The 144,179-nt window shown below is 43.7% G+C and overlaps 3 protein-coding genes and 1 long non-coding RNA gene across 4 annotated transcripts; 3 read left to right on the top strand and 1 right to left on the bottom strand.

Annotated features, from left to right (window-relative positions):
* The first annotated feature begins 589 nt into the window (after positions 1-589).
* FGG (fibrinogen gamma chain) lies at positions 590-10,942 on the top strand. The gene is made up of 10 exons (XM_040418567.1): positions 590-754; positions 914-964; positions 1,202-1,385; positions 1,494-1,584; positions 2,405-2,535; positions 2,668-2,801; positions 6,717-6,901; positions 7,405-7,682; positions 8,518-8,678; positions 10,812-10,942. The coding sequence occupies exons 1-10, from the start codon at positions 686-688 to the stop codon at positions 10,824-10,826; spliced, it is 1,299 nt and encodes a 432-aa protein (XP_040274501.1). The 5' UTR covers positions 590-685; the 3' UTR covers positions 10,827-10,942.
* Positions 10,943-56,957: 46,015 nt separating this feature from the next.
* On the top strand, positions 56,958-69,697 carry FGA (fibrinogen alpha chain). The gene is made up of 6 exons (XM_040418565.1): positions 56,958-57,074; positions 58,040-58,159; positions 59,641-59,824; positions 64,869-65,014; positions 67,046-68,051; positions 68,863-69,697. Exons 1-6 carry the CDS (start codon positions 57,024-57,026, stop codon positions 69,567-69,569), a joined length of 2,214 nt encoding a protein of 737 aa, XP_040274499.1. The 5' UTR covers positions 56,958-57,023; the 3' UTR covers positions 69,570-69,697.
* On the bottom strand, positions 58,795-67,058 carry LOC120990055. The gene is made up of 3 exons (XR_005776362.1): positions 66,930-67,058; positions 61,292-61,297; positions 58,795-58,806 (listed from the first exon to the last, which is right to left on the bottom strand). It is a non-coding gene; the product is annotated as an uncharacterized LOC120990055 (long non-coding RNA).
* Positions 69,698-69,831: 134 nt separating the features above from the next.
* Positions 69,832-101,433, top strand: LOC120990054 (fibrinogen alpha chain-like). Its single transcript, XM_040418566.1, has 3 exons — positions 69,832-70,226; positions 84,174-84,319; positions 100,613-101,433. Exons 1-3 carry the CDS (start codon positions 70,079-70,081, stop codon positions 100,892-100,894), a joined length of 576 nt encoding a protein of 191 aa, XP_040274500.1. The 5' UTR covers positions 69,832-70,078; the 3' UTR covers positions 100,895-101,433.
* Positions 101,434-144,179: the final 42,746 nt, after the last annotated feature.

Here is a 144,179-nt window from a genome sequence, read left to right as displayed (position 1 = left end):
TATGGCTGATTGGTGTATATGAAATAAATGTACACATAAAGCTTAGGGAGCCATTAATAGAATTCATCTAGGGATGCTAGTTTTTTTTGTTGTTTTTTTACTGTAAATCTTAAGCGAAGCTGAATAGTATTCTCATAGTACACTGAAACCTCTTTGACCACACAAAAGTGCAATGAAAAGTGGTCTTCTAGGGGATGGATCTTTTCAAGGAAGATGGCCATATATGGTGGAACTGAAAATATATCACAGGAAATCTGGTCTGGATAATGGGGTGGTCTTCCCAAAGAGGTGGTCTTTTAGAGAGATTTCACAGTATATTTTAAGATAATAACGGATCCTAATTGTTTACAGCACAGACCATTATGAGAACTCAGACATATTGAGCAATTGTGAAATTCACCAATCAACATCCACAATTACTTAAAAAAAGAGCCAAGATGTGTAATAATGGTCTCTAAAGAGTTAAAACTCTGCATGATGCTCACTGCAATCAAAGTGACCAATGTTCTCCTCTTCTGAGGGTCATCACCTCCTCCCTCCTGCCTCTTCATTTGACCTTTGGACAACTGACTTGCAGGGTTTTTGCTGGCCAGGTAGAGCACATAAAACAGCAGCAACCTGCAAGCTCCACTTCATTTGTGAACTATCCAGCTAAGCAGGTGCAGGACACAGAGGACCTGCTACAATGCCACGATTATACCACCAGGGTGTGCTATTTCTCCAGTCCATACTCCTCTTCTCAAGCACTTATTGTGTGAGTATAGAGCCTAAATAACGCAATGAATAACACATACATTTAGTATTCTTTCTGCAATAATCCAATTTAATGACTGCAGCTATGTACGGTAAATGCACCCACTTCCTACGTATGGACTAGAACTATTAACTGTAGCTATGTATTTATTTCTTTTAGCAAAATCTGGTGGCAAACACAGAAAACTGCTGCATCTTAGATGAGCGATTTGTAAGTACATCTTAATTAAATATGAATATGTCTAAGAGCTCTTAAGTGTCTTTGGGTAAATGTTTCTAATGACTGTGCGGTATTGCTGGTGAAACAGATGTATCCTGACAAAATGAAGCAGCCCCTTAGCATAAGTTTGATGCCCCATGCCACTGAGGTTTGTGGTCGCATCCAGCTGCATCAGGGCTGCCACCTTATACCTTACTCTAATTTGTTTTACATACCGTTTAATTATAGGGGGAGTACTGTCCAACCACATGTGGGGTCTCAGACTTTCTGAACACATACTACGGAGAAGTAGACATAGATCTGCAGTATTTTGAAGGACTTCTAAATCAAATTAAAAATGAAACAACCACTACTACTGTAATTGTGACCGACATGCAAAATTTAGGGACAAAACCCCAACCGCCTTCACAAGGTAAGGAAAATGACTTGTGGGAAGATTAACCGCTTATTATCTCTGTAAACATACATGCCCACTATTGTGGTCAGTGGTCTTTACTATAGAATATCTCTTCTTACATAGGGCTTAAGGACCCTACACAGAAATCAAGAAGCATGCTGGATGATATTACAAGATATGAGAGGACAGTTACAGACAATGAAAGGATCATACAGTAAGTACCCATAAGGACTGTTGTCTGCAGGAGTAGGTATAGATCTGAAGCAAAGAGCAATATAAAAAAAGAGCATACAATACCAACATGGTCTGGTGTCTACATTTTTTGACAATATAAGGCCTCAAGCACACGGCCGTTGTTTTGGTCCGCATCCGAGCCGCCGTTTTGGTGGCTCGGATGCTGACCCATTCACTTCAACGGGGCCGCAAAAGATGCGGACAGCACTCTGTGTGCTGTCCGCATCCGTTGTTCTGTTTAGTGGCCCCGCTAAAAAAAAATATAACCTGTCCTATTCTTGTCCACGCTTTGCGGACAAGAATAGACATTTATATTAAAGGCTGTCCGTTCCCGTTCTGCAAATTGCGGAACGCGCACAGACGCCATCCGTGTTTTGCTCATCCGCGATTTGCGGACCGCAAAACACACCACGGTCGTGTGCATGAGGCCTAATATAGAGAGATTTGTCAGCTGGGAAGTTAATTGCTCATTCTTAATAGTTCTAGAAGTAAAGAAATAAGGAGCTACAAATAGGGGAAAAAGAGAAAGTTCCTTTAGTGTAAAAGCAGCAACACCTTGGAGCTACACTCAATAATACTTGAGGGTTACTGTACAATGCCAGATATTCCATAAAGCTTTCCTTCAAACTAACTTTTTATTTTACAGGTTTTCTAGAAAACCAGGTAGCATATTAATCATACACAATAAATAATTATGGAGATAGTATAGCCCTTATCACCACCTATTTGTTAACATAAAAAGATGTTTCACCCGTAACCTTCTATCTTATTTTATTATCCTATTTTGTATTATTCCATAGAGAACTACAAGACATGCTAAACACAAACGCCCAAAAGATTGTGCAGCTGAAACAGAAGATATCAGTTCTAGAAAGCCAGTGTCAACAACCTTGCAAAGATACTGTCCAAATCCAGGAGTACACAGGAAAAGGTATGGTTAAAGATTTGAGAAAATTCATAGACTTCTTGTGGCGGGGAACTATAAGCATCTATAATACAAATCAGTTTATTCATTGCCTAAGAGAGCAGCACTCATAAACAAAGGTTTTTCTTTTTCTTTTAGATTGTCAAGAAATTGCAAATAAGGGAGCACGGACCAGCGGTCTCTATTATATCAAGCCTCTGAAAGCCAAGCAGCAGTTCCTGATTTATTGTGAAATTGAGCCTTCCGGCAGTGCATGGACAGTTTTTCAAAGAGTGAGTGAGAATACGTTGTAATGTTTATTAACGTGCAGTTGCAGAAAGACTCCTGATGTTATGTTCGAATCTCTATTGCCGTGCTACAGTCTCCTGTAAACTGCTGCAAGCAGCCCATAGTTCGAGCAAGCAGATAGTTGTAGTATTATATAAGCTTATTGTCGCGTGAGATATAGGGCACAACTACACTGCAACATGTGTCGCGTGACAATTTTATATAATTATAGTCTATGATGTCGCACTGCGACATGCAACATGCTGCGACTGTGACGCCGAGTTCATACTTGAACTGCTGCGGACAGTGACATTAGCTGTGCCACATCTCCTGTGTAAAATGTGTGCATCCAAAAAATATCTGTGACATCCAGTGTACTTTTTCCGTAGATGGTGTCCACTGCAGACAGTGACATTATCTGCGCCAAATCTCCTGTGATAAGCGTGCGCATCCCAAAAATATCTGTGACATACAGTGTACTTTTTCCGTAGACGGTGTCTGCTGCGGACAGTGACATTACCAGCGCCACATCTTTAGTGTAACGTGTGCGCTTCAAAAAAAATTCTGTGACATAGTGTCCTTTTTCCGTAGATGGTGTCTGCTGTGGACAGTGACATTACCAGCGCCACATCTGCTGTGTAAAGTGTGCGCTTCTAAAATTTATCTGTGACATACAGTGTACTTTTTTCGTAGACGGTGTCTGCTGCGGACAGTGACATTATTAGCTGCGCCACATCCGCAGTGTAACGTGTGCGTTTCAAAAATGTATCTGTGACATACAGTGTACTTTAACATAGAAACATAGAATGTGTCGGCAGATAAGAACCATTTGGCCCATCTAGTCTGCCCAATATACTGAATACTATGAATAGCCCCTGGCCCTAGCTTATATGAAGGATGGCCTTATGCCTATCCCATGCATGCTTAAACTCCTTCACTGTATTTGCAGCTACCACTTCTGCAGGAAGTGTCCGCTTCTGACGGTGACATTACCAGGGCCACTTCTGCAGTGTAAGGCTACTTTCACACTAGCGTTCGGGTGTCCGCTCGTGCGCTCCGTTTGAAGGGGCTCACGAGCGGCCCCGAACGCATCCGTCTGGCCCTAATGCATTCTCAGTGGAGGCGGATCCGCTCAGAATGCATCCGCCTGCCAGCGCTCAGCCTCCGCTCCGCTCAGTGAGCGGACACCTGAACGCTGCTTGCAGCGTTCGGGGTGTCCGCCTGGCCGTGCGGAGGCGAGCGGATCCGTCCAGACTTATAATGGAAGTCAATGGGGACGGATCCGCTTGAAGATGACACCATATGGCTCAATCTTCAAGCGGATCCGTTCCCCATTGACTTTCAATGTAAAGTCTGAACGGATCCGCTCAGGCTACTTTCTGACTTTCTGAAGTAATAATGCAGACGGATACGTTCTGAACGGATGCAAACGTCTGCATTATCGGAGCGGATCCGTCTGATGAAACATCAGACGGATCCGCTCCGAACGCTCGTGTGAAAGTAGCCTAACGTGTGCGCTTCATAAGTTTATCGGTGACATACAGTGTACTATTTTGTGTAGACGCTGCGTACACTGACATTACCGGTGGTACCTCTCCTATATAACTTTTCCTCATCCCAAATACCTGTGACATTCCCTGAAATTTTTCATCAGCTGCTGGTGACAGCATTGACATTATCTGCGGGATATCTCCTGTGTGATGTTTCCACATCCCAAATACCTTTTTAAATTTGTTTGCGCATACACTTCCAAATCCTACAGTACTGTATGTGTGACAGACATTCAATCATATCAAACATTTTAATATGAAGAAGGCGAGCAGTAAGGGACGGGGCTGTGGCCATGCTGCTGATGGTGCAGGCAAAGGCCGTGGCCCTGGGTGTGGTGAAACTGTGCCTGCTACCAGAGCACAAGAAAAACAATCATCCATGATACCTAGCTTCATGTCGAAGTTTGCAGGACGGCGCAGGACACCACTCTTAAAGTCAGACCAGTGCGACTAGGTGTTCGGTTGGATTGCAGCAGATAATGCTTCCAGTCGGTTAAGCACCACCCTTCTTCCACCAAGTCCATTCTCAATAGCCAAGAGTCTGCTTATCCCAATCCTCACCCTGGATTTTTTTGTGACTCTCGTGTCGCAGTATGTCGCAGTGCGACACAATAGACTATCATTATAAAAATTGTCGTGCGACATTACTGCGACAAATGTCGTCGTGTAGCCCTAGCCTTATCGGATCAACATTTTGCAAAAAGTTGCAAAAAAGTCACAAGTATACTCCAGTCTCCTGGTGGCGTAGAAACCGATGGAGCCTTTGTAATGGATATGATTAGACTTTCCGAGTGTATTTTGTGGGATAATTTTTTTCATAAAATACGTGCAACATTTTGTAAATTTCAAACTGTAACTGGTTTCATACCAAGAGGGTGGTGTCAATATACAACTTTTTGGGTCTTTTTTTGGAGTTTCTGCTGCTTTTTGTGACAAAATTACAAATTGTTGTAGCTATGTACTTTATAGTCCCCTGTCTAGTCATATTTATTACAAAGGTTCCATCAGTTTGTAGCCGCCAGGGGACTTGAGTACACTGATGACTTTTTTGTGACTTTTTTCAAAATGATAAATCTGGTTATAAATGTAGTCCCATCTGAAAAACATCTGGTCGTCCCTTAGTAAATGCTAACTAGTGGGTTTGACACAAGCCTCACTAAAAATGGCGCACAAAGGTCATACATTTGTTGCCAATGCCTACTCCTCTGACAAAACAGGCAAAATCACTCCATTTTTCTGGTGCCATGCACTTGATACGCTGGGCTCCAAGCAGACACAAAAAAGAAAAAAGAAATAGCGCAGGAGTCACATATTGATACATTACCCCCTTAGACAGGCTTCCAAAAGATACGCCTAATTTACCACAGTGGCTGATGCTGGATGATAATATTGGTAAGTGACTAGACAGTTATTTTTAGCTTCACACCAACTTTTAGTTGGCTTACCTTGCGGCAAAATTCTGTATAAAAAATTTGGTGCATGTTGTCATATAAAAGGCTGTGCCATTTCCAATAAGCCTTGCAATAAACCCCTTTACAGCTAAAACATGTCTCACTTTTTCTGCATCTAAATCCTCATCGGCAATTTCAAATGTTCCATTGAGTTTAATGGGAATCTATGTTGCAGGTGAAAAAATGCAGCCACACACAGAATAGACCCAATAAATTTGGCTAAATCTGCCTGCCGGTCTGTGATGTGTATAAAAGCAAGCCCAGTGCAGAAATCCGAAACCCTTAGTGAGAAAACTCCTTTAAATCCATTTCAGACCTAGTCAATCATTTAGGGCACAGTTTACTAAAAATGATCCGCTGCAATAGATAATGTGGGAATAAGAACCACCTTTATGCAAGGTTTGATAAATCCAAGGATCTACATAGCTAATACACCTAAAAAATTGCTGTTGGCTCTTAACTTTTTGGTATGTTTGATGTTGATATCTGTGAAAGCTGTTTTTGCTGAGCCACTAAGGCTATGTCCACATCTTTGTTCACATCAGCTTTACAGTATTCTGGTAGTCTGTTCTGGAAGAAGAGTAGACTACTGGAATTACTGTATCCGGCAACTCCCACTACAAAATGGACAAAGCTGTGTCGTTCCAGTGCCCACTCTAGGCGCTTGAGCAACTGTAGGTGGGAGTGATAGCTTATCAGATGTGTATGGCTTATCCTGAAGATAGGTCAACTAAATAAAAGGACCCAAAAAACCCTTTAAAAGTTAACCTAGGACACAAAGCAGCTGTTCTTTGAAATGGCCTTTTGTCAGGAGATTCCTGTTTATCAGTATGATCTGTTAAGATATAGTAAGATTAGTGATAAATACGTACAGAAATACACAGTATTTTTTATTTCTATACTTAATTTTTTTTCCCAGAGGCTTGATGGCAGTGTGGACTTCAACAAGAACTGGGTCCAATACAAAGAAGGGTTCGGATATTTTTCACCAACTGACACAACAGAGTTTTGGCTTGGAAATGAAAAGATTCACCTTATCAGCACCCAGTCTACCATTCCATATGTGTTGAGGATAGAGCTGGAGGACTGGAGCGGTCATAAGAGGTAATAAATGGAAATCATCTCCAAATATCATTGTATCTCTCAGTTTTAAACAACCCACCGTTGTTAAAAAGTTTCCATACATTGAGTCTTCTCTTTTTTTCTGCACTTGTCTATTTGAGAAACTTAAAATGTTACTTCAGATCTAGCAGACTAGATAGAACTTCAAAGTGCATCAAATGTGACAAACTAGCATGCATTGTATAAAAGTTTGGTGCTAGGCTTGTTAGACACATTTCTCTTCCATCATTACTCAACCTTATGTCACCTCATGACCTTATGTTACAGGATCATTTTTTACAGGGGTATTCCAGATTTTAGTTCTGGAAGCTAGGTTATCAATATGTAAAAGCTTTTAAGTATAAATACCCCTTAAACATATTGACATATAAGTGATCAAAAATGTGGCGTTAATGGAGCTTTAAGACATAATTGGAATTTAAATGTGACACTTGGAAGTTCAAATGCACTCTAACTTAACATGGTCCTTCTTTTTTCCTGTATAGCACAGCAGACTATTCCACATTCAGATTGGGTTCTGAAAAGGACAATTACCGGCTAACCTATGCGTATTTCCTTGGTGGTGACGCTGGTGATGCATTTGATGGCTTTGATTTTGGAGATGACCCCAGTGACAAGTTCTACACCTCTCACAATGGCATGCAGTTCAGTACCTATGACAAAGATAATGATCGATATGATGGAAACTGCGCTGAGCAAGATGGCTCTGGTTGGTGGATGAACAGATGTCATGCCGGTCACCTTAATGGCAAATACTACACAGGTAACAGTTTTATAGATAAACCTTTGCAGGTAATTTCTGTAGATAGGACAGAATTCATCCATACAAAAGGATATGATGGCTCAGTATAAATGTGATAATATACCCTATCCTAAAATGACTTTATTTCCCCCTGCGTGTCACATCCTCATACAGCCCTAGGCTTTATCTCAATAAATATTTCATTGGTCAGGGCTCATCTGACTTGTAAAGACTACTTACTTGTAAATACTATATGGAATCCATGGGGGTAATTTATCATGGCATTTATGTGTGTTTTTACGTGGCTCAATGCAATTTTTTTTTAGGTGCACATGGCTTAGCAGTGGCCTACCATGGACCAACAGATTTAAAGTATTTCGCTCATGTCACACATTGATGGCATGTTACTAGGATGTACCATCCATGTCAGAGGTGTGGGTCCCACCTCTGGGACCTGCTCCTATTTACAGAACGAGCCCCCAAAGTGAAGTAAGGTGGCCATGCATATAAGGTCCCCTCAGCATTAACCGCTATGGGACTTACAGAAAAAAAACGAGCGCCACTAATGCTAGTCTTAAAAATGAACCCTATGTTTCTTCATTTTTGAGTATATGCATTTGTTCATTTTGCTTACAGGGTTTGTCTCATTAAGATAACCAATCTACATATGTCCCATAGAGTCGTCATAAAAGGGAGGCCGTGCTTTAGCTGAAATAATACAAGAGAAATGTATGGCTGGCTGCAGAAATCCTTATCAGCAGTTATCACTTGGGGTTCTGCAACCTGACCTGTAGCTGTCAGGCAAGATTGTTGAAAAATCATCTTGAAGGCTTTAAATAATTGTTTCCTCTTCCAGGTGGCACCTACTCAGAGGCTGATAGTCCTACTGGTTACGACAATGGAATCATGTGGTCAACATGGCGCAGTCGTTGGTATTCCATGAAGACAGTGTCAATGAAAATCATTCCTTTGAATCGTTACGGGGATGGTGGACAGCAGTTTTCAAAGGATGCAAAGGTCAATTTTCAGCGCCGTGGAGATTACTAGAATTCTGAATTTTTTACCTATTCCACATTGAACATTTGAGATAATATCAGCATCACACCCTACCTCATGTCTCCAAGTAGATCACTGTTTACAATAAAAGATTCAAATCATGGAAAGATCATTGCTGCTATTGCCAGTGCTGTTTTCTGCTGTGCTTCTTGTTTGTCTTAACTACATGGATAGAAAGTGAACTGAAAAATACCCTAAATTTCCTTTAATGTCTCATATATTGAGACCGGGATATTGAAAAGGATTTCTGGAGCTAAAACATTGCGAACCTATTCTTGACCAATAAATGGGATCTGATTTCCATTTATTGAAACTCTGTTGTTCAGCAGAATGAAAAAGTACAGTGTTCAGCTCCATTCACATGTCCGTGGTGTGTTGTGGACCCGCTCATTGCGGATCCGCAACACACCCGCCCGGCACCCCTATAGAAATCCCTATTCTTGTCCGCAAGCTGCGGACAAGAATAGGACATGTTCTATCTTTTGCGGAGCTGCAGACCTGAAGATCGGGGCCGCGCTCCGCAAATGCGGATGCTGACAGCACACTGTGTGCTGTCCTCATCAATTCCGTCCCCATAGAAAATGAATGGGTCCGCACCCGTTCCGCAAAATTGCGGAACGAATGCGGACCCATTTGCGGACGTGTGAATGGAGCCTTCTCCAGAGATCTATGCGTCCTTCAATGTATATCTTAGCCCACTGGTGTACCCTTACGTGCAGCTGTGCCCATTACTGAAGTTCAGTCCTATACATATTCTAATGCATGTGTCAAAACCCAAGAAACAAATATTGATGGCCTATCCTGAATATAGACCATCAATGTTTTAGTCCCGTTAAACCCCTTTGAGTTGAACAGCTGTAGTCCCTTAGGGTAGGACCAAACAGTCAGGTTTCTGCATGCAGTTTTAAGAAGCCAAAATCAGAAGCAGATTAAAAAAAGAGAGAAAGTATAAAGGACAGATACGACTTCTCTTTTTTGAATTCACTCCTGGTTTTGGCTTCCAAAACTGCATGCAGAAACCTGACCGCGTGGTCGTACCGTTATGTGTCTAGAAACACCTGCTTTGAAACTGTCATTACTTTACAAGGGTAGCAATAAATTTAACATCAATGAAGCATAATGGGTAAAGAATATTATTTCATAGATGGTAGTTAGGGATGAGCGAATTTCATATTTTGAAGTCCGTGTGCGGGTTCGTGTTGTGGTATTTACTGAATTGCGTTATGGATTCGGTTACCACGGACCATAACGCAATTCCACGACGGAATGCATAACTGAATGCCTTTAAAGGCATTCTGTTATCTATTCCGTCATAATAGAAGTCTATGGCCTGCATAACGGATCCGTCTGGTTTACGTTATGCAGGAGAAGACTGCGTTATGGTCCGTGGTAACGGAATCCATAACGCAATTCAGTAAATACCACAACACGAACCCGCGCACAAACTTCAAAATATGAAATTTGCTCATTCCTAATGGTAATCAATCATATTTCAAATTACAGTTGACCATGACAACCTATGTTCAAGTTCTGGGGCATTCAGAGTAAAACTTTTTGGGTTTGTCTTCCCATTATGCACATCTGTAATCTCACTGCTTATTTATGGCCAAAGGGCAATAGTGTACTAAATACTGTGCCTGCATAATTACCTTACTTTGCACAAGTGGAGAAGGATTTGGCTAGTAATGATTAAAGTCGTCATTCACCACTCAATGGACTAAGGATATGTTCACACACAAGAGATTTATTGCAGAAATTTCTGAAATGGCAGAATTCTGTTATTTTGGTTCCGAAACAACCACGTTGACTTGTATGGAATGGATTTTCACTTGCAGAAATTTCTGCAAAAAATCTGCTGTACGTGAACATACACTAAGAAGCACCCAAAAATCTTTGATAGTTGTCACGCAGCCCTAAACTAAGTAAATGGCAATACGCAAACTTTACATGTGCAAGAAGTTAAAAAAGGCTTCATCTTGTTGTAAGTGCTATGCCTCTGCCTAAAGACTATGCCTTGAGGCTGCTGTGGCTTCTTCTTGCTGCGATGTGTAGACGAGTTCCAATATTTTAATCTGTTGTTCTTTTTCATTGTAGGGTGGGGACATATAAATTGACATTTTAATAAAAGCTCCAGATTTGTGGAATATGGAATACACCAGATCTTTCAGTCTGAAAAATTGCACTATGTCCAGTAGAAAGAAGATACATTAAAATACATTTAACTTAAAAAATAAAGTCTTTCTATTTTATTTCAAAAGGTATTCCTGATTGAGTGCTGCCATTCCAATATAGTAAATGGTACAAATATGAGGTATTTGATATGTTTTTCCACAATCTGATGATGAAAACATTGGAGGTCTTTTGTGACAGGCGCTACACTAGTTTTTGGAGTAGTTGCTGTGCTCACCAGTTTGCAGTGTCGTCAGGACATAAGGCCCGACGCATTAACCATCTGGGAGTGAAAACTTCTCAAGTGAGGAGCACAGACTGCCAGCTGTCCGCCTAAATTATAAATTAGGCGATTTCTCTGCCAGCACAGGGGGGAAACAAATATCGGCATCACATGTTGGTCTTTGTAAATTACCCCATTGAATTAAATTCACATGACAACGATTTTCAAGTTTGACAATTCTTTTTCAGATTCCAAATCCTGCGTCATAATGGGGGATCCTACTTCTTGAAGACCATGAAATTATTTTTTGTCATTGGAGAGTTAGTGTACTTTCACTCTGGCAGGCTGTTCTGGCAGACAAGTGGAGAATCAGCTGGACACAAGCTGCAGCATGTAGCGGTTTGTGTCTGGCCGGTTCTCAGCTTGTCTACCTGGATTTATATGGATCTTTGCCAGACCCCTGCCGAAATCGCCTTAGGCCCCTTTCACACGGGAGAGTCTAACCATGCGGGTGCAATGCGTGAGGTGAACGCATTGCACCCGCACTGAATCCGGACCCATTCACTTCAATGCAGCCCGTGCAGATGAGCGGTGATTTTCACGCATCACTTGTGCGTTGCGTTAAAATCGCAGCATGTTCTATATTCTCTATTTTCACACAACGCAGGCCCCATACAAATTAATGGGGCTGCGTGAAAATCGCAAGCAAGTGCAGATGCGGTGCAATTTTCACGCATGGTTGCTAGGAGATGATAGGGATGAGCAACACCGAAACCCAATAAAGTAAATTCACTGTATTATTTTCCCTTATAACATGGTGTGAGGATTTGCTCTGATAGGCAGGGTAAGCGGACGCAGTACAGAGGCAAAACAAGTTCGTAAATCAAAATGTCAGTGTTTATTTCACACAAAAGGCAAAAGAAAACCAATTAATACAGTCTTGGTGTTAAATTCACACAATGCAAAATCCAAAGAATAGTCACGTCACCTTTCTAGCTGTTTTATCCCTGGCAGTCCACAGCAGGCTTTAGGGTCCTGTTTCCCAGCATACAGCCCTCATGCAGCTCTCAACCTTCCAGCACAGCACCATGCTTTAGATCCCAAGAGAGAGACTTAGATTCTGAGCCCCGCTGCCAATTTAAAGGACAGCCAGGTGCTGCCAAAACTCGGATCGGCACTTAAACTCTGGTCCGGTATTTGATCTCACCTGGCTGGAAATCAGCCCAGCCACCCATGTTGGGAGGAAAATACCTGCCTTCCCAAACAAAACCCCTTGCTATGTCACAATGGTTATAAGGGAAAATAATAGCATTCTTAATACAGAACGCTTACTAAAATGTTGATTGAGGCATTAAAAATTTTTTAAAAATTAACTCACCTTATCCACTTGATCGCGCAGCCGTCATCGTTTTAGAATATGTCGGCAGATAAGAACCATTTGGCCCATCTAGTCTGACCAATATATTGAATACTATGGATAGCCCTTGGCCCTATCTTATATGAAGGATGGCCTTATGCCTATCCCATGCATGCTTAAACTCCTTCACTGTATTTGCAGCTACCACTTCTGCAGGAAGGCTATTCCATGCATCCACTACTCTCTCAGTAAAGTAATACCTCCTGATATTACTTTTAAACCTTTGCCCCTCTAATTTAAAACTATGTCCTCTTGTAGCAGTTTTTCTTTTTTTAAATATGCTCTCCTCTTTTACCTTGTTGATTCCCTTTATGTATTTCAAAGTTTCTATCATATCCCCTCTGTCTCGTCTTTCTTCCAAGCTATACATGTTAAGGTCCAATACTCCAAATGAGGTCTCACTAGTGCTCTGTAGAGCGGCATGAGCACCTGCCTCTTTCTACTGGTAATGCCTCTCCCTATACACCCAAGCATTCTGCTAGCAATTCCTGCTGCTCTATGACATTGTCTGCCTACCTTAAAGGCCTTATTTCTTCTTCTTTCAGGACCTGCAAAAGGACCTTTGATGACGTAATCGCGCTCACCACAAGGTGAGCGCAATTACGTTATCAAAGGTCTTTTTGCAGGTCCTGAAAAAAAACGATGCTTAATTTTTTTTATTTTTTAACCCCTCAATCGACATTTTAGTAAGCATTCTGTATTAAGAGTGCTATTATTTTCCCTTATAACCATGTTATAAGGGAAAACAATACAATTTACAGAACACCTAACACAAACCCGAACTTCAGTGAAGAAGTCCCGGTTCGGGTCTGGGTACCACATTCAGTTTTTTATAACGCGCGTGCAAAACGCATTGCACCCACGCGATAAAAACTGAACAACGCAATGCAAACGCAGTCAAAACTGACTGAAATTGTGTGCTCACTCGCGCCGGTTTCCCGCAATGCACCCGGGACGCATGCGGAGAAAATACGGGACGCCCGTCTGAAAGAGGCCTTAGGCTAGATTTACACAACTGTCTGTGTTTCACAGTTCATAAATTGCGGTTGCGCAAAAAAAAGCATGCCATACGGACGTCATCCAATGGATCCATTGTAACCATGCCTATCCTTGTCTGCAAAATGGACAAGAATAGGACAATTTTTTTGCGGGGCTACGGAACTGACATACTGAATGTAGATAGCACACGATGTGCTGTCCGCATTTTTTGCGGACCAATTCAAATGAATGGGTCTCCATCCTATCCGCAAAAAATTTAATGGACGCGGAAACAAAATATGTTTGTGCGAATGTAGCCTTAGGCCTCTTGCACACAAACGTACAAATGTACAGTCAGGTCCATAAATATTGGGACATCGACACAATTCTAATATTTTTGGCTCTATAAACCACCACAATGGATTTAAAATGAAACGAACAAGATGTGCTTTAACTGCAGACTGTCAGCTTTAATTTGAGGGTATTTACATCCAAATCAGGTGAACGGTGTAGGAATTACAAAAGTTTGCATATGTGCCTCCCACTTGTTAAGGAACCAAAAGTAATGGGACAATTGGCTTCTCAGCTGTTCCATGGCCAGGTGTGTGTTATTCCCTCATTATCCCAATTACAATAAGCAGATAAAAGGTCCAGAGTTCATTTCTAGTGTGCTATTTGCATTTGGAATCTGTTGGTGTCAACTCTCAAGATATGATCCAAAGAGCTGTCACTATCAGTGAAGCAAGCCATCATTAGGCTGAAAAAACAAAACAAACCCATCAGAGAGATAGCATAAACATTAGGTGTGGCCAAAGCAACTGTTTGGAACATTCTTAAAAAGAAGGAACGCACCAGTGAGCTCAGCAACACCAAAAGACCCGGAAGACCACTGAAAAACACTGTGGTGGATGACCGAAGAATTCTTTCCCTGGTGAAAAAAACACCCTTCACAACAGTTGGCCAGATCAAGAACACTCTCCAGGAGGTAGGTGTATGTGTTTTAAAGTCAACAATCAAGAGAAGACTTCACCAGAGTGAATACAGAGGGTTCACCACAAGATGTAAACCATTGGTGAGCCTCAAAAACAGGAAGGCCAGATTACAGTTTGCCAAACGACATCTAAAAAAGCCTTCACAGTTCTGGAACAACATCCTATGGACAGATGAGACCAAGATCAGCTTGTACTAGAGTGATGGGAAGAGAAGAGTATGGAGAAGGAAAGTAACTGCTCATGATCCTAAGCATACCACCTCATCAGTGAAGCATGGTGGTGGTAGTGTCATGGCGTGGGCATGTATGGCTGACAATGGAACTGGTTCTCTTGTATTTATTGATGATGTGACTGCTGACAAAAGCAGCAGGATGAATTCTGAAGTGTTTCGGGCAATATTATCTGCTCATATTCAGCCAAATGCTTCCGAACTCATAGGACGGCGCTTCACAGTGCAGATGGACAATGATCCAAAGCATACTGCAAAAGCAACCAAAGAATTTTTTAAGGGAAAGAAGTGGAATGTTATGCAATGGCCAAGTCAATCACCGGACCTGAATCCGATTGAGCATGCATTTCACTTGCTGAAGACAAAACTGAAGAGAAAATGCCCCAAGAACAAGCAGGAACTAAAGACAGTTGCAGTAGAGGCCTGGCAGAGCATCACCAGGGATGAAACCCAGCGTCTGGTGATGTCTATGCGTTCCAGACTTCAGGCTGTAATTGACTGCAAAGGATTTGCAACCAAGTATTAAAAAGTAAAAGTTTGATTTATGATTATTATTATGTTCCATTACTTTTGGTTCCTTAACAAGTGGGAGACACATATGCAAACTGTTGTAATTCCTACACCGTTCACCTGATTTGGATGTAAATACCCTCAAATTAAAGCTCTCAGTCTGCAGTTAAAGCACATCTTGTTCGTTTCATTTCAAATCCATTGTGATGGTGTATAGAGCTAAAAATGTTACAATTGTGTAGATGTCCCAATATTTATGGACCTGACTGTATTTTGCGGTCCGCTAAAAACGGATCCGCAAAAAATACAGATGACATACGTGGTCATTATGTATTTAGCGGAACGGAACAGCTGGCCCCAAATACAACAGTACTCTCCTTGTCTGTAATGCGGACAATAACAGGACATGTTCTAAATTTTTGTGGAATGCACACGGAATACCTTCCGTTTTTTTGCGGACCCATTGAAATAAATTGTTCCGTATACGATCCACAAAAAAAAAAGGAACGGACACGGAATGAAAATACGTTCATATGCATGAGCCCTAAGCGTGAAACCCATGCTTGGTGTTTCTCAAAACCCTCTTATATAAGGGTATGGCTACACATTTAGGCTTCTTGATGCAACTTTGGAAGCCCAAATCAGGAGTGGATCATAAAAGCAGAGAAATTATTAAGGACAGATAGAACTTTTCTTTTTTGAATATATTCTTGGTATTGGCTTCCAAAACTGCATACAACCATGGCCGTCTTTAACGTGGGGCAAAAGGGGCAGCTTCCCCAGGCCCAGTTTCTCCTGGGGGGCCCAAGGCAGCTGCCTCTTTAGCCCTGTTGGCCACTGGTGACGTGGGGGGTGGCGGCAGGGCACGGGGAGATCAGCGCTTCCATTGTTCCTCTGATAGGCTGCCGGAAGAGGCCTGCATCGCATCGCATATGGGAAATTTTATACTGGTACATTATGAGGGGCACTAGGAAGAAAGGGGGAGAGGAGCACTATGGGGCATTTACTGGGGGCACTATATAGAGGTATTTTATACTTGCACATTATGGGGGCACAGTGGGGACATTAGCTCAACTGGGGGCATTAAAACGGGGTATTTTTCGCACTAGCACATTATAAGGAGAATTCTTTCTACTGGGGGCATTATGATGGGCTTTATTACTACTGGGGGTCTATGGGGAACATGATTACTAGTATGGGCACTATGGGAGCATTATTACTTCTGGGACACAGTGGGGACATGTTGGGGGCACTGTAGGAGCACTATTACTACCTATTACTTATGTGTGCTCTAGCAGAGAATTATTCCTATTGGTGGGACTTTTGGGAGCACTATTACTATGGGGCACCTTGGCACAGTATCAGCTTACCACAATTATTTTTGGGGGACGTTATGTTTACACTATTAGTGTCAGGGGCACTATTTGCTGGGCACAGTTATTTTAGGGCACTGTGTGCCAATAATTATTGAAGGGGACTATCTGCATGGTACTACTATTATCAGGGGTTTATCTGTTTCTGCAGTATAGTATTGGGGAGCACAGTGGCACAGTATTGGGGGTGGTAGGATGATTTGTTCAGAAGATGGAGGATGATGGAAAAGTAGTAAACTAGGATTTTGTTTGTCAAACTGCAGAGACAAGAAATGGCTGAAAAATGGTGGTCTGGTCTAAAGGTCTGAAAGGAGAAGATGAGTAAAGAGAACATCTACATCAAAGAGAAGTCACTAGATGTAAGAGGTATGTGGCGCTGTATTACCCTGTATGTAGGGGTGGATGGAGGGGTTAGTAGTATAGTACTATCTGCACATTGTGAAAAAAAAAAAAGTAATCTGAAAAATACTATTTATTTGTGTCAGAACTTGTGCTTTTTTATTTTTTAGAATAATGATATAGCCATTTTATTTGATACTTTTGTGCTGATTCCTTTTTTTCCCCTCTATATTTCCCTCTATATTACACTATAGTCACCAGAACCACAACAGCTAAACATAGTAGTTCTGGTGTCTATAGAATGTCTCTGCAAGCTTTTTAATGTAAACGCTGCCTTTTCAGAAAAAAGGCAGTATTTACATTACTGCCAAGCAACACTTCTAGTGGCCACTCATGATGATTAAAGTTTACTACTCTACGAGGTGTGTGGAATTTTTTGTGTGTGTGTGTTGTGGTGGAGGGCGTGATTGCATGCTAGGGTGTTGGAAGGCGGGATCCAGGGGGCCCAAGTAAATTCTTGCCCAGGGTCTAATCAATATTAAAGACCTGCTTGTGTGAATAAAACACAGCAGTTTGATCAAGAACTGTTTTTGGTGCCTCTGTTCTGCGTCCGCTCACCCTGCCTCCCAGAGGGAATCCCTATAATATATATATATATATATATATGTATATATATACAAACACTCACCTAAAGAATTATTAGGAACACCATACTAATACGGTGTTGGACCCCCTTTTGCCTTCAAAACTGCCTTAATTCTACGTGGCATTGATTCAACAAGGTGCTGATAGCATTCTTTAGAAATGTTGCACATCCAGGGCACGAAGCTCCCGTTCCACCACATCCCAAAGATGCTCTATTGGGTTGAGATCTGGTGACTGTGGGGGCCATTTTAGTACAGTGAACTCATTGTCATGTTCAAGAAACCAATTTGAAATGATTCGAGCTTTGTGACATGGTGCATTATCCTGCTGGAAGTAGCCTTCAGAGGATGGATACATGTTCTCATTCTGTTTACGCCAAATTCGGACTCTACCATTTGAATGTCTCAACAGAAATCGAGACTCATCAGACCAGGCAACATTTTTCCAGTCTTCAACAGTCCAATTTTGGTGAGCTCGTGCAAATTGTAGCCTCTTTTTCCTATTTGTAGTGGAGATGAGTGGTACCCAGTAGGGTCTTCTGCTGTTGTAGCCCATCCGCCTCAAGGTTGTGCGTGTTGTGGCTTCACAAATGCTTTGCTGCATACCTTTGTTGTAACGAGTGGTTATTTCAGTCAATGTTGCTCTTCTATCAGCTTGAATCAGTCGGCCCATTCTCCTCTGACCTCTAGCATCCACAAGGCATTTTTGCCCACAGGACTGCCGCATACTGGATGTTTTTCCCTTTTCACACCATTCTTTGTAAACCCTAGAAATGGTTGTGCGTGAAAAACCCAGTAACTGAGCAGATTGTGAAATACTTAGACCGGCCCGTCTGGCACCAACAACCATGCCACGCTCAAAATTGCTTAAATCACCTTTCTTTCCCATTCTGACATTCAGTTTGGAGTTCAGGAGATTGTCTTAACCAGGACCACACCCCTAAATGCATTGAAGCAACTGCCATGTGATTGGTTGACTAGATAATTGCATTAATGAGAAATAGAACAGGTGTTCCTAATAATTCTTTAGGTGAGTGTATATATATACATATATATATATTAACAGTGCAAACTATTATATCATAGAAACAATAAACAATTTTAGGAAACATTCACATTTGCATTAGAGGCTCTGCTCAGATTCCATCAAAAAGACAAATAAAAAGTCCTGCATGCAGGACTTTTTTGTCCGGTGAAAAAAAAATGTAGTTCCTGAACTGAAACTGAACTGACTCTGTTGTAGTCAATGGGGTCTGTTCAGCTCCGTTCATGTCAGTTATGTGCACTTTCGCCATTAAAAACAGCATGTAAAAATGGCTGAATTTCGCAGTATATATAATGTCCCCCATAGTGACCCACATGGTAATGTCCCCATAGTGGCCCCCAGCATAAATGTTCCCCATAGTAGCCCCCAATATAAATTATGTTCCCCTAGTGGCCCCCAACATATTGTCCCCCATGGTGCACCCCAGCATTTTCTCTTTAACTGACGACTAAAAACTAAAAAGAAACTTTTTTTGTTGTCCATGACTTGATTATGTGAAAGGGTGCTTTTTTTTTACTTGAAACCTTTAATTTTTTATTGTTAAACACTTTTTTTTACTTTTTACTTATGTCTTACTATGGGACTGCAACATTTAAGGGTCTGATCCCTGTTTCAATGCAGTACAATACATGCTGTATTGTGCTGCATTGAACTGTTAGTGTCTTACAGTGTAAGACGCTGACATTTACCTAGGAGACCCAGCCTGGGGGCTGAATTTCATAGGCTTCCATAGCTGGTTGTGTTGGCATTGGGGCTGCCATAGCAACCATCAGGTCCCTGTGTCACGACGGGGAGCGGGGAAAACCCCCCACTATGCAATTACGGTGGCTGCAACGCCAGAAAGGGAGCTGGTCACCACCTAAAGTAACCCTGAGCTCTCCCTGGACTCCTAGCGCATGAGCCGCCTCAGATGGTAAGGGGGCTCATGCTCACGAACCTAGGATCCTACTATCCCTGTAATGCCCTAGGCCTAATGACAGGGCAGAGACCACCCCTTCATCCTACACCATGGATGAAAAGGTGTCTCCAGAGGCCCAGTGGCAGACAGGAAACAAGACCATGGGATAAACAGTACAGCAGGTAAGTTACACAGCAACATAACTATGCTATCCACACTTACCTGCCGTAGCCAAGATGGAAAGCGGCTCCAGGCTGGGAAACTCACAGTCTTGTCTTCGCTTAAACCCCTCCGGGAAAGCATGCCCTTTCGGAGCCTAGACACCACCAGAAAACCTCCATACACCAACCACACCAATACAACATACACCAGGTGGGGAAGGAAAACAGAGACACACCGGAGGGGACACACCACCAGTGCAAGGAATCAATATAATAAATAAGGGTGGCTCACACAGACACAAAGCCATACAGCCAGGGAGCAGAGCTCCTACTCAGGCAGACAACAAAATAAGACTGACCACAGGCTCCGACACACCAACATATAAAGAGGCCTGAGGTCACACCCACCACACCTAGCAGACACACCTAAATTAACCCTGTGACAACCAAAACGGGGAAAACACCAACTAAAGGAAAGTGTACGTGCAAACAACAAACTACTAGTTGCCCCTGGCAACCAGTCTGCATGCAACAGTGTCACGGTCAAACAGTAATTTGACCGTGACACTCCCACCCCTCAAAGCCCCCCCCAAACGAAAAGGGAAAGTTGGTGGGGCACAACGAACAATGGGATGGAGGGTGGGGAATAAAAGGTCAGTGTCAGCATGTCCCTCCTAGACTGCCGCCAGCAAGCCAGGACCATCACCTAGGTCCCTGGCCGCCAGCCAGCAAAGCAGTCCGAAGGACATACTGGACACTGAGTTCAATCAAAAAACTCTCCCACTCCAGGTCGCTGCCAGAAGCCACTCCCCAACCAGCACACAGCCGGGACACCAAAGGAATGCTGCCAGCAGACGACCAGAGATAGGAACAAAGAGAGGGACGAGGGATCACCAACACGAACACGGTAAGCAAGGTAGCGGGGAATAAGCCACCAACCGCGCCGTTAGCGGTAAACCCCATAACGCTCTCCCTCCGGAGAACACGCATGTATGCCCAAAACGGCAGGCCATACATGCTTCACCCTCTTCCGAAGGCGTGCGACTGCGGAGCTAATATTTATTATAATGTCACGACACGGAGCGGGGAAAACGCCCCACTGTGCAATGACGGTGGCTGCAACGCCAGATAGCAGGGCACAGGGAGCTGGTCACCACCTAAAGCATGGGTGTCAAACATGCGGCCCGCAATGAATATCTTTGCGGCCCGGCAAAGATGCAGCATCGCAGACTGCTATGTATGAGCCGGGAGAGAGGAGGGGCTGGAGTCCGTAACTAGGGGCGGGGCCCGGTGCAGTCACTGTACTCTTACACCGGGCCCCGCCGCTCACCAAAGTATTTATAAACGTGAATCCTTATCCTGTTATTAAGTTAAACTAACGCTGCGCTCTCCCATGTCCCCATGTTCCCCTGTATCCCCATAGCACTTACTTAAGCTTCAATAGCAGGCAGAGCGGACGGCAGCAGTAACGTCACTCACTGACGTCGAGCGCCTGCTCCGCCTGCTTTATGAATGAAGCAGGCGGAGCAGACGCGCGACGTCAGTGAGTGACGTTACTTCTGCCGTCCGCTCTGCCTGCTATGGAAGCTTGTTTGTAAGTGCTGTACTGATACAGGGGAACGGGGAGAGCGCAGCGTTAGTTCAACTTAATAACAGGATAAGGATTCACGTTTATAAATACTTCGGTGAGCAGAGGGCCGGTGTATTGGGGGACACTGTTATGAGGGGGATCTGTGGATGACATATAGCAGTGTCATCCACAGATCCCCCCCATAACAGTTCCATCCACAGATCCCCCCACCTCATAACAATGCCATCCACAGATATCCCACCCCATAGCAGTACCATCCACAGATATCCCACCCCATAACAGTTCCATCCACAGATCCCCCACCTCATAACAATGCCATCCACAGATCCCCCATAACAGCACCATCCACAGATCCCCCACCCCATAACAATGCCATCCACAGATCCCCCCACCCCATAACAATGCCATCCACAGATATCCCACCCCATAGCAGTACCATCCACAGATCCCCATAACAGTGCCATCCACAGATCCCCCATAACAGTGCCATCCACAGATCCCCCATAACAGTGCCATCCACAGATCCCCATAACAGTGCCATCCACAGATCCCCCATAACAGCACCATCCACAGATCCCCCATAACAGCGCCATCCACAGATCCCCCATAACAGTGCCATCCACAGATCCCCCATAACAGTGCCATCCACAGGTCCCCCATAACAGTGTTATCCACAGATCCCCCACATGACAGTGCATCATCCACAGATCCCCCATAATAGTGTCATGCACAGACCACCATTAATTCAAAGCCCACCAAAAAGCACAACTTTTGGTTAAAAATATTTTTTTCTTATTTTCCTCCTCAAAAACCTAGGTGCGTCTTATAGTGAAGTTTAATATTTGTATATATATATAGGTCTCACTTGTGTTATTGTGCAACGGGATGTTGGGGGTCAGCAGTCATGAAACAACAATGTTGTTCTATGAAAATGTACGATTTTTTTATTTTTTTTTGATGCGGCCCACATAAACTAAAATTTTGTTTTTTTGGCCCATGTTAGCCTTTGAGTTTGACATGCTTGACCTAAAGTAACCCTGAGCTCTCCCTGGACTCCTAGCGCATGAGCCGCCTCAGATGGTAAGGGGGCTCATGCTCACGAACCTAGGACCCATGGGCGTAGGAAGCGGGGGGGACGGGGGGGATGGATCCCCCCCAGGAAATAATGCGGGGGGGACAGATTTGGTTAAATCCCCCCCAGGCTCCAGGGTTGCCACCCGTCCGAGACTCCGATCGCATATTTAAAGCTGTCAGTCACTCACTTCTGCGGTGGCCGGGTGATCAGCTGAGCTGCGCTCCCGAGCCTCCCCCTCCTCCCTCCTCCCTCCTCCTCAAAGTCAGTGATGCGGCTGCCAGAGCCAGGCAGTGCAGTGGTTAACTCACTGTTCAGTCTCTGGACTGCTTGCTCCTCCTCCTCGCTCCTCCTCTGCCTCCCAGTCCCTCCCTCCTTCTCTCTGATAAGGAAGTCAGGTCCAGACTCCACACAGGAAGTGACATCAGAGAGAGAGGCAGGGAGGGAGAATTTAAATCATTCTTCTCCAGAGTAGACTCCAGTCCAGCTCCAGCAGCCTGCCCAAGTAGATCCCAGCCCAGTGCCCACTGTGCCCTGCCTGCAGAGTGACCAAGACAGTCCTGACACCTGTCCTAGACACTTCTAAAAAGGTATATAAAACATTTGAAGTGTGTAATGTAACAGTGTTTAAAGAGCTTCTACCACCAGAAATACCGTTATGTAGCTGACTGATATAGCGATGCGCTAATGTCAGCACTACATAACAGTATGTTTCTAACGTTAGTCCCTGCAGCCGTTTTTGCTAAAAAAGCACTTTTATTATATGCTAATGAGCCTCTAGGTGCTATGTGGGCGTAGAATCAGCACCTAGAGGCTCCGTCCACTCACCCATTATCCCGCCCAGGTCCCCTGTTCTGCCCGCCCCGCTCCTCTTGATTGATGGCACGGTCCGCCGCAGCGTTGACAAAATCCCGCGCCTGCGCCGTTCACTTCTGTCTTCGGCGCAGTGAGTGAAGGCCGCTCTCCTGATGCCGGATTCCTCACTGTGACGTAGTCGGCGCAGGCGCAGTGAGGAATCCGGCACCAGGAGCGCATTATTCACTCACTGCGCCGAAGACAGAAGTGAACGGCGCAGGCGCGGGATTTCGGCAGCGATGCGGCGGACCGTGCCATCAATCAAGAGGAGCGGGGCGGGCACAACACTGGACCTGGGCGGGATAATGGGTGAGCGGACGGAGCCTCTAGGTGCTGATTTTACGCCCACATAGCACCTAGAGGCTCATTAGCATATTATACAAGTGTTTTTTTAGCAAAAATGTCTGCAGGGACTAATGTTAGAAACACACTGTTAAGTAGTGCTGACATTGGCGCATCGCTATATCAGTCCGCTACATAACAGTATTTCTGGTGGTAGAAACCATTTAAACAGGTTTCAGAATCTGTCAATCATCAGAAAAAACTTTACGTTATGTAGCTGACTGACATTAGCGATGGGCTGATGTCAGCAGTACATAACAGTTGTATAGTAAGGACCAGCACTCGCTCTAATAGTAATTTCAAGTAGATTTAATGGTCACATACAAGTGATAAGTGACGCGTTTCGGCTACTGTGAGCCTTTGTCAAACGTAATGGATACAAGTTGCAAACAATTTAAATAGCCCGCGGTGGAGCCGGAAATGACATCAGGTTACCATGACAACGTTGTAAACAGAGGACACAACAATGCAGAGATAATGATTAAACAAGTGGATGAACAGATAACTATCATTGCTTAACAGGGCACCATGCTTTGCAGTGCTACATTCTATTGATCATCATAATATTATTATAGTATAATGTTCCATACTGGATGCTAGAAACTGTACCAAACTTATACAGAAGAAAAAAGGAAAAAAAGAACATAATTAATTCTCAGTGCACCATGCTTTACAGTGCCACATTTTGCTAAACCTTGTATAATGATGTAAAATACTGAATGCAGAGGTGCTACAATTTTGCGTGGTAAACTTACGCCCTGATCAAGCACTAAATGACATGGGTTGGAGTCAAGTTCTCTGTGAAAGAAAGAAAGAAAGAAAGAAAGAGGGAACATGTTGAGAGGGTTACTGCACACTGTAACTTACAGAAAACTATTTAAATCATAATCACGATTTAATCCCTTTGGTTCTAGGGTTTGGAGGCGATGAATCCAAAAGGCTTCTCTTTTTTTGAGCATTTTACACCTGTCTCTCCGGGTCAGTGACACGCGCTCTATTATCTGGAGGCGCAGCCGGGAGATGGCATGTCGGTGTTTCTCAAAATGATATGGGATGGGAAGTAGTACATTTTTCTTTCTAATGGTAGATTTATGTTTGCAGAAACGGTCTTTCATCCTCATGGAGGTCTCACCGACATACACAAGACCACAGGGACACTTCAAGAGATAGACCACGAAATTGCTATTACAGGTAAAGAAGCCATTTATTTTACATGTTTCCCCTGTGTACGGGTGGGTGAAGTGTTCTCCTTTAATGGCACTAGAGCAATGTATACATTGAAGGCATGGATATGTCCCATTCTTGGGTGTTGAGAGCGTGGCCTGGCGTAGAGGGTGTCTGTCGCTACCTACATCAGCCCTGACTAGGATGTCTCGAATATTTTTGCACCTTTTGTAGCATATCATAGGTGGGGATTGAAATTCCGTAACATTGGGGTAAGCTCTGCTGAGAATACTCCAATGTTTGTTGAGGTCAGTCCTGCATTTATTGATCCAAGGGTCGGTATTTCACCACAAAGGGAACTCGTGGCTGTTTATCACTAGTAGTGGTGGAGCTGTCTTTAGGCGGTTTCGCCTGTTGTGTATTTAATAGGTCTTGCGGATAACCTCTGTTACAAAATTTATCTAGCATTTCTTCCTGACGTGCTGTTTTCATATTGGTGTCAGACACTATCCTATTTGCGTGTGGCGGGGCGACATTCGAACCCTCGAACAATTCATGCAGTACATCAACTCTGTGTGGAAGGAGCTGCAGTTCGCCGTGCATTCAGATGTGTCTAAAATCAATTTCCTCGACACATGGGTTATAAAGGATGAGAAGGGGCAGATACACACAGACCTGTACACCAAGAATACTGACCGCACCAGTCTGCTGCACTTCACCAGTAACCGTCCTCCTGCAGTCAACAAATCACTGCCCCATTCACAACTCCAGAGAGTGAACAGGATAGTGTCCGACACCGACATGAGAACGGCGCGTCAGGAAGAAATGCTAGATAAATTTTGTAACAGAGGTTATCCGCAAGACCTATTAAATACACAACAGGCGAAACCACCTAAAGACAGCTCCACCACTACTAGTGATAAACAGCCACGAGTTCCCTTTGTGGTGAAATACCACCCCTGGGTCAATAAATGCAGGACTATCCTCAATAAACATTGGAGTATTCTCAGCAGAGCTTACCCCAATGTTACGGAATTTCAATCTCCACCTATGATATGCTACAAAAGGTGTAAAAATATTCGAGACATCTTAGTCAGGGCTGATGTAGGTAGCAACAGACATACCCTGCGTCAGGCCACCCTCTCAACACCCAAGAATGGGACATATCCATGCCTTCAATGTATACACTGCTCTAGTGCCATTAAAGGAGAACACTTCACCCATCCATACACAGGGGAAAAATGTTAAATAAATGGCTTCTTTACCTGTAATAGCAATTTCGTGGTCTATCTCTTGAAGTGTCCCTGTGGACTTGTGTATGTCGGTGAGACCTCCATGAGGATGAAAGACCGTTTCTGCAAACATAAATCTACCATTAGAAAGAAAAATCTACTACTCCCCATCCCATATCATTTTGAGAAACACCGACATGCCATCTCCCGGCTGCGCCTCCAGATAATAGAGCGCGTATCACTGCCCGGAGAGGAGGAGACAGGTGTAAAATGCTCAAAAAAAGAGAAGCCTTTTGGATTCATCGCCTCCAAACCCTAGAACCAAAGGGATTAAATCGTGATTATGCTTTAAATAGTTTTCTGTAAGTTACAGTGTGCAGTAACCCTTTCAACATGTTCCCTCTTTCTTTCTTTCACAGAGAACTTGACTCCAATCCATGTCATTTAGTGCTTGATCAGGGCGTAAGTTTACCACGCAAAATTGTAGCACCTCTGCATTCAGTATTTTACATCATTATAGGTTTAGCAAAATGTGGCACTGTAAAGCATGGTGCACTGAGAATTAATTATGTTCTTTTTTTCCTTTTTTCTTCTGTATAAGTTTGGTACAGTTTCTAGCATCCAGTATGGAACATTATACTATAATAATATTATGATGATCAATAGAATGTAGCACTGCAAAGCATGGTGCCCTGTTAAGCAATGATAGTTATCTGTTCAACCACTTGTTTAATCATTATCTCTGCATTGTTGTGTCCTCTGTTTACAACGTTGTCATGGTAATCTGATGTCATTTCCGGCTCCACCGAGGGCTATTTAAATTGTTTGCAACTTGTATCCATTACGTTTGACAAAGGCTCACAGTAGCCGAAACGCGTCACTTATCACTTGTATGTCACCATTAAATCTACTTGAAATTACTATTAGAGCGAGTGCTGGTCCTTACTATACAACTATCTGTGGATCTTCTCCGGGACACGCGCACCGCATCACTGAGAGCAGAAGTGCCGCTTGTATCTTCACACACACACACTTAAAATTTAACGATATAAACAACCCGCAGTTTACTGAATAAGAATATACCCGGCGAGCAAAAATGCTGTCCCCCCAGATTAATTGGGGTTCCTACACCCATGCTAGGACCCTACTATCCCTGTAATGCCCTAGGCCTAATGACAGGGCAGAGACCACCCCTTCATCCTACACCATGGATGAAAAGGTGTCTCCAGAGGCCCAGTGGCAGACAGGAAACAAGACCATGGGATAAACAGTACGGCAGGTAAGTTACACAGCAACATAACTATGCTATCCACACTTCCCTTCCGTAGCCAAGATGGAAAGCGGCTCCAGGCTGGGAAACCCAGTAATTTGACCGTGACACCCTGTCACCGCAGCACGGGGACTGGATGGGGAAGTAAATGCTGGCGCAGACCCCCGCAAACCCCCTGTATGCAGTGGTCAGCATGACCATGGCATACAGGAAGTTAATCCGCTGGCATTTGTGTTTTCACCGATGCTGGTGGATACAGCAGGGGCCAGGCTGTCAGTAACAGCTGGGCTCGTGCTACTGATCGAGGCAGCGCGTGTGGGGCAGTTTGTTAACCCTAGGATGAAAATGCTCATCCTAAGGAGTTAAAGGCTATGTACACCTTTGGAGTAAAAAAAAATTTTATGATTGAATTTAACTTATTATTGGCTACAAATCCTATTTTTCAATTGGCTGTTCAGTCAGAAAGGGTTAACTGTTTTTCTAACTGTGTGACCAGTACTTTCACTTTCACTTTGTGCTGGTCATCTAATTTTTTCAATGGGGAGAGGGGAATATGTCACTTCTAAACAACTTTGGTAGCAGCTTATATTCCTGAGGGAACAAAGGATGTGGCATGTTGAAATTCAGCTGGCTGGTGGTTCCATAAACTTTAGGTCAGTTGATCCTACCAAAATCGATGGGTTTGGCTAACATTTACCTAATGTTGTATGGGCACGTTTATTTCCCTGTAGTGATGGACGAACATCAGCTGGGACGGTTTGCAAACTCGATCGCGCAAACGCGATCAAATGTTCGCGAACCGCATTCATTTTAATGGCAGGCGAACCTGAAAAACCTTCAGCTCATATTTGCAGCCACCAAATACTTACAAGAAGTGCACAAATCGTCCCACAACATGGACAGTGACATACCAGAGGGGGATCAATGGTAAAAATTCCCACAAAAAATATGTATTTTAATCAGGGGCCTTTTTTATGCGTCTTAAATTGAAACTCTCAAAAATGTGCCATGCTGGAGCCTAGAAAATATTTCTTTTAGGCCACGGGAGTACAGGCCCCAAACATTAGGCATTCACCGGACAGAAAACATCAAGTGATTATGTGGCTGGAGGTATATTAGACGGTTATTAGATATATATAATTTTGCTGCAGGCCAGTGGAGTACAGGCACCAAAAATTATTCATTCAATGTGCAGAAAAGAACAAGCTTTGTCTTCTTCTCATTGTCGGTCGCTAGTAGAGGCCTAAGCATCGCAGGCAGGTTCCCCCAGAAGTATCTTGCTGGATGAGCAGCCAATACCGCACTTCCATCAATCTTGACAGGATTCGGCTCCAGGTGGAGAGTAATAATTTTTTTTTTGAATGCTTTCTACATCGCAACACCACGTCATTGAATAAACAGAAGACTGGCCAATTCTCTCCTGTCTTACGCAACATTTAGTTTTTATTATTAAATTTATTAAATATTTTAACATTAATTTTATTAAACCAAAACTGCATTAAAATTATAAGAAAGTATACTTAAATTTGCCAAAACTGGCCTAATAATTCAAGTATGAACTCTGCCTTATAGGTCGATGTTAGTGTGAAGAAGTGCAGTCCTTTTACACCCTTGTCAGCTGATTCCACATAGATATCTACAGAACCTGTTCTATTACACGATTATACAAGTAGAGCCCCCCCCCCTGACTGAGTGGAGAGGGTGTTGTGGAAATTTTATTAGGATGTGTTTCTAATATATTGTGTATTGTCATCATGTCTCTCAGTGTCAGGGTAAACCATTGGAGTGGATATCTTCCTGTGCATGTCCTGTCACAGCTGCTGGGCGCAGAAGTCTCCGTCGGCGAATTGTCCATGTGCTAAGCACTGGGCTGTGGGGCGGGGGAGACTGATATGATCAGCAGAGCAGTGTTTTGTTGGCTGATGTATGGACGCCGGCTAGGGCCCCCGCGCAAGATGCGGATTTATTGGTTTGGCGTGGATGCATTCATTAAGAGAACAATATATGAAAGGAACGTGCGTTTGTTGTCTCTAGTGCACCTGATCAGCCGCTGGAGATAATGACGCTGTCCTGTAAATAAACATGCATGAGGATCATAGTAACTTTATCTGGCATTGAGCACTGAGCAAGGCTGGATAAAGTTCGCTCCAGTGGTTATAGGATACATGTGTTTCTTAGCTGGCTAGGTTATTCTAAATGATGGTGTCTTGCCTTCCTATGTCATCACTTCCTGTATGTCATCACTTCCTGCATCCTTGTTACAGGAAGTAAGTGGTCGGGTGATGGGCCAACCCCTTTTCTATTGTTACTGTGACTAAATAAAAGGTGAGCAGACTGTGGAGGAGGGGAGTGCTCAGCAAGAATTCAACATGGTAACACCTGTGTCTGACTCTGACTGCGGTTGAGAGATTTACCTTTCCTTACACAAAGACATTTGAGAGCGGATTTATAATATTAATATTTCTATTTCAAGGGTGTCAGCAGTAAGTTTGAGTTGACGTCACTGATTAATTTGCCCTTCCTCTGATCCGTCAGAACAATAACCCACGAAAAACGGATCCTGTCTTTGGACAATACGCCTTCACTCGGTCAGCATTTGCTCAGTATTAGGGTTGAGCGAACCCGAACTGTAAAGTTCGGGTTCGTACCGAACTTTAGGATTTTTGGACCCCGGACCTGAACCCGAACATTTCAGTTAAAGTTCGGGTTCAGGTTCGGTGTTCGGCGATTTCCTAGCGCTTTTTGAAAGGCTGCAGAGCAGCCAATCAACAAGCGTTTAACTGTCCGACCTTAGAAGCCATCACAGCCATGCCTACTAATGGCATGGCTGTGATTGGCCAGTGAAGCATGTGACCCAGCTTGTGTCACGTCACTCTGCTGTTACTAGTGTAGGGAGAGGATGCGGCTGGTGATTTCAGGGAGAGAATAGGAGAGAATCTTTGTTCAGAACTGTAATCGAACTCAGCGATCTACATGCATTTAGTTGTGTGGGTGCAGGGCACAGTCTTTTTACCCTGCCCTAAGCCCAGTGACGGAAAAAAATAACTTTTTTAGTTAGGTGGGCGGCGGCCATTTTATGCAAGCTCAGTGCCTGAGCTTTTGTGACATTCAAATCCAAGCTTGAAATACTGCACTAATAATCTGGTTTTAAAAAATCACCCTTTTTTGGCAATATACAACATCTGGTGCATTTGCAGGATTAGTCAGTGTGCAATTTAAGGTAGAAATACAGCCATAATTTTCTGGGTTTTTAAAAACACACTTTTTTGCCAAAATACCCAATTTTACAGTCCTTGCAGCATCAGCATGTGTGAAATTCAAGGGTTATATACCGCTTTCATATTGATTTAGTAAAAAAACACACTTTTTTGGCAATATCCAGCATCTGAAATAGTCAGTGTGCAATTTAATCTAGAAATACAGCCATAATTTTCTGGGTTTTTAAAGACACACTTTTTTGCCAAAATACCCAATTTTACAGTCCTTGCAGCATCAGCATGTGTGAAATTCAAGGGTTATATACTGCTGTCATATTCAGTTATTAAACAAACACCCAGTTTGGGCAAAAAACTTAAATTGCGGCCTAGTCTGGATCAGTACGTGTGAGATACACCCTTTACATACTGTGGTTCTATTCAGTTATTTTAAATACAGACATTTTGGGCAAACAAATTTAATTGCGGCCTAATCTGGATCAGTCGGTGTGAGATACACCATTTAGGTACTGTGGTTATATTCTTCTATTAATAAAACACAATTTTTTGGGCAAAATACACAATTTTTATGGCCTTGCAGCATCAGCACATGTGAAATTCAAGGGTTATATACTGCTGTCATATTCAGTTATTAAACAAACACCCATTTTGGGCAAAAAACTTTAATTGCGGCCTTGTCTGGATCAGGGCGTGTGAGATACACCCTTTACATACTGTGGTTCTATTCAGTTATTTTAAATACAGCCATTTTGGGCACAAATCTTTAATTGCGGCCTAGTCTGGATCAAGGCGTGTGAGATACACCCTTTACATACTGTGTTTCTATTCAGTTATTTGAAATACAGCCATTTTGTGCACAAATCTTTAATTGCGGCCTAGTCTGGATCAGAGAGTGTGCGATACACCCTTTACATACTGTGGTTCTATTCATTTATTAAACAAACACCCATTTTGGGCAAAAAACTTTAATTGCGGCCTAGTCTGGATCAGGGCGTGTGAGATACACCCTTTACATACTGTGGTTCTATTCATTTATTAAACAAAATCCCATTGGGCACAAATCTTTTTTTTTTTTTTATATCATGTTTATTCGTATTTGAAAAATTAATTACAATCATCATCAATATTAATATTTTTACATTATACAGTAGAATATAATACAATGTAAGTACCATTTATAAATTACCCTCCCCTTCCCCAATGCCTGTTACTCCCCAAGAAAAAAAAAAAGTTTAATTTTATATCCTCTCACCTCCATAACCCAGCGCCTCACCCCCTACCCTCCCCCGCCGGCGAACCACCATTCTTAATCCCATCGGCCTTTCAACCACTTCTGCCACAATCTAAAGAATCTAAGTTTTTTCTTTATCGATACTAAATTAAATTCTTCACTAATTATAGAAGTTCTAGCCAGATTCTCCCATTCCTTAACCGTTGGTAACACACTACTACCCCAATGTCCAATGATACATCTCCTAGCCTGAAACAAGAGTTTAGCTGCTATTTCTCACTGATCTAAATTGTCTATCCCGTCCATCACTCCAAACATGCATACCACAAATCATATATTGCGGCCTAGTCTGGATCAGGGCGTGTGAGATACACCATTTACATACTGTGGTTCTATTCAGTTATTAAACAAACACTCATTGGGCACAAATCTTTAATTGAGGCCTAGTCTGGATCAGGGCATGTGCGATACATCCTTTACATACTGTCGTTCTATTATAAACACCCATTTAGGACAAGATCCTAAATTAGAGAAATATGAGGAGAGTGTCAACTAAGGGACGTGGCCCAGGTCGTGGTGCTCCTGTTGCAGGGAGAGGACGTGGTCGATCTGTGCCAGCTACACGCACAAGTGAAACCCCTACCTCAGGTGCAAGTAGGTGACAGAACCTGCCGTGGTATTTAGTCGGGCCTAATGTGGCTCTATGAATGGTGAGGCCTGAACAAGTATAGGCGATAGTAGATTGGTTTGCTGACAGTGCCTCCAGTTCCTTCACATTGTCTCCCACCCAGTCTCCTGCTGAAAGATCAGAGTTGGCACCTGCAGCTGGTCCATCAGTCTTTCACCTCACCCCCTTGCAAATCAGCCAAGCAGTCTGAGCCCCAAGTCATGCAGCAGTCTCTTCTGCTTTTTGATGACTCTGTTAGCAGGGTTTTCCAGGGCCAGCCACCTAGCCCTGCCCCAGAAGTGGAAGGGAAGTGCACCGATGCCCAACCACTAATCTTTCAAGATGAGTACATGGGAGGACCATCGCAGCACGTCTCGGATGATGACGAAACACAGGTGTCAACTGCAGGGGCTTTCGAGACCGACAAGGAGGGCAGGGGTGAAGACTGGGTGGAGGATGATGTGGAGGACGATGAGGTCCTCGACCCCACATGGAATCAAGGTCATGCGAGTGACCTATGTAGTTCGGAGGAAGAGGCGGTGGTCGCACAGAGCCACCAGTACAGCAGAGGAGGGAGCAGGGTGCAAAAGCGGAGCGGCCGTCCCCTAGACAGTACGCCTGCTACTGCCCACCGCAGCAAGGGACCGAGCACACCAAAGCCAGCTCCAAGGGGTTCCCTGGCGTGGCAGTTCTTTAGACCAGGTGCTAACGACAAGACACGAGTGGTTTGCACGCTGTGCAATCAGAGCCTGAAGCAAGGCATAAACGTTCTCAACCTGAGCACAAACTGCATGACCAGGCATCTAAGTGCAAAGCACGAGCTGCAGTGGAGTAGACACCTCAAAAACCAAGAAAGGTCTCTGGCTCCTCCTGCTTCCTCTTCTGCTGCAGTCTTGGCCTCTTCATCCACTTCTGGAGTGACAGTGCCACCTGCCACCCCGCAAACAGAGGATCTGCCAGCAACACCACCACCTGGGTCACCAAGCATCTGCACAATGTCCCACGGAAGCGTTCAGCTCTCCATCTCCCAAACACTGGAGAGGAAGAGGAAGTACCCGCTTACCCACCCGCGATCCCTAGCCCTGAATGCCAGCATTTCTAAATTACTGGCCTTTAAAATGCTGTCATTACGTGGAGACAGATAGTTTTAAAGATCTTATGGCGGTGGCTGTCCCACAGTACGTCGTGCCCAGCCGCCACTACTTTTCCAGGCGAGCCATCCCTTCCCTACACAACCAAGTGGGGGACAAAATCAGGTGTGCACTGCGCAACGCCATCTGTGGCAAGGTGCACCTCACTACGGATACATGGACCAGTAAGCACGGTCAGGGAGGTTATATCTCCATAACAGCACCTTAAGTTAATGCAGTGGCGGCTGGGCCTGACGCGGAAAGCAGTTTGGCGCATGTCCTTCCGCCACCGAGGATTGCAGAGCGCTTCAGTTTGCCTCCTGTTGCTTCCTCCTCCTACTCTGCTTCCTCATCCTCTACCGTCTCCTCATCCGGTCAGCATAACACCTTCACCACCAACTTCAGCACAGCCAGGGGTAAACGACAGCAGGCAGTTTTAAAACTTATCTGTTTGGGGGACAAACCGCACACCGCGCAGGAGCTGTGGACAGGCCTTGAACAACAGAACAATGAGTGGTTTGAGCCAGTGAGCCTCAAGGCCGCCTGGTGGTGTGCAATAATGGGCAAAATCTCGTAGCAGCTCTGGGACTAGCCGGTTTGACGCACATCAATTAAGTAATTGGAGGGTACTCAAATATCTCACTACATTCAAGGCAGGATATCAATAATACTAATTTATTCACATAAAACGAATGTGTTGGCATAAAACTCATAAAATCTACATACATATAATATAAAACATAAATGTATACATATGTCCATGTGGTAATACTCAGTCAGCCCTGTGACCATGTATCATCGCCAGGTTGGCGTCAATCGTAAATGTCCACACTAAATATAATCGCCTGATGGCGCTTGAGTCACTTATGATTGTCCGCACTAGATCACCCGTTCAGGCGTCTGCATGCCATAGGAATCACTGGTATAATATTTTCAAATAAGCCCCATAGGGCAGAGTACTTTACCCCTCTTCTGTTCCTGTGGGCTCATCTAGCAGCAGCTGCTTAAACTCACCCGGCGTCCCGAGCGGTTAGCAGGTCTCAAACGTGGCGTGCCACTTGACCTAGCTGTGTCTCACGTATTACAAACTGCTCTGTGAAAGACTGGTGATGCGCTGGGTCCTAGAGTCCGGACCGTATGTTGATCTTTATATCAGATGTCGTTTCACAGGGGGTCCGAGGGGTAGGATGCCCGATGCTGTTGGCACCTCAATATTCCATAGTGGAGTCTTGTGCTGTCATGAACCGTACGCGTTTCGGGGATCAAGCCCCTTCCTCAGCGGCAATGACAGCTACTAGAATCACTTATCCTTAAATATCCTCCTTGTAGCAAAGCATTCTGGAACTTTGGTCACATTAGGCACCTGATCTGAATCAACTCATTTACAATCAAACAAATTATTCAACATACTTTACAAAAAGGGGTCACATATCCTCACTTGGACTTCCTAATCGCTTTGTATGTCAAAAAACGCACAGTGTTTGCGAAAAACGCACCTATGTTTTCTGTGCGTCCCTTGTCACAACTGCATCCCTAGTATATTCTGTTTGATCACTCATTATTAACTGGACAATGTATCAGACAACACATGAAAAATAACACATGAAATACTTCAGTCACTCATTTAAAAACGTATTAAATTCTACTTAGGCCAATTAAAACACAAATTTATATAGTAATTTCGAAAAAACGCATGATATTTACAAAAAACGCATGGTGTATAAATAAAAAACAAAACAAAACAAAAAAAAAACGCACTTGCGTTTTCTATGCGTTTTTTGTAAAAAAATGCCCCTTGAGTATTTGCATACTTGGTCACTGATTATGGTCGATCTACTACATGAAAATATATATAAAAAATGTAAAAATATAAATATTTAAAAAATATATATTTTAAAAAAATGTATTTTAAAAAACCATGCATGTATTTCATAAACTTCATAAAAGCGCATCAATCTCTAATTGGGAACATGATACATTCTTCTCAAGCAGGAGTTCAGAAGTATCCGAGGTGCGGTCAGGCGGAGAGAGGGGATCCAAGTGCTGGACAGCCATACTTGTATCCTATGTCTCCACCTAACAGCACCCCGTCTCCAAATCCCTGTATATTTATAGGATCCCGAATAGCTCCATTTCAGCATTTAAACCTTTTGGGGCTAACGTATCGAACTCAAAAATCCTCCGGGACTCCTGTCTAGACATACGAGTAATAAGATTTCTACCTCTTTTTGGATGGTATACCTTCTCAATAGCTGTAAAACGAAGGGAGGTTGGATCACAGTTATGGAAAATCTTAAAATGTTGAGTGTAACTCATCCCCCTTCAGGATCTTCAACACATGTTCCCTCACTCTCTTTTTCAAGGGCCTTTTGGTTCTGCCTACATATTGTTTGTGGCATGAGCATTCTAGGAGATAAATCACATTCTGAGAATCACATGTTAAAGTGTCCCTAATCTCAACCTCAAACTCATTATGGGAGGATTTAACTTTTGTTGTTTTTTTAGGAAATTAAGTATTTTTACAGTTTAGACACCTCCCACACCTAAAAAACCCTTTGGTGTCATCCACAAGGAGCCAGTTGGAGTCTTATGTTGTTTAGTAGTAGGGGCTATTTTTGATGCTAAATTGTTGGCTTTAGTGTATGTTATACGTAGGGATTCTGTGAGGAAAGGCCCAAGGAGTTTATCCTCAAGTAGAAAGTGCCAATATTTTCTGACCATTCTCTCCACTTGTTTGTGTTGTATGTGGAACGGTAGAATAAGTCTTGATACTTCTTCTTGTGTCCTATCCTCCTCTGGTTTGAAAAAAGAGTCTCTTTCCATTCCCCTTACTTTATTTATAGCCTCCATAACCACCGTAGACGAATATTCCCTTTCTAGAAATTGGTCCCTTAGTGCTAGGGCCTCCACTTCAAATTGGTCTCCATGAGTACAGTTACGTCTCAACCTCCTAAATTGACTAACAGGTATGTTGGTCATGGTCAGCCATCTTGGCAGGTGGCAGCTCGAGAACCTGATATAGCTGTTCCTGGCGACCGCTTTGAAGTGGGTGCTACAAATAATCCGGGGCCCCTCTACTTTAAGATTAATATCCAAAAACGTTGCCTCTCTGTATCTTATACCTGTGAGCTGTAAAAAGAATTCATCCTCAAACATTAAATAATTATGCGACAGAATGAATTGTACTGCCTCCAATATAAAGCCAATCTGTACTTCTTCCAACCCACTGTTCTTTTCGAGTTGACTATTCAAGGCTTCAAGGCCCTTACTGTGTTCAATGATGGTATACAATGAACTGACATCTAAGGTGCCCATAATCCAGTGTTCCTCCCATTCTAACAGTTCTATAGTTTTAATTATGTCTGTTGTATCTTTAATATATGATGGGACCTTTTTGATCACTGGTTGAAGCCACTCATCTATATATTTTGATAAATTGGCCGAAAGGGATTCAATCCCTGATACAATCGGCCTGCCGGGAGGGGAAATTAAATCCTTGTGAATTTTGGGAATACAGTAAAAGGCCGGAATCCTCTTCTCTGTACCCAAGATAAACCGAGCCTCCCGTTCTAATAGGAGGCCTCCCTCAACTCCCTTACGGCTTAATTTAGTTAGTACCTGGAAAAAGTCATCTGTTGGATCCTTTCTCAGTCTTTTGTATGTGACATCATCATTCAGCTGCCTAAGGCATCGGCCCTGTACGCCTCTGTGTCCAAAATCACCACTGCTCCACCTTTGTCCGCAGGGCGCACAGTAATATCATGTGCCTTCTGCAGCTGTTGGATCGCTTCAATCTCTTTCTTGCTAAGATTGTTTCTATTTCCCTGCTTTATTTGTCTCAATTCTCTTTCTACATTAGCCCTGAAGGCCATCATCTTGTCACCCACTTCCTGCCTGGGATATCTCTTAGATCTCTCTCTCAAAGTAGTATGGGGGTATTTTTCCAGACTAATATCCACCGTATTCTGTGGGCTAACAGGGTTTTTCAGAAAATATTTTTTCAGGCATAATTTCCTGATAAATTTCTCTATCCCAATATAGGTCGAGAATTTGTCAATTGGTTTGGTAGGTGCAAACTTTAGTCCCTTACCCAAAAGTGAAATTTGTGCTTCAGTGAGTGTAATTTTACTAATATTAATTATATTCGATGTGTCCTGTGTGTCTAAGGGTTGTGTCTTTTTCCGTGAGTGTCTCCCTCTCCGTGTCTTTTTTGTGCATTGTAATACTGAGACGTGTGATTCAATGGTGACCTGTTGTGATACGTGATTGGACCCTGATAATTGTCCTCCATTCTTTGTGGTGAATATCTTTCGTGTGTAATTTGACGGTGTCTCAGATTGTACTCGTGCTGTCGTGTATTGTGATACCTTTGTGTTTGGTTCCGTGTTTGTCGACGTGGAGGGGACGGTGTGCGAGATTTCCTGATTCTGTGGTGTGGGGGGGTCCCATCTAAAAAAAGAGGGGAAGCTAAAGCCTCAAACCTGTTGGAGGTTGGGATATTGGCATGGTCCCGTGTTCTACTATTCTCCCCAATTTCTCTACTACCAGCGATGAAACGACATCTGATATAAAGATCAACATACTCTGCCCTATGGGGCTTATTTGAAAATATTATACCAGTGATTCCTATTGCATGCAGACACCTGAACGGGTGATCTAGTGCGGACAATCATAAGTGACTCAAGCACCATCAGGCGATTATGTTTAGTGTGGACATTTACGATTGACGCCGACCTGGCGATGATACATGGTCACAGGGCTGACTGAGTATTACTACATGGACATATGTACACATTTATGTTTTATATTATATGTATGTAGATTTTATGAGTTTTATGCCAACACATTAGTTTTATGTGAATAAATTAGGATTATTGATATCCTGCCTTGAATGTAGTCTGATATTTGAGTGCCCTCCAATTAGTTCATTTATTTGCATTTTTCTTAACAGATTTGGGTGAATCCGCGGAGTGAGCACCAGGTCCTTGGAAGAGGTGGGGTAAGCCGCTGTACACTGGTATATTTGTAACTTTTTGCTTCACCCTCAGTTGAGCTCCCCTCCCCCTTCACAATGGATATCTGGGAACATTTAGACACAAAGTTTAAAAATATACAATCTTTCTCCTTTGATATATTGGAGGAAAATCTGATTCAGGTGGGCAGAACTAGGGATGACACCTTCAGAGAGTTGGAAAAGGTATTGCAGAAACAACTGCGCTACAAATGGGAGATTACGGCACTAAATCAGTACCTGCGCAAGGGCATTATTCCCAAAGGACTTAGTCTCATAAAGAATCCAGCCCCTGATTTAGCAGATGAGAATTTCCAAAAGGAATGGGATCTTTTCTTGAGAACTCAATCAGAGGTTCTGATACAAATGGTCATTACTAGGAGATCTCAAATGACAGAACAGTTCCCAGATCAGATTTCTACCCTGAGGAAAGATATAGAACTTTTTCCAGATACAGAGGGTGTACAGAAGTGGAAAGAGAGAATTTGCCATAATTTGGATAATCTAGAAGGAGAGATTATGAATAGAAAATCTAAAAAATTTAAATATACAGGGAAAAAGAAACAAGAAAGTAATAGAACAATAAATGTGAATCCCAGCACTGGTAGTAGAGAAATTGGGGAGAATAGTAGAACACGGGACCATGCCAATATCCCAACCTCCAACAGATTTGAGGCTTTAGCTTCCCCTCTTTTTTTAGATGGGATCCCCCCACACCACAGAATCAGGAAATCTCGCACACCGTCCCCTCCACGTCGACAAACACGGAACCAAACACAAAGGTATCACAATACACGACAGCACGAGTACAATCTGAGACACCGTCAAATTACACACGAAAGATATTCACCACAGAGAATGGAGGACAATTATCAGGGTCCAATCACGTATCACAACAGGTCACCATTGAATCACACGTCTCAGTATTACAATGCACAAAAAAGACACGGAGCGGGAGACACTCACGGAAAAAGACACAACTCTCAGACACACAGGACACATCGAATATAATTAATATTAGTAAAATTACACTCACTGAAGCACAAATTTCACCTTTGGGTAAGGGACTAAAGTTTGCACCTACCAAACTAATTGACAAATTCTCGACCTTTATTGGGATAGAGAAATTTATCAGGAAATTATGCCTGAAAAAATATTTTCTGAAAAACCCTGTTAGCCCACAGAATACGGTGGATATTAGTCCGGAAAAATACCCCCATACTACTTTGAGAGAGAGATCTAAGAGATATCCCAGGCAGGAAGTGGATGACAAGATGATGGCCTTCAGGGCTAATGTAGAAAGAGAATTGAGACAAATAAAGCCGAGAAATAGAAACAATCTTAGCAAGAAAGAGATTGAAGCGATCCAACAGCTGCAGAAGGCACATGATGTTACTGTGCGCCCTGCAGACAAAGGTGGAGCAGTGGTGATTTTGGACACGTACAGGGCCGAGTGCCTTAGGGAGCTGAATGATGATGTCACATACAAAAGACTGAGAAAGGATCCAACAGATGACTTTTTCCAGGTACTAACTAAATTAAGCCGTAAGGGAGTTGAGGGAGGCCTCCTATTAGAACGGGAGGCTCGGTTTATCTTGAGTACAGAGAAGAGGATTCCGGCCTTTTACTGTATTCCCAAAATTCACAAGGATTTAATTTCCCCTCCCGGCAGGTTGATTGTATCAGGGATTGAATCCCTTTCGGCCAATTTATCAAAATATATAGATGAGTGGCTTCAACCAGTGGTCAAAAAGGTCCCATCATATATTAAAGATACAACAGACATAATTAAAACTATAGAACTGTTAGAATGGGAGGAACACTGGATTATGGGCACCTTAGATGTCAGTTCATTGTATACCATCATTGAACACAGTAAGGGCCTTGAAGCCTTGAATAGTCAACTCGAAAAGAACAGTGGGTTGGAAGAAGTACAGATTGGCTTTATATTGGAGGCAGTACAATTCATTCTGTCGCATAATTACTTCATGTTTGAGGACAAATTCTTTTTACAGCTCACAGGTACCGCCATGGGCACCAGATTCGCCCCCAGTTATGCCAATCTCTTTTTGGCGCAATGGGAAGATGACGTCATCAGTCCCAGGCTGGGGACAAGTCTGGTGCTCTGGCGTCGTTACATTGACGACGTGTTTTTTATTTGGCAGGGAGACAATGATTCTTTAAATACGTTTTTAACAGACATCAATCAGAATGACAGGAACTTAAAGTTCACTCCAGATATAAGATACGGAGAGGCAACGTTTTTGGATATTAATCTTAAAGTAGAGGGGCCCCGGATTATTTGTAGCACCCACTTCAAAGCGGTCGCCAGGAACAGCTATATCAGGCTCTCGAGCTGTCACCTGCCAAGATGGCTGACCAACATACCTGTTAGTCAATTTAGGAGGTTGAGACGTAACTGTACTCATGGAGACCAATTTGAAGTGGAGGCCCTAGCACTAAGGGACCAATTTCTAGAAAGGGGATATTCGTCTACGGTGGTTATGGAGGCTATAAATAAAGTAAGGGGAATGGAAAGAGACTCTTTTTTCAAACCAGAGGAGGATAGGACACAAGAAGAAGTATCAAGACTTATTCTACCATTCCACGTACAACACAAACAAGTGGAGAGAATAGTCAGATAATATTGGCACTTTCCACTTGAGGATAAACTCCTTGGGCCTTTCCTCACAGAATCCTCACGTATAACATACACTAAAGCCAACAATTTAGCATCAAAAATAGCCCCTACTACTAAACAACTTAAGACTCCAACTGGCTCCTTGTGGATGACACCAAAAGGTTTTTTTTTAGGTGTGGGAGGTGTCTAAACTGTAAAAGTACTTAATTTCCTAAAAAAACAACAAAAGTTAAATCCTCCCATAATGAGTTTGAGGTTGAGATTAGGGACACTTTAACATGTGATTCTCAGAATGTGATTTATCTCCTAGAATGCTCATGCCACAAACAATATGTAGGCAGAACCAAAAGGCCCTTGAAAAAGAGAGTTAGGGAACATGTGTTGAAGATCCTGAAGGGGGATGAGTTACACTCACTTTCTAAACATTTTAAGATTTTCCATAACTGTGATCCAACCTCCCTTCGTTTTACAGCTATTGAGAAGATATACCATCCAAAAAGAGGTGGAAATCTTATTACTCGTATGTCTAGACAGGAGTCCCGGAGGATTTTTGAGTTCGATACGTTAGCCCTAAAAGGTTTAAATGCTGAAATGGAGCTATTCGGGTTCCTATAAATATACAGGGGATTTGGAGACGGGGTGCTGTCAGGTGGAGACATGGGATACAAGTTTGGCTGTCCATCAGCACTTGGATCCCCTCTCTCCGCCTGACCGCACCTCGGATACTTCTGAACTCCAGCTTGAGAAGGATGTATCATGTTCCCAATTTGAGATTGATGCGCTTTTATGAAGTTTATGAAATACATGCATGGTTTTTTAAAATAATTTTTTTAAATATTTATATTTTTACATTTTTTATATTTTTCATGTAGTACATCGACCATAAGCAGTGACCAAGTATGCAAATACTCAAGGGGCATTTTTTGACCAAAAATTTTTATACACCATGCGTTTTTTGTAAATATCATGCGTTTTTTCGAAATTACTATATAAATTTGTGTTTTAATTGGCCTAAGTAGAATTTAATACGTTTTTAGATGAGTGACTGAAGTATTTCATGTGTTATTTTTCATGTGTTGTCTGATACATTGTCCAGTTAATAATGAGTGATCAAACAGAATATACTAGGGATGCAGTTGTGACAAGGGACGCACAGAAAACATAGGTGCGTTTTTTGCAAACACTGTGCGTTTTTTGACATACAAAGCGATTAGGAAGTCCAAGTGAGGATATGTGACCCCTTTTTGTAAAGTATGTTGAATAATTTGTTTGATTGTAAATGAGTTGATTCAGATCAGGTGCCTAATGTGACCAAAGTTCCAGAATGCTTTGCTACAAGGAGGATATTTAAGGATAAGTGATTCTAATAGCTGTCATTGCCGCTGAGGAAGGGGCTTGATCCCCGAAACGCGTACGGTTCATGACAGCACAGGACTCCACTATGGAATATTGAGGTGCCAACAGCATCGGGCATCCTACCCCTCGGACCCCCTGTGAAACGACATCTGATATAAAGATCAACATACGGTCCAGACTCTAGGACCCAGCGCATCACCAGTCTTTCACAGAGCAGTGTGTAATACGTGAGACACAGCTAGGTCACGTGGCATGCCACGTTTGAGACCTGCTAACCGCTCGGGACGCCGGGTGAGTTTAAGCAGCTGCTGCTGGATGAGCCCACAGGAACAGAAGAGGGGTAAAGTACTCTGCCCTATGGGGCTTATTTGAAAATATTATACCAGTGATTCCTATTGCATGCAGATGCCTGAACGGGTGATCTAGTGCGGACAATCATAAGTGACTCAAGCACCATCAGGCGATTATATTTAGCGTGGACATTTACGATTGACGCCGACCTGGCGATGATACATGGTCACAGGGCTGACTGAGTATTACCACATGGACATATGTACACATTTATGTTTTTTATTATATGTATGTAGATTTTATGAGTTTTATGCCAACACATTAGTTTTATGTGAATAAATTAGGATTATTGATATCCTGTCTTGACTGTAGTCAGATATTTGAGTGCCCTCCAATTACTTTATTTATTTGCATTTTTCTTAACGGATTTGGGTGAATCCGCGGAGTGAGCACCAGGTCCTTGGAAGAGGTGGGTTAAGCCCCTGTACACTGGTAGGTTTGACGCACATCCCTTGCCTGGCGCATGTACTGAATTTGGTGGTGCAGAGATTCCTTAAAAATTACCCCGATATGTCAGAGCTGCTGCATAAAGTGCAGCGTAACTTCGGCCTTCCTGCTCATCGCCTTTTATGCAACGTGCCCACAAGGTGGACTCCACCTTGCACATGCTGGTCAGACTGTGCGAGCAGCAGCAGGTGATAGTGGAGTTTCAGCTGCAGCACGCACGGGTGAGTCGCTCTACGGAACAGCACCACTTCACCACCAATGACTGGGCCTCCATGCGAGACCTGTGTTCCTTGTTGCGCTGTTTCGAGTACTCCACCAACATGGCCAGTGCCGATAACGCCGTTCTCAGCGTAACTATCCCACTTCTATGCCTCCTTGAAAAAACACTGCTGGCAATGATGGAAGAGGATGTGGCACAGGAGGAGGAAGAGGGATCATTTCGTAGGGTTTCCGGACAGTCATTCACAAGTGGCTCCGAGGGTGGGTTCCTGCACCCACAAACGCAAGGTACACTACTGTCCAGCCAGGGCACAGTTCTGGAGGATGACGAGGTGGAGGATGACGAGAAGGAGATGGAGGAGGAGGAACCATGTTCACAGCAGGGTGCCACCCAGACCAGCTCATGGCCATCACTGGTGCATGGCTGGGGGGATACAGAGGACACAGACGATACACCTCCCACAGAGGACAGCTTTTCGTTGCCTCTGGGCAGCCTAGCACACATGAGCGATTACATGCTCAGCAACGACCGCCGAGTTGCCCACATTCTAACTTGTGCTGATTACTGGGTGGCCACACTGCCGGATCCCCGTTACAAGGACAATGTGCCGTCCTTAATTCTGTCACTGGAGCGTGATCGTAAGATGCGCGAGTACAAGTGCACGCTGGTAGACGTGCTGCTGGTGGCATTTCCACCTGACAGCGGGGGCACAGTGGAAGCACAAGGCGAAGGCAGAGGAAGAGGTCGCCAACGCAGCTGGGGCACCGCCAGCACCTCAGAAGGCAGGGTTAGCATGGCTGAAATGTGGAAAAGCTTTGTCAGCACGCCACAACAACCAGCACCACCAGCTGATATGGAACGTCTTAGCAGGAGGCAGCATTTCACCAACATGGTGGAGCAGTATGTGTGCATACGCCTACACGTACTGAATGACGGGTCTGCCCCCTTCAACTTCTGGGTCTCCAAATTGGGCACATGGCCTGAGCTTGCCCTTTACGCCTTGGAGGTTCTGGCCTGCTCTGTTGCCAGTGTATTATCTGAACGTGTGTTTAGCACGGCAGGGGGCGTCATCACAGATAAGCGCAGCATCCTGTCCACAGCCAATGTGGACAAGCTCACGTTCATTAAAATGAACCAGGCATGGATCCCTCAGGAGTTGTCCATACCTTGTGCAGAATAGACATGTATACCGGCCTTAACCAGCCATTGTTATACTGCAGCGACATTGCTCATTCTTGTATTTTGGCTATTTCACACTCTTTTGGAGTGTACCCTAATAAAAAAAAATAATAATAATTAAAACCAAAAACCTGTGTTGGCTACCTTGTCCTCCTCCACCGCCGCTTCCACCTACACCGCTACGTCCACCGCCTCCTCAAACTCCTACTCCATATGGAACACCACCTCATAAATCATTTTTTTTATTTATTTGTAAGTATTTTATTTTATGTCATTTCACTACTTTGTCTTTTACATTTTCGGGTGAAATTCACAAATTTTTGGGTGTGATGTACCACTGCTATTTCTAGTAGACAGGTTAAAAAAAAATAATTTTGTCTGTTATATTTTCGGGTGAAATTCACCAATTTTTGGGTGTGATGTACCACTGCTATACCTAGTAGACAGGTTAAACAAAAATATAAATTTGTCTGTTACATTTTTGGGTGAACTTCACCAATTTTAGGGTGTGATGTACCACTGCTATACCTAGTAGACAGGTTTGAAAAATAAAATAAAATTGTCTGTTACATTTTCAGGTGAAATTCACCTATTTTTGGGTGTGATGTACCACTTCTATACCTAGTAGACAGGTAAAATAAAATAACAAATTTGTCTGTTACATTTTCAGTTGAAATTCACAAATTTTTGGGTGTAATATACCCCTCCTCTACCTAGTTGACAGCTTAATAAATTTCAATAATTTTTCTTTTACATTTTCGGGTGACAATAAACAATTTATTTCTGTCATAGACCCCTGCTCTACCAAAAAAAAGAAAACCTATAAAAGGACACTGAGAACTACTAAGCTATAAAAATATTGTTTTATTGGATATATAATTAAAAACATACAAAAGAGATGACATACAAATGCAAACAGTGCAGTACAATCCTGGGAGAGTACAACAATGTAATGAGGCAAGTGACCTAAGCATAAGCGCCTATAAATAAGAAGACTGCCATATAAGATACATATTGGAAGAGTATCCACTATTAATGAGAGTGCAGGTAATATCATCAAGTATAAAGTGCAAGTGCAAGCTGCAATATGAGCAGAGAAGAGGATGGCAACTCTCCAGTGTGGGTCTTTGAATATATATACATATCTATTCAACCAAATGCAGCAGATAATAAAGGTCATGTGCAAGCTACAAAAAATGGCAGAAAAACATGGTAAATGTTTGTTCAAGAGGCCAAAACTGCAAAGAAATACATCAGACAAGCGGAGAGAAAAAATGAGGTCAAATACCGTATGTTAAAGGTAGCACATCCACAGGAAGACTGCACACACCGACACGCATTTCGATTTGAAACCTTCCTCTGGGGGTACAGTCTTCCTACTGAAGAGGTCATACTTAAATGCATGTTCCACCAATCAGGACACGCTAATCGGACATGTGGTATCCATGAGGCTAACTATCCTAAGGCACAGGTGAACCGCGCGGTGGCCAATCGCACGAGTGCAGCTGCACCTACTGGTCAAGGACCTTCCATGACGTCAGTGGTGTCATAGTCCCGCGAGATGTTTGGCGGTCACGCGATGGCCAGTCACACGGCCGGCAAAGTCAGGGGGATGAGTCATGTGATCGCAAGTCGTGATCACATGATCTCCGATGGCACAACCACCAGATGAGAGGGAATCACATGATCGCAAGTTATAAGCAAGTGAGTACAATAACATGAATCATGCAGCTGTGTACTCCATAGGGGTGCAGTGCACTCATACATGATAATAATGGTGAATTAGTGATTAAATACTAAATACTGATTAGATACTAGATACTAAAGATAAAATGAAGTAAGTCGCGGTCACATGATCTCCCAATGGTACAGCGGCCAGTAGATGGAAACCTGACGGAGAGAGATCACATGATGGCGAGTCACAACCAAGTGGGTGAAATAACATGATTAATGCAGTTATATACCGTGTCAAAGTGCAGTGCACCAATTCATGATGCTTTTAGTGAATAAATTACGAATTGTGATTTGATATATAAAATAAATCAGAGGTCACTTGAATAAATAAGTGAACCAAATAAACAGTGAACAGAGAAAAGGAAGGTACATGATGACAATTCCTGTTATCCATAAAAATTAATTAAAAAGTGATGATAATAAGACCATAGGTCAAAAAAATGAAAAAAGGAAAGAAAAGGGGGAGGGGGGGAAGGGGGAAGGGGAAGGAAAAAAGGCATAAAGTGACATTTCCATTCTCGAATTGAGTCTTTAGTGACGCGGATGATCCAATGGAATGTGCCCAAGGTCCTTGTAGGGAGATGAAAGCAGATGTATTAGCTTATATGTAAAGAAACAGCATTAATAAAAGAACTCTCCAGTAAGAAGATACACAAAACATTATATGAACATGAAACCCTGTTAAAAAATAAAAGAACAACAGTATAAAAAGAATATTTATTTTTCTAAAATGTAAATACATGTTCACTGTAGGAAGGGGGCATAAGACAGGGCATCATTGAGGCCTTTTGGTTGTGTGGTATCCAAAGTCCAGATCCACTTTGTTTCTAGTTGGGCCAGGCGTTTCATCAAATTACCGCCACGTATACCTAGGTCTATGTGGTCTATCCCACAGACCTTCAAAAGTGAGGGATCACTGTCATGAAAGTTCCTAAAGTGTCTCGCGATCGATTTTAGGTCATCCACGTCAGTAGAGTCCTTTGATTTCAGAATATCTCGAACATGTTCACGAACTCGTACCTTTAATTCCCTACTTGTCAGTCCAACATAAATTTTTGGCCATGGACAAGTGGCGTGGTAAATTACCCCTTTAGTTGCACATGAAATATGGTGTGTAATTTTATACGTTTTGGTCTGCGTGGAGTTCATGAACTCAGTAGTCCTTAAGATATTATCACAGGCCACACATTTCCCACAGGGGGAACAACCCCATTTAGGCCCCTTTGAGCCAAAAATTGTACCCTGTATTTGGGGGGCATAGTAGGATCTGACCAAATGGTCTCCTAGGGTTTTCGCCCTCCTAGGTACGACAGATGGATATAAGGGTAATATCTTGTCTAGGATTGGACCCGCCCTCAGTATTGGCCAAAATCTCTCCAGTATTCCTCGCATGTGTTGCCACTGCGAATGGTAGGGGGTAATATATCTTACCATGTCAGATGTTTCCTTCTTTGGTTTGGGATTAATGAGATCTTGTCGCGCCGAATGTTTAGCCCGATTGTACGCTCTCTTTACTGATCTCTTGCTATACCCTCTTTCCAGGAAGCGTTGTCGTAGAATATCTGTCTGGATCTCAAAGTCCTCATTGGTAGAACATACTCTTCTGATCCTGATGAACTGACCAGTGGGTATGGCTTCAATTGTCTGGGGAGAGTGAGAGGATGGCGCATGTAAGAGTGCGTTGACAGCGGTTTCTTTTCTGTATATATTAGTTTGTAAATGGCCCAATGAATCACGTTTGATTAGAACATCCAAAAACTCAATTTGTTCCATGTTGTGTTTATAAGTCAAATGGATGTTATACTTGTTATCATTGAGGCTGTCCATAAAGGATCCCAGAGCTTCGGAGGTACCTTGCCAGATGAGAAAAATATCGTCGATGTACCGGGCCCAAAATATGACCCGGTCCATCGACGTATGCACATCAGACATAAAAAGCTCCCTCTCCCACAACCCCAGGAAGAGGTTGGCATATGAGGGCGCACAGGCCGCCCCCATTGCCGTCCCCCGAGCTGCAGGTAGAAGGAGCCGTTGAAGGTAAAAAAGTTATGCGTGAGGGCAAATTGTAACAAATCAATCAGGCAGGCCGAAAGTTTTTGTCACTGTCCGTCATAGACAAAAAGTAGGAAACAGCACGTATCCCATCCCTATGGTTGATGCTGGTGTAAAGCGATTCGACATCACATGTCACCAGCATCATATCGGGATCGAGGTGAATGCCATCAATTTTCTGGAGAAGGTCAGTGGTATCTCGCGTATATGACGATAAGCCTTCTACCATGGGCTTCAAGTTATGATCTAAAAATTTACATACATTCTCCAGAAAGCCCCCGCATCCCGATATGATCGGCCTACCTGTTGGTTTTGTGGAGCTCTTGTAAATCTTTGGCAAGAGATATAAGGTAGGTATTGAAGGATGTCGTACGGTCAATGCTTCACACAGTTGTCGAGATATAACTCCATCAGTTACTGCTGCTTCCAATAAGTCCAGCAGTAGTTGACTATAAGAGGAGAGGGGATTAAAAGTTAATTTCTTATAGCACGCCGTGTCCCTCAATTGGCGGTAGGCCTCCGCTTCATACATTTTGCGAGGCCAAATGACAATATTTCCCCCCTTGTCTGCCGGTTTGAACACTACGTCCTTCCAGGACCGTAGGTTCTTTAGACTCCTGCGTTGATCAAACGTCAGATTATCAGGGGTCCTCTTGACAGATAGTTGTGAAAGTTCTTTTGATACTGATCTCACAAAAAGATCTACTGCTGGTCACAATGACAAGGGAGGGAATCTGGCAGAACGCTTTCTAATGACCATAGGGTCCTTACCTGAGGTTTCTCTCTGTTCCTCTAGTAAACTCTCCAAAATATTCAAAGTTTCTTCTTCTGTCGGTACGCCTGAGGAGTTTTCTTCTTCAGGTTTGAAGAACCACCTCCTAAAAATTAGCGATCGACCAAACAGATGAAGATCTTTTATCGCTGTGAACATATCGAGAGGGGCAGAGGGTGAAAAAGTAAGTCCTTTCTGTAGGACAGAAATATCCACATTAGAAAGGTTGTGATCAGAAAGGTTAATTACCTTCAGGTTCTTGTGTTGATGTGGGTCATTTCTCTGTCTCCTCTTATAGGGCTAAGTCCTGTGTTCCCACTTCCTTTTATTTTGACCCCTCCATCTAGTCATCATCCCAGGGCTGGTGTGTCCACTCGCCTGACTACCTGTGTTGCTAGCTCCAGATAATGACGAGATCGATGAAGACCGAACCAGTGTGTCGGATCGTTGGACACATCGCCATCGATACATCTTCTTATTTTGTGCATCAATAAGATCCCTATTAAATTTCTTGGACTTTAGTTGTTGGATGTCCCTCTCCCACGTCTCAAATTGAGCCTCCAATTGAAGGTTAAAGGAGGTCCATTCCTCGTTTGAGATCGCTGCCTGTAGATGATTCTGTGTGGTCTCGATCTCTTTGTCTAATGTTGAGAGGGTATTGGCATTTAAGCCAACCAACAACAACATAAACTTCATGGAGCTGTTTGTGCAGATCTCCTCCCATTTATCTATAAATGTTTTATCTTCTATCGGAAAAGAAGGAAACACTTGAATGCGTAGACCTCTAGGGACAAGACCCCTCTGTATATAATTTTCTAAAGAGTCCTTATTCCACCAAGTTTTAAGTTTACGGTGGAGTTGAGACCTCAATGTGCCCTGCAATGCACCCACATCTCTACGTAGACAGGTTAATACATTTCAGTAATTTTTCTGTTACATTCTTGGGCTGACATTTTACAATTTTGGACGTGTATTAACCCCTGCTCTGCATAGGTGACAGGGAATAAAATTTCAGAAATTCTTCTTTAATTGATGCGCGCCACCTTTCATTCAATGCTTAAACTGTAACAAGTTGTCCCACATTTGCGCTTCAATAACTTTTCCCACATTTGCACTTCAGTAATTTGTCCCACATTTGAGCCTCAATAACTGTTCCCACATTTGCGCTTCAGTAATTTGTCCCACATTTGCGCCTCAATAACTTTTCCCATATTTCCACTCGATCCCAATTTTTTTTTTATATATTTATCTCCCTTGGATGTCGTCTCTCATTCTCACGCTCCCTCTCCGGCGTGGAACCCTGATTCGCCCATAACCGTGATCAACATGGTAGGCTCAGAAAAGAACATCGAAAGTTGATAGAGAAGATATCCAAATGGATATCTGCATAGGTGACAGGAACATAAAAAAAAAAATCATCTGTTACATTGTCAGGTGACATTTTTCTAATTTTGCCGGATAGAAACCCCTGCTCTGCATAGTTGACAGGGAATAAAATTGATGCGTGCCACATCCTTTCATTCAATGCTTAAACTTTAAAAAGTTGTCCCACGTTTACACTTTAATACTTTGTCCCATATTTCCGTTCTATCATTTTAAATTTGAAACAATTAATCCTCCCTTGGATGTGGTCTCTCTTTTTCACGCTCCCTCTCCGGCGTGGGACCCTGATTCGCCGATAACCGTGATCAACATGGTAGGCTCAGAAAAGAACATCGAAAGTTGATAGAGAAGATATCCAAATGGATGGTGGACGTCACAGGGACGTGCGATCAGGCAGAAGTTAGCTAGAGTCAACAAAGCGGCAGCAAGGCCTCTCCTGGCTAACGTTTACATAGTAACATAGTACATAAGGCCGAAAAAAGACATTTGTCCATACAGTTCGGCCTGTTATCCTGCAAGTTGATCCAGAGGAAGGCAAAAAAAAAAAAACATGTGAGGTAGAAGCCAATTTTCACCACTTTAGGGGAATAAAAAATTCCTTCCCGACTCCAATCAGGCAATCAGAATAACTCCCTGGATCAACGACCCCTCTCTAGTAGCTATAACCTGTAATATTATTACGCTCCAGAAATACATCCAGGCCCCTCTTGAATTCGTTCATTGTACTCACCATCACCACCTCCTCAGGCAGAGAGTTCCATAGTCTCACTCCTCTTACCGTAAAGAATCCTTTTTTATGTTTGTGCACAAACCTTCTTTCCTTCAGACGCAGAGGATGTCCCCTCGTCACAGTCACAGTTCTGGGGATAAATAGATAATGGGATAGATCTCTGTACTGACCCCTGATATATTTATACATATTAATTTGATCTCCCCTCAGTCGTCTTTTTTCTAAAGTGAATAACCCTAATTTTGATAATCTTTCAGGGTACTGTAGTTGCCCCATTCCAGTTATTACTTTAGTTGCCCTCCTCTGGACCCTCTCCAGCTCTGCTATTTCTGCCTTGTTTACAGTAGCCCAGAACTGTACACAGTACTCCATGTGTGGTCTGACTAGCGATTTGTAAAGTGGTAGGAATATGTTCTCATCACGGGCATCTATGCCCCTTCTGATGCAACCCATTATCTTATTGGCCTTGGCAGCAGCTGTCTGACACTGTTTTTTGCAGCTTAGTTTGCTGTTTATTAAAATTCCTAGATCCTTTTCCATGTCAGTGTTACCGAGTGTTTTACCATTTAGTATGTACGGGTGACTTGCATTATTCCTTCCCATGTGCATAACTTTACATTTGTCATTGTTAAACCTCATCTGCCACTTCTCTGCCCAAGCCTCCAATCTATCCAGATCCCTCTGTAGTAGTATACTGTCCTCTTCAGTGTAAATTACTTTACACAGTTTAGTGTCATCTGCGAAAATTGATACTTTACTATGCAAGCCTTCTACAAGATCATTAATAAATATATTGAAGAGAATAGGGCCCAATACTGACCCCTGAGGTACCCCACTAGTGATAGTGACCCAATCTGAGTGTGTACCGTTAATAACCACCCTCGGTTTTCTATCATTGAGCCAGTTACTTACCCACATACAGACATTTTCTCCCAGTCCGAGCATTCTCATTTTATATACTAACCTTTTATGTGGTACAGTGTCAAATGCTTTGGAGAACTTACCTCCTCATAGAAACTGATTAAATTAGTTTGGCATGACCGATCCCTCACGAAGCCATGCTGATATGGCGTTATTCGCTTATTTACAAATCAAAAATACCACAGTGACATTCCCTATAATTTTTTATTAATCATTCCAATAACAGGGCATCTTAAGAGTCCTGTATTGTTATTTATCGTCACTCCCTCCCCGAGTCGGGAGTGGGTAATTGCCGCGCACCCCCTCCTTAACTTGGAAGCTTATGCTTCAATACTTTGTCCCACATTTCCACTCGATTACATTTAATTTAATCCATTGACCTCCCTTGCATGTGGTATCCCCTCTCCGGCCTGGAACCCTGATTCCCCGCCACCCGTGATCACCATGGTAGGCGCAAAGAACATCGAAAGTTAATAGAGCAGATATCAAATTGGATCGTGAACATCACGGGGACGTGCGACATGGTGGGGCAGTAAGTGTGCACACGCCTACACGAACTGACTGACAGGGGTCAGCCCCTGCCACTTCTGGGTCTCCAAATTGGGCACATGCCCTGAGCTTGCCCTTTACCCCTTGGAGGTGCTGGCCTGCCCTGCAGCCAATGTATTGTCTGAACATGTGTTTAGCACGGCTTGGGGGTGGTTATCACAGGTTATTATGTACCCTAATTTAAAAAAATAAAAATAAATTTAAAACCAAAAAGCAGTGTAGGCTACCTCCTCCTCCACCACCGCCGCTTCCACATCCACCGCCACATCCACCGCCTTCTCAACCTCCTACTCCATATGGACCTCGTCCTCCTAGATCAAGATTATTATTTTTTATTTTTACGTATTTTATGTTATTTAAAGTCATTTCCCTATCCACATTTGTTTGAAGAGCACTTGCCATGCTCTTAACCACATTTTGATGCCATTTGCAGCCCTCAAGTCCTTTCCATGACATTTTTACAGCCATTTTAGTGCTCAAAAGTTCGGGTCCCCATTGACTTCAATGGGGTTCGGGTTCGCGGTCAAGTTCGGGTCCCGAACTCAAACTTTTTTGTGAAGTTCGGTCGAACCTGTCGAACCCGAACATCCTGGTGTCGCTCAACTCTACTCAGTATTGCTAATGCCAATAAAAACAGGAGTGGATCTAAAACAGAGATGACAAGTGAATGGAATATTTGTATGTCTTCTGTGTATTGAACCCACTCCTGCTTTTGTCTACCAAATCATAAGCCAATTCTGATGGGACCATACATGCCTTACAGCTGCTAAAAAGACAGGATCTGCTGTGCGTCTCATTTTTCCTTCCTTCTGACAGATCAGAAGAAAGGTCAAATAAATGATGATGTTAGCCAGGCCGAAAGCCAAAATAGGGGCCCAGTCATGAAGTTGGGAGGGTGTGAACAGCATGAGAAGTCCACAGAGTGTCCCTATGACAGAGTGGTGAGGTGGAAACAGCATGAGGAGACCACACAGTGGCCCAATGACAAAGTCTGGAGTTGGCGGCAGCATCAGGAGGCCAGAGAGTGGTACAATGACAGTGTGGAGGTGGCAGCAGTATGAGGAGGCCACCGAGTGGCACGGTGACATAGTGTGGACATGGCAGCAGCAGCAGCATGATACAACAGAGTGGCACGGTGACATAGTGTGGACATGGCAGCATCAGTAGGCCACAGAGTGGCAAGATGACAGTGTGGACATGGCAGCATCAGTAGGCCACAGAGTGGCAAGGTGACATTGTGTAGAGGTGGGTGGCAATACTAGTACTCGCTGAAGATGGTGGGTGAAAGAATGAGCACTTGGCATCAGATGTTTGGCATCAGGAGGGTAACAGCATCAGAATAGTAGCTGAGGCAAGTAGCCAGAAGAAAACGGTCTCTTTTGTCAAAATGTTGGTGTGGCACCATGGATGATCTAGTCTGATGCATCAGGCATTGGTGTGTTGAAATCCTGGCTGATCCACGCCTGATTCATCTTGATGCAGTATCCCACTATGTGCTATATGTGGGCACTTTAAACTCTTGCTAAATGTCATATCAAATGTATTGTGGTATCAGTAAAGTTAGTGTGTCCGATGTTAATGAAGAGATGAGGAAGTTAATGGAGGAGGTGGAAATTTTTATTTCCACCAAAATAATTCACAAAAGATTTTACTGCATATCAGTGCAGCGCTTAACGCCGAATAAAAGATTTTTTTCCACCCAAATATCTCAAAAGAGATTTTAGCGCATATCAGTGCAGCGCTTAACGCCGAATACAAGTTTTTTTTCCAACCAAATATTTCAAAAGAGATTTTAGCACATATCAGTGCAGCGCTTAACGCAGAATACAAGATTTTTTCTGAAGTGAACGGGACGTAGCGGAGAAGGTAGATCACGCTGGAAGAGCGTATGTTAGACTGTATGTTAGGGCTGAAGTTAGGGAAGTTATTTACATGGGACAGTGGGGTGGAGTGATGTTATTTACATGGGACTGAAAGTTGAGGGGTGATGTTATTTACATGAGAATGCATGTTGGAGGTGGCTGGGCAGGGTGATGTTATTTACATTGGACTATATGTTGAAGACTGCTGTGAGAGGGAGTGATATTATTTACATGGGACTGAATGTTGATGGGGTAATGCTATTTACATGGGACTGCATGTTGAAGGTGGCTGGGGAGGGGGTGATTTTATTTACCTGGGACTGTATGTTGAAGGTGTCTTGGGGAGGGAGTGATGTTATTTACATGAGACTGAATATTGAGGGGGTGATGTTATTTACATGGGACTGTATGTTGGAGGCGGCAATGTTATTTGCGTGGGACTGTATATTGGAGGGGGCAGAAGAGATGGTGTGATGTTATTTACATGGGACTGTATTTTGGAGGGGGCTGTAGATAGAGAGGGATGTTATTTACATGGGCCTATATATTGGAGGCGGCTGGAGAGATGGTGTGATGGTATTTACATGGGACTCTATGGCGGAGGAGGGAAATAATGTTATTTACATGGGACTGTATGGTGGAGGGGCTAAGGAATTATAATTTTTGAGGAAAGTAAATGGAGGAATATTGGTCGACAAAGAATTAGGCCATATGCATTGGGGCTTGGGCCCCGGATCTTTTGAGACCCTAGCAACACCCCTGGCTAGAACTGCATGATCATTACTACAGTGGGGCAAAATCTAAATTATATGAAAAATTAATTAGTGGTCTGAAAAGTGTGGTTTCCTAGTTGTCCCTATATTCCAGTCCTAGGATTTCATTACTTGGACTTTGTTTTCTGCTTGCTATCTTGATTGTAAAATAGGAAGGAATCTGTTGGCCCACAGCTAGCCATTCTAATTAGAGTAATGGTGCCAGAAACTTGCCAATTTCAGGCAGGAGCTGTCTCTTACTTAACTAATGAAGACTGCACTGTATAGCCGGTCTGCATTGTTAATGGCCGTGTGATATTGAAGGTGCCGCGCGTCCATTAAAGATTAATGATTACTGTAAAAAATGGAAATCGGGCATTATATAGTACATAACAATCTCTTTCTAACAAAGCTAGAACCAGCCCTGTGCCTTACATGGATCCAGAGATCCCCCCATTTAGTGCTCATGGCAGTGTCTTTTTTGCTGCAGCTAAGGGGGCGTGTCTCAGCTCTCCCTATCACAGCTCAGGAGGCAGTTGAAGGACGAAATTGAGCATGTGCGGCCTTCTCAGTGAGCAAAACAAAGAAATAAGAAAAGAAAAAACACCAGATGGCGCTCTACATATACATTTTATTGAATAACTCAGTGGCTATGCTAAATTTTTAATTACATGCAATTACAAAAGTATTCAGATCCAGGTGCTGGTTTGAAAACTGTAGAATATTTTTCATTAGTTAAATAAAAGGCAACTGAGGCTTAATTGGCCGTGCAGTACTTGGCAACAGCTCACGACCGCACCATGTGGTCATACCTTTAGGTGACATTCACCTAAAGGTATATTTGTAGCATATTTTGGGTGCAGATTGTGTAACAACCTACGGTACAATACATGGAGATGGAGTTTTTCGAAATGTCATGCACACTTGCAACATAATTTACAGTAATATCTGTTGCATTGTGTTCTGGAATTGGCCTGGATTTTCACTGTTACAAGTAAAATGCACTGCAAAATCACACATAACATCTGTGTTTTATTGGCTGATATAGCCATTTTACTATAAGCATACACATTAGACTGTAAACCCTATGGTGGCATGATGTTCCAAAGTAGCTTTTAGCAGAAGATTGGCACAGAATCTTCTCTGCCCTTGTGAATAATGAAAAAGATGCCACGTTGCAAATCTTTATGTTTGTTTATTGTAAATGACAACATGTTATTATCAAGATACATCTCTTCATTACTGGAAGTTGTATCAAGAAAGGGAGACTTTTGGGAAATAAAATGTGTCATGGTGCATCCATTAATGATTAAGTAGTGTCCATGAAGTGACTTCTCTTCTGCCCACACTATATATTTTTCTTACTTTTTTCTATGCAAAAAGCCAATATTGGAACATCAGGTCATCTCCGAAAACCTTGAGTAAATTTACTCAGTTGCTTGAGCAATAATGACCAGGACAGTGACATGGGCCAGTGCATAGGTCTTATTAGCTTGGCAAACAAAGCAAAATCCAATCAATGATTACCGACTAGTGGACAGGCCTATATAGGACATCTAGACGCAAACACCTCACTATAGTCACTCAGCCAGAGCCAAAATGAGAGCAGCACTTGTAACCGTGTTGCTCTGCCTCGTGGGCACTGCATGGGTATGGCATTTCTTTTGTTTACCTAATATATTATTTGAAGTATATTATAGTACTAAACCTACTTTTACTGCTTAGGATGGGGTCATACATATATATATATATATAGGGTCACATATATATATATATATATATATATATATATACACACACATACTATCATACAATGACATCAATGTATCAAGTAGTGTACAACTATAGTTATCAACTAGACATCGATGTATATTAAGAATATTATTGATAATGATAAAATAATAATAATAAAATAACAAAAATAATCTTGTATATCTTATTATAAAACCAAACTGTACACAGTTTTACTTGTATTTCGATAACAGCAATAGTTTAGAATATACGTAAATATGTATAAATGTATGTGTGGAACTGAATAGTTTTATTTCATTTATCAGTGCCTCGTAAATTTCATAATGGCTGTGCAATGTAAATTTATTTGTTGAAGAAAGTTTTGCAGCCAAACATCAGTTCCATTCATCTGAATGGGATTGTTTTGGAGGTAAACATATTGTATGGATTCTGCAAATTCTATTCAGATCAATAGGACAGCAGCAGAAATTTCTGTAACACATCTGCCGGGTCTGAATTCACCCATAGTGTAAGTACCCATGGATCACATGTGTTACAAGCACTTCTGCACTATTTCATTTATATGAATGAGGGCTTGTAAAAATTCACGTACATACTGCAGAAAATACATTCAGATGTATGGCAGTGATTACCAGGCACAATATATCTGCAAAACATCTGCCTTAAAGATCCAGGTGAGCTACTGTGTATTTCTTATGGAGTTTTCACTTTCACTATTGTGTAATTCTCTATTCCATATCTTGCTTTCATGTCAGGGCAATAAGATATGGCATAAGAGGCCTCACCGTTGTAGATTCTCTATGGCTTGGTTTATTTCTTAGGAATAATCACTATGTCAATAACATGTTTATTTTTCGGAATAGACAGAGGAGACCTTTGAGGAAGCTGGTGCAACCGGCCGCGGCCCCAGAATTGTGGAACAGAAATCTGACTCTACATGCAAGCAAGAAACCAACTGGCAAGTCTGTGCAGACGATGACTGGGTATGGATACTATCATTACTTTACTTAATCCATAATACACAATATTTTTGTAGATTGTAAACTATTTTGGGCAGGGTCCCCCCCCCCCCCCCCCATACCTGTCTATTAATATTTTCGTGTTTATTGTATATACAGCGCCATAGAATTAATGGTGCCTTCAAATAAATGATAATAATATTAATAAACCATACCCTGCAATCCATCAGCGGTGGCCGTGCTTTCACACTATAGGAAAAAGTATCGGCCTACGAGCACTCCCACAGTCCTGGCCACTAGAGAGGCCGGTGCCTTTTCCTATAGTGTGAAAGCACGACCACCATTGCTGGACTGCAGGGTGATCATAACCCTTGGAAACGAATAGTGTATTATGTGATAAACAAATGAATCCAGCCAGAAAAGGAGACAATATGGACAATCACAAAACATTAGCAAATGTCTTGTATTAACTTTCTGTACATGATAAATGCCATTTGCTGAAGTGGACAACCCAGTTAAGGGTACATTCCCATAACCGTATGTATTTTGTAGTCCGCAAAACACGAATCTGCAAAATACAGATGATGTCCGTGTTGCATCCCTTTTTTTTGCGAACCCATTGTATTTAATGGGTCCGTGATCCGCCCATGTGGCTAAGGATGGGACATGTTCTATGTTTTTTGGAACTGACATATGGATGCGGAAGGCACACAGGTGTCTTCTGTGTGTTTTCTGCATCTGTATGTCCGTTCCGCAAATCATAGAACATGTCCCATTCTTGGCCACAAATGCAGATCATTGATCTATTGAAGTCAATGAGTCTGCAAAAAAAAAAAATGGACGTCATTCGTATTTTTTGGGCGGATCAGTGTTTTGCAGACCGCAAAATACATACAATACATACAGTTGGTACCCTAACACTGAGTACCGGGTGATATTATTGTAGTACTATATGGCACTGTTAATTGGGCATTGTATGTTGGCATTATGTCAATGTATGGTACTGTACTGTGGGTTATTAGTTTTTTTTATTAATTTGTCTTTTCCTATGTATACATACAGTATATATATATATATATATATATATATATATATAATAATAATAATTTGGAGCAAAACTAATAAAATAGCACTGTTAGGGCTCGTTCACACAAACGTATTTTGCGTTCCGTATACGGGCCGTTTTCTGTGTTTCGCATACAGTCCGTATACGGAACCATTCACTTCAATAGGTCTGCAAAAGATGCGGATAGCACTCTGTGTGCTGTCCGCATCCGTTGCTCTGTTCCTTGGCCCCGCAAAAAATTTGAGTCCTGTCCTATTCTTGTCCGTTTTGCGGACAAGAATAGGCATTTTTATAATAGGCCTCCTGTTCCGTAAATTGCGGAAGGCAAATGGGCGCAATCCGTGCTTTGCGGATTCGCAATTTGCGAACCGCAAAAAAAGGCACGGTCATGTGAACGAGCCCTTAGTTTGATGATTAATGCAGTCTTTCATGTCTGCAGGGTCCCAAGTGTCCTTCAGGATGCAGAGTTCAAGGGTTATCTGACAAGACTGACAAAGAATTTAGCACAAGAATTGATGCAATTAACAAGAAACTAAAGGATAGTCAAAGCAGTTATGATTCCATTGACATAAGAACCAAAGAAACATATAAACAAATCAAGGATAACCTAGTCGCAGCCCTGCGTAAGTATAAATGGGTTCAGTTCATCTGAGGCTATCCTATTAAAGTGGTTGTCCCACAATTAAACACTATGGCCCAGATTAAATTATATGAGTGCGCCTTGTCTTCACTTGTGCCAAAGTCTGACACAAATTTACGCAATTTGGTGCATCTTATTTTGGGAAAATCCTCTACAACATTTTGCCCCACAATTGTGCCACAATTCTGGTGTAAAATTCTGTTTTAAACTAAGACAACCAATAGTTGGTACAGGATTAGACAAAAGTGTCCCTGCATCAGATGTATCATCCAGTCTGAGCTGTGTCTGATGTTTAGACAGCCCATCTGAGTTTAGGCAATCTGTAGGATTAGTAAATTTCGGCCAGTGTTTAAACACAGATTTACAGAGGTTGAATTTTCTTTCCGTCTCTCATCTGCCTAATAATCTGCCTACTCCATTCCATTCCTTCACATTTAGATCCTATACTCTAATATAATTCCTTTCTTCTATTTAGCCAGGAAGTTTTCTTCCCTCCTTTACATGGGATAGTTACCTGAGTGATCAAGACCATCTTGCACTTACTTCTTGTCCTGTATCTATTGGTGTATACTACTTCCTTTCTTTTTTCTCTGCTTTGGTGACCACATTCATGAGAGTCATCAGCTAAACAAGATGGCTATCTCTCCCAGCTCCTCCGTAAACATACACAATGGGCTCTGCTGTTTTTGTGAAGATGGAAATAATGTACCCATGATACATAATAATATAAGGGGCTACCATAGATATCTGAAAGTGGCTTATTCCCTTCTTCCCATCAAAAACACATGAAGGCTTAATGGGAGGGATAATTTTCAGCTAAAAGCCTGGGTGACCGTGATTAATTTGGTGCACGTCTTGACAGTTTGCACCATCCACAGGATTAGAAAATCTGCCTCTATATTTCACATAAAGCATTACAAATTTTTATTACAACATGTTCCTGTGTCCAGATATTGCCCTTACATACTTGCTATTGTGTCTAAGTCTCAAAGTTCAAGCATTTCTGTTTTTCTTTATTCATCATGTGAACAAAACAAGAAAAAGATGGAGAGACGGATCTCATCAATGGCATCCGACAGACCACTTGGGTGTCCGTCATGATGTTCTCCATTTTAAAGTTTATTTGATGGAATCCATGATGGATTCCAAATGTGAACACGGCCTATGCTGAAACGTGTCTAATCAAGACATAATTTAAGGCAAAATGAGACTGGGTAAAAATATCTGCATTTATTTAAAGAGTCATGGAGATATAAGCTGTAATTCTGTTCTGTACACATAGTTCTGTGTCTGCATACTGTTCAGCTCTCATCAGTTTTGATGGGTCAAAACTGCTGACAGACTCCTGTTAAAGCATACATGATATGTGACAGAGAAATACCAAACGGGGAACTAACTCTCCTTAGGGAGAGAGCACCTTAATCAGTGTGAGGAGACTTATAGGCCCTACATGCTCCTCTGGAATTCTGGGAGGGAAGGGTTCCAGAGGATCATGTATGGCCTATAAGTCTCCTCACACTGATTAAGATGCTCTCTTCCCAAGGAGAGTTAGTTCCCCCCTTGCTCGGACACAGGCCTCTCACCCAGTTAAGCTGGTACTCTCTGCTCTGCACTGATGAGGGGCAATCACCCCGAAACAGCTGTCTGCAGATGAGATGCTGGCTTATTTAATATCCAAGTCATGTCTCAAGGCTTATTTTAGGAGCCGAACATTGACTTATAGGATAGCTGCCTTCAGGGCTGGGACAAGGTCAACCACCAACAGAGGCTGAGCTTCCCAAGTGCGCCCCCCCCCCCCCCCCCATCAACTTGTGGAGTCTTTACTAAATACTTAGTGTTGTAATCACACATAAGTATGCGCAGTTTAATGATTATGTACCAATTAACTATAGCTGTAAACAAATGCACAACCTCTTTAGATCCATATAAATATAGAATCTAACAGGAATGACCCCCGCATAGTGACTGGATACTAACACCACACTGTAACTAAATTAAAACCAATATGACAATATAGTGGAAAATACTAGCACTACACAGATTCTGAAAACCATAAGTGATTAAAAGTACATAAATATTGACTCACAGGGCGACTCAAGGGTGAATCAAAGGCGACGTCTTCTTTGATTGGAATCAGTCTTTTTCTGGCCACCACTCGTCTCCGCAGAATCTGCAAAACTAATAGTTTAGGCTTCTCATTCCATGATTCCAGCACCATCCCCACCTCTGTACAAACTCCCAATGCGTATTGCCCCACACAGTAATAAAGCCCACTAAACATGGCAACACAGAGAAAAGGAATCTGTACTATATGACAGCACAGATGGGGGAGCCTGTACTATATGGGGGCTGTACTATATTGGGGCACAGAGGAGGGAAATGAAAATAAATGCAGACTTGTATGACTTTAAAGGGGTTATCCTGTTATTTAAAATGTATCCCCCATCCACAGGATGGGACTCCCTGAGCGATCTCCAGATCGGGCAGGTCTGTGGATGACAACTGCTATGGGGGATCTGTGGTGGAGGACACTGCTATGGGGGGATCTGTGGTGGAGGACACTGCTATGGGGGATCTGTGGTGGATTGGATGACACTGCTATGGGGGGATCTGTGGTGGAGGACACTGCTATGGGGGATCTGTGGTGGAGGACACTGCTATGGGGGGATCTGTGGTGGAGGACACTGCTATGGGGGGATCTGTGGTGGATGGCACTGCTATGGGGGATCTGTGGTGGATGACACTGCTATGGGGGGATCTGTGGTGGAAGACACTGCTATGGGGGGATCTGTGGTGGAAGACACTGCTATGGGGGATCTGTGGTGGATGACACTGCTATGGGGGGATCTGTGGTGGAAGACACTGCTATGGGGGATCTGTGGTGGATGACACTGCTATGGGGGGATCTGTGGTGGAAGACACTGCTATGGGGGATATGTGGTGGATGACACACACTGCTATGGGGGATCTGTGGTGGATGACACTGCTATGGGGGGATCTGTGGTGGATGACACTGTTATGGGGGGATCTGTAGTGGTTGACACTGTTATGGGGGGATCTGTAGTGGTTGACACTGTTATGGGGGGATCTGTGGTGGATGACACTGCTATGGGGGATCTGTGGTGGAGGACACTGCTATGGGGGGATCTGTGGTGGATGACCCTGTTATGGGGGATCTGTAGTGGTTGACACTGTTATGGGGGGAATCTGTGGTGGATGACACTGTTATGGGGGGATCTGTGGTGGATGACACTGCTATTGGGGGGATCTGAGGATGACACTGTTATTGGGGGAATCCCCCCCATAACAGGGTCCGTGTAGGAATGACCCCCAAATACAAGGGGTGAGGCTGTGGTGCTGTATCTGCTTTTATGATGACAGCGCTAGCGGGGCCCGGTTATATAGTTAATAAGATTATATCCAGTGAGCGGGGAGGTGTAGTAGAATACAGTCACATTGCACGGGCCCTGCTGTCATTATGAAAGCAAATGCGACCCCACACCTCTTTTATTGGTGGTCAGTAAATGGGTCTGTCACAGACCCATTTACTGACCACCAATAAAAGAGGTGTGGGGTCGCATTTGCTTTCATAATGACAGCAGGGCCCGTGCAATGTGACTGTATTCTACTACTATAAAAGCAAAGCTCTGCAGATGTGACTGTATTGGGTCAGTCAATCACTAAATGAACCCTGTTATGGGGAGAAACTGTGGATGACACTATTTGTCATACACAGACGGTCTGTCTATGACAAATAGTGTCATCCACAGTTTCTCCCCATAACAGGGTTCATTTAGTGATTGACTGACCCAATACAGTCACATCTGCAGAGCTTTGCTTTTATGCCTCATATGCATCCATCCATCCCCCCCTTCCCAGCAGGCACTGTAAAAATCACATTTTTATTTTTCAAACTGTCTCCCTCCCTGAGATTTTGGCGCCGCCTACTACTTACAAGTTATACAGAGGCAGGGCACTTTATTACTGGAGGCAAGACAAGACTGAGTCTACTCTGAGACTACAGTCCACACCAGGACAGCTGGGCACAGTGGGCAGGCTGCTGAGGCGGGAGAACTTGGAGAAGGCAGCAGGCGCAGGAGTCGGGAGAAGAATTCAGTCAGTGGGCGGGCTCTGCCTGGCGCAGCGTGACATCAGCGTGACGCATCACGCTCTGGACCCGCCCACCGTTCTCCTGCCGCTGCCGGCTCCCTCCTGGGTCCTTTGAATCACCGGCTGTGATGCAGTACCGCACTCGGCGAGTCGGCACTCGCGCGGCGCACTGCTGTCACATCACAACTCAAGCGGCAGCAAGCGCTCGCCTGCCGCCGGCTCGCCACTGTCTGGCCTGCCGCCTGGGGGACTTAAAGTGTTTGACTCTGGCGGTGACCGGTCTCCGGCCCCTGCTGCGCCCTGAGGCTGGAGCGCCCAGAGGCTGGAGCCTCCCCAGCCTCTGTGTCGGCCCGGCCCTGGCTGCCTTACATCTGGTGGCATTAGAGGCAGAGCTTGTTAAGAGCTCATTTGCATCCCTTCCCTCAGAGAAATATCAAGGCACAGATGTTCTCTTCTCTGGGTTTCAGGCTCTAAGACTCCTACTTTTTGCTAGAATGAAGCCATTAACATGGTCGTAAAGATAGGAGCTGTAAGGGGCCGGAGCTGCTATGTGTTCTAACTCGTACTTTATCAGCTTTGTTTTAGCAAATATTTTCTGCAATTCAAGGTACACTTATGGATGATAACTGCTGATGTTTTGCCCATATGCCACTAAGGATACAGTTAGAGTTACATCTTATATCTTCATATTGGTTGTTTAAAGAGTTTAGAACTATTTAGATCTTAGAGCGGTTTTATGCACAAGTTTAAGTTTCTAAAGGCAATATTTTTAGCCAGAACAGAAATGGAAAATGAAAAGGAGTTTCTAAAAACAAAACAAACCTTAAAAAATCCACTATGTGCAAGACTACCTTTACTTTGAGGGTGTCCTGCACATATAGAAATAATGACAAATGTTTGTGTTTTGTCTTGTTTAGAGACTGATGGCTCATATAACCAGGTGTCTGAAAGTCTGAGGCAGAAAATTGACATTTTGAAACTAAAGGTTTCCAGGCAGATTGAAAGAATAAGGTTGCTGCAGAGGAACATCAGAGACCAGGTGGTGGAAACAAAACGCCTTGAGGTAAGATACTGTTTAGCTTGATAATTAACCTCTCGGCACGCTCTGGCGTAATAGTATGTCAGTAATAGTACGTCAGCGAGGTGCAAGAAGTGTATGGTGTGGGAGAATAATGCAGCCAGCACCCAGCTGCAATGACTGTGATAACTCTAATCCTGGTCATTTAACCCCTCAGATGCAGTGGTCAATAGTAACTTTGGCATTTGGGCAGTTAGGCTTCTTTCACGCGACCGTTTTTTTCCATTTACGGACGGTTTTTGCGCTCCGTATATGGAACCATTCATTTCAATGGTTCCGCAAAAAAAACAGAATGTACTCCGTATGCATTCCATTTCCGTATTTCCGTTTTTCCATTCCGTTGAAAGATAGAACATGTCCTATTATTGCCCGCAAATCACGTTCCGTGGCTCTATTCAAGTCAATGGGTCTGTAAAAAAAACGAACACATACGGAAATGCATCCGTATGTCTTCCGTATCCATTCCGTTTTTGTAAAACCATCTATTGAAAATTTTATGTCCAGCCCAATTTTTTCTATGTAATTACTGTATATGCCATATGGAAAAACGGAACGGAAAAACAGAACAGAAACGTAAGGGTCCATTCACACATCCGTGTGTGTTTTGCGGATCCACGGATCTGCAAAACACGGACATTGGCGATGTGCATTCCGCATTTTGCGGACCGCACATCGCCGACACTTAATAGAAATGCTTAATCTTGTCCGCAATTGCGGACAAGAATAGGACATGTTCTATTTTTTTCGGGAACGGAAGTGCGGGTCCGCAATTCCGGATCCGGGCAGCACATCGTGCTGCCCCATAGAAATGAATGGGTCCGCAATTCCGTTCCGCAAAATGCAGAACAAAATTGCGGATGTGTGAATGGACCCTTAGATTGGAACCCTTGTAGCAAAATCATAGGGTTGCTATGACAGCTTAAGGGCCTTGTGAAAGCTCCCAGATATGTCATAGTGAGCTGCCTGCGAAACCAAGCCTGAAGCACAGCTTCACAGGCAGCTAGTCAGAATCCCGTAGACTGCAATAATATTCTAGTGATTAGAAGATCACATGTAGAAATCCCCTATCTACAGGACTATTTTTTCTGTCATGTATAACGGAACCGAAAGGAACCATTAATTGTCCCCATAGACATGTATTAGGGCGGAGCAAAACGGAATGCCTCTTAAAGGCTTCCATTTTGCATTCCGTCCTAAAATTCCGTTATATTCCGTTATAATTCTGTTATAACGGAATTAACAGAATTGCATAATGCGAACCTGCCCTAAGAGGATTAAAAATTACAGTGAAAAAAAAGTATAAATGTGTTTTTTTAATAAAAAGCACAAAAATACAAAAAAAATTCAAATCACCCCATTCCCAATTTTATATATAAAAATAAATTAACAATAAAACAAATGTATCTCCATGTCTAAAAATATACTGAACTATTAAATATAAAAATATTTTTAATGCCATAACAAAAAAAGAAGGAAGAAAAGTGCAATTTGCCATTTTAGATCACTTTGCCCTCATAAAAAATTAAATAAGAAGTGATCAAAAAGCGGTCTCCTCAAATAGTACTAAAAGCCGGAACTCCTCCCACAAAAAATAAGCCCTCACACAGCTTTTTTTAAAATAGTAAAACATAATAAATGCTACATAAATTTGGTATTGCTGTAATCTTACTGACCCATAGAATAAGCTTGAAATGTCACATTTAGGGTATAATGAACACCATGAATCAAAACACGAAAAACCATGGCGATAATAAAAAATTTCTAATTTTACCTGACTTTTTTTTCCCATTTTTCAATACAAGATACTCTATAGTAAATTAAAAGGTCCCATTAAAAAAATACAACTCGACCTGCAAAAAATAAGCCGTCATAAGGCTGAGTGAATGGCAAATTAAAAAACAGTTATGGGTCTTGGAATGCAGGGAGGAAAAAATGAAAACAAAAATTAGAATTGACTTCTGTAATATACTATATTTCACCTAACTTGATTCATGAATCATCTCCTATTATTTCTAGGTTGATATTGATATTAAACTCCGTGCTTGCAAAGGATCATGTGCAAGGGGAGTTGACTTCAATGTGGATATGGCGAGCTATGAAAATATACAGAAGCAGCTCTTGCAAGCGGAATCCACTGATCTGAGACCAAGCTCAGATCCTCTTCCTATGCTTAAGATGAAACCTCTGAAAGATTCAACAGTTGATTCCAAGTACAAGACACTGTTTTCGGAAAAAGAAAAGTATCCAATTTTCTCTGATGTTGGCCAATTTACATTTGTGCTGGAAGGGAAAACTAAAGAGGTAACTGGACATCCAGGGTCCACTACATCTGTCACTAATGTCCAGGGTAGTGTGAAACAGCCTTCCCAAACCACTGACTTTGTTATCGTAGGTGATAAATCTGCACAGCCTGGTAAAGGGGGAGAAGTGATTTCAGAAAGACGAGAAATTTCATGCACTAAAACTATTCATAAGAAAATTGTTAAGGGACCCACTGGAACTAAGGAAGAAATTAGTGAAATAATTAGTGGTGGAGAAGAGTGTGAAAAATTAGAAAGGCTTAAGGCAGAAGGAAAGGGTGAGTTAGGTGCCGATGGCACATACAATATCCGAGTCACAGGGAGCGGTACCTTAGGAGGTTTCAATTTTCCAAGCTGGGAAGACTTTGTTAGTGGTAAGACTGTGAGTAGCAGTAGCAGTGTTAGTGGTGGATCAACTTCAAAAACTCAAGGTTCTTTGACTGCAGGAGATGATGAATTTGATGATTTCAGCAATATAGACTTTAGCTCTCCTAGTTTTAGACCTGATAAAACCTCATCTGGTTCATCCACTTATTCCAAAATGGTACACAGCAGTAGCAGCACAAAGGATGGATACCATTCAAGCAAGCAAATGAAGAGTGGGCCTGTATTTGAAGATCTTGGCCCCATCCTGACTGAGAAGAGTGAGGAAGACATGCCTGATTTTGGGGCCCGCAGTGTGCAAACAGGAGTGAAAACGACTGGAGATCACACTGGGACAGGTAAATCAAAGTGACAGATACAGTGACAGCGCTAGGTTCCAATATTAAGCTGGGAAAACACATAATTCAACATTGAAACTACAACTACATCTACAAGGATGCTTACAGAGGAGAAAATAAAAAGATCTCCAATTACACAGTTTTTCAGCATACTCCCATTCTTGAGTTATATCAGTGAAAGATTATTTAGCCTCATCTACTTTATCATGTCACTATGACGTGGCTTTAATATCACTCACAATGTTCAGTGGCCCTCTAATGAACTCATTAGACTTTGGTAACAGAAACGATGTCATGTAGTTACATAAATTGTAAAAATATTCACATAATACTTTTTACTTACTCATGTCCAAACCCCCAAAAATTCAGAGGACATTTTAAACTATTTTTGGTCAATACTATTTACTATAATAATGTTCAACAATAATCAGTGAAATAATAAACCAGGTAAACAAGATTAGGGTACATTCACACGACCGTATGTATTTTGTGGTCCCCAAAAATGGGATCCACAAAATACGGATGGCGTCCGTGTGACGTCTGTGTTGCATCTGTTTTTTTTTTTTTGTAGACCCATTAACTTCAGTAGGTCCGTGGTCTGCATTTGCGGCCAAATATAAGACACGTTCTATCTCTTGCGGAACAAACATATGGATGTGGAAAGCACACAGAAGACAATGGGTCTGCAGAAAAAACTGATGCAACATGGACTTCATACAGACGTCATCTGTATTTTGCGGATCCACATTTTGCGGACCGTAAAAAAAACATATGGTCGTGTGAATGCCCCCTAAAATGCATTTCTTTTTAGACTGTGCTGATATCCTCCAGAAACACAGTTCTGGTGGCAAAAGTGGCATTTTCAAAATCAGGCCAGAAGGATCCAATAAAGAGCTATCAGTGTTTTGCGACCAAGATACCCAATTAGGAGGATGGGTCTTGATTCAACAAAGGGAAGATGGATCTGTGAATTTTAACAGAACCTGGCAAGACTACAAGAATGGATTTGGATCTGTGGATGCAACTGGGAAAGGAGAACTATGGCTGGGAAATGAATACATCCATCTGCTGACCCGAAAAGAGACAATTTTGAGGATTGAGTTAGGAGACTGGTCTGGAAATCAGGTTTATGCAGAATACAGTTTCCACCTAGGATCAGAATCAGAGGGATATTCTCTTAATGTTAATGGCTATGAAGGTTCTGCAGGAGATTCCCTGGTAGAAGGCTCTAAAGATGACGGTGAATACACCTCTCACGCCAACATGAAGTTTAGCACGTATGATAGGGACAGTGACAAGTGGGAGGAGAATTGTGCAGAAATGTATGGAGGGGGGTGGTGGTATAACAACTGCCAGGCTGCCAATCTTAATGGGATTTACTATAATGGAGGTCAGTATGATCCAAGGAATAATGTCCCTTATGAGATTGAAAATGGGATTGTTTGGGTATTGTTCAAACCAGCTGATTACTCTTTGAAAACTGTGAAAATGAAAATTCGTCCTGTTGACACTGCATAAAAATACTTGTTTATATATTACTGCACTCCCATAAGCACCACTGTATTATGTGTTTTTTTTTTATTGTTCCTGGCTTAATGTATAGCAGCTGTACCTGTAAAGAAGACTAAATAACTCACTTCCATTGACTCTGTTGTGTTTTCTTTTGTTCTTATGCTAAGTAGCACTAGACATAGTACATGACACCATGAATATCATATTGGAAAGTCACTTATTACATTCTGTTTGTGTTCATTACCACAATTTCCTATACACTATTACAGAACAGCGAGAACTGTGAGCTGCTATAGCTGCCATGAATTGTGGTAAACTTGACAACTAGTAAACTTTGCATTTTAGTTTCTGTAGTTCCATCACAATGAACTATGATGCAGTAAGTGCACATGAGCATATTACAGTGATATAGCAACAGCTATTAACATTGATTATTAAACTCAGGCCAGAGAAGTGACTCAAACTCTCCTTATTGGCAGGTCAGCAAGTGCCCAAATGGGTGTAGGGTACAAGGCATGATTATCAAAATTGAGAAGGAGATTTTCAGTCGAGTGGATGCTGCAAAACAATCCTGGGTTACAAGTAACTCACACAATGTACAAATTCTTTCAGAATTAAAACAGCTTCATGAAGTGGCAGATCGAAACATGCTTACAGAGAAAGGCAAGTACAGTAACAGTTCATCTTAAAGGGATTAGATGTATCCTTCTTTACCTCTCTTTAGGCTCAAGATATCCTGAGATTAGAGGCGCAGATGACCAGCTTTGAAACAAAAACTTTGGCATTACTCTGTCAGGCACTGTGCAAAAGTTTTTTCGTTTCAAACCTGGTCGTTTCTTGAGATATCTCGAGCCAAGAGGAAAGATGGGGAGGGAGGCATCTGTAAATAGGGATTATACAATATAGTTCAAAGACATTCCATACATAATATCACTACTATAGATGCTCTGTTGCCTGCACTCACCAGTTAGAGAGGTCCATTCTACAATTTACTCAGATAAAATTAGGTTCGACGACACATTTTGCCAAAATAAGTTTTAAGGTCATTTGTTGCTTTAAGTAACACCAACCAATATAGTCCAACTGCTTGCTTAGTGTTACACCAATATAGACATTATCTACTATGTTTAATTACACACATTATTCATAAATCTAATTGACAAAAGGGGTTTTCCCATCATAGTAAGGGCTCATTGACATGACCGTGGTTTGGTTCCACAAAAAATGCGGCTCGGGTGCGGACCCATTCACTTCAATGGGGCCGCAAAAGATGCGGACAGCACTCCATGTGGCCCCGCAAAAATTATGAGTCATGTCCAATTCTTGTCCGTTTTGCGCACAAGAATAGACATTTCTATAAAGGGACGTCCGTTCCGCAAATTGCGGAATGCACAAGGGCGACATCCGTGTTTTGTGGATCTGCAATTTTTGGACCGCAAAATACGGCATGTTCGTGTGAAAAAGCCCTAAGTGATGGCATTTTTCTAGAATGTTATCACCTCATGAATAATTCCCCTCAAGAATGATGACAGTTTGAGTGCCCACTATGCCACATTTTCCTTATTGGAGAAGCATAGTACACAAAGAAACAGGGTATGACCCAAGTAGTCTTATTTAGTGTCCAGAATATTTATTGGCCCAGAAGAGTATAAACTACAATTGCTACTGCATAGCCTGTACAATGAATGCCCTTGTCGATATTGTACCATAGATATCCAAGAATCTTCTAAGGCATAACCACTAAATCCTTGTGGCCCACTATACATCATGGAGATTAGTCTGATGCACCGTGCTCTACAGAAATGTTTCTCAACTCCAGTCCCTCAAGTACCACCAAGTCATGTAATTAGGATTTCCTTGTATCTACGGAGTTGTCATCATTAATGTAATTGCATTAGCAACTGCTACAAGTGTTCTGTCTATAAGACATTTTTAGACATTTATAAGTAATTTTTTAAAAATCACATCAAAAGAATTCCCTCCTAAAACTTAACTTTTAATAGCATGGTTAAAATATTCCCCAAAAATACAAACCAATTTACCCCAGTAAAAACCCTAAGGCAGGGGTGTCAAACTCAAATTCATCGGGGGCCGCATCAGCAGTTTGGTCACCCTCAAAGGGCCGGAAAACTTACAGTTACTTGGCTTGGCCCTTGGGGATCTCGGACGCCACTTCCACACTTTGGCCGGGGGCTCGGTGGAGCTGATGAGGTGTTTTATCCTAATGAGAAAGATTTCATAATAAGTATTTGGAGATAATAGCAGCCCCCAGTAATAACAGCCCCCAGTAATAACAGCCCCTCTGTGCCAGTAATAACAGCCCCCCCTTTGCCAGTAATAACAGCCCCCCCTTTGCCAGTAATAGCAGCCCCCAGTAATAACAGCCCCCAGTAATAACAGCCCCTCTTTGCCAGTAATAACAGCCCCCAGTAATAAGAGCCCCTCTGTGTCAGTAATAACAGCCCCCAGTAATAAGAGCCCCTCTGTGTCAGTAATAACAGCCCCTCTGTGCCAGTAATAACAGCCCCCAGTAATAACAGCCCCTCTGTGCCAGTAATAACAGCCCCCAGTAATAAGAGCCCCTCTGTGTCAGTAATAACAGCCCCTCTGTGCCAGTAATAACAGCCCCTCTGTGCCAGTAATAACAGCCCCCCCTTTGCCAGTAATAACAGCCCCCCCTTTGCCAGTAATAACAGCCCCCCCTTTGCCAGTAATAAAAGCCCCCGCCAGTAATAACAGCCCCCCCTTTGCCAGTAATAACAGCCCCCGCCAGTAATAACAGCCCCCCCTTTGCCAGTAATAACACACAGCCCCCCTTTGCCAGTAATAACACACAGCCCCCCCTTTGCCAGTAATAACACACAGCCCCCCCTTTGCCAGTAATAACACACAGCCCCCCCTTTGCCAGTAATAACACACAGCCCCCCCTTTGCCAGTAATAACAGCCCCCCTTTGCCAGTAATAACAGCCCCCAGTAATAACAGCCCCCGCCAGTAATAACAGCCCCCCCTTTGCCAGTAATAACAACCCCCCCTTTGCCAGTAATAACAGCCCCCGCCAGTAATAACAGCCCCCCCTTTGCCAGTAATAACACACAGCCCCCCCTTTGCCAGTAATAACACACAGCCCCCCCTTTGCCAGTAATAACAGTATGGTACATAATAAAAATACATTAAAAAAAACACATACTTACCTCCATGTCAGTGATGCGATGCAGGCCTCTTCTGGCCTGTGTCCCACGCTGTATGGCTCAGGCAGCGCGATGACGTCATCGCACCGCCTGCGCCGGCCTCTGATAGGCTGCAGGCACTAGGCCGGCAGCCTATCAGAGGAAGGGAAAGGGACACGCCTCTCCCTCCCCTACCGCAGCACAGGCAGGCATCTGTATCGCTGTCCTGAGGACGGCGTCATACAGATGACTGGAGATGAGCGCTTCCACAATGGAAGCGCTCATCTCCCTGTGCCCCGCCGCCAGCTCGCTCGCCTGCCACATATCGGCGGCGGCTGCGCGGGCCACATGACGAGGTCTGGCGGGCCGGATTCGGCCCGCGGGCCTTGTGTTTGACACCCGTGCCCTAAGGTGTCTCTACTTGTCCTTATCTAAAGTGGAACTGCGACAGTAACCATCCCCACTGACTGTAAGGCTGGTCCACCTATCAGGGAGCAGGGACACTGAACCAATCAGGCTCACATGCTTTCTGGGGATAGGCTATTTAAACAGGCAGATGCTGGCAGCAGTTGCCTGTGATTGGTATTCCTGCCTCACTAACTAGTTTTGCATTTGGTTCACTGACATTTTGCCTGTTTCTCTGACATTGCCTCTGATGACTGATTTTGTCTCTGATGTGCCCTCCTGGTATTTGACTTTGCTTGATTTTGGACTTTGTTTGTTATTAGACTCTGCTAGTTAGTGACCTCGCTTTTGCCTACTGACTTTGTCTCTGATGTTATCTCCTGGTTTCTCTCTGCTGTGTATTTGATATGCTTTTGGATTCTGATTTGTTCCTAGTTTTGCCTGTCTGGCTTTAACCTCTTTTTGTTTGATTACCGTATTTTTCGCCCTATAAGACGCACCTAGGTTTTTGAGGAGGAAAATAATAAAAAATATATTTTTAACCAAAAGGTGTGCTTTTGGTGGGTTTTGAATTAATGGTGGTCTGTGCATGACACTATTATGGGGGATCTGTGGATGATGCACTGTCATGTGGGGGATCTGTGGATGGCACTGTTATGGGGGACCTGTGGATGGCACTGTTATGGGGGATCTGTGGACGGTACTGCTATGGGGTGGGGGGGATCTGTGGATGGAACTGTTATGGGGGGGATCTGTGGATGACACTGCTATATGTCATCCACAGATCCCCCTCATAACAGTGTCCCCCAATACACCAGCCCTCTGCTCACCGCAGTATTTATAAACATTAATCCTTATCCTGTTAATAAGTTTAACTAAAGCTGCGCTCTCCCCTGTTCCCCTGTATCAGTACAGCACTTACGAACAAGCTTCCATAGCAGGCAGAGCGGACGGCAGCAGTAACGTCACTCACTGACGTCGCGCGCCTGCTCCGCCTGCTTCATTCATAAAGTGGGAGGAGCAGGCGCTCGACGTCCGTGAGTGACGTTACTGCTGCCGTCCGCTCTGCCTGCTATGGAAGCTTGTTCGTAAGTGCTGTACTGATACAGGGGAACAGGGGAGAGCGCAGCTTTAGTTGAAGGGACACTGACAGGCCGTTAGAGCATATAAAGTGACATATATTCTTCTATTGGTCTTAATATGCTTAATTAAACTATACCATTATCACCCCTCGCTGCCTTTCCGTTACTTACAAAAAGTGTTTTTATCAATATGCAAATTACCTTACTTTGTGCCCAGGGGCTGTCCCTCATTCAGTTCTGTGCCCAGCCGTGCCCCAACTGCCGTCTCCTAGTGCCGCCCAGCTCATTAGTATTCACTGCACTGGGCAGCTTTTTTTTCTCCCCGCGAAATCCTGCGCATGCCCAGTACTATCTTCCTGGCATCAGCCTCATCCTGTCGCTTCGTGCCTGCGCCGGATAAGGTCCCCGGCACCCTCCAGCTCCAGTAGAAGATAGTACTGGGCATGCGCGGGATTTCACTGCGTTGGGAGAAAAAAAAGCCGCCCAGTGCAGTGAATACTAATGAGCTGGGCGGCACTAGGAGACGGCAGTTGGGACTCGGCTGGGCACAGAACTGAATGAGGGACAGCCCCTTTGGGCACAAAGTAAGGTAATTTGCATATTGATAAAAACACTTTTTATAAGTAACGGAAATGCAGCGAGGGGTGATAATGGTATAGTTTAATTAAGCATATTAAGATCAATAGAAGAATATATGTCACTTTATATGCTCTAACGGCCTGTCAGTGTCCCTTTAAACTTATTAACAGGATAAGGATTAATGTTTATAAATACTGCGGTAAGAGTACAGTGACTGCACCAGGCCCCACCCCTAGTTCCAGACTCCAGCCCCTCCTCTCTCCCGGCTCATACATCGCAGTCTGCGATGCTGCAGCATCGTAGACTGCGATGTAAAATGGAAGCATTCGCCCCATAAGACGCAGGGGCATTTCCCCCCACTTTTGGGGGGGGGGAGTGCGTCTTATGGGGCGAAAAATTTTACCCATTGACTTTTAGGCCCCTGCAATTAGTCAAGTCAGGGACCGCTGCCAAGTTGTGGGTGGTCATTAAGGGGGGATTGTGCTAGTAGATAGGGACAGTAGTGCAGGTGGAGTACACAGCTGCAACTACCTTTCATGACAGGTATAAAGATGCAATGGGGAGAAGGATCACCAACCTGGTCAAAACAAATATGGGGGTCAAGTTCTGTTTTAGATAGGGACGAGCAGGGACACCTAAGGAGTTTTACTGGGGTAAACTGGTTTGTGTTTTGGGGAATATTTTAATCATGTTATTAAATGTTAAGTTTTAGAAAGGAATTATTTTTCTGTGATTTTTCTATTTTGAATTACATTTTAAATCCAGAGGAAAAAAATACAGAAGTCTGCTTTGAAGCTGTTTTGGAGCAGCATCTATACAAGCACACAAACAATGCGAGTTTGTGAGCATTTGCGTGTTTGATTTCCAGTGTGTGTTTATATTAAGTGAGAGCCCGATACATCACCGAATCTCCTGAAATGCCTTTGCCCTGCATGATTCAGTGCAGGGCAAAGAGAGCATCGGAGCATGAAATGCTCCAATGCTCTTGTCAGGGGGGCTGCCTGGGTGAAAATATGGGTATGTCCGGGTTCAGAGCTTTAAGATTAAAGTGACTTTAGATTCAGAGACTTTAGGAGGGGACTACAGTCAGTTGCTTATTACTGAACTGTTGCATTTTTTGTTTCTCTTTTCATTTTCTTTTATTGTGTAATCCCCTTTAGTATGTGTTCCATTACTGACAACGCAGTCCAGTGCACATGTTGTCAAATGTATGCAGTTCTAGAACAACAGTTTGAGGGTGCATATCTTTGTTTAAAATGTGAGCAAATTGCCCGCTTGTACATCTTGTATCTTTTTATTTTTCATCTTTTTTCTTTGGTACAGTATTAACAATCAACATACATACACAATTACATTCCTGCATAACCCATTGTCCTTCCCTGTTGGTTGGTCCTCTCCTGGAGGGGCTGAAGGCGGGGGAATAAAAAACAAACAAAAAAAATAAATAAAACATAAAAGGCCTAAAAAAGGCCAAAAAAATAAATTTAAAATTGTATTTAAGAATTTCATCCCTGTTTCTTCCGTCCTCGCCCCATCCGCCCCCAGCACGCATCTAATCCCCCCACTTCCAGAGCCCACATCAGCCGAACCTGCTATTTCAGCCATTTCAGCCACTTTTTAGCAAATCTGTATTTTTTTTTTACTTGATATCAAATGGTATTCCTCTCTGGCCAACGAGAGTCTAGTCAAATTCTCCCATTCATTAACTGTTGGTATTGTTCTGACCCCCCAATGTGCTACAATACATTTCCTTGCAAAAAATAGAAGTTTAGATACTACTTCTCGATCTTGAACAATATCTGTCTTATCCATCACTCCCAAAACACAAACCTCAAGGCAGGCCGGAACTTTAACCAAATGATACCTCTCTATTTTTTCGTTCACCATCCTCCAAAATTGCTGAGTTTTAATACATGTCCACATTATATAGACATCATCTACTCCCTCTTCCCCACATTTTTTACAGCTAAATTGTTTGGTTTTATAGCATTTCATTTATATCTTGGGGGAGTAGTATAGACGATATAGTATGTTAAATTGTGTAATTCTATAAGAGAAATTATTTGAGATGCTGTTCTTTTACCGTATGGCCTTTTCCCAGAATTCTTCCCGTTGTAGATTAAGTACTTCTTGCCATCTGTGGTTTAAAGTAGTAATAGCTCTTTTTTTTGTCTTCTGATGAAGTAAACCTCCATATATCTTGGAAACCAATTTCCTCCTTGCAACTAGCTTCGTGATATTAGCCAAGGGTATTGGAAGGGGGACAATTTGCGTTCCTTTTTTTATCTCTGCTCGTACAGCTTGTTTTAATTGAAAGCAAAAAAAAACTCAAATCCTTATTTCTGAATAGATATTGATTCTTGAGGTCTTGGTAAGTAATTATATCTCCATCTTTCCATATCTAGCCCAGTCTGAAGATTCCATATTTCCACCAGACTTTTTGTTCTATTGATTTTAATTCTCCTAGATTAATATTATCCCATAGCAGCGAATCCGAATGTAGTCCCTTCTGGGACCACAGTTCCTTTACCCTGTTCCAAGATTTAGTCCATAACTTAATTAAGGGTAATTTATTAACTTGTTGTTGTTGCAGAGTGTCCGCTTCTTATAGTTGAAAAATGCTACAGTTTTCCAGGTTTTTATCAATCCCTGTACATCTTGTATCTAAACTAGCGAATTTTGACAATGAGAAACATTGACAATTTGGAAAAGAGTTTTCTGCTCACTGAGCAAAGCACTATATGGGGCAGCTGTGGGGGAGGGTGGTAGTATGGAGGATCAGGAAATCGAGGTAGCTAGCTGGGTAACAGAAAGCAGTGTAGAGAGAAGTTTGCAAGGGAGGCTAGCACACCCCAACAAGTGTGCAAGGTTGGCAGATGAAGGGGATGGCTGTTCAGGGTGAGCACTGTTGCAGCTGGACACTTCTTCTGCCAGTCAGGAGAATGTCAGCTCCAGTAAGCAGGGGACCAGGAGAGCAGGGCAGGCCAGACAGGTGCTGGTAGTGGGAGACTGAATTATTAGGGGTACAGATAGAGCAATCTGTCACAAAGACCAGGATCGTCAAACGGTGTGTTGTCTTCCTGGAGCTCGAGTTCAACATATCGCAGACCGGGTTGATAGAATACCGGGATGGTCTGGCAAAGATACAGAAATCATGGTCTACATTGACCAACCAATGACAAAGTTGGAGGTAGGTGGGAGGGTCCTTAAAAATGATTTTTAGGGATTTAGGTCACAAGCTCAGGGAAAGGACCTCAAAGGTAGTATTTTCCAAAATACTACATGAACCACAAGCCACACAGAAAGGCAGTGGGAGATTAGGGAGATTAACAAGTGGATCAAGAACTGGTGTAGGAAGGAGGGGTTTGGGTTCCTAGAGAACTGGGCAGAATTCTCTGTTGGCCACAGGGTCTTTTGTAGGGATAGGCTGCACCTCAATGGGGAGGTGCAGCTGTTTTGGGGGAGAAGATGGCTAGAAGGTTGGATGAGTGTTTCAACTAGGGACTGGGGGGTGGTAATTACCTTATAGGAGAGGCAAGATAGTGCAGCTAGAGACCTCTGGATAGGTAATGGAACTGGGGGAAGAATGGAGGGTGGGACTAGAACAGTTCATAAGGAAAGGTGTAGGGTAAAAAATATACAAAAACCTCTTAATTGTATGTATACTCATGCCAGAAGTCTGTCTAATAAAACTAGTGAACTGGAATAAGTAATGACTGAGGAGGACTATGACATAGTGGGAATAAATGATACATGGATGGATGATAGCTATGACTGCGTGGTTAATATACAGGGTTACCCTCTACTACTAAAGGAAATAGATGAGATGGCAAATCATAATGAGTTTGTTATTAAGGGGGACATCAACTACCCAGATATAGACTGGGAAACTGAAAGACAATTACTTTTCCCAACTGGTTCAGGCTCCTACTAGAGGGATGGCTATACTGGACTTACCAATAGACCTGACAGAGCAACAGATGTGCAGGTTGGGAGACACCTGGGAAATAGTGACCATAAAATAATAATCTTCCAATTGTCCTTCGAAAGAGTGTTTCTTCAGGGAGGCACACAAATACAAAAAAAAACTTCAAAAAAGCAAAGTTTGACCAGCTAAGAGATGCTATTGGCCTCAGTAACTGGGACAAAGTCCTCACAAATAAAAATCCAGCCACAAAATGGGATAATTCTAAGACCATCCTAAACTCTAATTTTGAGAGGTGCATACCTTATGGGAATAATGTAAAATATGTAAAGGAAGCAATAAATGACAAAAAGAAAGCATTTAAATCACTAAAACAGGAGGGTGGCAAAGAAGCATTGAAAAACTATAAGGAAAAAATAGAACATGTAAAAGACAAATAAAAGCAGCCAACCTAGATATAGACAGAGAGATTCATTGTCAAAGAGAGTAAAACTAAGCCCCCCAAAAACATTCTTCAATAACATAAATGGTAAAAAGTATAAATCTGAGGTGTCTGCCCTGTACAGAATGATGAGGAGGGAGTTGCAGAGAGAAATGAGGAGAAAGCAAAGCTATGAAATATTTTTTTATCCACTGTAATCACTGAGAAATGTAATCAGATTAAATTCAGAGTGGAAATTCACCATTAAAAGTGCCATGTCTGATCCAGAAGTGCAGCAGCGTCTTAAAAAGCAAATGTGGTGCCAATATTCAAAAAGGTGTCAAAAACAGAGCCTGAAAACTATAGGCCAGTAATTTTAACATCTGTCATGGGAAAACTGTTTGAAGGTTTTCTAAGAGATGCTTGGAATATCTCAATGAAAATAAGCGAATAACGCATCAGCATGGCTTCATGAAGGAACGGTCATGTCAAACTAATTTAATCAGTTTCTATGAGGTGGTAAGTTTTAGACTTCACCGGGGGGAGTCAATGGATGTTGTATATCTTGACTTCTCCAAAGCATTTGATACTGTACCACATAAAAGGTTAGTATATAAAATGAGAATGTTTGGACTAGGAGAAAATATCTGTATGTGGGTAAGTAAGGCTACTTTCACACTGGCGTTTTGGCTTTCCATTTGTGAGATCTGTTCAGGGCTCTCACAAGTGGTCCAAAACGGATCAGTTTTGCCCTAATGCATTCTGAATGGAAAAGGATTCGCTCCGAATACATCAGTTTTCCTCCGGTCAGTCTCCATTCCGCTTTGGAGGCGGACACCAAAACTGAGTTCTGTATGACACAATCTGGCACAATAGAAAATGGATCCGTCCTCCATTGACTTTCAATAGTGTTCAAGACGGATCCGTCTTGGCAATGTTAAAGATAATACAAACGGATCCGTTCTGAACAGATGCAGACGTTTGTATTATCTGAACGGACCCATCTGTGGAGATCCATGACGCATCCGCACCAAACGTGAGAGTGAAAGTAGCCTAACTGGCTCAGTGATAGAAAACAGAGGGTGATTATTAGCGGTACACACTCAGATTGGGTCACTGTCACTAATGGAGTACCTCAGGGTTCAGCATTGGGACCTATTCTCTTCAACATATTTATTAATTATTTTATAGAATACTTGCACAGTAAAATATAATTTTTTGCAGATGACACTAAACTGTGTAAAGTAATTAACATGGAAGAGGACAGTATACTACTACAGAGGGATCTGGATAGATTGGAGGCTTGGGCAGAGAAGTGGCAGATGAGTTTTAACACTGACAAATGTAAGGTTATGCACATGGGAAGGAATAATGCAAGTCACTAGTACATACTAAATGGTAAAACACTGGGTAACACTGACATGGAAAAGGACCTAGGAATTTTAGTGAACAGCAAACTAAGCTGTAGAAATCAGTGTCAGGCAGCTGCTGCCAAGGCCAATAAGATAATGGGTTGCATCAAAAGGGGCATAGATGACCGTGATGAGAACATAGTCCTACCACTTTACAAATCACTAGTCAGACCACACATGTACTGTGTACAGTTATGCACTCCTGTGAACAAGGCAGACATAGTAGAGCGGGAGAGGGTTCAGAGGAGGGCAACTAAAGTAATAACTGGAATAGGTGGACTACAGTACCCAAAAAGATTATCAAAATGAGGGTTATTCACTTTAGAAAAAAAGATGACTAAGGGGATATCTAATAACTATGTATAAATATATCAGGGTCAGTACAGAGATCTCTCCCATCATCTATTTATCCCCAGGACTGTGACGAGGGGACATCCTCTGCATCTGGAGGAAAGAAGGTTTGTACACAAACATAGAAGAGGATTCTTTACGGTAAGAGCAGTGAGACTATGGAACTCTCTGCCTGAGGAGGTGGTGATAGTGAGTTCACTAAAAGAGTTCAAGAAGGGCCTAGATGTATTTCTGGAGTGTAATAATATTACAGGCTATAGCTACAAGAGATGGGTTGTCGATTGCCTGATTTGAGGAAAATTGGCTTCTACGTCACAGTTTTTTTTGCCTTCCTCTGGATCAACTTGCAGGATAACAGGCTGAACTGGATGGACAGATATCTTTTTTCAGCCTTACAAACTATGTTACTACAGGGAGTGCAGAATTATTAGGCAAGTTGTATTTTTGAGGATTATTTTTATTATTGAACAACAACCATGTTCTCAATGAACCCAAAAAGCTCATTAATATCAAAGCTGAATATTTTTGGAAGTAGTTTTTAGTTTGTTTTTAGTTTTAGCTATTTTAGGGGGATATCTGTGTGTGCAGGTGACTATTACTGTGCATAATTATTAGGCAACTTAACAAAAAACAAATATATACCCATTTCAATTATTTATTTTTACCAGTGAAACCAATATAACATCTCAACATTCACAAATATACATTTCTGACATTCAAAAACAAAACAAAAACAAATCAGTGACCAATATAGCCACCTTTCTTTGCAAGGACACTCAAAAGCCTGCCATCCATGGATTCTGTCAGTGTTTTGATCTGTTCACCATCAACATTGCGTGCAGCAGCAACCACAGCCTCCCAGACACTGTTCAGAGAGGTGTACTGTTTTCCCTCCTTGCAAATCTCACATTTGATGATGGACCACAGGTTCTCAATGGGGTTCAGATCAGGTGAACAAGGAGGCCATGTCATTAGATTTTCTTCTTTTATACCCTTTCTTGCCAGCCACGCTGTGGAGTACTTGGACGCGTGTGATGGAGCATTGTCCTGCATGAAAATCATGTTTTTCTTGAAGGATGCAGACTTCTTCCTGTACCACTGCTTAAAGAAGGTGTCTTCCAGAAACTGGCAGTAGGACTGGGAGTTGAGCTTGACTCCATCCTCAACCCGAAAAGGCCCCACAAGCTCATCTTTGTTGATACCAGCCCAAACCAGTACTCCACCTCCACCTTGCTGGCGTCTGAGTCGGACTGGAGCTCTCTGCCCTTTACCAATCCAGCCACGGGCCCATCCATCTGGCCCATCAAGACTCACTCTCATTTCATCAGTCCATAAAACCTTAGAAAAATCAGTCTTGAGATATTTCTTGGCCCAGTCTTGACGTTTCAGCTTGTGTGTTTTGTTCAGTGGTGGTCGTCTTTCAGCCTTTCTTACCTTGGCCATGTCTCTGAGTATTGCACACCTTGTGCTTTTGGGCACTCCAGTGATGTTGCAGCTCTGAAATATGGCCAAACTGGTGGCAAGTGGCATCTTGGCAGCTGCACGCTTGACTTTTCTCAGTTCATGGGCAGTTATTTTGCGCCTTGGTTTTTCCACACGCTTCTTGCGACCCTGTTGACTATTTTGAATGAAACGCTTGATTGTTCGATGATCACGCTTCAGAAGCTTTGCAATTTTAGTGCTGCATCCCTCTGCAAGATATCTCACTATTTTTGACTTTTCTGAGCCTGTCAAGTCCTTCTTTTGACCCATTTTGCCAAAGGAAATTATGCACACCTAATATAGGGTGTTGATGTCATTAGACCACACCCCTTCTCATTACAGAGATGCACATCACCTAATATGCTTAATTGGTAGTAGGCTTTCGAGCCTATACAGCTTGGAGTAAGACAACATGCATAAAGAGGATGATGTGGTCAAAATACTCATTTGCCTAATAATTCTGCACGCAGTGTATATTACTATGAATAACTTCCCCTACATTGTGGTTTACTGATAGACGACTAATCAGATCAGTGAAATTAGAAATTTTTAAAACATGACCTAAAGTTACTTGACTAATAGAGCTTGGAAACACCTACCCCCATTCCTCAAGTATGAAGTGTACCATTTACTCATACTCCCTATGCTGTCTAATCCCTTTAGGCCCAATATGTGATATTTCCTCTACTAGTCAAACATACCACTAACATTCCAGTATCTTGTTGTGGACATGAAATCTAGTTCCTGCAATGAGCACTTCTTTCCATAATGTTTTATATACAGTTGCTTGTATGGCCCAATAAATGATTATAAGTGTGGTAAACATGGATCTCAGTTGCTAATTACTCAAGTTACCCTAAATGGTCCAGTTCATGGTGTGTGGCCTTAAAATGCCCAATTCGTTTACGAGGCTTTGTGTAAAAGCATTGGTTGAAAAAGACTTCACAGTCGCAACATTACTGTGTATGCTGCTTGACTATTGAATAAAATACCTACTGCTTGAAATGGATGAGTGCTGCAGACCTTTCTACATTGCTGATTCTATAGGGATCCAGAGACAGGATCTTTCACTGCGTGAATCATTACGCCCTGGATTTTCACCAGGTAGCTTGAATATTGGGAATGTATTCACACTATTGAAGGCGTTGGATTGCTGTTTATATTCATTTGTATCCTCAGGATAGGTCACCAGTATGTAATCAGTGGGTCACCAGTGAACGCCTTGGCCTCCTTACAGTTTCCCAAGCAAAGCGCTGTCCATTGTATAGTGGTTGTGCTTGCTATTGCATCTCAGCCCCTTTCACTTGAATGGGACTGAGCTACACATAGGCCACATGATCAATGAACGCGTTGTCACTGGTCTAGGAAGAGGTCATGGTGCTCACTGGAACCCCGAAGCCTCTTCAAACAGCTGATCGGCAAAGGTGCTGGGAGTCAGGCACCCAGAAGTCAGATACTGATGACCTATCCTCAGAATCCTTATTAAACACTCAGACAACTGCTTTAACTATGTAATGAGGCAGATGATTATTGTAATATGCTGAGTGATTTATCTATGTAATACAGATGAATTTCACATTTTAATCTGAACTTTTCTTGTCCAAAAATTCCAGAATTTCTGTTGTCCCATAGCTACTATGTTGTCTATCAGGTTAGCTATGCACTGGTGCTGTAGAAGTCCTTTTGTGTTCAGCCAGTCATATTGCTGCCCCACTAATAGGAACTATTTGGAGTTTTTTATGTTTCTCCACTGATTTTGAACATAATAAATGTTTTTTTATTAGAAACATTGAAAAACTTTGCTCACGTTGGAAACGAGTTAAGTAAGAAACTTACTTACCTTAAAATAAAGGTGAAAGAACAAAAATCTAAACTTAAACTCCTAAGTAGTGAGATTGAAGATCAACTTGTAATAATGAAGATACTGGAGGTAAGTGTTTTTTTCAGCTATATAAATGTATATGATGGTCCCTTTCCCTTCATAGTAACACATACATGTATTGTCGGTCAATTAATTCAGCATTGACAGTGGTAAAAGACTGACCCAGTCTGCCAAGCTTATGGGAGATGTTCATGTCAGCCTCGGCAGTAGTACGCACATGTGGCATGGTTTCCAGGGATGCTCCACTGGACAGTGCTAATATAATAAAATGACATTGTCCCTGCCATTTAGGGTTCGGTGTATGGGCTACACCAAAAAGGAGTCCATGCAGCAGACCTACAGTCATGTGAAAAAATTAGGACACCCTTTGAAAGCATGTGGTTTTTTGTAACATTTTTAATAAATGGTTATTTCATCTCCGTTTCAACAATACAGAGAGATTAAAGTAATCCAACTAAACAAAGAAAACTGAAGAAAAGTCTTTTCAAGATCTTCTGTAAATGTCATTCTACAAAAATGCCTATTCTAACTGAGGAAAAAGATAGGACACCCTCACATGTATTCCCTCTTAAATTGGCTCAGATCTCACACAGGTATATCACACCAGGTGCACATAATTAGTAGATCGTTACTCTGCATGTTGAATGAGGCTTGCCCTATTTAAACCTCAGACATTTAGTTTGGTGTGCTCCTGACTGTTGAAGTGAGAGTGAGCACCATGGTGAGAGCAAAAGAGCTGTCAGAGGACTTCAGAAAAAAGATTGTAGCAGCCTATGAGTCTGGGAAGGGATTTAAAAAGATCTCCAAAGATTTTGAAATCAGCCATTCCACTGTCCGGAAGATAGTCTACAAGTGGAGGGCTTTCAAAACAACTGCCAACATGCCCAGGACTGGTCGCCCCAGCAAGTTCACCCCAAGAGCAGACCGCAAGATGCTAAAAGAGGTATCCAAAAACCCTAAAGTGTCATCTCGAGAACTACAGCAGGCTCTGGCTACTGTTGATGTAGAAGTACATGCCTCTACAATCAGAAAGAGATTGTACAAGTTTAACTTGCATGGGAGGTGTGCAAGGAGGAAACCTTTGCTTTCCAAGAGAAACATCGAGGCCAGACTGACATTTGCCAGCGATAAAGTTGACAAAGACCAGGACTTCTGGAATAATGTTCTTTGGACAGATGAGTCCAAAATTGAATTATTTGGACACAACAGCAGAGGACATGTTTGGCGTAAACCAAACACAGCATTCCAAGAAAAGAACCTCATACCAACTGTGAAGCATGGAGGTGGAAGTGTCATGGTTTGGGGCTGCTTTGCTGCAGCAGGACCTGGTCAGCTCACCATCATAGAATCCACGATGAATTCTACTGTGTATCAGAAGGTGCTTGAAGAACATGTGAGACCATCAGTTAGAAAATTAAAGCTGAAGCGGAACTGGACCATGCAACATGACAATGACCCAAAACATACTAGTAAATCAACCAAAGATTGGCTGAAAAAGAAGAAATGGAGAGTCCTGGAATGGCCAAGTCAAAGTCCAGATTTGAATCCCATTGAGATGCTGTGGGGTGACTTGAAAAGGGCTGTACGTGCAAGAAACCCCTCAAACATCTCACAGCTGAAAAAGTTCTGCATTGAGGAGTGGGGTAAAATTTCCTCAGACCGATGTCGAAGACTGGTAGATGGCTACAAGAACCGTCTCACTGCAGTTATTTCAGCCAAAGGAGGTAACACTCGCTATTAGGGGCAAGGGTGTCCTATCTTTTTCCTCAGTTAGAATAGGCATTTTTGTAGAATGACATTTACAGAAGATCTTGAAAAGACTTTTCTTCAGTTTTCTTTGTTTAGTCGGATTACTTTAATCTCTCTGTATTGTTGAAACGGAGATGAAATAACCATTTATTAAAAATGTTACAAAAAACCACATGCTTTCAAAGGGTGTCCTAATTTTTTCACATGACTGTATGCCCTGAAAAGACCTGAGATCCCATTAGAGTGGTTGTGGCCTACTATGTGGAGTATGTACAGTGTGGAGATAGGCTCATGAGAGCACAGAATATTACCATGGTTCATTGGAAATCTGCAATGTACATAAAGATATTTGCCCCTGCAGCAGGGAGGTGTCGATAACACTTAAATCCACTACTGCCACTGCAACTATTGTACATAGCAAGTGCTGCTCTACTTGGAGATGAACCATTACTGTTCCAGTTTTACACTGTGCGGCTGACCAGATCTGTTGAAGACTATGGTGTCTGCCTATCTATGGCATGATCTTGCATTAATCATAGTTCAGTGGTTCAGATTCCACTGTAATTCAGTGTGTGATGGGAAAAACCTTTGATCATGTTATACAGTAACAGGTCTGGTCACAGCTTTACATGCAAGCAAATAAAAACACAAACATTTGTACTTCTAAACTGACCCAATGGTTTCATAGATCTAGTGGTTTGCAAGAGGCACATCACCATTAATGCCCAGTAGCATAGACCACTTATTCCGTCATTGATTAAAACTGTTAAACTGAGTAAAAATATGTGGGAGCTCTCAGATACTGATGACAATAAATCCAGTTGGAATGTATAGCAGTAAAGTAAAATACACAGAACCTTGAATGCACAGCCCCATGAGCTGCTGTATGAACATAACTTTACACATACAGTATATTTGGCATTCCATAACTGATGGTGGTTTCCAGTAATATATGGTAATGGAAAATAAATACATTATCTATTTTCTAGAACCCTTTACAAAATGTAGTGCTTAAAGGGAATGACCTATTATTTTAATCACATTTTTATGTCAAACCCATTTTTAAAGAATTTTGGATGATTTTATTTTAAATTTTCCATGTCAATATACACATTACAATACACATTTTCATGTCAATACACATTTTCACATTACACCCACATACTTAAATGTATTTTATTGGGATGTGATAGACCAACACAAAGTAGTAAGTATGTGTGAAGTGAAAAGATAATCATGCATGGTTTTCTAAATTTTAAATAAATACAAATCTCAAAAATGTGGCGTGCATTGGTATTCAGCCTCCTGTACTCTGATAATACATAATAATAAAATCCAGTGTGACCAATTGCCTTCAGAAGTCTCCTAATTAGTAACTGTAGTCCACCAATGTGTAATTTATTCTCAGTATCACTACAGCTGTTTTGTGAAGGCCTCAGAGGTTTGTTAGAGAAGATTAGTAATCATACAGCATCATGAAAACCAAGGAACACACCAGACAGGTCACGGCTAAAGTTGTGTAGAAGTGTAAATCAGGGTTAGGTTATATAAAAATATCCCAAGCTCTGAACATCTCATGGAGCACTGTTCAATCCATCATCCAAAAATGGAAGGAGCATGGCACAACGGCAAACCTACCAAGACATGGATGTCCACCTAAACTGCCAGCCAAGGCAAGAAGAGCACTAATTAAAGAAGCAAAAGACTTGCAGCTGTAATGGCAGCGAAAGCTGGTCCTAAGTATTGACTCAGGGGGGCGGAATACAAATGCACACCACACTATCCAGATGTTTATTTATTATAAATTATGAAAACCATATATCATTTTCTTTTTACTTCACAATTACCCGATACTTTGTGTTGGTTTATCACATAAAATCCCAATAAAATACATTTAAGTTTGTGAGTGTAACGTGAAAAAATTTTGAATACTTTTTAAGGCACTGTATAGATTTAGACAAAAACCCATGAAATTTTGCCGTTTTCTTACTGGCCACTAAGCCTAATAATAGGAGCCACTTCTTAAAGAGGACCTTTCACCGATTATTACACTATGAACTAACTATACAGACATGTAGAGCGGCGCCCGGGGATCTCACTGCACTTACTATTATCCCTGGGCGCCGCTCCGTTCTCCTGCTATGTCCTCTGGTATCTCCGTTCACTAAGTTATGGTAGGCGGAGTCTGCCCTTGTTCTTCTGTAGGGCTGGCCAATCGCATTGCAGAGCTCACAGCCTGGGAGAAAATAACCTCCCAGGCTGTGAGCTCTGCGCTGCGATTGGCCAGCGCTAGAGCAGAACAAGGGCAGACTCCGCCTACCATAACTTAGTGACTGGAATCTCTGCCTACTATAACTTAGTGAGCGAAGATACCAGAGGGCATAGCGGGAGAACGGAGCGGCGCCCAGGGATAATAGTAAGTGCAGTGAGATCCCCGGGCGCCGCTCTACATGTCTGTATAGTTAGTTCATAGTGTAATAATCAGTGAAAGGTCCTCTTTAAGCTTCATGCAGTGTCATGCCCCACTCTGACGATGTGCGGAGGTCAGCCAGGATTGCAGCACGAGTTTAGTTTTTGTTTTGATGCCGTGCTGGATCCGCCTCGCATCAGGTGCACTGGGTGGAGTCATTAGTTTAAATGGTCTCCAGCTAAGTGCTCTGAGCGGATTCTACTGTTCATTTGGTCTGGGAAGTTTGGAGGGAAGGTTGGCTGTCAGTTCCTGCTCTCAGAAGATAAGTGTCATTTCTTGTTTGGTTGTTTATGTCATCTATCCCATCCAGGTTCTGTGCGAGCAGGCTGCTCCTTTCTCCCCACTTCACCATCTTAGGGAGTTCAGGGTTCTGTCAGTACAGGCTGGAGGACACAGCAAACCTACCTTCAAGGTCTGTCTGTGGGCTGAGCAGTGCAGGGAAAGAGGTCAGGGATAAACTAGGAGGTGACCCTTCCCCTGTCTCTCGTCCAGAGCCTGGTTGGTGTGTTATCTGTTATACTGTGCACGTCCGCCGTGACATGCAGACGTCCGTGGAACATGGTCCGTGAGATACCGGACTGGCATTGCAGGAGCGCACAGCGACATTGGTTGCTATGACGCCGTGCGCTCCTGCAATGCCAGTCCGGTATCTCACGGACCGTGTTCCATGGACGTCTGCATGAGGCTTTAGGGTCCATTCACACATCCTTAAGTGTTTTGCGGATCTGCAATTTGCGGACCGCACATCAGAGACACTATAATAGAAAATGCCTTTTCTGGTCCGCAATTGTGGACAAGAATAGGACATGTTCTATTTTTTTCAGGAACAGAATTGAGGATCCCGAAAAAAAGGATGCGGATCCAAAAATGCGGATTCGCATCTGTTCTGGCCCCATTGAAAGTGAATGGGTCTGCAAATTGAGGAACGAATGCGGACCCAAATTACGGACGTGTGAATGGACCCTTAGTCTGTACAGATCACTTTACTGCAGGTGTCTGCTTATGATTACAGGCAGGTTTAGAATGGCATACATCACCTTTGTGTATAGATAAGACAGGATCCACCATTCACAGTAGGTGATTGTCAGAGCTTAACCACTTCACATCTGGGCCATTTGCCCCCTTCCTGACCAGGCCTAATTTTGCAAATCTGATATATCTCACTTTATGTGGTATTAACTTTGGAACGCTTTTACTTATTCAAGCCATTCAGAGATTGTTTTCTCGTGACACATTGTACTTCATGCTAGTCAAAAATTTGAGTCAATATATTAAACCTTTATTTATGAAAAAATCCCAAATTTACCCAAAATGTTAAAAGATTAGCAATTTTAAAAATTTCAATTTCTCTGCTTTTAAAACAGAAAGTGATACCTCAAAAAATATTTATTACTTAACATTCCCCATATGTCTACTTTATGTTGGCATCATTTTGGAAATGTCATTTTATTTTTTTAGGACGTTAGAAGGCTTAGAAGTTTAGAAGCAATTCTTAAAATTGCCAAAACCCACTTTTTAAGGACCAGTTCAAAACTGAAGTCACTTTGTGGGGCCTACAAAGTGGATACCCCCATAAATGACCCCATTGTAGAAACTACACCCCTCAAGTTACTTAAAACCGATTTTACAAACTTTACAAATTTTAACCCTTTAGGCGTTCAACAAGAATTAACCCCTTAAGGACTTAGGGCGTACCGGTACGCCCTATTTCCCGAATCCTTAAGGACTCAGGGCGTACCGGTATGTCCTAAGTTTAAATCGAGATTGCGGAGCTGCGGGGGTTAATCCGAACAGGATGCCGGCTGAAATCATTCAGCCGGCATCCTGTCACAATGCCAGGGGGGTCATGTGACCCCTCCCGTTTCAGCGATCGCCGCAAACCACAGGTCAATTCAGACCTGCGGTTTGCTGCGCTTTCTGCAGTTTCTGATCCCCGCGATCAGAAACTTTAGTGTGCCTAAAATATCGATTTTGCACCCCTGCATGATTTTATCCCGGTGGGAGGTGCAGGGGGGGGTTGCGGGCGGTGGGGGCGGTGCGGGAGGCGGGCGGTGCGGCGATCCCCCGCCCGCCTCCTCTTGAAAATTTGTTGGTGGCCAGTGGTTATACCAGAGTGTCAGCACATTGCTGACACTCTGGTATAAACGGCTGACATCTGTGCAGATGTGCTAAAGGCATAGATCTGTTCAGACAAAGTGTAAGTAAAATACAGTACAAAACACTATATAGTGTACTGTACTGTATTATGCAGACATCAGACCCACTGGATCTTCAAGAACCAAGTGGGTCTGGGTCCAAAAAAAAGTAAAAAAAAGTGAAAAAAAAAAGTAAAAATCAAAAAACACATTTATCACTGATTAAAAATGAAAAAAAATAAAATTCCCTACACATGTTTGGTATCGCCGCGTCCGTAACGACCTGATCTATAAAACGGTCATGTTACTTTGCCCGCACGGTGAACGCCATAAAAATAAAAACTATTAGGAAATTGAAATTTTGCCCACCTTACTTCCCAAAAAAGGTAATAAAAGTGATCAAAAAAGTAGCATGTACGCCAAAATAGTACCAATCAAACCGTCATCTCATCCCGCAAAAATCATACCCTACCCAAGATAATCGCCCAAAAACTGAAAAAACTATGGCTCTTAGACTATGGAAACACTAAAACATGTATTTTTTTGTTTCAAAATGAAATCATTGTGTAAAACTTAAATAAATAAAAAAAAAGTATACATATTAGGTATCGCCGTGTCCGTATCGACCGGCTCTATAAAAATATTACATGACTTAACCCCTCAGGTGACCACCGGAAAAAAATAAAAATAAAAACAGTGTAAAAAAAAGCAATTTTTTGTCATCTTACGTCACAAAAAGTGTAATAGCAAGCGATCAAAAAGTCATATGCACCCCAAAATAGTGCCAATCAAACAGTCATCTCATACCGCAAAAAATGAGATCCTACTTAAGATAATCGCCCAAAAACTGAAAAAACTATGGCTCAGACTATGGAGACACTAAAACATTTTTTTTGTTTTAAAAATGAAATCATTGTGTAAAACTTACATAAATAAACTTACACTTTTTTGGAGTTTCTACTCTAGGGGTGCATCAGGGGGGCTTCAAATGGGACATGGTGTCAAAAAAACCAGTCCAGCAAAATCTGGCTTCCAAAAACCGTATGGCATTCCTTTCCTTCTGCGCCCTGCCGTGTGCCCATACAGCAGTTTATGACCACATATGGGGTGTTTCTGTAAACTACAGAATCAGGGCCATAAATAATGAGTTTTGTTTGGCTGTTAACCCTTGCTTTGTAACTGGAAAAAAAATATTAAAATGGAAAATCTGCCAAAAAAGTTAAATTTTGAAATTGTATCTCTATTTTCCATTAAATCTTGTGCAACACCTAAAGGGTTAACAAAGTTTGTAAAATCAGTTTTGAATACCTTGAGGGGTGTAGTTTCTTAGATGGGGTCACTTTTATGGAGTTTCTACTCTAGGGGTGCATCAGGGGGGCTTCAAATGGGACATGGTCTCAAAAAAACTAGTCCAGCAAAATCTGGCTTCCAAAAACCATACGGCGCACCTTTCCCTCTACGCCCTACTGTGTGCCCGTACAGTAGTTTATGGCCACATCTAGGGTGTTTCTGTAAACGGCAGAGTCAGGGCAATAAAGATACAGTCTTGTTTGTTAGTGGAAAAAATGGGTTAAAATGGAAAATTAGGCAAAAAAATGAAATTCTCAAATTTCATCCCCATTTGCCAATAACTCTTGTGCAACACCTAAAGTGTTAACGAAGTTTGTAAAATCAGTTTTGAATACCTTGAGGGGTGTAGTTTATAGAATGGGGTCATTTTTGGGCGGTTTCTATTATGTAAGCCTTGCAAAGTGACTTCAGACCTGTAGTGGTCCCTAAAAATAGTTTTTTTGGTAAATTTCTGAAAAATTTCAAGATTTGCTTCTAAACTTCTAAGCCTTGTAACATCCCCAAAAAATAAAATATAATTCCCAAAATAATTCAAACATGAGGTAGACATATGGGGAATGTAAAGTCATCACAATTTTTGGGGGTATTACTATGTATTACAGAAGTAGAGAAACTGAAACTTTGAAATTTGCAAATTCTTCAAAATTTTTGGTAAATTAGGTATTTTTTTATGCAAAAATTTTTTTTTTTTTTGCTTCATTTTACCAGTGTCATGAAGTACAATATGTGATGAAAAATCTATCTCAGAATGGCCTGGATAAGTCAAAGTGACACTGGTCAGATTTGCAAAAAATGGCCAAGTCCTTAAGGTGAAATGGAAAATGGAGATCAAATTTTTTTATTTCACTTTTTTGGCAGATTTTCCATTTTAATCCAATTTTTTATTTAACACATCAATGTTAAACAGCCAAACAAAACTCAATATTTATTACCCAGATTCTGCGGTTTACAGAAACACCCCACATGTGGTCATAAACTGCTGTATGGGCACACGGCAGGGCGCAGAAGAAAAGGAGCGGCACATGGTTTTTAGATGCCATGTCCCATTTGAAGCCCCCTTGATGCACCCTTACAGTAGAAACTCCCAAGAAGTGACCCCATTTTGGAAACTAGGGGATAAGCTGCCAGTTTTATTGGTACTATTTTTGCGTACATATAATTTTTTGATCATTCATTATAACACTTTATGGGGCAAGATGACCAAAAAATTGGCTGTTTTAGCACAGTTTTTATTTATTTATTTTTACAGCGTTCACCTGAGGGGTTCGGTCAAGTGACATTTTTATAGAGCAGATCGTTACGGACGTGTCGATACCTAATATGTATACTTTTTTTTTTATTTCACTTTAACACAATAATAGCATTTTTTAAACAAAAAAAAAAGATGTTTTAGTATCTCCATGTTCTGAGAGCTATAGTTTTTTTTTAAATTTTTGAGCGATTTTCTTATGTAGGGGCTCATTTTTTGTGGAATGAGGTGACGGTTTTATTGGTACCATTTTGTGGGACATACGCCTTTTTGATCACTTGGTGTTGCACTTTTTGTGATTTAAGGTGACAAAAATAGCTTTTTTCGACACAGTTTTTATTTATTTTTTTATGGTGTTTATCGGACTGGGTCTATCATGTGATATATTTATAGAGCCGACCGACACGGATGCGGAAATACCAAATATGTCTATTTTATTTATTTTTTTCTATTTTTTAAAAAAAAATATTTAATTCCTTACTTGGGGAATTTTTTTTTTTTACATGTGAAACTTTTTTTTTTTAACACTTTATTTTTTATTTTTTATTTTACACTTTTCGTCCCCCATAAGGTAAAAAAAAAGATCTCTGGGGGACATTTAACTTCACTTTTTTTAATTTTTTTTCTTCACTGTTGATTTCTCCTGTAACTGGGGCTGACATAGTAGCCCCAGTTACAGGAGAAGTACACCCCCCAGAGAGGCTGTACAGCGCAATACAGCGCTGTACAGCCTCCATGCAGGGCTGATCGAGATCTCTGAAAGACCTCACAGCTCTTGCACTCTCCCGGCCCCGTCGATCACATGACCGCCTGTCACGAGTGTATGTGAGCAACGATAGTAATTCACAGTACAGAGCAACTGACTGGACCCAGAACTAGGGAGGATAAAGGGTGACCCCTGTCCGACCCTCAACGCTTTCCCTATTCTGCTAAAGCACATGCCCGGATCCAAAAGGTGGAACGAGGCATGCCCACGTGCCTAAGACTAATGACCACTGTAACCCCTACAATAGTGGAAGGGGCACGGCCACCAGTGCCCTACTCAGTATATGGAGGGAACCGTGGCCACCTCAGATCCAGTCAGAAAACAAACAGGAATACAACAATGTCTGCAGACTTAGCTGAAGGTGTTGTAGCCGCAGAGAAGACGGATCCAAGGACAGGCTGGCAAAATCCGGAGTGCTAGCTGCAGCAGAACACAGGTCCAGTGGACTGATAGCTACAAGTGAAGAAACCAAAGCAAGAGCCACAACTGAAGTGAGAACTATAATCCACATCCTATCATAGGAGGAGGGGTGATATAAAGGGAGGGAAATCAAACACATGAAGGACAGCTGTGGTGAAAGAAACCAGAAGTAAACAGAGTAGTGAGAACGCCTCCCAGCTCTAGTAGTGACATCATCACAGGGGTGGAGAAACAGAGCTGTGAGAACGTCCCAAAGCTCTGGTAGTGACAGTACCCCCCCCCTCTACGGGTGGACTCCGGACACCCAGGACCCACCTTCTCAGGATGAGCCCTATGAGATGCCCTGATGAGGCGAGTGGCTTTAATGTCCGACACCGGAACCCACATCCTCTCCTCAGGACCATAACCCTTCCAATGAACGAGGTACTGAAGAGAACTGCGGACCATGCGAGAGTCCACAATTCTGGAAACCTCAAACTCCAGATTGCCATCAACCAAAATCGGAGGAGGAGGCAAAGAGGAGGGTACCGTGGGCTGGACATATGGTTTTAAGAGAGATCTGTGAAATACATTATGTATCTTCCAAACCCGTGGAAGATCAAGACGGAAGGCAACAGGATTGATGACTGACAAGATTTTATAAGGCCCAATAAACTTGGGACCCAATTTCCAGGAGGGAACCTTCAACTTAATGTTTCTAGTAGACAACCACACCAGATCACCCACATTCAGGTCCGGACCAGGCACACGTCTCTTATCAGCCACACGCTTATACCTCTCACTCATCTTTTTAAGATTACTCTGAATCTTTTGCCAAATGGTAGACAAAGACGAGGAAAATCTCTCCTCCTCAGGTAAACCAGAAAGAGCCCCTCCCGAGAATGTACCAAACTGCGGATGGAACCCATATGCACCAAAGAATGGTGACTTATCAGAAGATTCCTGACGACGGTTGTTCAGAGCAAACTCAGCAAGAGGGAGAAATGAACACCAATCCTCCTGGTTCTCTGAAACAAAACAGCGCAAATATGTCTCCAGATTCTGATTGAGGCGCTCAGTCTGACCATTCGACTGCGGATGAAAAGCAGAAGAGAAGGACAGCCGAACCCCCAGGCGAGAACAGAAAGCCTTCCAGAACCTGGACACAAACTGCGTGCCTCTATCGGAAACAATATCAGAGGGAATGCCGTGCAATTTAACAATATGGTCGACAAAAGCTTGCGCCAACGTTTTAGCATTGGGTAAACCAGGGAAAGGTACGAAATGAGCCATCTTGCTAAAACGGTCCACCACCACCAGGATCACCGACTTCCCCGAGGAACGAGGAAGATCCGTGATAAAGTCCATGGACAGGTGTGTCCAAGGACGGGAAGGAATGGGTAACGGGAGAAGGGAACCTGAAGGCCGTGAACGAGGGACCTTAGCGCGAGCGCACGTCTCACAAGCAGCCACAAAACCCTCCACCGACTTACGAAGAGCCGGCCACCAAAATCTCCGAGCAATGAGATCCACCGTGGCTCTACTCCCGGGGTGACCAGCAAGAACCGTATCATGATGCTCCTTGAAGAGTTTGTGATGTAGCTCAGGAGGCACGAACAACTTCCCAGAAGGACAACGGGCAGGTGTCTCAGTCTGGGCAGCCTGGACCTCGGCCTCCAAATCGGAATATAGAGCAGAAACAACTACCCCCTCCGCCAAAATGGGACCCGGGTCCTCGGAGTTTCCTCCTCCCGGAAAACAGCGAGAGAGAGCATCAGCCTTCACATTTTTTATCCCAGGGCGGAATGTAACAACAAAATTGAATCTGGAGAAGAACAGAGACCATCTGGCCTGTCTCGGATTCATACGCCTGGCCGACTCCAAGTATGCCAGATTCTTATGGTCGGTAAAAACGGTGATAGGGTGCCTGGCCCCCTCCAACCAATGGCGCCATTCCTCGAAAGCCAACTTGATGGCCAACAACTCCCTATCTCCCACATCATAGTTTCTCTCTGCCGGGGAGAGTTTTTTAGAGAAAAAGGCACAGGGTCGCCACTTGGCAGGGGAAGGGCCCTGGGACAAAACCGCACCCACACCCACCTCGGAAGCATCCACCTCAACAATAAAAGGTAAGGAAACATCGGGATGCACCAAGACGGGAGCAGACGCAAAATTCTCTTTAATCTTAGAAAAGGCTGCAAGCGCCTCCTCCGACCAAGAGGAAAAATCCGCCCCCTTCTTTGTCATGTCAGTGAGGGGTTTGACAACAGAGGAATAATTCAAAATGAACTTTCTGTAATAGTTCGCAAAACCCAGAAAGCGCATCAATGCCTTCTGATTCTCAGGAAGCTCCCACTCAAGTACAGCACGGACCTTCTCGGGATCCATGCGAAAACCAGAAGCAGAGAGGAGAAAACCCAGAAATTGAATCTCAGATACCATAAAAAGACACTTCTCCAGCTTGGCGTACAATTTATTTTCCCGCAGAATCTGCAGAACCTGAAAAAGATGATCCTGATGGGTCTGAACATCAGGGGAAAAAATCAAAATATCATCAAGATATACCAATACGAATTTCCCCATTAAATGATAGAAAATACTATTAACAAAATGCTGAAAGACGGCCGGAGCATTCATCAGGCCGAAAGGCATAACGAGATTCTCGAAATGCCCGTCAGGGGTATTAAAGGCCGTTTTCCATTCATCCCCCTCTCTGACCCTGACCAGGTTGTACGCGCCTCTCAAATCCAATTTGGAAAACACCTTGGCCCCAACAATTTGATTGAAGAGGTCCGGGATCAGAGGAAGGGGATAGGGATCGCGAATCGCGATACGGTTCAGCTCCCTAAAATCTAGGCAAGGTCTCAGAGAGCCATCTTTCTTTTTAACAAAAAAAAAACCCGCGGCCACAGGTGACTTTGAGGGACGAATATGCCCCTTTTCGAGACTCTCGGAGATGTAAGTTCGCATTGCGATTCTTTCCGGTTGTGAGAGATTGTAGAGGCGTGCTTTTGGCAGCTTGGCGCCGGGAATGAGGTTAATGGGACAGTCAAACTCCCGGTGAGGAGGTAGCTCCTGAACACCGCTCTCGGAAAACACGTCCGAGAAATCAGAGAGAAATGATGGCACCGTTTTAGTAGACACCTCTGCAAAAGTCGCTGTGAGACAATTCTCTCTACAAAAATCACTCCACTCATTTATTTGCCTTCCTTGCCAATCAATAGTGGGGTTATGTCTAGTGAGCCAGGGTAACCCCAAAACTAGAGGAGACGGCAATCCGTTAAGGACAAAACAAGATATATCCTCCACATGAGTGTCACCTACAGCTAGCCGGATATTGTGAACAATGCCCTTCAGAGATCTCTGTGAGAGTGGAGCAGAGTCAATAGCAAAAACAGGTATATCTTTATCTAATGTGCAAACCTGAAAACCATGCATGGCTACAAATTGAGTGTCAATAAGATTGACGGCCGCTCCACTATCGACAAAAATCTCACAAGAAATGACTTTGCTCTCTAGCGCCACCCTGGCAGACAGGAGAAAACGGGAACTGCAGGTCAGAGGAAAAGCATCAAATCCTACATCAACTTTGCCCAAAGTAGCAGATGAAGCAGAACTTGATGATTTACCTTTTGAGATTTTTCTCTTATTATCGCTCTTAGTACGGTTCAAGAATCTCCTAGACAGACAAACATTAGCCAAATGACCTATGCCCCCACAACAAAAACAGACCATACTCTGAGGACTAAATCCTCTTTTATCAGGGGCAAGTCGAGCTAGCTGCATGGGCTCCTCCTCAGAGGGGAGCGAGACAGGATGAGGCTCCTGCACACTGAATGAGTCCGCACCACTGCCCCTAGACTGACAATGGCTGGACAGAGAGGTCTCGTTTCTTTCTCTTAGACGCCTGTCAAGGCGTACCGCCAATGACATGGCAGACTCTAAGGACGTTGGTCTCTCATGGAAAGCAAACGCATCTTTTAATCTCTCCGAGAGACCATGACAGAACTGACTCCGGAGTGCAGCATCATTCCAACCCGAATCAGCTGCCCATCTCCGAAATTCAGAACAATAAAGCTCCGCAGACCGTTTGTTCTGGCATAAAACACGTAGGTTAGATTCGGCCAGAGCAACACGATCCGGGTCATCATAAATCTGCCCCAGGGCCACAAAAAATCCCTCCACGGATCGAAGGGAGGGATCCCCTGATGGCAGCGAAAAAGCCCAAGTCTGAGCATTACCCCTGAGCAGGGAGATGACAATCCTCACCCTCTGCTCTTGATTACCAGAAGAGTGAGGACACAAGCAAAAATGGAGTTTGCATGCCTCTCTGAAACGAACAAAATTCTCACTGCCCCCGGAGAACGTCTCCGGAAGTGAGACTTTTGGCTCGCAACAGACTCCATGAGCCGGAGCAGGGCCCAATGCTTGAAGCTGGGTCATAGATTGACGGAGATCCGCTACTTCCAAAGAAAGACCCTGCATGCGGTCAACCAGGTCAGAAAGCGGATCCATGTCAAAAAAGGACGGTTTTGGTGGATTATAATGTCACGAGTGTATGTGAGCAACGATAGTAATTCACAGTACAGAGCAACTGACTGGACCCAGAACTAGGGAGGATAAAGGGTGACCCCTGTCCGACCCTCAACGCTTTCCCTATTCTGCTAAAGCACATGCCCGGATCCAAAAGGTGGAACGAGGCATGCCCACGTGCCTAAGACTAATGACCACTGTAACCCCTACAATAGTGGAAGGGGCACGGCCACCAGTGCCCTACTCAGTATATGGAGGGAACCGTGGCCACCTCAGATCCAGTCAGAAAACAAACAGGAATACAACAATGTCTGCAGACTTAGCTGAAGGTGTTGTAGCCGCAGAGAAGACGGATCCAAGGACAGGCTGGCAAAATCCGGAGTGCTAGCTGCAGCAGAACACAGGTCCAATGGACTGATAGCTACAAGTGAAGAAACCAAAGCAAGAGCCACAACTGAAGTGAGAACTATAATCCACATCCTATCATAGGAGGAGGGGTGATATAAAGGGAGGGAAATCAAACACATGAAGGACAGCTGTGGTGAAAGAAACCAGAAGTAAACAGAGTAGTGAGAACGCCTCCCAGCTCTAGTAGTGACATCACAGGGGTGGAGAAACAGAGCTGTGAGAACGTCCCAAAGCTCTGGTAGTGACACCGCCGGGCCGGAACAGGAAGCGCATAGCGCTTCCTGATCTGTATACACAGCGCTCGGTGAGGGCTGTGTATACAGCGATCTAGAAGGCAGAGACACCTGGGCACTATCCCTGCCTTCTCTAAGGGTTGCCCTGCTGTCACAGCGGGCAACCCGATCTGCAGCTGCATGATTAGCATGCAGCTGCAGTCTCTGAATGGACGTTCAGGAACGTCCATTCAGAGATATAGAACCACCTCCTGGACGTTTTTAGTCTATGGGCGGACGGGAGGTGGCTAACTATTCTTTCCTTGTACACTAAACTCCCCACAGGTCACAGAGCATGCCTAGAAAACTTTACCATGTAAGTCAACAGGGTCCCCTCCTGATCATTGTGTTTGTGGCCCATGGGGCTGCCATAAAGCAATTTTCTTAATGCTTTCTAAATGCTGTTAAGAACAACTCAGGGAAGATGGCCGCCCCTATAATCATGTTCAGGAAACAGAATAAACAAATCTACAATCAGAAAATAAAAACTGATTAGATATATTATGTTTTGCTATCTGGTTTTAACTGGTAGAAAAAAAATTGTGACACATTCCAATAGTTTTGTCACAAGTAGTAGAGCTTTCTTACCAATTATTTTATGTACAGAGGAAATTGTGGCAACCTCTCTGGGCACCATAAAATAGTGCTTTTCATGTTTGTCGCTACCTGTGGAAACATATACGGCTACTAAAGAGGTGCTTTGTTCATAAACAAAGCCAAACCTGTCATTGGGATGTGTGTGGTATTGTAGCTTAGCACCAATTAATTTTGCTAAGTGGTTCTGCTCTGTAATACCAGACACAACCCATGGACAGGTATGGCACTGTTTTTGGAAGAAAGCAACCATGTTTTTCTAACCCATTACAACCCCTTTAAGAAGCACTTTGACACTAAACAAGCAGTAATGTGCTAAATATTAGAGTCTAGAGTAGATGATCACATGATCATTTGGTAAAAATGCTTCTTAATTTTGTATTTTAGTCTGTTTTAATATTTTCCCTCTTCTTCAGGTGGATACTGATATCAAGATTCGCACCTGCAAAGGATCATGTCAAAATATCCAGCTTTTCATGACCAACCTTGAAAATTATGGATCCTGGAAGAAAGATTTGGACATGATAAGAAATTATCAAAAATATGAAACCAAAACTATGCATAACATAAGCTTTGTTAACTTACATGAACAAAAGATTGGTGCCAGCTTCAAAGAACTATGGCCTCTAATGGATCTGAAACAGTTGGAGATGTTTGACAGTATAGATCAATATAGGCTAAAATTAGAGGATATATGATCAAATCCACGCCTTTAAAGCATACCTGTCATTTCAGATGCCTTCACAGAACAAGCTGTCATGTGAATAGATACAGAATAACATTATTTCTGGCCATTATATAACTTGTATTCTGCATTTAACAATGGTTTGCCCTTCTGCAGGCTCCACCTCTAATTTATGGTTTTCCCTCAGTTAGTGGGAGGACACTAGCTGATATGATGTCTCCCATACACAGCAGATATAGAGAAGATCCTGATCCCATATCCTTTTGTAGCACATCCTCAGAAGCAACAGAAGAATCAAGGTTGTTATACATTTGTACTGATAAGTGTAGCTGTGAATCCAGCACAGGGGTAAAACAGTAAAACACTTATTATCCAGCAGTTTCTCTATGAGTCTCCCTCCCACTACAAAATCCTCTACCTCTTTATAGACTTCTACTGCCAGCAGCTACAACCTGATCTCTTAGGCCTCTTTCAAAAGGGCGAGTTTTCCGCGTGGGTGAAATGCATGAGTGAACGCATTGCACCCGCACTGAATCCGAACCCATTCGTTTCTATGGGGCTGTGCACATGAGCGGTGATTTTCACGCATCACTTGTGCGTTGCGTGAAAATCACAGCATGTTCTATATTCTGCTTTTTTCACGCAACGCAGGGTCCATAGAAGTGAATGAGGCTGCGTGAAAATCGCAGGCATCCGCAAGCAAGTGCGGATGCGGTGCGATTTTCATGCATGGTTGCTAGGTGACGATCGGGATGGGGTCCCGATCTTTATTATTTTCCCTTAAAACATGGTTATAAGGGAAAATAATAGCATTCTTAATACAAAATGCTTAGTAAAATAGGGATGGAGGGGTTAAAAAAATAAATAAAATTAAACTCACCTCCTTCACTTGTTCGCGCAGCCCGGTTTCTCTTCTTTCTTCTTCTTGATGACCTGGGAGGAAAACGACCTTTGGTGACGTCACTGCGCTCATCACATTAACCATCACATAGTCCATCACCATGGTGATGGACCATGTGATGGATCATGTGATGACCGCAGTGACGTCATCAAAGGTCCTTTTGCCAGGTCCTGAAGAAAGAAGAAAGAAGAGGAGATCCGCTATGTGACCAAGTGGATGGGGTGAGTTAAATTTGTTTATTATTTTAAACCCCTCAATGGACATTTTACTAAGCATTCTGTATTAAGAATGCTATTATTTTCCCTTATAACCATGTTTTAAGGGAAAATAATAAAATCTACAGCACACCTAACCCAGACCCGAACTTCTGTGAAGAAGTCCGGGTTCGGGTCTGGGTACCAAACATGCTGATTTTTCTCACGTGTGTGCAAAACGCATTAAAACGCTATGCACTCGCGGGGAAAAATCGTGCATTTTCCCGCAACGCACCCGCATCTTTTCCCGCACGTCACCCGCAACGCCCGTGTGAACCCAGCCTTAGAGTACAGCCATACGGGCCATATTTTTTGCAGCAGAAAAGCTGTGATTCCTCAAAGGTGAAATCTGAAATGGAAGAGAGTTTCATTTGCTTGTACTATTGATTTATGCATCATTTGTGCAAAGAACAATGCCCATTAATGCAGCAGTGACTACATGGTGTTTACTAAGTTTTTTTTTATTCAAAAATAAAATTATTGAAAATAAATTTGTCTCTATACAGTAAATTATCCAAACTTTAACAAGAACCATGTATTGTAATGTACATCAGTATTTGGTAGGAGTGATTTCTGTTATGAGTAGATCTTTTGGCAATATCATCTTGAAAGTGAGAATCTTTACCTATACTAATTGTATAGCATTAGAAAAATTGTTACAGGTTTATAGTAACACACCAATACAGAGCCGACTCACTTATAACTAAAAAGGACCTACACAAAAAACTGAGCCACCGAAGCTCAAATAAATAAATATGCATTTATTGAACTACAATCAAATGAACTACAGCAAAAAAGATGCAGTTTTCCTGAGGGTTAGTGACAAACAATGTATGGCACATGTAGCCTGAGTGACTGAATGTTAGGACAGTCAAAGGGCTATAATAATAGATAATATAAGATATACATGGGGACTATCACAGAAAAACATCTGAACCAAAATGTATCACAAAATGGTTATTCACCCCCCCCCCCCCCCCCAACATAACAGTAACTAGCAATCGCAGGGCTATAATAGTAGATAACAGCAATTAATGTAGACAATGATACTTGGGTTGCAAAAATAGTAAATAGGGACAAGCATCACGTGCTACCTTACCCATAATCAGTCTTCACCTCAGGAGAACCGCACACCCCAACGCGCATTTTGGCACACCTTCCTCTGGGGGCACCACAAAAAGTGTAATATAGAGCGATCAAAAACCATATTACCCCAAAATAGTATTAAAAAGTCACCTTATCTCGTAGTTTCCAAAATGGGGTCACTTCTTGGGAGTTTCTACTGTAGGGTGCATCAAGGAGGCTAAAAATGGGACATGGTGTCTAAAAACTAGTCCAGCAAAATCTGCCCTCCAAAAACCATACGGTGCTCCTTTCCTTCTGCTCCCTGCCGTGTGTCCATAAAGCAGTTAAAGACCACATGTGGGGTGTTTCTGTAAAGTGCAGAATCAGGGTAATGGATATTGAGTTTTGTTTGGCTGTATACCCTTGATGTGTTACAGAAAAAAAATGGATTTAAATGGAAAATCTGCCAAAAAAGTGAAGACCTAAAGGGTTAACAAAGTTTGTAAAAAGCAGTTTTGAATAACTTGTGGGGTATAGTTTCTAAAATGGGGCCATTTATGGGTGGTTTCTACTATGTAAGCCCCACAAAGTGACTTCATAACTGAACTGGTCCTTAAAAAGTGGATTTTGGAAATTTTCTTAAAAAAATATCTTAACAATTTTAAGAATTGCTTCTAAAATTCTAAGCCTTCTAACATCTTCATTTTCAGAATAATGCTAACAAAAAGTAGACATATGGGGAATGTTAAGTAATACATATTTTATAAGGTATCACTATCTATTTTACAAGCAGAGAAATTGAACTTTTGAAAATTGTGAATTTTTCTAAATTTTTTGTAAATTTTGGATTCTTCCATAAATAAAGTTGAAATATAGCAACTCAAATTTACCACTGAACTGCAATGTATCACAAGAAAACAATCTCAGAATGGCTTGGATAAGTGTTTTAAAGTTATTACCACATAAAGTGACACATGTCAGATTTGCAAAAAATGGCCTGGGCAGCATGGTGAAAACTGGCCAGGGATAAAAAGGGTTAAAGGAATCATCTCCCCTGGAACGGCAGCAGAACAAGACAGGGGGTTGCAGATATAGCCAAACCAGGTTAATCTGGGGGTTATTCAGTAGAACAAGCCAAAGTCTATAGCTCGAGTACAGATATAGCCAAATTATTAAATGAAAGATTAATCAGTTTAACAAGCCAAGGTCGGTACACAGAGGGTAGAGTTAGGCTGAAGTCCGGGACACAATATGCAGTAACAGACACTGGTCTAGTGTCAGTGCCTGGTTTTAATCCCCTGCCTACACCTGTAGAGCACTAAATGGCTCAACATCTCAAGTCTCTGATTGGCCAGCCAGCCAGAGCTTGACTGGTCAGAAGAGAAAACTTAAAGGAACTATCTTCCCTGGAACAGCCACCTGCTCCTAATCTCCTTGAAAACTGTAGAACGGACCAAAGTGGTAGCTGCTGGGTGAAGAAACTGATTGCTGGATAGTGGCCAGTTAAGTTTACAACAGAAGACTTTATTCCCATCAACAGTTTCAGCCATGCACTTCCTTGTGCCAGCAAAATGCCTATTGCTTACACTATGGCCCCCACACAGTGCCCAGCACATATCCTCCAACCTTGCCTAGTATATCTCACTCATCTCAGACCTGAAAGGTTTCCTTGTGTTCCTTCAGTGCTTCGCTTTAGTCTCTTCCATGAGCTTAAAAAAAGGATTCAGCTTTATGGTCATGTATATTGAGTAATGAAGTAATAAAAGAATTCCCAAATGGAAAACAGCTTCCCTCATTTTATTGTGCAGGATTCAGACACAACACTGATAGAGAAGAAGAGGGAACACTCAGCGAAATAAACTTGGCTGTGACTATGAACCCTTCCACTACTCCAGATGGAAAGGTCTCATTATTATCCACCAAGCAATAAAAAAACAAAAAAAACGGGTATACTGTTGTCAATGCATATCCTGTTTATTTTCTCAGATATTTGACAGGTATGTTTCCAGGCCATGGCTATGAGGAACATTTTGAGCACAGACCTGGCATTGCACTGTGAGTGGAGGATTGGAGGTAAAGATCCCAGATGCCAAGTTTCCCTTTACTGGATCATCAATAAAAATCATCCCCACCAATTTGGCTGCTCTTGAGTCTTTCATCTAGATGCCATCTTCTGGCATTGCACAGATCTTTTGTATGCTTCCTAATGTACAGAATTATGATTTCGTAAGTGCTTTGATAAAATTCCATGTTTTATCGCACAATTTTCCTGTAGAATAATAACTGGCTAGAAATTGATTGCTAAAGTCATATAAATGAACATATGTAAATCCAGGCGAGATGACCATGCATGATTCTAGCCCTGTGAATCAAGAAGGAGAGGGTGGAGCTGGCAGAGGAAGCAGGAAGAGCGAGGGTACACAGAATGGATTGGTCCCACCCTTGTAGCTCTTAACTGCTAATTAGCATAAGAATTAACTGCATTTTCCATTTTTTAATTTTAGTTTTTTAATCCCAACCTCCCCAAAGTCATAACTTTTTTATTTTTCCTTTCACATGGAATGAGGGCTTGTTTTTTGCAGGACAAGTTGTTCTTTCGAATGGCACTATTCATGGTTGCATCCAATGTAGTGAGTAGCAGGAAAAAAAAATTCCAGATGGGGTGGAATTATAAAAAAAACACAATTCCGCCACAGTTTTATGGGTTTTGTTTTTATAGCATTTCCTATGCGGTAAAATCGACGTGTTACTTTCATTCTCTGGGTCAGTATGATTACAACTATACCCCATATGTATAGTTTTTTTTTCTTTGCATCACCATATTCTGAACCCTATAACTTTTTTTACTTTTTATGTGTATGGAGCTGTGTGAGCGTTACTTTTTTGCGGGGCAATCTGTACTTTTTATTGATACCGTCTTGGGGTGTGTATGATTTTTTGATCACTCTTTATAAAAAAAATTGTGGGAGGTGAAGCGACCAAAAAACGGCAAATCGACCATTTCGAAATTTTTTTCCGTCTTGCTATTTGCTGTATGGGATAAACATTTTTATATTTAATAGTACAGGTGTTTTCACACGCAGTAATGTCCATGCTTTTTTTTTATATTTTGAAAAATATCTTTTAAAACTTTTTTTCCCTTTCATCCTCCATGACGGCATACCATGAGAGATGACCCGCCTCCAACCAGGTAGGGACAGGAAGTATAAATTTGACCCTCCATTGGCTCTTCCTCAGTGTCTTCCTGTCCCTCCAGGTAGGAGAAGGATCATCCTCATGCATGCGACTCACGTGCGTTCCGAAAGATACTTCCGGTCTGTGGGACGCACGCTGAGGGGGCAGAGCTACAATCGGCGCGCTGGATCATGACGGAAGTCGCCCACTGATCTGAGGTCTGCAGGTGAGAGTATTTAAGAGGGGTTTAGAGAGAATAGTGCTAAACATGTCTGAACAAGGTGCTGGTCAGATTTAAGCCTCTCAGAGTCAGGGACCCTCTATTGTAAGTTAAGGCCTCCTGGGGGGATGGAATGCTGGTTATCTTACCCTTTGCTAACCCCCACATATATCTATCTATCTCTCTCTCTCTCTCTCTCAAATAAATTAAACAAATTCATAAAATACGTCAGGTTCAAAATGGAGACGATAAGATCCATAATAAATCTGTTAAAAGATGGAGATTTCTTGACCTAAAAGATGCTTATTTCTATATTCCTGTATGTGAAATAAACTGTCATTTTTAGTTCCAAGTGCTTCCATTTGGAATCACCTCTGCCCCAAGGGTGTTTTCCTAGGTAATGCTGGAGGTAGTGGCTCATTTAAGAAGGTGAAACATCCTAATTATACCCTACCTAGATGACCTGTTGATCATAGGCAACTCAGAGACAGCTCTCGAAAACAATCTGTTTATGACTTGCCAGACGCTGTATCGGACAGGTTGGTTAATAAACTGGGAAAAGTCAAATCCTTGCGCATCTCAGAATTTAACTTTCCTAGGGGTCCGTCTAGATACTACCCGTCAAGAGACAATTCTTAAAACCCAGAAAGTAATTCTTAAAACCCAGAAAGTAACGGGAATAAGCAAAAAAAATGACAAGATTCCAAAATCAATCTGTACGTACAATCAGAGAAGCAATGAAGCTACTAGGTTCCCTGACCTCATGCATCCCGGCCGTGAAATGGGCACAGTTCCACACCCGGATCCTGCAACAATGGATATTAGAGTGTTGGAACAGAAGCCCGGATTCTCTAGAGGTAAAAATTCAAATCCCTGCGACAGTATTTCAGTCCCTGCAGCGGTGGAAACAGGCAGAGCATCTGTTAAAAGGAGTTCCTTGGAACTCCGAACGTCTGATTGTTGTCACGACAGACGCAAGCCTTTGGGGATGGGGAGCGCATTGTTCCCATCTCTATTCCAAAGGAAAATGGTCCGTCACTCAAAAATCTCTTTCTTCAAATCAAAGAAAATTGACGGCGGTCTGGGAAGCAATAAAGGTGTCTTCCTATCTCATACAAAACAAAGATGTTCAGGTAAGAACAGACAATACTACAGTAGTTGCTTACCAAAACCATCAGGGCGGAACAAGAAGTTTAGCACTGAGCAAGTTAACAGAAAAAATATTTTTCTGTGCGATGGTTCACTTAAGATTCCTATCAGCCATTGATCTAAAAGGGTCCCAAAACATACAAGCAGATTTTTTCAGCAGAACTTCTTTAAAATCAACAGAATGGAGCCTAGAAAAACAGGTTTTCTCCAAATCACGCAATTGTGGGGAACGCCACAAGTGGATCTTTTTGCTTCAGCCACAAATACAAAACTAAAAAAGTTTTTTCCCCTAAATCCGTTCGATGGAAATATAGGGGTAGACGCGCTATCACAAAAATGGGATTTTCAACTGGCCTCTGCCTTTCCCCCGCTTCAATTAATTCCCAGGGTTCAAAAAAAGATTTGGCTAGACAGGGCTCATGTGATTCTAATAGCCCCTCTGTAGCCGAAAAAAAACGTGGTTTCCATTGTTGAAGACCCTTTCAGTCCAGAGCCCATGGATTCTTCCATGGAAACAGGATCTACTGTCCCAGGGTCCGATCTACCATCCCCAAATAGAAAGGTTACATCTAACAGCCTATAACCTGAAAGGATGATTTTGAGATCAAAGGGTCTATCAGAAGCCATTATCGACACTATGTCAGCCAGCAAAAAAGATGTAACTTCAAAAAATTACCGCAAGGTTTGGAGTAAGTTCTGCTGTTGGTGTAACATAGTAACATAGTACATAAGGCCGAAAAAAGACATTTGTCCATCCAGTTCGGCCTGTCATCCTGCAAGTTGATCCAGAGGAAGGCAAAAAAAACAACCCTGTGAGGTAGAAGCCAATTTTCCTCACTTTAGGGGAATAAAAAATTCCTTCCCGACTCCAATCAGGCAATCAGAATAACTCCCTGGATCAACTACCCCTCTCTAGTAGCTATAGACTGTAATATTATTACACTCCAGAAACACATCCAGGCCCCTCTTGAATTCCTTTATTGTACTCACCATCACCACCTCCTCAGGCAGAGAGCTCCATAGTCTCACTGCTCTTACCGTAAAGAATCCTCTTCTATGTTTGTGTACAAACCTTCTTTCCTCAAGACGCAGAGGATGTCCCCTCGTCAGTCACAGTCCTGGGGATAAACAGATGATGGGATAGATCTCTGTACTGACACCTGATATATTTATACATAGTAATTAAATCTCCCCTCAGTCGTCTTTTTTCTAAAGTAAATAACCGTAATTTTGATCATCTTTCAGGGTACTGTAGTTGCCCCATTCCAGTTATTACTTTAGTTGCCCTCCTCTGGACCCTCTCCAGCTCTGCTATGTCTGCCTTGTTCACAGGAGCCCAGAACTGTACACAGTACTCCATGTGTGGTCTGACTAATGATTTGTAAAATGGTAGGACTATGTTCTCATCACGGGCATCTATGCCCCTTTTGATGCAACCCATTATCTTATTGGCCTTGGCAGCAGCTGCCTGACACTGGTTTTTGCAGCTTAGTTTGCTGTTTATTAAAATTCCTAGATCCTTTTCCATGTCAGTGTTACCAAGTGTTTTACCATTTAGTATGTACGGGTGACTTGCATTATTCCTTCCCATGTCACGGAGTAGAGTCGCAGGTATAAAGATAGAGCGGAGGTGCACCCCCTGAGCTGCCACCCGGTCCCTTGTCCCTGCCGACTTGCACCACCTGCCCTAGGTGACAGTGCGCAACTGGGCGACAGTCCCTGACCTGAGTAAGTGCAAGCAGAGAGATAGAGACAGCAGGGAAGCGGTAGGACTAGAGCGGACAGAGAGGTGGAACAAGCAAGGTACCACCAAAAACGGAAGGGCGAGGCGGGTCAACTAGCCGGGGTCAGTCCAGGAGGTCACGTCAGTACAAGAGAAGAGGCAAAGACAAAATCCAAAAGCAAGCCAAGGTCAAAATCCGAGAGGTAGAGTCAAGGTTCAGGGAGCAGGCAGAAGAGGTGTCAGGAAGTAGATCAAGGGTCAAATCCAAAGGTAAGCTAAATAACAATAATAATACACAGCCTAAGGGACCAAAATCACAGGCAACCTGTAGCCAGCAGGTTGCCTGTATTTATAGTGGGGGGTGAGGGTCATGTGACGTGGCCAGCGTCACATGACCGACAGACAGACAAGTCAAGCACCAAGTGATCAGCTCAGTGCTCAAGGCAGACCTAGGAGCAGGGAGCCTCCCAGCTAGCAAAAGCCGCCCTGGGAACGAGGCTGAACACAGATCCTCTGTCACGGCTGAGGATGGGGGAAATCCTCAGCCGTGCGATGCCAGGTGCTGTAGGCCTACTCGGCCAGGAGAACAGGATAGGGAGCAGGTCACCTCCTAACAGCGTCCCTACCCTGACCCTAACTCCTAACTGCATGGGCCGACCTTAAAGGTAGGAGGACCCATGCGCAGGAACCTCGGATCCCTAACTCACCCTCCGTCCGGTCCCTGCGCTAGGAGTCAGGGTAAGACGACCTACTCCTCCTAGACGCGGAGGAGCAGGAGTCTCACTGGCCAAGCTGTTGGGAAAAAGGGGAACACAAACAGTTTTACGGGTATGGCAGGCGAACTAGAAGTTCCTCCAACCTGCCACAGCCTTGCTGACTGGATCCCTGAGCAACAGGAATCCAGAACCGTAAACTGCACAAAAGTGACAAGGAAGGTCCCAACAGAACATCACATACAACATGACATACAAGGCATAAACATAAACTTAAACTATGAACTTAGACTTAAACTTTAAACTATGACCACAGTGGTGGCTCTCACTGGCGGATGACAAACACAGGAGGCTGCTATCAGCAAGCATGCTGAAGCAACCTCCTGAGCTCTGCAAGAGAGAGGGTCTTTATAGGCCCAAATGGCCACACCCAAGGATTGGACACACCCAGTGACATCACACACACACTGGGAAGGAAGTTAACCCTTCCAGTAACACAGAAGGGAAAACAAACATACATAAAGGGAAAGTGCACACAAAACATAATACACAGTGCACACAACACACACACTTAACAATAGGGTTGCTAGGTGTGACCGCATGCCAGGGCAGCAAGCTACCTAGCGACGCTCAGGCTGCTCTGCTGCTAAAAACAACACTGGTTGCCCGCGGCAACCACAAGTGAGGCCACAGACAAGCAGCCCTCACCCGTGGTTGAACGCCCATACAAAACCGCAGGCAACCGCATGCGGTAAAGGAGTCACGGTCATGGGCATGGCCGTGACATCCTCTCTCCCGAAGCTAAGCAGCAGGTCTGTGGCTGATGGGAGACCAAGTGCGCCTTCGGTGCCCCGTTACACCCATGTGCATAACTTTACATTTGTCAGTGTTAAACCTCATCTGCCACTTATCTGCCCAAGCCTCCAGTCTATCCAGATCGCTTTGTAGTAGTATACTGTTCTCTTAAGTGTTAATTACTTTACAGTTTAGTGTCATCTGCGAAAATTGATATTTTACTATGGAAGCCTTCTACAAGATCATTAAACTTCTTCTCAGAAGTTTTCGGTCCAAGCAGGTCTAGGTTTCCTGCAGTCAGGCTTCGAAAAGGGATTATGCCCAAATACCTTAAGGGTACACATATCAGCATTAAGTGCCGTATTTGGTGAAAAAATTGCGGAGCATCCATGGGTTATCCGTTTTTTGAGAGGGGCAGATAGGTTAAGACTAGGGATGAGCGAACCCGAACTGTATAGTTCGGGTTCGTACCGAATTTTGGGGTGTCCGCGACACGGACCCGAACCGGAACATTTTCGTAAAAGTCTGGGTTCGGTGTTCGGCGCTTTCTTGGCGCTTTTTGAAAGGCTGCAAAGCAGACAATCAACAAGCATCATACTACTTGCCCCAAGAGGCCATCACAGCCATGCCTACTATTGGCATGGCTGTGATTGGCCAGTGCAGCATGTGACCCAGCCTCTATATAAGCTTGGGTCACGTAGCGCTGCACGTCACTCTGCTGATACAAGCGTAGGGAGAGGTTGCAGCTGCGACGTTAGGGCGAGATTAGGCAGATTAACTCCTCCAAAAGACTTCATTCAGTGATCGATCTACAGCTGTGGATCATTGAACTGCTGCTATTCAATTGCTCACTGTTTTTAGGCTGCCCAGAGCGTTTTTCAGTCACTTTTTTCTGGGGTGATCGGCGGCCATTTTGTGGCTTGCGGTGCGCCAGCACAAGCTACCACCAAGTACATTTAACCATCAATAGTGTGGTTATATTTTGCTATATCCTACATCAGGGACAAGCTTTCATCAAGTGCATTTAACCATCAATAGTGTGGTTATTTTTTGGCCATATACTACATCAGGGGCAAGCTGACCTTGTCACCCAAGTGCATTTAACCATCAATAGTGTGGTTATTTTTTGCTATATCCTACATCAGGGTCAAGCTTTCATCAAGTGCATTTAACCATCAATAGTGTGGTTATTTTTTGGTTATATACTACATCAGGGGCAAGCTGAGCCTGTGTCACCCAAGTGCATTTAACCATCAATAGTGTGGTTATTTTTTGGCCATATACTACATCAGGGTCAAGCTTTCATCAAGTGCATTTAACCATCAATAGTGTGGTTATTTTTTGGCCATATACTACATCAGGGGCAAGCTGAGCCTGTGTCACCCAAGTGCATTTAACCATCAATAGTGTGGATATTTTTTGGACATATACTACATCAGGGGCAAGTTGAGCCTGTCACCCAGCGCTTAAAAAATAGGCCTCACATTTATATTCATCCAAATCTGTACTGTTTTAGCTGGTCAAGTTATTTTTAGTGACCGTCAAAGCACAGTTGTTGTTCTGGGTTGAAAAACAATTCCCAAATTTGCAATTCTCAAAATTAGTGGTTTCTGCTGTATCAGGCCTACTTTAAATCTATCCCTAAAAGGGTATATTAGATTCAAGGTGCTGATAGGGTAATTCTCCAAAACTTAACACACACGCTACAGTGCAGATCCAAGTCTAATTCTGTGATTAAACGTATACCTGTCACCCAGCGCCTAAAAAATAGGCCTCACATTTATATTCATCCAAATCTGTACTGTTTTAGCTGGTCAAGTTATTTTTTGTGACCGTCAAAGCACAGTTTTTGTTCTGGGTTGAAAAACAATTCACAAATTTGCAATTCTCAAAATTTGTGGTTTCTGCTGTATCAGGCCTACTTTAAATCTATCCCTAAAAGGGTATATTAGATTCAAGGTGCTGATAGGGTCATTCTCAAAAACTTAACACACACGCTACAGTGCAGATCCAAGTCTAATTCTGTGATTAAACGTATACCTGTCACCCAGCGCCTATAAAATAGGCCTCACATTTATATTCATCCAAATCTGTACTGTTTTAGCTGGTCAAGTTATTTTTTGTGACCGTCAAAGCACAGTTTTTGTTCTGGGTTGAAAAACAATTCACAAATTTGCAATTCTCAAAATTTGTGGTTTCTGCTGTATCAGGCCTACTTTAAATCTATCCCTAAAAGGGTATATTAGATTCAAGGTGCTGATAGGGTCATTCTCAAAAACTTAACACACACGCTACAGTGCAAATCCAAGTCTAATTCTGTGATTAAACGTATACCTGTCACCCAGCGCCTAAAAAATAGGCCTCACATTTATATTCAGCTAAATCTGTCATTACTGGTGTGCCTGTATTAGTGTAATACGGTACCTAAATAGATAGCCAGATAGTGTTAGGTGTCTGTAAAAAAAGGCCTGAATTTTTATTCAATACATTGGCCCGAATAATATTTTTCTTATTGTGGTGAACAGTAACAATGAGGAAAACATCTAGTAAGGGACGCGGACGCGGATGTGGACATGGTCGTGGTGGTGTTAGTGGACCCTCTGGTGCTGGGAGAGGACGTGGCCGTTCTGCCACGGCCACACGTCCTAGTGTACCAACTACCTCAGGTCCCAGTAGCCGCCAGAATTTACAGGGATATTTGGTGGGGCCCAATGCCGTTCTAAGGATGGTAAGGCCTGAGCAGGTACAGGCATTAGTCAATTGGGTGGCCGACAGTGCATCCAGCACGTTCACATTATCTCCCACCCAGTCTTCTGCAGAAAGCGCACAGATGGCGCATGAAAACCAAGCCCATCAGTCTGTCACATCACCCCCATGCATATCAGGGAAACTGTCTGAGCCTCAAGTTATGCAGCAGTCTCTTATGCTGTTTGAAGACTCTGCTGGCAGGGTTTCCCAAGGGCATCCACCTAGCCCTTCCCCAGGGGTGGAAGAGATAGAATGCACTAACGCACAACCACTTATGTTTCCTGATGATGAGGACATGGGAATACCACCTCAGCACGTCTCTGATGATGACAAAACACAGGTGCCAACTGCTGCGTCTTTCTGCAGTGTGCAGACTGAACAGGAGGTCAGGGATCAAGACTGGGTGGAAGACGATGCAGGGGACGATGAGGTCCTAGACCCCACATGGAATGAAGGTCGTGCCACTGACTTTCACAGTTCAGAGGAAGAGGCAGTGGTGAGACCGAGCCAACAGCGTAGCAAAAGAGGGAGCAGTGGGCAAAATCAGAACACCCACCTCCAAGAGACTCCGCCTGCTACTGACCGCCGCCATCTGGGACCGAGCACCCCAAAGGCAGCTTCAAGGAGTTCCCTGGCATGGCACTTCTTCAAACAATGTGCTGACGACAAGACTCGAGTGGTTTGCACGCTGTGCCATCAGAGCCTGAAGCGAGGCATTAACGTTCTGAACCTTAGCACAACCTGCATGACCAGGCACCTGCATGCAAAGCATGAACTTCAGTGGAGTAAACACCTTAAAAACAAGGAAGTCACTCAGGCTCCCCCTGCTACCTCTTCTGCTGCTGCCGCCGCCTCGGCCTCTTCCTCCGCCTCTGGAGGAACGTTGGCACTTGCCGCCCAGCAAACATGGGATGTACCACCAACACCACCACCTGCGTCACCAAGCATCTCAACCATGTCACACGGCAGCGTTCAGCTCTCCATCTCACAAACATTTGAGAGAAAGCGTAAATTCCCACCTAGCCACCCTCGATCCCTGGCCCTGAATGCCAGCATTTCTAAACTACTGGCCTATGAAATGCTGTCATTTAGGCTGGCGGACACAGACAGCTTCAAACAGCTCATGTCGCTTGCTGTCCCACAGTATCTTGTTCCCAGCCGGCACTACTTCTCCAAGAGAGCCGTGCCTTCCCTGCACAACCAAGTATCCGATAAAATCAAGTGTGCACTGCGCAACGCCATCTGTGGCAAGGTCCACCTAACCACAGATACGTGGACCAGTAAGCACGGCCAGGGACGCTATATCTCCCTAACTGCACACTGGGTAAATGTAGTGGCGGCTGGGCCCCAGGCCGAGTGCTGTTTGGCGCACGTCCTTCCGCCACAAGGATCGCAGGGCAACATTCTTTGCCTCCTGTCTCCTCCTCCTACTCAGCTTCCTCCTCCTCTTCTTCCACCTGCTCATCCAGTCAGCCACACACCTTCACCACCAACTTCAGCACAGCCCGGGGTAAACGTCAGCAGGCCGTTCTGAAACTCATATGTTTGGGGGACAGGCCCCACACCGCACAGGAGTTGTGGGGGGGGGTATAGAACAACAGACCGACGAGTGGTTGCTGCCAGTGAGCCTCAAGCCTGGCCTGGTGGTGTGTGATAATGGGCAAAATCTCGTTGCAGCTCTGGGACTAGCCGGTTTGACGCACATCCCTTGCCTGGCGCATGTGCTGAATTTGGTGGTGCAGAAGTTCATTCACAACTACCCCGACATGTCAGAGCTGCTGCATAAAGTGCGGGCCGTCTGTTCGCACTTCCGGCGTTCACACCCTGCCGCTGCTCGCCTGTCTGCGCTACAGCGTAACTTCGGCCTTCCCGCTCACCGCCTCATATGCGACGTGCCCACCAGGTGGAACTCCACCTTGCACATGCTGGACAGACTGTGCGAGCAGCAGCAGGCCATAGTGGAGTTTCAGCTGCAGCACGCACTGGTCAGTCGCACTGCGGATCAGCCCCACTTCACCACCAATGACTGGGTCTCCATGCGAGACCTGTGTGCTCTGTTGCGCTGTTTCGAGTACTCCACCAACATGGCCAGTGGCGACGACGCCGTTATCAGCGTTACAATACCACTTCTATGTCTCCTTGAGAAAACACTTAGGGCGATGATGGAAGAGGAGGTGGCCCAGGAGGAAGAGGAGGAAGAGGGGTCATTTTTAGCACTTTCAGGCCAGTCTCTTCGAAGTGACTCAGAGGGAGGTTTTTTGCAACAGCAGAGGCCAGGTACAAATGTGGCCAGACAGGGCCCACTACTGGAGGACAAGGAGGACGAGGATGAGGAGGAGGTGGAGGAGGATGAGGATGAAACAGGTTCACAGCGGGCTGGCACCCAACGCAGCTCGGGCCCATCACTGGTGCGTGGCTGGGGGGAAACACAGGACGATGACGATACGCCTCCCACAGAGGACAGCTTGTCCTTACCTCTGGGCAGCCTGGCACACATGAGCGACTACATGCTGCAGTGCCTGCGCAACGACAGAAGAGTTGCCCACATTTTAACGTGTGCGGACTACTGGGTTGCCACCCTGCTGAATCCCCGGTACAAAGACAATGTGCCCACCTTACTTCCTACACTGGAGCGTGATAGGAAGATGCGCGAGTACAAGCGCACGTTGGTAGACGTGCTACTGAGAGCATTCCCAAATGTCACAGGGGAACAAGTGGAAGCCCAAGGCGAAGGCAGAGGAGGAGCAAGAGGTCGCCAACGCAGCTGTGTCACGGCCAGCTCCTCTGAGGGCAGGGTTAGCATGGCAGAGATGTGGAAAAGTTTTGTCACCACGCCACAGCTAACTGCACCACCACCTGATACGGAACGAGGCAACATTTCAATAACATGGTGGAACAGTACCTGTGCACACCCCTCCACGTACTGACTGATGGTTCGGCCCCATTCAACTTCTGGGTCTCCAAGTTGTCCACGTGGCCAGAGCTAGCCTTTTATGCCTTGGAGGTGCTGGCCTGCCCGGCGGCCAGCGTTTTGTCTGAACGTGTATTCAGCACGGCAGGGGGCGTCATTACAGACAAACGCAGCCGCCTGTCTACAGCCAATGTGGACAAGCTGACGTTCATAAAAATGAACCAGGCATGGATCCCACAGGACCTGTCCATCCCTTGTGCAGATTAGACATTAACTACCTCCCCTTAACAATATATTATTTTACTCCAGGGCACTTCCTCATTAAATCCTATTTTTATTTTCATTTTACCATTATATTGCGGGGCAACCCAAAGTTGAATGAACCTCTCCTCTGTCTGGGTGCCGGGGCCTAAAAATATCTGACAGTGGCCTGTTCCAGTGGTGGGTGACGTGAAGCCTGATTCTCTGCTATGACATGAAGACTGATTCTCTGCTGACATGAAGCCTGAATCTCTGTTATGGGACCTCTCTCCTCTGCCTGGGTGCCTGGGCCTAAATATGTGACAGTGGACTGTTCCAGTGGTGGGTGACGTGAAGCCTGATTCTCTGCTATGACATGAAGACTGATTCTCTGCTGACATGAAGCCTGAATCTCTGTTATGGGACCTCTCTCCTCTGCCTGGGTGCCTGGGCCTAAATATGTGACAGTGGCCTGTTCCAGTGGTGGGTGACGTGAAGACTGATTCTCTGCTATGACATGAAGACTGATTCTCTGCTGACATGAAGCCTGAATCTCTGTTATGGGACCTCTCTCCTCTGCCTGGGTGCCTGGGCCTAAATATGTGACAGTGGCCTGTTCCAGTGGTGGGTGACGTGAAGCCTGATTCTCTGCTATGACATGAAGACTGATTCTCTGCTGACATGAAGCCTGAATCTCTGTTATGGGACCTCTCTCCTCTGCCTGGGTGCCTGGGCCTAAATATGTGACAGTGGCCTGTTCCAGTGGTGGGTGACGTGAAGCCTGATTCTCTGCTATGACATGAAGACTGATTCTCTGCTGACATAAAGCCTGAATCTCTGTTATGGGACCTCTCTCCTCTGCTTGGGTGCCTGGGCCTAAATATCTGACAATGGACTGTTCCAGTGTTGGGTGACGTAAAGCCTGATTCTCTGCTATGACATGCAGACTGATTCTCTGCCGACATGAAGCCAGATTCTCTGTTACGGGACCTCTCTCCTCTGCCTGGGTGCCTGGGCCTAAATATCTGACAATGGACTGTTCCAGTGTTGGGTGACGTAAAGCATGATTCTCTGCTATGACATGCAGACTGATTCTCTGCTGACATGAAGCCAGATTCTCTGTTACGGGACCTCTCTCCTCTGCCTGGGTGCCTGGGCCTAAATATCTGACAATGGACTGCTCCAAAGTTGGGTGACGTAAAGCATGATTCTCTGCTATGACATGCAGACTGATTCTCTGCTGACATGAAGCCAGATTCTCTGTTACGGGACCTCTCTCCTCTGCCTGGGTGCCTGGGCCTAAATATCTGACAATGGACTGTTCCAGTGTTGGGTGACGTAAAGCATGATTCTCTGCTATGACATGCAGACTGATTCTCTGCTGACATGAAGCCAGATTCTCTGTTACGGGACCTCTGTCCTCTGCCTGGGTGCCTGGGCCTAAATTTCTGACAATGGACTGTTCCAGTGTTGGGTGACGTAAAGCATGATTCTCTGCTATGACATGCAGACTGATTCTCTGCTGACATGAAGCCAGATTCTCTGTTATGGGACCTCTCTCCTCTGCCTGGGTGCCTGGGCCTAAATATCTGACAATGGACTGTTCCAGTGTTGGGTGACGTAAAGCATGATTCTCTGCTATGACATGCAGACTGATTCTCTGCTGACATGAAGCCAGATTCTCTGCTATGGGACCTCTCTCCAATTGATATTGGTTAGTTTTTATTTATTTTATTTTTATTTTAATTCATTTCCCTATCCACATTTGTTTGCAGGGGATTTACCTATATGTTGCTGCCTTTTGCAGCCCTCTAGCTCTTTCCTGGGCTGTTTTACAGCCTTTTTAGTGCCGAAAAGTTCTGGTCCCCATTGACTTCAATGGGGTTCGTGTTCGGGACGAAGTTCGGGTCGGGTTCGGTTCCCGAACCCGAACATTTCCGGGAAGTTCGGCCGAACTTCTCGAACCCGAACATCCAGGTGTTCGCTCAACTCTAGTTAAGACCATTCCTAAGACCTACAGTTTCCCTTTGGGATCTCAATTTAGTACTATCAGGTCTGACAGACGCTCCTTTTGAGCCTCTGTCAGAGACCTCTCTGAGATATTTGTCACTAAAGACTTTATTTTTGGTGGCAATTACCTCAGCGCGTAAAGTAAGTGAAATTCAAGCTCTAAAAGTAGTGGAACCCTTCTGCATCGTGTTCTCAGACAGAATTGTGCTCAGATTGGACAATTCCTTTCTCCCTAAAGTGGTATCAAACTTCCACAGACAAGAGGAAATTATTGTCCCATCGTTTTGCTCGAACCCAAAAACGGAAGGCCATAGTCCCTCCCTAAATAGGAGTATTAATCTGTTATATCTCATGGTATGCCGTCATTGAGGATAAAAGGAAAAAAACTAATTACTTACCAGTAATTCCCTTTTCATGAATCCTCTATGACGGCACGGATTTCCCACCCAAAAGTAGGTATATAGATATATATGTAGGAATATGTATATAGAGATACACATATAGGTCAATAGATATGTGGAGGAGTGTGTTGGTGTGAATGCAAAAAAATAAAAATTAAAATTTCGATATATAATAATCCTTTATATGTGAGGATAAGACTCTCTAGGCTGTCGGTCCAGAAAGACACTGAGGAAGAGCCGAAGGAGGGTCAAATTTATACTTCCTGTCCCTACCTGGTTGGAGGCGGGTCATCTCTCATGGTATGCCGTCATGGAGGATTCATGAAAAGGAAATTACCGGTAAGTAATTTGTTTTTTTTCTTTTTTTATACTTTTTAATAGTTCCTCTAGAGAACTATAACAAGCAATCATTATATTCCTTCTCTCATAGACTCCAATGCATTAGCATCCATAGGAACTAATGTGTAGCAGCCTTGTGGCACTCAGTAGGACCGAGGCTGCCACGCACTACTTCCAGCTTCCCCGATACCTGCTGCATGACCAGGAGCGCACGCTCACGGTTTTTATTCTCACCGATGACCGCAGACCTCCTGATAAATTAGGTGCATCCTCCTACAGTGTAGGGGATATTAACACCAGCACATCAAGCACCTGTCTTGATAAATCTCTCCCTATGCGTTTTAGAGCTAGCTCAACTGAATGAAATGATACCTTTTATTTAGCGATCCGTTGCTTCATTCTGGAGAAGCAGTATTTATAACCTGTTCCTGACTGCCTTATAGCCATATACGTACACTCAGAGCTGCCATAGATTTCTGGGTTCACTTGCACCAGAAAACCGGTGTAAGGGCTCATGCACACGGCCGTTGGTCAGCCGTTCCATGCATTGGGGACCGCAATGCACGGGCAACATCTGTGCGGATTCCGCAGACGGATCCAGACCCATTGAACTTGAATGATCCATCCGCACCGCAAAAAAATACAATATGTTCTATTTTTTTGCGTTGTGGAGGCACAGAAATAAACCTCATGGAAGCACTGGATAGTGCTTCTGTGGGGTTCCATGCCACCGTTCTGCACCGGACTTTCCGGATTGCAGACCCATTGCGGCCATGTGTATGAGCCCTAAATGAAGATACATTCGTCTCTGCTGTTGGCCACACCCTTTTCCTACCCTTGCCACACACCCTTTTGGAAAAGTGGCGAGGGTGGTGTAAAAAGAGGCACTTGCGACTTTTTTTTTTTTCTTTAAAAAGTTGTCTAACACACACCTTGTGCCCTTTTTAAAGCTACTTTTCTGGCAGCGCCTGGTTTAACAGTGAATTTTCTGGTGACAGATTCCCGTTAAGCTTTATAGACGATAGAAATGACCTGTTCTTGTGGGTCCATTCAGTATGTGATCAGTGACTCATTTGCTAAACAGACATTTTGTTATTCTGTTCTGAGTAAAACTTAACTCCTGTTTACTTTGGAGTTCAATGTCCTTGAAATGGGAGCTTTGTGAGGAAAAAAACAAGACAATCTGGGCAAGATCTCGACTACAGCTTAATAACATAGTATAATTCTGCTTCATTTTACCAGGGCTCTGAGCTGCGGTATGCCGATGCTGGAAACTACACACTGTACGGAGCCTTCCCCATCTACGGTCTAGTTCCTGGTGCCAGCGGCTGCCTGCAACAAGGGATCAGTGGGGTGCCAGGTGTCAGACCCCCACCAATCTGATATACAGTACATGACCTATCCTGACAAGTACTTGAAAACCTCTAGGGGGTTTTCTGGGATTACTATGATTTTTAACAGATACGCTCATGTAGTTGCTTATCTCCTATATATCTTCCCCATGCTTTTTTCACTCTTGTGGCCCATTTTCACCATATAAACAAGTCACTCTGGTTTGTTACATCCTGTATGTTGCGCGTCCCGTTTCTATATCTAACCAAAAAGGGTTGGTTAACTGAAATCCATGGATATTATGTATACTTTTGTATTATGTATGCTCACTTTGATTGACAGGATCAGGCATTGAAAACGGCATCACACCTAGCCCTGTCAATCAAAATGCAGAGGGTGTGGCAGTTGCAGAGAAAGCAGAGCCTCTAGGAGTAATGGCAACACCTCCGATGCTGATAGAGGCTCATTTGCATATATTAAAACATCATTGCAGACACATATGAACATGGGGCCAACACAGATGTCTTAAGCTGCCAAGCGCACAGACAGTGTCATAGGTACAAATCTGATGACAGATGCCCTTTAAACGTTGTACTTACTGACTAATGGGGAAAACCAAATTGTTATGTATACCCGTGTAGCAGCATAGACAGTGCCGGATTTCAGTGGCTGTCCCGCGGTCCGGGTACGAGGGAGGTATGTCCTGCTCTCTGGCAGCTGTTCCTGCGTCCATAGGAAGCAGAGACTGCTGCCTGTAATGATGAAGCAAGAGCCGTCCATCAGTTCCCTGCTCCATCATTCCTCCCCCCGCCGACACTATACACTGCAGGGGGCATGGTAGGGGCTGGGCTGTGGACGGGGCTGGCGGGAGCTCCGTGTGTCCTCCTGTTGATTTTGCTGCTGCTGGGGAATGACGTAAGTATGTGGAGTTTATTTGTACTGCCTGTGAAGGGGGCACAATCCTGGGCATATTACTGCGATGGGGGCCACAGCTGGGCATATTACTGTGATGGGGGCCCTAGCTGGGCATATTACTCTGATGGGTGCAACAGCTGGGTATATTACAGTAATGGGGGCCAGAGCAAGGCATATTACTGTGAGAGGGACACAGCTGGGCATATTATTTTGATGGGGGACCACAGCTGGGCATATTACTGTGAAGGGGGCCACAGCTGGGCAAATTTTTGTGAGAGAGGCCACAGCTGGGTATATTACTGTGAAGGGGGCTAAATGCTGGCATAACTACTGTGTGGTGGCATCAAGGAGGAATAATTACTATGTAGGGCTATTTAGGGGACTGGGTGGGATTAGGTGTTTAGTTATGTTTTGGGCAGAGTTAGAGGTTTTGAGCGCCACACATACTTTCCCTCTTCCTTCTTTTCTAAAGTTGGGAGGTATGGCAGTACTTGTGCTCAGTGTCCCACCAGAGCCGGCTGACTCGCTGTAATTCAATACAGAACACAGTTTAAAAACTGCATATGCTAACTAACAGGGGAGGCTATGTATCCCCCTGTAGTAGTATGTGCTCAATGTCATACCAGAGTCTACAGACTCACTCCATACAGGACACAGAAGACTGTCAAGATCCTCCCTAATACAAAGAACGCCCTGCACAATGGGTTTCATTAACAGTATATCCCTGATAACTCATCAGGAGCGGGGCAGAGAGGTAGTGTGATGTAGCTACAGAAGTATATTTGGTGGCAGAATGTGATACAAGGCGATCGCCACTGATGATGTGCATGCAGCCAGCTGTAGTCTCTGGCGCTATGATGGCGCTATGGGGGAGACTATGTAGGGGCTGGTTTTAAGACAGCACTGCAGCTATAGACACTCCATCCGGCTGCGCTCCTATACATTGAGGCCTCTCTCACACAAGCAAGTTTTCCATCCGGGTGCGATGTATGAAGCAAAAACATAGCATCTGTCACGGTTCCTCCAGTGACAGAGGTTAGAAGATCTGAGAGACTGGTTGCACCTTAGGTCATCTGACAGCCTATCTATTTTCACTTGTTGCAGTGTTGTTGTTGGTAATGACCACACCTCTTGTCTCAGGTGTAGCTTGTGGGCATTACTGCTCCTCTATTTAGTCTGGGCTCACACTTCTTACCATGCGGTTGATATTCTCTGCCTGGAGTTGGAAGAGCTGGTGTGTGGTCCTCATCTGAGTGAAGATAAGTGAAGATAAGTTGAAGATAAGTGTAGTTCTCTTGGTATTTTGATGCTCCCATTTGCTTGTTGTTTACTAGGCCTCAGGGAGACGCTGGTTCGTTCATCTGGGAAGGAACCAGTAGTCTCAGACCCTGTCACTAATCCTAGGGTTTTTCAGGGTTACTAGGGCCTAGGTTTCCAGTGTATGAATATTTCCACCTTCAGGGTCTATTCATACTGATAGGAGTCAGGTCTAGGTTTAGGGTTTCCTTAGGTTACTAATTACTAACTAAGGCCGGACTGTCTATCTGGCTACTTTCACACTAGCGTTCGGGGCTCCGCTTGTGAGTTCCGTTTGAAGGCTCTCACAAGCGGCCCCAAACGGATCCGTCCAGCCCTAATGCATTCTCAGTGGATGCGGATCCGCTCAGAATGCATCAGTTTGGCACCGTTTGTCCTCCGCTCCGCTCAGCAGGCGGCCCCCTGAACGCAGCTTGCAGCGTTCAGGTGTCCGCCTGGCCGTGCGGAGGCAAACGGATCCGTCCAGACTTACAATGTAAGTCAATGGGGACGGATCCGTTTGAAGTTGACACAATATGGCTCAATTTTCAAACGGATCCGTCCCCCATTGACTTTCAATGTAAAGTCAAAACGGATCCGTTTGCATTATCATGAACAAAAAATAAAAATAAAATAATTTTATTAATTTTTTTTGTTCATGGTAATGCAAACGGATCCGTTCTGAACGGATCTAAGCGTTTGCATTATAGGTGCGATCCGCCTGTGCAGATACCAGACGGATCCGCACCTAACGCAGGTGTGATCTGCTTGGATTGCACATTGCACAATTGCACTATTGCACTTTATCAATCAAGTTGGTACCAAAAATACTGAACAGTACATTGTGGAACTTTATTTTGGAACTGTATTGCAACATCCAACCCAAAGGAGTAGATAGATGCAGTGGACGTTTTCTTCTCTAGTGAATATATTTTATGATAAGTTCATTTTATTCTATTTTCATGTCATTTATGGGATTGTATTTTAGAGTTTATAGTACTTGTTAATAAAATGTTTTTCCCTCTTATTGGGTTATATCAACCCTTTATGTGATCCCATATGTAGAGAGTGCCCCTCCCATCTCTTTACCTTCACAATCCTCAACACAGGCCTAGGGTGAGGCCTTTAGAGGCGAGCACCTCTTATCTATAGCCGATTGGTGGGTGTAGCCGCTGTCTTCTATTTTTTTTGCAAAGAACTGATTGTGCCCGTGCGGAAAAAACACTGAACGCTGAGGCATTATAATTTCACATAGGCCTTATAATTTCACAAGAGTTAAGTGTGTGGGGTGTACAATATACACCAACCTCCCTTCCACTTTTCTGTGAGCTCCCTCGTAGCCTGGTTTTTCTCACAGGGGTGGAGGCCCAAAGTTTTATCATGTCATTTTAATAGACTTTTTTGTTTTATTTAACCGAACCCATGATGCAATGCTTTTTTCTCTACCACAGCTCTAGTACCGCCCCTAACAAAGCCCATCTAGTTTATAGCTCCTCCCACCCAGCTAGTTACATAGACACTCCCCTATCACCGCCCCTCTTGCTCCTCTGACACGCCCATGGTCATAATATCATATGAAAAGGAGCTGCATGGACACGGCCATGTGACCACAGCCCAGAGTGGAAGATAGGATCAACAAAGCTACCTTCATTATATTAAAGGATGTTGATGCAAACCGGAAAATCCCTTTAACGATAAAGCCTAGTTTGGTTCTTAAAGAGGATGTACCACTGTTACATGTTATTTTAATATAATCCAGCATTAAAAACTTTGTTACTTGTAATTTACTTTCTTTTACAAAAATGCTACAGTTGCGAGGTATTCTTTTTATTAAGGGTACTTTCACACTTGTGGCAGAGTGATCCGGCAAGCAGTTCCGTCGCCGGAACTGCCTGCCGGATCAGGCAATCTGCATGCAACCGGACAGCATTTGAAGACGGATCCGGATGCGGGTCCGTCTCACAAATGCATTGCAAGAACGGATCCATCTGTCCGTTTGTCATACTGACAAACGGAACCCTTTAGATTTTTGTTTCACATTTTTAAAGGTCTGCGCATTCCGGTATTTTGAATGCCAGATCCGGCACTAATACATTCCTATGAAAAAAAAATGCTGGATCCGGCATTCAGGCAAGTGTTCAGTTTTTTGGGCATGCTGCGGTATTATCCTCATCCTGATCAGTCAAAAAGACTGAACTGAAGACATCCGGAACTGATTGCTCTCCATTCAGAATGCATGGGGATAAAACTGATCAGTTATTTTCCAGTATAGAGCCCCTAGGACGGAACTCTATGCCGGAAAAGAAAAACGCTAGTGTGAAAGTAGTTGCACTGCTACCTCCTGGTGTTTAACCCCTTCTACCCCGGGTGTCACAGCCAGACAGCTGAGAAGCGCTCACAGGAGCTTCTCAGATCCTCCTCCTTGAATTTCTTTGTTTTGGTTTAGTTTCTCATCTCGTTAGTCTATCTCAGCTGTCATGCAGTTAGACTGATCGCTACCCTTTAAGTTCCTCCCCATAATGCAGTAGTGTGCGGCTGATACAACTTCCTGGAGTGTGTGTGCATGCTGTTCCCAGTTCCCAGTTCCCAGTCGTCAGTCGTCATTCGTTTGCAAGATAAGTGCTGTTTATGTATTTATGATTTTGTCTTTTCTGGATCCAGGTGACCCTGACTCCCTCCGTGTCAGTGTAGGGAGCCGGTGGTCGTGTCCCTTCACTATTGTAGGGTCTTCAGGTAATAGATAGCCGAGGAACGTGGATATGCGGCCATCCACCTTTGGGGTGTTCGCATAGGCTGAGCAGTAAGGGAGAGCGGCAGGTCTATTGCAGGGGTCTCCCTTTGTTCCTTAGTTGTGGATCCAGAGAGACATTGTTTATATGGTATTGTCTTGTTTCCTGTACACCATCCGTGACATTATCAGCCGCCAAAACCGTCTCAAGCATGGATCCGGTTTCACTTTTGGCTGAACGCTTTCAGGGTCTTTCTTTGGAGGTAGCTGATCTCCGTAAGACTTTTTCTCAGTTTCAAGTGACCGGTTCAGCTTGCGTTCATGGAGTTTGTGCTGAGCCTAAGATCTCGCTCCCGGATACGTTCTCCGGGGGTAGTGAGAATTTTGTGCGTTTTAGAGAGGCTTGCAAACTCCATTTTCGCCTTCTTCCCCATTCTTCTGGTGATGAAGAACGGAGGGTGGGGATCATTATATCGCTGCTCAGGGGTAACGCTCAGTCCTGGGCCTTTTCGCTGCCGGAGGGGGCACGGCCCCTTCGTTCAGTGGATGAATTCTTTTTAGCCCTGGGTTTAGATATATGATGATCCGGATCGTATTGCTCTGGCTGAGTCTAGACTACGTCTGTTATGCCAGGGTAAACAATCCGCAGAGATATACTGTTCAGAATTTCGGAGATGGGCAGCAGATACGGGTTGGAATGATGCTGCACTCCGAAGTCGATTTTGCTATGGTCTTTCAGAGGGATTGAAAGATGCATTTGCCTTTCATGAAAGACCTACCTCCTTGGATTCTGCTATGTCTCGGGCTGTTCGTATTGACAGGCGTCTTAGAGAGAGAGGAGAGATCTCTCCTTCCTGTCATACTCAGTCCCGGGACAGTGCAGCAGTCTCATTCTGTGCACAGGGGTCTCAGTCGCTCTCAGCCCCTTCTGAGCAGGAGTCCATGCAGCTGGGGTTGATTGCCTCTGACAATAGAAGATTCAGCCCGCAGGGGAGGGTTTTTTTTGTTGTGGAGGTATAAATCATCTGGCAAATGTTTGTCCCTCTAGGAGATTCAGGCAGTTTTCTGGGAGTAATAAAGAGACAAAAAGGAAAAAATCTTTTAAAAATGTTCCGTCTGTTACTATTGGCAGGGTTGAGGCGGAAATTGAAGGTTTTCCGTTTGCTTGTAGTTCCCGTTTTGTCCTGCCTGTTAGGGTGGCGCTAGAGAGCAAGAGCATTTTTTGTGAGATTTTTGTGGATAGTGGAGCAGCTGTCAACCTCATTGATAATCAATGAGTTTCCAGGTATGCACTTTGGGAAAGGATATTCCTGTTTTTGCTATTGATTCAGCTCCACTTTCTCAGAAATCATTAAAGGGCATAGTTCACAATATCCGTTTAATTGTGAGTGATGCTCATGTTGAGGATGTGTCATGTTTCGTCCTTAGCGGTTTGCCTACTCCTCTAGTGTTGGGGCTACCCTGGCTCACTAAACATAACCCCACCATTGATTGGCAAGCAAGGCAAATAAATGGTTGGAGTAACTTTTGCAGAGAGAATTGCCTCATAACATCTGTTTCTGAGGTTTCTACTAAGACTGTACCACCTTTCCTCTCTGAATTTTTGGATGTCTTCTCTGAGAGTGGAGTTCAGGGTTTGCCTCCGCACAGGGAGTATGATTGCCCTATTAATCTCATCCTAGGCGCCAAGTTGCCTAAATCTCGTTTATACAATCTCTCCCAACCTGAGAGGGTCGCTATGCGGGCTTATATCTCTGAGAGTCTGAGAAAAGGACACATACGACCCTCGAAGTCACCTGTTGCCGCTGGTTTTTTCTTTGTTAAGAAAAAAGATGGTTCTTTAAGACCTTGTCTGGATTTCAGGGAGCTGAACAGTATCACTATTCGTGATCCTTATCCGCTTCCTCTCATCCCGGACCTGTTTAACCAGGTTGTTGGGGCTAAAGTCTTTTCCAAATTAGACATAAGAGGGGCATACAACCTGGTTAGGGTCAGAGAAGGAGACGAATGGAAGACGGCTTTCAATACCCCTGAGGGCCATTTTGAGAATTTGGTTATGCCCTTTGGTTTGATGAATGCCCCAGCCGTTTTTCAGCATTTCGTCAACAGCATTTTTTATCATTTAATGGGAAAATTTGTATTAGTGTATTTGGATGACATTTTGATTTTTTCTCCTGATTTCAAGACTCATAAGGAACACTTACGTCAGGTCTTGCTCATCCTGCGGGAGAATAAATTATACGCGAAACTGGAAAAATGTGTGTTTGCGGTTCCAGAAATCCAATTTCTGGGGTTTCTTGTCTCCGCTTCTGGTTTTCGCATGGACCCCGAGAAGGTCCGCGCTGTGCTTGAGTGGGAGCTTCCTGAGAATCAGAAGGCGCTGATGCGTTTTTTGGGCTTTGCCAATTATTACAGGAAATTTATTTTGAATTATTCCTCTGTTGTTAAACCACTCACTGATATGACCAGAAAGGGGGTAGATTTTTCTTCCTGGTCGGTAGAGGCGCGTAAGGCCTTTTCTAATATCAAGGAGAGTTTTGCTTCCGCTCCCATCCTAGTACAACCTGATATTTCGTTACCCTTCATAGTTGAGGTTGATGCTTCTGAGGTAGGGGTGGGTGCGGTCTTGTCTCAGGGTTCCTCTCCTGCCAAATGGCAACCGTGTGCCTTTTTCTCAAAGAAACTCTCCTCCGCAGAGAGAAATAATGATGTGGGAGATAGGGAATTGTTGGCCATCAAGTTGGCTTTTGAGGAATGGCGCCATTGTCTAGAGGGAGCCAGACACCCTATTACCGTGTTTACTGACCATAAAAATATGGCCTACTTGGAGTCAGCCAAGCGTCTGAACCCGAGACAGGCCAGATGGTCTTTGTTCTTTTCAAGGTTTAATTTTGTTGTTACGTTCCGCCCTGGGGTTAAGAATGTGAAGGCAGATGCCCTCTCACGTTGTTTTCCGGGAGGTGGGAATTTTGAAGACCCGGGTCCCATTTTGGCTGAAGGTGTGGTGGTCTCTGCTCTTTTTCCTGAATTGGAGGCAGAGGTGCAGGCAGCCCAGTCAGAAGCTCCTGATCTTTGTCCTCCTGGGAGGTTGTTTGTGCCTCTCGCTTTGAGACACAAGATTTTTAAAGAACACCACGACACGGTCCTTGCTGGGCACCCGGGGGCAAGAGCCACACTGGATCTCATCGCTCGGAGATTCTGGTGGCCTGCGCTTCGTAAGTCGGTTGAGGGTTTTGTGGCAGCTTGCGAGACTTGCGCTCGTGCCAAGGTCCCTCATTCACGGCCATCAGGTCCTCTCCTTCCTTTGCCCATTCCTTCCCGTCCTTGGACACATCTGTCCATGGACTTCATAACGGACTTGCCTCGTTCCTCGGGGAAGTCTGTGATTCTGGTGGTGGTGGACCGTTTTAGCAAAATGCTGCATTTTATCCCTTTTCCTGGTTTGCCCAATGCTAAGATGCTGGCGCAGGCATTTATTGACCACATTGTCAAATTGCATGGGATTCCTTCCGACATAGTCTCTGATAGGGGCACGCAGTTTGTTTCCAGATTCTGGAAGGCCTTCTGTTCTCGCTTGGGGGTTCGGTTGTCATTCTCTTCTGCTTTCCATCCGCAGTCGAATGGCCAGACAGAGCGCGTCAATCAGAATCTGGAGACATATCTGCGCTGTTTTGTGGCGGAGAATCAGGAGGATTGGTGTTCTTTTTTGTCCCTTGCTGAGTTTGCTTTAAATAACCGTCGTCAGGAGTCCTCTGATAAGTCACCATTTTTTGGTGCATATGGGTTCCATCCGCAGTTTGGGACTTTCTCGGGAGAGGGCTCTTCTGGTTTGCCTGATGAGGACAGATTCTCCTCGTCTTTGTCATCTATTTGGCAAAAGATTCAGGATAATCTAAAGAGCATGAGTGAGAGATATAAGCGTGTGGCGGATAAGAGACGTGTGCCTGGTCCGGACCTGAATGTTGGTGATCTGGTGTGGTTGTCTACCAAGAATATCAAATTGAAGGTTCCCTCCTGGAAGTTGGGTCCTAGGTTTATTGGGCCTTACAAGATCCTGTCTGTCATCAATCCTGTTGCCTACCGTCTTGATCTTCCTCAGACTTGGAAGATCCATAATGTTTTTCATAAGTCCTTATTGAAACCTTATGTTCAACCTATTGTACCCTCGCCTTTGCCTCTTCCTCCGATTATGGTTGATGGAAATCTTGAATTTCAGGTCTCTAGGATTGTGGATTCTCGTCTTGTCCGCGGTTCCCTCCAGTACCTCGTTCATTGGGAGGGTTATGGTCCTGAGGAGAGGATGTGGGTCCCAGTGACGGACATTAAGGCCTCTCGTCTCATCAGGGCTTTCCATAGGTCCCATCCTGAGAAGGTGGGCCCTGAGTGTCCGGAGTCCACTCCTAGAGGGAGGGGTACTGTCACAGCCAGACAGCTGAGAAGCGCTCACAGGAGCTTCTCAGATCCTCCTCCTTGAATTTCTTTGTTTTGGTTTAGTTTCTCATCTCGTTAGTCTATCTCAGCTGTCATGCAGTTAGACTGATCGCTACCCTTTAAGTTCCTCCCCATAATGCAGTAGTGTGCGGCTGATACAACTTCCTGGAGTGTGTGTGCATGCTGTTCCCAGTTCCCAGTTCCCTGTTCCCAGTCGTCAGTCGTCATTCGTTTGCAAGATAAGTGCTGTTTATGTATTTATGATTTTGTCTTTTCTGGATCCAGGTGACCCTGACTCCCTCCGTGTCAGTGTAGGGAGCCGGTGGTCGTGTCCCTTCACTATTGTAGGGTCTTCAGGTAATAGATAGCCGAGGAACGTGGATATGCGGCCATCCACCTTTGGGGTGTTTGCATAGGCTGAGCAGTGAGGGAGAGCGGCAGGTCTATTGCAGGGGTCTCCCTTTGTTCCTTAGTTGTGGATCCAGAGAGACATTGTTTATATGGTATTGTCTTGTTTCCTGTACACCATCCGTGACACCGGGCCAGTTTTTGCCCTTCTGCCCAGGCCATTTTTTGCTAATCTGACATGTGTCATTTTATGTGGTAATAACTTTGGAACACTTTTATTTCTCAAAGCCATTCTGAGATTGTTTTCTCATGACACATTGTACTTCATTATGTACGTCATAAATTTGAGTCAATATATTTCACCTTTATTTATAAAACAATTCCAAATTTACCAAAAATGTTGAAAAAGTCTCAATTTTCAAAATTTAAATTTCTCTGCTTTTAAAACAGAAAGTGATACCTCAGAAAATATTTATTACTTAACATTCCCCATATGTCTACTTTATATTGTCATCATTTTGTAAATGTCATTTAATTTTTTTAGGACATTAGAAGGCTTAAAATTTTAGAAGCAATTCTTAAAATTTTTAAGAAAATTTCCAGAACCCACTTTTTAAGGACCAGTTCAGGTCTGAAGTCACTTTGTGGGGCTTACATAGTGGAAACCCTCCATAAATGACCCCATTGTAGAAACTACACCCCTTAAGTTACTCAAAACTGATTTTACTAACTTTGTTAACCCTTTAGGTGTTCCACAATAATTAAAGGAAAATGGAGATGAAATTTCTAAATTTCACTTTTTTGGCAGATTTTCCATTTTAATTCATTTTTTCTTTAACATATCGAGTGTTAGGCCCCTTTCACACGGGCGAGATTTCCGCGCGGGTGCAATGCGTGAGGTGAACGCATTGCACCCGCACTCAATCCGGACCCATTCTTTTCTATAGGGCTGTGCACATGAACAGTGATTTTCACACATCACTTGTGCGTTGCGTGAAAATCGCAGCATGCTCTATTTTGTGCGTTTTTCACGTAATGCTGGCCCCATAGAAGTGAATGGGGCTGCTTGAAAATCACAAGCATCCGCAAGCAAGTGCGGATGCGGTGTGATTTTCATGCACGGTTGCTAGGAGACGATCGGGATGGGGACCCGATCATTATTATTTTCCCTTATAACATAGTTATAAGGGAAAATAATAGCATTCTTAATACAGAATGCATAGTACAATAGGGCTGGAGGGGTTAAAAAAAAATATAAAAAATTTAACTCACCTAAATCCACTTGTTCGCGCAGCTGGGCTTCTTTTCTGTCTTCATCTTTGCTGTGCACAGGAAAAGGACCTGTGGTGACGTCACTGCGCTCATCACATGGTCCATCACATGATCCATCACCATGGTAAAAAAGATCATGTGATGGACCATGTGATGAGCGCAGTGACGTCATCAAAGGTCCTATTCCTCAAAGAAGAAGAAGACAGAAGAGAAGCCGGGCTGCGCAAACAAGAGGATTAAGGTGAGTTAAATTATAAAAAAAAAAAATTAACCCCTCCAGCCCTATTGTACTATGCATTCTGTATTAAGAATGCTATTATTTTCCCTTATAACCATGCGTGAAAATCGCACCGCATCCGCACTTGCTTATAACCATGTTATAAGGGAAAATAATACAATCTACACAACACCTAACCCAAACCCGAACTTCTGTGAAGTTCGGGTCTGGTTACCAAACATGCCGATTTTTCTCACGCGCATGCAAAATGCATTACAATGTTTTGCACTCGCGCAGAAAAATCGTGCATTTTCCCGCGACGCACCCACATCTTATCCGGGCCAAAAACATGATGCCCGTGTGAAAGAGGCCTTAGCAGCCAAACAAAACTCAATATTTATGAACCTGATTCTGCGGTTTACAGAAAAACTGATGTAAGGGCACATGGCAGGGCGCAGAAGGAAAGGAGCGCCATATGGTTTTTGGAAGGCAGATTTTGCCGTTGCCCGCCCGATCTAATAGTACATCACAATGCCGCAAGTCACTTGCCGCCATGATGTACTATTACTTCATATGTCGGGAAGGGGTTAATTTGGATAGTAATGTGTATGTCCACCTACTTAGGTGGTTGCACTTTCTCAGTATGCTCATCCTAGTTCACACTGCCATCAGTAGTACCGCCAGACTGTTTTGGCAGAAAACAGCCTCCTGGAGCTCTCTGTATCCAACATTCCCAGATGTTACTGGAATGCCCGCTGGCCCTTTGACTGTAATGGGGTCCGGCGGAGATCCGGCCGCTACCCAGCAAATATGCCTGGATTCAGCAGTATAAATATCGATGTGTATATTTGCCAGGTAGCGGCTGGATCTCGGCCAGACCCCATTATAGTCAAAGGGGCCAACAGGCATTCCAGTAACATCCAGCAATGCCTGATCCAGAGAGCTCCGGGCAGGCTGTCCCAGAACTACTGCCGGCAGTGCGAAACAGGCCTTAGTATACATCACACATTACATAAATATAACAGTATAGATGCCATAGGACCTATGGGGGCCATTTATCATTTGCAGTTGTTTTTGTGTTATTTTTAATTCTGTCTTTGCTTTGTGTGTGTGCACCAAATTAATGAAATGGTGCACCTTAATGATATATTTGGCATGATTGCGATGTGGATTACACCTATATGTGTAAAAGTAAAGCGAGGGGAGCATAGCGTAGGATGTAACTTTTTTATAAGATTTGAAAATGTTGGAAATAATTTTTATGTTTAAGATATTTTTAAATAATTTTTTATGTCATTTTTTATTTTCCATGTCAAGATCTATAAAAAAACATAAAATCCTACAGTTTTTTCATGGGTCATTATGTCTAATAATAAGCGCCACTTCTTGGTCTGTACAGATCACTTTACTGCAGTTACCTGCTTATCTACCTCCACAGACAAGATTAGAATGACAGATAAGACAGGATCCACAGGTGTCATGACCGGCGTGCCGATCACATACGTGACGCAAGGGGAGGAAAAAGGGAAGGCCCTGTCCAAGGGAGAGGGAAAGGTGGTGACCCCTAACTCACCTTGAGGCTGGCACCTGACTGCCCTGACGTCCCTAGACGGGTTCCTCACCCGTACGCCGATCACGTGCCTAAACCCTGGCTTTCCCTAAGATGAGCCCTACGTAGTGAATAGGGCGGTGGGAACACTAGTCCGCACCACTAACACTAAAGGAAAATACCAAGGAGAGGACAGACAATACAGACAAAACATATAGTCCCAGGTGGGCGACAACAGCAGACAACAAAAGCCCAACAGGGATCCGGAGGGTAACGCTCTGGAACAACAACCAGGAATCTCAGCTACACAGCTCCAGGGGGTCAGTATAGAAGTCCAGGCAGGAAGCTCTATATCTGGCAACCAGAGAAGTGGGAGAGGGGAATATAAGGAGGTTGGGAGTGCTGGACAAGAAACAGCTGAGGAGAAGAAACTACGGATCCCTGAGTGAGCCAAAAAGGGTTGCAAGGCAAACCCAGAAAGCTACCATTAAGAAACAGCACTATCTTTATACATAGAGCGCGCAGCCACCCGCTGCGACTTCCTGACCCCGGGTATAACGGAGTCAGGCGTGGCTCTTGACACCCTCGTGACAGTACCCCCCTCTCTACGAGGGGCCTCCGGACACTCAGGACTAGGTCTTTCAGGATGAGAGGCATAAAAAGCCCGAACTAACCTCAGACGCTGGAACCCACATTCTTTCCTCGGGACCGTAACCCCTCCAATACACCAGATATTGAAGAGAGCGGCGGACCCGACGAGATTCAACAATTTTGGATATTTGAAACTCTAGATTACCATCCACAACAACAGGAGGGGGTGGCAGCGGTGACGGTTCTAGAGGTGAAACATACTTCTTGAGTAACGACTTATGGAAGACGTTATGGATTTTAAAAGTCTGAGGTAGCTCCAGGCGAAAAGCCACGGGGTTAATGATGGCTACTATTTTGTAAGGGCCAATGAACCTAGGACACAGTTTCCAAGAGGGAACCTTTAATTTAATATTCCTAGTAGATAACCACACATAGTCATTCACTCCTAGGTCCGGACCTGGCGACCGTTTCTTATCAGCCATGCATTTATATTTACCTCCCATATTTTTCAAGTTAGCTTACACCTTCTGCCATACAGATGAAAGAGATGACGAAAACCGTTCCTCTTCAGGAACCCCAGAAGACCCCCCCTCTTTGAAAGTACAGAATTGGGGATGAAAACCATATGCACCAAGAAATGGTGACTTGCCAGTGGATTCCTGACGGCGATTATTTATGGCAAACTCGGCTAACGGTAAATATGATGACCACACCTCTTGGTTTTCAGACACAAAACACCTTAGATATGTCTCAAGGTTTTGGTTGGTACGCTCAGTCTGTCCATTCGACTGAGGATGGAAAGCTGAGGAAAAGGACAAGTGTACCCCCAAACGGGAACAAAAAGCTTTCCAAAACCTAGAAATAAACTGGGTTCCCCGATCCGAAACAACATCGGAAGGGACCCAGTGAAGCTTCACGATTTCACTGATGAATACCTGAGCAAGAGTCCTAGCATTAGGTAGTGCGGGTAATGCAATGAAGTGTACCATTTTGCTAAACCTGTCTACTACTACCAAGATAACTGTTTTACCTGCAGACAAAGGTAAGTCAGTGATAAAATCCATTGACAGATGTGTCCATGGTCTATTGGGAATGACAAGTGGCAATAAAGACCCTGCAGGACGTGTATGAGAGACTTTCGTGCGTGCACAAGTAGAACAAGTAGACAAAAAATCCATTACATCCTGACGCAATCTTGGCCATCAAAAACGACAAGACAATAGCTCCAAGGTTGCTTTACTACCCGGGTGCCCAGCAAGTGCCGAATTATGATGTTCCTTTAATAATTCGAGACGCAGGTTTAACCTTCTCAGGACCGCCGTACGCAGGATTGCGTCTTTGCGGCGGCCCTGCTCTTCTGGGTGGACGCGCCGGCGCGTCCTCTCGCGAGACGCGAGATTTCCTGTGAACGCGCGCACACAGGCGCGCGCGTTCACAGGAACGGAAGGTAAGAGAGTGGATCTCCAGCCTGCCAGCGGCGATCGTTCGCTGGCAGGCTGGAGATGTGATTTTTTTAACCCCTAACAGGTATATTAGACGCTGTTTTGATAACAGCGTCTAATATACCTGCTACCTGGTCCTCTGGTGGTCCCCTTTGTTTGGATCGACCACCAGAGGACACAGGTAGCTCAGTAATATGTTGCACCAAGCACCACTACACTACATCCCCCCCCTGTCACTTATTAACCCCTTGATCACCCTTGATCACCCCTGATCACCCCATATAGACTCCCTGATCACCCCCCTGTCATTGATTACTCCCCTGTCATTGATCACACCCCTGTAAAGCTCCATTCAGATGTCCGCATGATTTTTACGGATCCACTGATAGATGGATCGGATCCGCAAAACGCATACGGACGTCTGAATGGAGCCTTACAGGGGCGTGATCAATGACTGTGGTGATCACCCCATATAGACTCCCTCATCACCCCCCTGTCATTGATTACCCCCCTGTCATTGATCACACCCCTGTAAAGCTCCATTCAGATGTCCGCATGATTTTTACGGATCCACTGATAGATGGATCGGATCCGCAAAACGCATACGGACGTCTGAATGGAGCCTTACAGGGGCGTGATCAATGACTGTGGTGATCACCCCATATAGACTCTCTGATCACCCCCCTGTCATTGATTACCCCCCTGTCATTGATCACACCCCTGTAAAGCTCCATTCAGATGTCCGCATGATTTTTACGGATCCACTGATAGATGGATCGGATCCGCAAAACGCATACGGACGTCTGAATGGAGCCTTACAGGGGCGTGATCAATGACTGTGGTGATCACCCCATATAGACTCCCTCATCACCCCCCTGTCATTGATTACCCCCCTGTCATTGATCACACCCCTGTAAAGCTTTATTCAGATGTCCGCATGATTTTTACGGATCCACTGATAAATGGATCGGATCCGCAAAACGCATACGGACGTCTGAATGGAGCCTTACAGGGGCGTGATCAATGACTGTGGTGAGCACCCCATATAGACTCCCTCATCACCCCCCTGTCATTGATCACACCCCTGTAAAGCTCCATTTAGACGTCCGCATGATTTTTACGGATCCACTGATAGATGGATCGGATCCGCAAAACGCATACGGACGTCTGAATAGAGCCTTACAGGGGCGTGATCAATGACTGTGGTGATCACCCCATAAAGACTCCCTCATCACCCCCCTGTCATTGATTACCCCCCTGTCATTGATCACACCCCTGTAAAGCTCCATTCAGATGTCCGCATGATTTTTACAGATCCACTGATAGATGGATCGGATCCGCAAAACACATACAGGCGTCTCCCTGGAGCCTTCCGGGGGGGGGGGGGGTGATCACCCCATATAGACTCCCTGATCACCCCCCTGTCATTGATCACCCCCCCTGTCATTGATCACCCCCCCGTCATTGATCACCCCCCCTGTCAGGCTGCATTCAGATGTCCGTATGATTTTTACGGATCCACGGATACATGGATCGGATCCGCAAAACACATACGGACATCTGAATGGAGCCTTACAGGGGGGTGATCAATGACAGGGGGGTGATCAATGACAGGGGGGTGATCACCCCATATAGACTCTCTGATCACCCCCCTGTCATTGATCACCCCCCTGTCATTGATCACCCCCCTGTAAGGCTCCATTCAGACATTTTTTTGGCCCAAGTTAGCGGAAATTATTATTTTTTTTTCTTACAAAGTCTCATATTCCACTAACTTGTGTCAAAAAATAAAATCTCACATGAACTCACCATACCCCTCACGGAATCCAAATGCGTAAAATTTTTTAGACATTTATATTCCAGATTTCTTCTCACGCTTTAGGGCCACTAGAATGCCAGAGCAGTATAAAAACCCCACATGTGACCCCATTTCGGAAAGAAGACACCCCAAGGTATTCCGTGAGGGGCATATTGAGTCCATGAAAGATTGAAATTTTTGTCCCAAGTTAGCGGAAAGGGAGACTTTGTGAGAAAAATAAATAAATATCAATTTCTGCTAACTTGTGCCAAAAAAATAAAAATTTCTATGAACTCGCCATGCCCCTCATTGAATACCTTGGGGTGTCTTCTTTCCAAAATGGGGTCACATGTGGGGTATTTATACTGCCCTGGCATTCTAGGGGTCCTAAAGCGTGAGAAGAAGTCTGGGATCCAAATATCTAAAAATGCCCTCCTAAAATGAATGTGGGCCCTTTTGCGCATCTAGGCTGCAAAAAAGTGTCACACATGTGGTATCTCCGTATTCAGGAGAAGTTGGGCAATGTGTTTTGGGGTGTCATTTTACATATACCCATGCTGGGTGAGATAAATATCTTGGTCAAATGCCAACTTTGTATAAAAAAATGGGAAAAGTTGTCTTTTGCCGAGATATTTCTTTCACCCAGCATGGGTATATGTAAAAAGACACCCCAAAACACATTGCCCAACTTCTCCTGAATACGGCGATACCACATGTGTGACACTTTTTTGCAGCCTAGGTGGGCAAAGGGGCCCACATTCCAAAGAGCACCTTTAGGATTTCACAGGTCATTTACCTACTTACCACACATTAGGGCCCCTGGAAAATGCCAGGGCAGTATAACTACCCCACAAGTGACCCCATTTTGGAAAGAAGACACCCCAAGGTATTCGCTGATGGGCATAGTGAGTTCATGGAAGTTTTTATTTTTTGTCACAAGTTAGTGGAATATGAGACTTTGTAAGAAAAAAATAAAAATAAAAAAAATCATCATTTTCCACTAACTTGTGACAAAAAATAAAAAATTCTAGGAACTCGCCATGCCCCTCACAGAATACCTTGGGGTGTCTTCTTTCCAAAATGGGGTCACTTGTGGGGTAGTTATACTACATAAATGACCCCATTGTAGAAACTACACCCCTTAAGTTACTCAAAACTGATTTTACTAACTTTGTTAACCCTTTAGGTGTTCCACAATAATTAAAGGAAAATGGAGATAAAATTTCTAAATTTCACTTTTTTGGCAGATTTTCCATTTTAATTCATTTTTTCTTTAACATATCGAGTGTTAGGCCCCTTTCACACGGGCGAGATTTCCGCGCGGGTGCAATGCGTGAGGTGAACGCATTGCACCCGCACTCAATCCGGACCCATTCTTTTCTATGGGGCTGTGCACATGAACAGTGATTTTCACACATCACTTGTGCGTTGCGTGAAAATCGCAGCATGCTCTATTTTGTGCGTTTTTCACGTAATGCTGGCCCCATAGAAGTGAATGGGGCTGCTTGAAAATCACAAGCATCCGCAAGCAAGTGCGGATGCGGTGTGATTTTGACGCACGGTTGCTAGGAGACGATCGGGATGGGGACCCGATCATTATTATTTTCCCTTATAACATAGTTATAAGGGAAAATAATAGCATTCTTAATACAGAATGCATAGTACAATAGGGCTGGAGGGGTTAAAAAAAAATATAAAAAATTTAACTCACCTAAATCCACTTGTTCGCGCAGCTGGGCTTCTTTTCTGTCTTCATCTTTGCTGTGCACAGGAAAAGGACCTGTGGTGACGTCACTGCGCTCATCACATGGTCCATCACATGATCCATCACCATGGTAAAAAAGATCAAAGGTCCTATTCCTCAAAGAAGAAGAAGACAGAAGAGAAGCCGGGCTGCGCAAACAAGTGGATTAAGGTGAGTTAAATTATAAAAAAAAAAAATTAACCCCTCCAGCCCTATTGTACTATGCATTCTGTATTAAGAATGCTATTATTTTCCCTTATAACCATGTTATAAGGGAAAATAATAATGATCAGGTGCCCATCCCGATCGTCTCCTAGCAACCGTGCGTGAAAATCGCACCGCATCCGCACTTGCTTATAACCATGTTATAAGGGAAAATAATACAATCTACACAACACCTAACCCAAACCCGAACTTCTGTGAAGTTCGGGTCTGGTTACCAAACATGCCGATTTTTCTCACGCGCATGCAAAATGCATTACAATGTTTTGCACTCGCGCAGAAAAATTGTGCATTTTCCCGCGACGCACCCACATCTTATTCGGGCCAAAAACATGATGCCCGTGTGAAAGAGGCCTTAGCAGCCAAACAAAACTCAATATTTATGAACCTGATTCTGCGGTTTACAGAAAAACTGATGTAAGGGCACATGGCAGGGCGCAGAAGGAAAGGAGCGCCATATGGTTTTTGGAAGGCAGATTTTGCCGTTGCCCGCCCGATCTAATAGTACATCACAATGCGGCAAGTCACTTGCCGCCATGATGTACTATTACTTCATATGTCGGGAAGGGGTTAATTTGGATAGTAATGTGTATGTCCACCTACTTAGGTGGTTGCACTTTCTCAGTATGCTCATCCTAGTTCACACTGCCATCAGTAGTACCGCCAGACTGTTTTGGCAGAAAACAGCCTGCTGGAGCTCTCTGTATCCAACATTCCCAGATGTTACTGGAATGCCCGCTGGCCCTTTGACTGTAATGGGGTCCGGCGGAGATCCGGCCGCTACCCAGCAAATATGCCTGGATTCAGCAGTATAAATATCGATGTGTATATTTGCCAGGTAGCGGCTGGATCTCGGCCAGACCCCATTATAGTCAAAGGGGCCAACAGGCATTCCAGTAACATCCAGCAATGCCTGATCCAGAGAGCTCCGGGCAGGCTGTCCCAGAACTACTGCCGGCAGTGCGAAACAGGCCTTAGTATACATCACACATTACATAAATATAACAGTATAGATGCCATAGGACCTATGGGGGCCATTTATCATTTGCAGTTGTTTTTGTGTTATTTTTAATTCTGTCTTTGCTTTGTGTGTGTGCACCAAATTAATGAAATGGTGCACCTTAATGATATATTTGGCATGATTGCGATGTGGATTACACCTATATGTGTAAAAGTAAAGCGAGGGGAGCATAGCGTAGGATGTAACTTTTTTATAAGATTTGAAAATGTTGGAAATAATTTTTATGTTTAAGATATTTTTAAATAATTTTTTATGTCATTTTTTATTTTCCATGTCAAGATCTATAAAAAAACATAAAATCCTACAGTTTTTTCATGGGTCATTATGTCTAATAATAAGCGCCACTTCTTGGTCTGTACAGATCACTTTACTGCAGTTACCTGCTTATCTACCTCCACAGACAAGATTAGAATGACAGATAAGACAGGATCCACAGGTGTCATGACCGGCGTGCCGATCACATACGTGACGCAAGGGGAGGAAAAAGGGAAGGCCCTGTCCAAGGGAGAGGGAAAGGTGGTGACCCCTAACTCACCTTGAGGCTGGCACCTGACTGCCCTGACGTCCCTAGACGGGTTCCTCACCCGTACGCCGATCACGTGCCTAAACCCTGGCTTTCCCTAAGATGAGCCCTACGTAGTGAATAGGGCGGTGGGAACACTAGTCCGCACCACTAACACTAAAGGAAAATACCAAGGAGAGGACAGACAATACAGACAAAACATATAGTCCCAGGTGGGCGACAACAGCAGACAACAAAAGCCCAACAGGGATCCGGAGGGTAACGCTCTGGAACAACAACCAGGAATCTCAGCTACACAGCTCCAGGGGGTCAGTATAGAAGTCCAGGCAGGAAGCTCTATATCTGGCAACCAGAGAAGTGGGAGAGGGGAATATAAGGAGGTTGGGAGTGCTGGACAAGAAACAGCTGAGGAGAAGAAACTACGGATCCCTGAGTGAGCCAAAAAGGGTTGCAAGGCAAACCCAGAAAGCTACCATTAAGAAACAGCACTGTCTTTATACATAGAGCGCGCAGCCACCCGCTGCGACTTCCTGACCCCGGGTATAACGGAGTCAGGCGTGGCTCTTGACACCCTCGTGACAGTACCCCCCTCTCTACGAGGGGCCTCCGGACACTCAGGACTAGGTCTTTCAGGATGAGAGGCATAAAAAGCCCGAACTAACCTCAGACGCTGGAACCCACATTCTTTCCTCGGGACCGTAACCCCTCCAATACACCAGATATTGAAGAGAGCGGCGGACCCGACGAGATTCAACAATTTTGGATATTTGAAACTCTAGATTACCATCCACAACAACAGGAGGGGGTGGCAGCGGTGACGGTTCTAGAGGTGAAACATACTTCTTGAGTAACGACTTATGGAAGACGTTATGGATTTTAAAAGTCTGAGGTAGCTCCAGGCGAAAAGCCACGGGGTTAATGATGGCTACTATTTTGTAAGGGCCAATGAACCTAGGACACAGTTTCCAAGAGGGAACCTTTAATTTAATATTCCTAGTAGATAACCACACATAGTCATTCACTCCTAGGTCCGGACCTGGCGACCGTTTCTTATCAGCCATGCATTTATATTTACCTCCCATATTTTTCAAGTTAGCTTACACCTTCTGCCATACAGATGAAAGAGATGACGAAAACCGTTCCTCTTCAGGAACCCCAGAAGACCCCCCCTCTTTGAAAGTACAGAATTGGGGATGAAAACCATATGCACCAAGAAATGGTGACTTGCCAGTGGATTCCTGATGGCGATTATTTATGGCAAACTCGGCTAACGGTAAATATGATGACCACACCTCTTGGTTTTCAGACACAAAACACCTTAGATATGTCTCAAGGTTTTGGTTGGTACGCTCAGTCTGTCCATTCGACTGAGGATGGAAAGCTGAGGAAAAGGACAAGTGTACCCCCAAACGGGAACAAAAAGCTTTCCAAAACCTAGAAATAAACTGGGTTCCCCGATCCGAAACAACATCGGAAGGGACCCAGTGAAGCTTCACGATTTCACTGATGAATACCTGAGCAAGAGTCCTAGCATTAGGTAGTGCGGGTAATGCAATGAAGTGTACCATTTTGCTAAACCTGTCTACTACTACCAAGATAACTGTTTTACCTGCAGACAAAGGTAAGTCAGTGATAAAATCCATTGACAGATGTGTCCATGGTCTATTGGGAATGACAAGTGGCAATAAAGACCCTGCAGGACGTGTATGAGAGACTTTCGTGCGTGCACAAGTAGAACAAGTAGACACAAAATCCATTACATCCTGACGCAACCTTGGCCATCAAAAACGACGAGACAATAGCTCCAAGGTTGCTTTACTACCCGGGTGCCCAGCAAGTGCCGAATTATGATGTTCCTTTAATAATTCGAGACGCAGGTTTAACCTTCTCAGGACCGCCGTACGCAGGATTGCGTCTTTGCGGCGGCCCTGCTCTTCTGGGTGGACGCGCCGGCGCGTCCTCTCGCGAGACGCGAGATTTCCTGTGAACGCGCGCACACAGGCGCGCGCGTTCACAGGAACGGAAGGTAAGAGAGTGGATCTCCAGCCTGCCAGCGGCGATCGTTCGCTGGCAGGCTGGAGATGTGATTTTTTTAACCCCTAACAGGTATATTAGACGCTGTTTTGATAACAGCGTCTAATATACCTGCTACCTGGTCCTCTGGTGGTCCCCTTTGTTTGGATCGACCACCAGAGGACACAGGTAGCTCAGTAATATGTTGCACCAAGCACCACTACACTACATCCCCCCCCTGTCACTTATTAACCCCTTGATCACCCTTGATCACCCCTGATCACCCCATATAGACTCCCTGATCACCCCCCTGTCATTGATTACTCCCCTGTCATTGATCACACCCCTGTAAAGCTCCATTCAGATGTCCGCATGATTTTTACGGATCCACTGATAGATGGATCGGATCCGCAAAACGCATACGGACGTCTGAATGGAGCCTTACAGGGGCGTGATCAATGACTGTGGTGATCACCCCATATAGACTCCCTCATCACCCCCCTGTCATTGATTACCCCCCTGTCATTGATCACACCCCTGTAAAGCTCCATTCAGATGTCCGCATGATTTTTACGGATCCACTGATAGATGGATCGGATCCGCAAAACGCATACGGACATCTGAATGGAGCCTTACAGGGGCGTGATCAATGACTGTGGTGATCACCCCATATAGACTCCCTGATCACCCCCCTGTCATTGATTACCCCCCTGTCATTGATCACACCCCTGTAAAGCTCCATTCAGATGTCCGCATGATTTTTACGGATCCACTGATAGATGGATCGGATCCGCAAAACGCATACGGACGTCTGAATGGAGCCTTACAGGGGCGTGATCAATGACTGTGGTGATCACCCCATATAGACTCCCTCATCACCCCCCTGTCATTGATTACCCCCCTGTCATTGATCACACCCCTGTAAAGCTCCATTCAGATGTCCGCATGATTTTTACGGATCCACTGATAAATGGATCGGATCCGCAAAACGCATACGGACGTCTGAATGGAGCCTTACAGGGGCGTGATCAATGACTGTGGTGAGCACCCCATATAGACTCCCTCATCACCCCCCTGTCATTGATCACACCCCTGTAAAGCTCCATTTAGACGTCCGCATGATTTTTACGGATCCACTGATAGATGGATCGGATCCGCAAAACGCATACGGACGTCTGAATGGAGCCTTACAGGGGCGTGATCAATGACTGTG

Source organism: Bufo bufo, chromosome 2 (genome assembly GCF_905171765.1).
Source record: "Bufo bufo chromosome 2, aBufBuf1.1, whole genome shotgun sequence".
Lineage (NCBI taxonomy): Eukaryota > Metazoa > Chordata > Amphibia > Anura > Bufonidae > Bufo > Bufo bufo.
This window is presented reverse-complemented; position numbering and strand designations above follow the sequence as displayed.

Coding starts and splice junctions, on each gene's coding strand:
- LOC120990054 (XM_040418566.1), top strand. CDS start 70,079: ATGATTATCAAAATTGAGAAGGAGATTTTCAGTCGAGTGGATGCTGCA. Junction 70,227..84,173: donor AAACATGCTTACAGAGAAAG/GCAAGTACAGTA, acceptor TTTTTTTATTAG/AAACATTGAAAAACTTTGCT. Junction 84,320..100,612: donor TAATAATGAAGATACTGGAG/GTAAGTGTTTTT, acceptor CCTCTTCTTCAG/GTGGATACTGATATCAAGAT.
- FGA (XM_040418565.1), top strand. CDS start 57,024: ATGAGAGCAGCACTTGTAACCGTGTTGCTCTGCCTCGTGGGCACTGCA. Junction 58,160..59,640: donor TCTGTGCAGACGATGACTGG/GTATGGATACTA, acceptor TCATGTCTGCAG/GGTCCCAAGTGTCCTTCAGG. Junction 68,052..68,862: donor TGGAGATCACACTGGGACAG/GTAAATCAAAGT, acceptor ATTTCTTTTTAG/ACTGTGCTGATATCCTCCAG.
- FGG (XM_040418567.1), top strand. CDS start 686: ATGCCACGATTATACCACCAGGGTGTGCTATTTCTCCAGTCCATACTC. Junction 2,536..2,667: donor CCAGGAGTACACAGGAAAAG/GTATGGTTAAAG, acceptor TTTTTCTTTTAG/ATTGTCAAGAAATTGCAAAT. Junction 2,802..6,716: donor CATGGACAGTTTTTCAAAGA/GTGAGTGAGAAT, acceptor TTTTTTTCCCAG/AGGCTTGATGGCAGTGTGGA.